The 143032-nt window shown below is 33.1% G+C and overlaps 16 protein-coding genes, 1 long non-coding RNA gene and 1 pseudogene across 19 annotated transcripts; 10 read left to right on the forward strand and 8 right to left on the reverse strand.

The window, feature by feature from the left end:
* Nucleotides 1–474: 474 nt before the first annotated feature.
* Nucleotides 475–5491, forward strand: LOC128180038 (uncharacterized). The gene is made up of 3 exons (XR_008243174.1): nucleotides 475–967; nucleotides 3981–4092; nucleotides 5354–5491. It is a non-coding gene; the product is annotated as an uncharacterized LOC128180038 (long non-coding RNA).
* LOC128180036 (uncharacterized) lies at nucleotides 5384–8965 on the reverse strand. Its single transcript, XM_052847825.1, has 2 exons — nucleotides 6814–8965; nucleotides 5384–6572 (listed from the first exon to the last, which is right to left on the reverse strand). The coding sequence occupies exons 1-2, from the start codon at nucleotides 7044–7046 to the stop codon at nucleotides 5384–5386; spliced, it is 1422 nt and encodes a 473-aa protein (XP_052703785.1). The 5' UTR covers nucleotides 7047–8965.
* A 3878-nt stretch (nucleotides 8966–12843) lies between these two features.
* LOC128180037 (tumor necrosis factor ligand superfamily member 10-like) lies at nucleotides 12844–16435 on the reverse strand. Its single transcript, XM_052847826.1, has 4 exons — nucleotides 16001–16435; nucleotides 15787–15823; nucleotides 13846–13950; nucleotides 12844–13738 (listed from the first exon to the last, which is right to left on the reverse strand). The coding sequence occupies exons 1-4, from the start codon at nucleotides 16367–16369 to the stop codon at nucleotides 13314–13316; spliced, it is 936 nt and encodes a 311-aa protein (XP_052703786.1). The 5' UTR covers nucleotides 16370–16435; the 3' UTR covers nucleotides 12844–13313.
* A 4491-nt stretch (nucleotides 16436–20926) lies between these two features.
* On the reverse strand, nucleotides 20927–22579 carry LOC128180602 (tumor necrosis factor ligand superfamily member 10-like). The gene is made up of 4 exons (XM_052848730.1): nucleotides 22275–22579; nucleotides 22077–22119; nucleotides 21852–21947; nucleotides 20927–21707 (listed from the first exon to the last, which is right to left on the reverse strand). Exons 1-4 carry the CDS (start codon nucleotides 22491–22493, stop codon nucleotides 21283–21285), a joined length of 783 nt encoding a protein of 260 aa, XP_052704690.1. The 5' UTR covers nucleotides 22494–22579; the 3' UTR covers nucleotides 20927–21282.
* Nucleotides 22580–31330: 8751 nt separating this feature from the next.
* Nucleotides 31331–40290, reverse strand: LOC128182398 (uncharacterized). Its single transcript, XM_052851011.1, has 8 exons — nucleotides 39954–40290; nucleotides 39740–39817; nucleotides 38340–39625; nucleotides 37195–37288; nucleotides 35969–36019; nucleotides 35388–35567; nucleotides 34929–35111; nucleotides 31331–33473 (listed from the first exon to the last, which is right to left on the reverse strand). The coding sequence occupies exons 1-8, from the start codon at nucleotides 40252–40254 to the stop codon at nucleotides 33238–33240; spliced, it is 2409 nt and encodes an 802-aa protein (XP_052706971.1). The 5' UTR covers nucleotides 40255–40290; the 3' UTR covers nucleotides 31331–33237.
* Nucleotides 40291–45928: 5638 nt separating this feature from the next.
* LOC128182397 (uncharacterized) lies at nucleotides 45929–65463 on the reverse strand (annotated as a pseudogene).
* Nucleotides 65464–70644: 5181 nt separating this feature from the next.
* Nucleotides 70645–72338, forward strand: LOC128179497 (uncharacterized). 2 transcript variants are annotated; one of them, XM_052846924.1, is made up of 4 exons: nucleotides 70645–70710; nucleotides 70810–70897; nucleotides 71213–71400; nucleotides 72201–72338. In XM_052846924.1, exons 1-4 carry the CDS (start codon nucleotides 70678–70680, stop codon nucleotides 72291–72293), a joined length of 402 nt encoding a protein of 133 aa, XP_052702884.1. In that variant the 5' UTR covers nucleotides 70645–70677; the 3' UTR covers nucleotides 72294–72338. The 2 variants fall into 2 exon arrangements, with proteins under 2 accessions (XP_052702884.1, XP_052702885.1); XM_052846925.1 differs by having other exon boundaries at nucleotides 71213–71352; nucleotides 72201–72330.
* A 3029-nt stretch (nucleotides 72339–75367) lies between these two features.
* On the forward strand, nucleotides 75368–92081 carry LOC128182379 (uncharacterized). The gene is made up of 12 exons (XM_052850983.1): nucleotides 75368–75484; nucleotides 76201–76321; nucleotides 76542–76669; nucleotides 78027–78123; nucleotides 78733–78857; nucleotides 80089–80182; nucleotides 80922–81052; nucleotides 81837–81939; nucleotides 86403–86566; nucleotides 88333–88450; nucleotides 88791–88948; nucleotides 90356–92081. The coding sequence occupies exons 1-12, from the start codon at nucleotides 75433–75435 to the stop codon at nucleotides 90565–90567; spliced, it is 1503 nt and encodes a 500-aa protein (XP_052706943.1). The 5' UTR covers nucleotides 75368–75432; the 3' UTR covers nucleotides 90568–92081.
* Nucleotides 92082–93006: 925 nt separating this feature from the next.
* On the forward strand, nucleotides 93007–94906 carry LOC128181214 (uncharacterized). Its single transcript, XM_052849524.1, has 3 exons — nucleotides 93007–93423; nucleotides 93979–94012; nucleotides 94160–94906. Exons 1-3 carry the CDS (start codon nucleotides 93076–93078, stop codon nucleotides 94615–94617), a joined length of 840 nt encoding a protein of 279 aa, XP_052705484.1. The 5' UTR covers nucleotides 93007–93075; the 3' UTR covers nucleotides 94618–94906.
* A 1109-nt stretch (nucleotides 94907–96015) lies between these two features.
* On the forward strand, nucleotides 96016–97460 carry LOC128181213 (uncharacterized). The gene is made up of 3 exons (XM_052849523.1): nucleotides 96016–96674; nucleotides 96787–96856; nucleotides 97059–97460. The coding sequence occupies exons 1-3, from the start codon at nucleotides 96267–96269 to the stop codon at nucleotides 97439–97441; spliced, it is 861 nt and encodes a 286-aa protein (XP_052705483.1). The 5' UTR covers nucleotides 96016–96266; the 3' UTR covers nucleotides 97442–97460.
* Nucleotides 97461–97574: 114 nt separating this feature from the next.
* LOC128181215 (uncharacterized) lies at nucleotides 97575–100366 on the forward strand. Its single transcript, XM_052849526.1, has 3 exons — nucleotides 97575–98345; nucleotides 98845–98908; nucleotides 99137–100366. The coding sequence occupies exons 1-3, from the start codon at nucleotides 97941–97943 to the stop codon at nucleotides 99457–99459; spliced, it is 792 nt and encodes a 263-aa protein (XP_052705486.1). The 5' UTR covers nucleotides 97575–97940; the 3' UTR covers nucleotides 99460–100366.
* Nucleotides 100367–102280: 1914 nt separating this feature from the next.
* On the forward strand, nucleotides 102281–108412 carry LOC128181072 (peptidoglycan-recognition protein SC2-like). 2 transcript variants are annotated; one of them, XM_052849323.1, is made up of 7 exons: nucleotides 102281–102393; nucleotides 102656–102778; nucleotides 105546–105662; nucleotides 106437–106553; nucleotides 107231–107344; nucleotides 107576–107776; nucleotides 108015–108412. In XM_052849323.1, exons 1-7 carry the CDS (start codon nucleotides 102348–102350, stop codon nucleotides 108341–108343), a joined length of 1047 nt encoding a protein of 348 aa, XP_052705283.1. In that variant the 5' UTR covers nucleotides 102281–102347; the 3' UTR covers nucleotides 108344–108412. The 2 variants fall into 2 exon arrangements, with proteins under 2 accessions (XP_052705283.1, XP_052705285.1); XM_052849325.1 differs by lacking the exons at nucleotides 102281–102393; nucleotides 102656–102778 and adding an exon at nucleotides 105287–105415.
* Nucleotides 108413–110272: 1860 nt separating this feature from the next.
* On the reverse strand, nucleotides 110273–111621 carry LOC128179611 (uncharacterized). Its single transcript, XM_052847076.1, has one exon. The coding sequence runs from the start codon at nucleotides 111619–111621 to the stop codon at nucleotides 110404–110406; it is 1218 nt and encodes a 405-aa protein (XP_052703036.1). The 3' UTR covers nucleotides 110273–110403.
* A 3537-nt stretch (nucleotides 111622–115158) lies between these two features.
* On the forward strand, nucleotides 115159–120685 carry LOC128179427 (peptidoglycan recognition protein 1-like). The gene is made up of 3 exons (XM_052846837.1): nucleotides 115159–115328; nucleotides 119458–119658; nucleotides 120230–120685. The coding sequence occupies exons 1-3, from the start codon at nucleotides 115280–115282 to the stop codon at nucleotides 120580–120582; spliced, it is 603 nt and encodes a 200-aa protein (XP_052702797.1). The 5' UTR covers nucleotides 115159–115279; the 3' UTR covers nucleotides 120583–120685.
* A 2124-nt stretch (nucleotides 120686–122809) lies between these two features.
* On the reverse strand, nucleotides 122810–124427 carry LOC128181351 (uncharacterized). The gene has a single exon (XM_052849716.1). It carries the CDS (start codon nucleotides 124397–124399, stop codon nucleotides 123182–123184), a length of 1218 nt encoding a protein of 405 aa, XP_052705676.1. The 5' UTR covers nucleotides 124400–124427; the 3' UTR covers nucleotides 122810–123181.
* A 2066-nt stretch (nucleotides 124428–126493) lies between these two features.
* On the reverse strand, nucleotides 126494–128145 carry LOC128181352 (peptidoglycan-recognition protein SC2-like). Its single transcript, XM_052849718.1, has 4 exons — nucleotides 128030–128145; nucleotides 127770–127895; nucleotides 127247–127447; nucleotides 126494–127110 (listed from the first exon to the last, which is right to left on the reverse strand). The coding sequence occupies exons 1-4, from the start codon at nucleotides 128139–128141 to the stop codon at nucleotides 126782–126784; spliced, it is 768 nt and encodes a 255-aa protein (XP_052705678.1). The 5' UTR covers nucleotides 128142–128145; the 3' UTR covers nucleotides 126494–126781.
* Nucleotides 128146–128663: 518 nt separating this feature from the next.
* On the forward strand, nucleotides 128664–130556 carry LOC128181353 (peptidoglycan-recognition protein SC2-like). Its single transcript, XM_052849719.1, has 4 exons — nucleotides 128664–128772; nucleotides 128935–129066; nucleotides 129502–129702; nucleotides 130191–130556. The coding sequence occupies exons 1-4, from the start codon at nucleotides 128724–128726 to the stop codon at nucleotides 130517–130519; spliced, it is 711 nt and encodes a 236-aa protein (XP_052705679.1). The 5' UTR covers nucleotides 128664–128723; the 3' UTR covers nucleotides 130520–130556.
* Nucleotides 130557–131052: 496 nt separating this feature from the next.
* Nucleotides 131053–138816, forward strand: LOC128181354 (uncharacterized). The gene is made up of 24 exons (XM_052849720.1): nucleotides 131053–131144; nucleotides 131388–131597; nucleotides 131954–132067; nucleotides 132161–132241; nucleotides 132356–132417; nucleotides 132517–132570; nucleotides 132692–132790; nucleotides 132887–132952; nucleotides 133065–133125; nucleotides 133223–133341; nucleotides 133471–133566; nucleotides 133721–133831; nucleotides 134728–134911; nucleotides 135047–135160; nucleotides 135259–135339; nucleotides 135480–135541; nucleotides 135803–135856; nucleotides 135970–136068; nucleotides 136438–136503; nucleotides 136597–136657; nucleotides 137180–137298; nucleotides 137738–137833; nucleotides 138159–138269; nucleotides 138664–138816. Exons 2-24 carry the CDS (start codon nucleotides 131432–131434, stop codon nucleotides 138715–138717), a joined length of 2130 nt encoding a protein of 709 aa, XP_052705680.1. The 5' UTR covers nucleotides 131053–131144; nucleotides 131388–131431; the 3' UTR covers nucleotides 138718–138816.
* The last annotated feature ends 4216 nt before the right edge of the window (nucleotides 138817–143032 follow it).

Consider the following 143032-nt stretch of genomic DNA (forward strand, 5'->3'; position numbering starts at 1 on the left):
GCTTTGACGGTCTGATATACTGGTAGTAAGTAAAATTTCCCTTAAAATAATGACGAATATTGGGCATTTGGCATTAGGCAAGCCAGGAGAAATATCTGAGGAATAAATTGGTCACCTGTCAAAAAAGATAAGAATAAGTACTTAAACTGTCGTATTCGTAAAATATATATTGCACATGATTTATAGAAGGAAGCACCGACAAAAATGATTTTATTATTGCAATTGAAGCTTGTACAATGCTTTAAATCTTATTTGAAAAAGCAAATGGATCTTATATCAATAAGATGATAAAGCTACCCTTCTTTTTTCGTATTTTCTATACCCGCTATAAAACTGCCTCAAAAAACCTAAACAAACACGCCAAAAGGAAAAATTATAGCCAACAACGAATATCCGCTTAGGTACATGTATGCTGTTGTTGTCTGATGGTTTCTTCACCTTAGACCCTGAACTTGATACGTGTTTCAATATAACTATAGTCTGTCCCGGGTTTTCGCTTCCACGATATTTTGACAATATTATCAGTGAAAATAAGATAATATTTCATTAAAATGTGGATATTTCTAAGGTTATAAAATTTCCAGACAAAATTACCGTTACCGGACCGCTTAAATATTTTCTGCTGTTATGTTATGAGACGATTTCTGAAGTCTACGGGATTTTTCAATGTTAATTTCGGCCATTGCAGTCAAGCGTACAAGGGAGTGGTTATTATTTTTTGTTGCACATCGAAATAAAGCGCAAAAATAAAATAAAATATTCAATTTCAACTTTGCATATGTTATTGATAACTCAGCTGTTTGGTAATGTTGTAAACTATCATAAGACAATTTAAAGTCAGGAAAATATAAAATTCAAGCCGAGTGTGACGCGGTACAACCAACGATGCACAGGGCTTGCCTCGAACTGACGTGTCTAAAGTTTACAAGTATACTCTCGTCGAAATATCAGCGCATCTGGAATAAAGGTATGTAAACTGTAATTATTCTATAGTATTTGGGACATTTAACATATATAATAGCAGTTCATAATATCAGTACTTAATAGATCTTTATGAGTATCTTTTTGAATCTGTAAAGCGAAAGTAGGACTCATTGTGAAACCGCAGAATATATAAACATCAACATACGACAATTTGATCTGTGACAGCCAAATAAAAACGTTTCTGGTAACACCCTCATATTTAATGTGACACCTAGTTATGAAAAATGAATTGTGTTTGCTGTAGTTATTTAATGGGTGGTTGGTGGGACCAGAGACATATTTATGTCTCTGGTGGGGCCATGGAAGTGGTGGAGAACATTGAGATTAACCCAAAAATATTATTAAAAAGGAATATCTATAATCATTCCAGTTTTGAGATGTACTCATCTCTAATGCCTGCTTAGAAATGTTTTTGAATTATTCGTTAATCAATTGGTACAAATTTACATAATTTTGATAAAATAGATGTATTATTACTTAAGTGTATAACGTTATTGTTTTCATTTATTTCAAAAAGGTTAACCAGACATACACTTATGTGCATTATATGTCCCGTGAATAACCAAGTCTCAGACAATAATTCACGATATGATATTAGCAGTGTTCGATTATGTCCATGATAATTATAATCAAATTAATGTGGAATAATTAACACATCATCACAAAATGGCTGACCGCTGATCGAAACGACATTTCGTTTTATTAAGTGGATTTTATGAACAGTAACATGTAACATACTTCATAGCCGAGTGGATAACATGTCGGACTAATGATCCGTACATCACGAGTTCGAATCTCGCAGGGGCTTTTGTTGTTACTTACTGGATAAATTATTTTAGATATTGATTTTTTATCCCCAAACTGAATGCAATTTTTTCGCTTATTTTACATTTGTACAGTTTATTTATTATATCTTTCATTATAAAAAAAATGCCTGTTAATTTGAGTGACTTTTTCCTTGAACTTGGCTTTTGATTGCATGGCCAAGTGTATTAATTTATTTTATATAATTTACATGCATGAAATGATTATTTCAAAACCGTCCATTTAGGAGATTAAGTTTACTGTGACATCATACGAGTAAAATATTTCCAGAAAACCAAACAGCTCAATTTTAAAGTCCATTCAGGAGTTTAAATATATTGTGACATAATACAAGTAAAATATTTTCAGAAAAACAAATATGCTCAATTTTAAAGTCCATTCAGGAGGTTAAATTTACTGTGACATCATACGAGTAAAATATTTTCAGAAAACCAAATATGCTCAATTTTAAAGTCCATATAATCAGAAATGTATATCATAATAAAGCTCCATGAAACCACTCTATGCTCTCACTGAATTTAGTATAGTTTATCAAATATAAACTACCTGGTATGCTAATAGAATAATCACTATATCGGCTTTTTTTGAGAGTTCCAATATTCATTCATCAATAAAAATATTGTGTAGAAGTCATAAGTAGGTTAAATTCTCTTCACTTCTCAAAGTAAAGTACAGTCAATCTTCGTTATCTCGAACAATAGATGGGACTGTTTGAAAACTTTTAGTTATTTAAGTATTCAAGATATTGAGGGTAAAATACTTAAAAGATAAGTAATTGGGACTTATAAATCACTTATTCATTGTGTTTGAGATATCAGTGTTCGAGAATATAGATAAATAGAACTGTAATAGTATATGGATAGAACTGTATATGGGTTCTTCATGTATTCTTACTCAGCTTGCAATTTACAGCCCCTTTTATATCCATATTGATCTGATTTTAGCATCATGATGGTATTTTTAAATAAAAAAAAATGTAATTATAATTTTATAATGTTTATTTTGCACAAAAGTTCATTCATGGATCTCATAACATGACAGATAATCATTATTATATATCATTTTTAATAGTTTTTTGATAATTATGAGATGTTTGTTATTTTTAATTGCAGATGTTGATATAATCACAGTTTCATGATATCAAATTACAGCTCATTTTCCAGGAAAAAAATCAATAACAAACATTTTACTAGTGATACATGATTTCTCCAAAATGAACACATATACACAGGCACTGATAAACTGTTTCTCAAATTAGCAGTTTTTTAAAGTCTTAGTGTATAATACACTAATTTGAAATAATAGATCCCACAATTGTATTTCTCATGATCATAATAAGAATTATATGCAATCAATTGTAGGCAATCTCCATTCAAAAATGAAATATAATATTTAAGAATGATATACAACAAATCCAAAATATGCACTATCACAGTCAGTACATGTGATTAAATTTAATTTAATGAATTCAAAAGAATTTTACATGTTACTTGCATTTGTAAAATATGCAACAAATCACAGATAGGCAATACCACAGTTATCACATGTTATTTAATTGAAATTAATGAATTCAAAAGTATTATACATGTAATATTTACATTTGTAAAATATGCAACAAATCACAGATGGGCAATATCACAGTTATCAAATGTGATTCAATTTAAATTAATGAATTCAAAAGTATTATACATGTAATATTTGCATTTGTAAAATATGCAACAAATCACAGATAGGCAATATCACAGTTATCAAATGTGATTCAATTTAAATTAATGAATTCAAAAGTATTATACATGTAATATTTACATTTGTAAAATATGCAACAAATCACAGATGGGCAATATCACAGTTATCAAATGTGATTCAATTTAAATTAATGAATTCAAAAGTATTATAAATGTAATATTTGCATTTGTAAAATATGCAACAAATCACAGATAGGCAATATCACAGTTATCAAATGTGATTCATTTGAAATTAATGAATTCAAAAGTATTATACAAGTCACCTGCATTATTATTCATATTTAACAACAAATTATTATGTACACATTGTGAGAAAATGGATTGAAAACTATATTTGAACACTGCTTGTGAATAAACATTTTTTTCTTTAAATTTCAAATTAATTTAAAACATGAACATTAGTAACAATTGAATTCCCTATTCCAGAGAGAAAGATGATCACAGTAGAAAGATTGATACTATAGATGAAAATCTGCTGACAAAGCCATTCATAACATGCAGAAGAAGAATAGTTCAAGTTTCACTTCTCAAAAGTCAGGTATACTAGTTCAGTATTGGGACTGCTTTTTATAACTTACCATCTTAATATATAGAATCATTGAAAATCAATGAAAAGGAATTAACAATGAATGGAAAATATCATATTTACAAGTAGAAATCATTTTAAAATTTATTTGGGATTTGTACTAGGTTCAGTCACCCTAAACAAGCGTGCATTCTTAGCACATTGAATTAGTCATACATTTGTAGTCATCATGCAACAGACTGATTGGGAAGGGGGATTCCATACCCCCTGGAAAATGTAAGTTTATTAATAGGCCTTGAATGCATCAATCATCTTTTATTCGTTTGGTTTTGTCTCCAGAATAATTGGGTTTATTCAACCCACGTGTTATGCATTGATTCTAGAAGTAGACTATAAGTGAATAAAATGTACACAGGTAACCGTTTATATCTGGTTTGCCAAAACATTATAACCTTTATATATAGTGATATCCAAGTCGTAATAAAATCATAGCCGCCTCGACATTGGGGGCAAATTTGTTATACAGCGATATAACGCGGTACCTGTTCGTTTGTTTTGTGAACAAATTTCGTGCATCATTTTATTCATTAAAATATAGTTTGAAAGAGAGGTAAAATATACCTGTCAATTGTATAACTAATTACTGTAAAACATTCTTATAACTAAGTGCCAGGGACGGACATTTTTGCTTCGTTATAAGAGCAATTCATTGTATCTGTCAAGTTTACAACAAGTAATAAACCCACAGGGAATTAAAAACAAGATGCTTAGTTATATAAAGCAGTCCCAAGTATAAAGAAATGAAACTAATCACTGATACAAAATATTCAAACAAGTTTTTAATTACCAACTTGTTAATAAATAATACTTATAATAGTATGCAAAATGCAAATGGACAATTATAGATTAGGTTATAGAAAATATTTTCCATTCAAACAATATATTGAAATAGAAAATGTCATGCAAGAAAAATGATTTTGGAATTGTGAAGTGAATATCTTCACATTGCAAGGGTGAGAAAGTGTTAAACTTTTTGCAAAATGATTGAAGATGTGTTGTGTCTTATCTTTAATGTTGTGTTGTTGTCAGAATGATAAAAAGTATGATGCATTAAGTAAAATATTAATGAATATACATTTTCAAACGTGTTTTCCCCAAAATTTATATCGGACTACATGTATAGAATACTGTATTGCCATTTTAGAAAATTGATAATAATTTATGAAGTTATGTGTAAATCAGTGATTAATTTTCTTTCTTTTACCTTTAAAAGGGAGCAGTTCTCCAGACACCATGGGAAGACTCATGAAGGAGCTGGATTCAGACCATACAAAGCGTTCCAACATTGGACACACTTACCTGACTTTAGAGAGGGCTTGGTACATATGCGGTGACTCCACCTCTTACACACTTCACACTCAACCCATACAATCTTTCGAGACTTTCCAGGAGCATTGTAATCACCACATATGCAACAAGTGACTTCGTCGTCAGACTCCTCAACGAAGCCCATGGATTCGTCAGAGTCAGAGTCATTTTCGTCATCACCAGAATCTGTGTCCATGTCACTGTCACTGTGTTCCGAGTCCGTCAAGTCTATGACCACAGGAGCAACCTCCTCATCCTGGACTCCGTCGAGTTTCCACAGTTTTTCTTCGACCTCTCTTATCACGTGACTCTCCACCTTACGCCACTTCTCAACCCCATAAGTTGATCTAGCCTGATTAAAGAGTTCCTTCACTTTCTCTTTCTTGAATGTGACATTGCTCCTGGCGACGAAACTTTTTAATTCAGCCCAGACCAACTCAATAGGATTAAGCTCACAGTGATAGGGAGGTAGACGCAAAACTGTGTGACCTGCTTTCGAAGCCAAATCGTCTATTACATATTTAGGACGAGGTTTATGTTGCTTCACCAATGTGATCAATTCAGCCTTGATCATTCCCGGAGTGTAATGAATACCCTTTCTATCAAGCCAAGACTGGATCTCGGCCTTCGATGCCGACGAAGTCGGACACTTAGACTCAGGATCCAGATGACTGTGATAGGAAGCATTATCCATCACTACGACTGAATTGGTCGGTAGGTTAGGGAGCAACTGCTCAGTGAACCACTTCGTAAAGTTTTCTGAGTTCATCTCGTCATGATAATCCTGGTTGCCTGTTTTCGACTCAAAAATGAGAGCAGATCCCGGGATCATACCCACAGCCGAAGAACCTGCATCCACAATTATCAGACGAGAGCCTTTCCCAGATGGGACAAAACGCCCATGACCTCCACGATGCGACTCAAAGGCAGAGGTAGATGTCCTAGGACAGTCCACCCAATCTCCCCTCGCTACATGATTGGTGTTCAACCAAGTCTCATCCAAATACACAATAGGACGACCCTCCTCTCTAAACTTCCTAATGGACCTCAGGTAAGTATGTCGCATACTTACGATATCGTTCCTGTCTCCAATGTAGCGTTGGTTGGAACGAGTTTTGTAGAATCTGGAAAAAAATAGACATGATATTTTTAATACACATACTAGTACCACTTTTCATTATCACATGTAAGCGAATTATTGATGGTATGATCTGTTTTTATATTATGTTAATTGATTGATTGAATTGGGAAACATTTTTTCATGAATATGGCATATGCTCAAATGATTTACACATTTATTAGACAGATTGAAGGTGACTTGGCAGTATTGCAGTAGGAAAATGAGATTCATCTCTATGTGCTTACCTGAACCCAAGATCCTTCACAAGTCTCCCCAATGGAGACTTGGTGATCCTGACTCCCTTTTCTACTAGTACATCTGACAGTCGACGAAGTGAAACGTACTGGCCCTTCAACTGCATATCATGAATGGTCCTCTTCACCAAATCTGCATCGAAGTCATCAAGCTTTCTACAGGGACCACGTTTCTTCTTAGGAACAGGTACAGGAGGAGCTGCCTGAAGATCCTCCACCACCATCTCCACAGGGTCGACAACAACCTTCTTTTTCAGTGTTTTCACACTTATCCCTAATGATGTTAAAAAATATTCTACTACCCATTTGTATTTATTAAGCTACATGTACCTGAGTCACTCAGCCTCACATGATATTTTTTTATGTTGATTTTTGTCTATTATTGTGCACTATCCTTCAAAAATCATCTATAGAAACAGTTTTCAAATAATATCATGGGCAAGTGTATTTAGCTCACAGAGACAAAGTCTGGGGGAGCTTATGCTATACCCCGGCGTTGGCGTCAGCGTCCAGACCTGATTCAAGTTTTTGGTGCACTAGGTCCTGTATCTAAGTTATTACTATCTTCACCAAACTTGCACGGATGCTGCTTAGGGACTTGAAAGACTTGGATATGATATGTTTTTATATTGTATTATATAATATTATAATGTATTACTTGTATATTGTATCATATAAGATATTATTGTATAATATGATATTGTATTACATAATATATTATTGTATCCCATGATAATGTATCATACGATATTCAATATTGTATCAAACCATATTACAGTTTCTGATATCCAAGATTATTAACTATGATTTTCATATAATATGATAAAGGTGGTCTCATAAAGCTGATGCCTCGTCTCGGTGAGCTTTGTAATAAGCTATATATTACAACATGCAGCAATATACTTTAGGCCACATACTGGTAACAGTATTGTTCTGGTGAGTATTGTCAACCAATATGTAAATGCTGATTTTACAATCACTTAAGGTAAAACACAGTAATTTCAACAGTTGTCATGTTGTAAATTTTGTGTTTACACCCACCCAGTAAATTCAAAATTAACATTACATTATGACAGAAATACCAGTATCGAAATATATCACTTGATACATTTTGTACCATGATTAAAAAATAATGAAATTCTGATTTTCAACACACTATTTTTCCATAGTTATAAATGTAGCCATTTTATGCAAATTTTTTTCTGTTACCTGTTGCTGAAGATAATCTCTTCATGGGGTCGTCAATGTTTCTCACATGGCCTTCTTCTTTTTCTTTTTGAAATTGGATGTAAATCATCTTTAAAATATCTGTTGCCTGAGGAAGAAAATTGATATTGCACATGTGTAATATACTATGCAAGCTGATACAAGCTTTCATAATTACCGATAACATTTAGTATACTGGTATAATGTATGTACCTAGGTATAGGGTTAACTTTAGACTCTACCAGGAGCACTAATTTTAGCCCAACTTTTCCACTAATCATTTTCAGTTGAAAGATTGTCAAGATCTCACATCAATATTAATTTTTCTTAATTGCAAATTTCATGATTCCTTGGTTAAACTTTTACAGAGAAATAGAGAGTAATTTTTTTAAAATCTTATTTTGCCAGAATAGGATGGAACAAAGAATATTGACCTGGGTTTAAAATTGACCCGAGAGTCATATTTCAATGTTGAATACTGATTTGGGGTGCTTTTTTCAATGTTTTCGCAATGAAAAGGATAACAGCAATACATTATTTTGCAGAATTGCTTTAAATGGCTACAAAGGTATAGCTGTTACCTACATATTATTTGGGAAATAAATTGTAAAACTCTTATTTACCTGTACTTTATTAATCTTAGTTATAATGCAAACCCAACTTCTAAGTGCATGACTTGTATGTGTATACTGTATATATACAGTTGGAACTTCGGTATCTCGAACACCGATATCTTGAATACAATGGATATGTCGAAGTGATTTGTAAGTCCCAACCAATTAAATTTTAAGTGATTTACCTTGATATCTCGAATACTCGGATATCTCGAGGTTTTTAACCAGTCCCATCTAGTTCGAGATAACAAGGTTTGACTGTATTTCTGTATTAAGGGGAATGTGGGGCCATCTTATTCCTTTGAAGATAAGAATGTTAACATTTTTAGAACTGGCTTGTTTCTACCCAAAACTGACCAAAACTATTGCCAAAAGATACAAAAGCATTAAATATGAAGTTCAACATGTCATTTTGTTTGAAAAGTATGCGTACGAGAACAGGATGATGCCTTATATAATCACTTAAAACAGCTTTCAAACTGTGTAGGGGATACCAATGTACCCCCTTCATATTTTTCCAGATTTTTAAATCTTCAAAATAAGTCTGTAACTGCGCAGTTTGACAGCCGTTCTAAGTGATTTAAAAGACATTGTCCTGTTCTTGTATGCATACTTTTCAAACAAAATGACATGTAGGACTTCATATTTCTTATCCTCCTCAAATGAACAAGATTACTGCACACCCCCCTTAAAATGGCCTACAGTATAGTGCAATACTTGCATATGATATTCACACCCATAAATTTGTCCATTCACAACTTTCTGGGATATGAAAATTGTAAAAGGCTCATATTTAAACTATATTGCACATAAACGTCCATTCACAATTTACATTTTTTTCACACCCCTTTTGCCCCTCCTCCTTAAAAATAGAAAAAATGTTCTTGGAAATATATCTTCCCATTTTAATTTGGACACCTATATTCATGTTGCAAGTTGTGAATGGCTCATGATATATTATTATAGACTTTAAATTTTTGACTTCACTTTATCATGTAGTGTAAAACTGGCCCAAGACCAAATCAGGCTAGCCTAAATTTATAATAAACATATGGGTGTAATTGAACGGGGTGCAAAATGACTTGGCACCCATTTGTATTTTAAGGGCAAGGTCAAATATTTTATAGTGACATCATACGAAGCAGACAGCAGTGGAAAAGTTTGATTTGGATTAAAAATTGGATTCTTAGCATTCATAAATTCGGGACATTATTTCAAACTGACTATGATATGTGTGTTGATCATGGATCCTTGTGGTCGTAATTTTGTGAAAATGTATTGTGCACCATTTGGAAATTACAGGAAGTTTACATTTTCAATATCAGGTACAGTAGAGTTATCATTTAAACTTATATAGATAGAGTTATACAGGATTGCATATGTATGAGGCATAGGATTTTAACGTTAGGCCCATACAAAGAAAAAGTGAAGTCAAATATATTGCAGTCATCGTAAAGAATCTGAAATGATATGACTGACACAATGAATTATTGTATACCTCCATAGACTTCACTGACTTCGCTGACTTCCCCTTCTTGGAACTCGGCATCTTATTTTGTGTGATGATATATGTATACAATAGATATATATGTTTTAGAATTATATGGTCTATAGTTTATAGTCGAATAGCAGACTATAGGATATGTTTGGTTATCCTCGGAAGCTGTATGTTTTAAACTTGGACAAATACCGAAACATCCCGAAAGCCTGCGCGAACAACGGCAACGTGCTCGACGTCAGCATACGTCATCGACGTAACGTTACGATTCTTCACGAATATCCTCAAATAATTACAGGCCCCTTCCGAAGTGGCAGCCATTTTCTGCAATGTTAAATTCCCGTAAGGTTTCAATTTTCGCTCGTATCATAAACCAGGTGGACATTGAGAAGCAATTTTATGGCAGATAATCTAGGCATTTTTCCTTCTAGTGAATGAAACACTTTTGGGTAAAGAGATAATTATGATTATCGAAATATTTGGCAAAAAGTGGTGGAAGCAAAAACCCGGGACAAATCGCTATCATACCCCATGCCAAGTTTTATATGTTCAAAACAAATACAAAGTACGATCTCATGTAGAGAATGACCTAGATTGGTTTCTGATCATAATACAGACTGACAACATTGGCCTATTTAGTATTACAAATAAAAACAGACTCTAATCTGTACTTAGATACAAACAGATTATCGCATGGGGAACATCAATTAAAGGTTATATTTATATGCAATAGCATGAATAAGAAATTAATGTAATCGTATGTATTAGGGAATAATCTTAGATCGAAGGTAATAAATCGCCGGAGTATAAATAAAACAGTGCAGGGTTTGAACTATTAGGACAGTAATTAAAAATACCACCATCTAGAGAACTATTCATGCATTTGAACTCAATGAATGTATACCTCTGGCAGTTAAATTTTATTTACTTTTGAAATACATGTTTGTTTTGAAAATAATACTGAAATGACACCAATGGAATGTAGCTTTTTATAAAATGTTACTCGTGTGGACACCAAGGCACCTATTTTGTTAAAAAAACTATTATCATAATACTGTAAGTTATTTTCGAACATCGGTTAACCAATTATGTTTCTAAAAAGCAATTTAGGCACGGATATCCCCACATGGCATGTAATGTGTGAATAAAGAAAATTTTAAAACAATCTATTATTTATGTATAACAACAATTCCAAGAATTCAGACCATGTTCTGTCCAAACAAGAGATAAAACAACCCACGAATCGATATTTGGAAATGTTTGAATACCATTTTGCTTTGTTGAGATTAAATATACATGGATAATATATATGGATTGTTTCTCGATTCAATTGGTTTCCGTGTCTTGGGTAGAACAGTATTTCACAACTATGTCGTAACAAATTTTCAATAATAAAAAATCCAAGGTCTTTTAATTCAAGCATCTTTATATCTGAGAATAAGATGGTCGAATTAAAATAATGAAAAGCACTTAAAGAATGGCTAATACTCATGTATACTCACATTTGTTTTTAATTTTAGAAAGCATTTAAATTCTCAAACCGGTTTAATTATTGATAAATTGACATCAAGTTCAGTTTTGATATTCTGGCTATGGTTCAAGTCTGGAGACCCCGTTAAGATAAAAGGAACATATCTCTGCAAGAGAGGGATTCAAGTGAAATATTAAACAGCAAATCGAAAAGCATTTATAAATATATCTTCGATGTCCTAAAAATGAATTAAGTCGTACTGTTCGCTGTCTAAACTGTCAAATCAATGCCAAGACATTCAAGCACAAAAATATTTAAAGTCTTTTAAAGGCAGTTCAACTTAACGAAAATTTGTAAATCTACTTCATAAATATCTATGAAAATATTTTATCAAAATTTTTCCAACACATTGAATTTATAAGGTTAATTTTTAAGTGGGTCAAAACTTGCTCGATCAGAAAAAAATATAGGATAATTCTGGTCAAACTTAGTTCAATAAAAACAAAATGACTTGTGAATTCACGCAATGGAAAATTCATGATGTTTTTGTTCAAGGGTAACTAATGCATCGACGAAATAGGGATTACTCTTTAATTCTACATAAGCGTGATAAAAGCCGCCTAATGACATACTACACGTGATGCAATGACAGATGCATTAAAGTTCTTTCCATGTTTTCTGCCAAAAAACTTTCTTTTATGTAAATAATATTGTTTACAACTAAATGTCATTGTATTAATTAGTCGAGTCATGCCGCTTAAAAAGAATTCAGAGCAAGACTTGAAGTGGGGTAGACCGAATACGTTTAATATTAAACATGAGACCACTTTTTGACTGTCTGTCACAAAGTTCTATAAAATTACAAAAATTAATTCTATACATAATTGGAAAAAAATACCCTTAAGTTTTCAGGTGAATGATTTTGTGTTAAGCAACTAGCTTGTTTGAAGGACAAAAATATGATTATGTCGAAAAGAATGATATAATATTACCAAGAATAATACTTTTTGAGTCATGGTCAATGAAACCAGTATTGCAGATATCTGATGTTAGGAACAGTTTACCTTTTCAGTTCTCTTTAAGTTATGTGTCAGGTGTAAAGTGGAGACTAATGGTGATTCAAGGTCTAGTGGGTCTTTTTACTGGTTTTTCCTGTTCACAGGTTGTTAGCAGTCTTTTAAATCAACAAAGATCAATAGGCAGTTACCCCGAAAGATAAAAATACAGAAATGTTCAGAAAAATATTGAATTATTTATTTACTTTGATGATGCACTCACTGCAATCAATGCATGTAAAATCATTAAAATAACCAACAAAGACATGTAATGGTAGCTGGGTGAGTGAAGAGAAATTGCGTTCGCATTAAAGTTTTTTTTTTTTTACCTTTTCCCCCCCAAAAAATCTTCAAAGCAAAGCATTTAAGTGTTGAAGTGTAATTTGCACTATAACAGTGTTTGGCACAAAAAGAAATGAAAAAGTGGATAATGCTAATGAAAAGGCTGCCTGATTCACACCACAGTTTTAATAAAATGTTAGTGATGAAAAATATAAGTGCAAAATGATGACATGTTCTCGTGTATTTCTTCTAGAATATAAAAGAACTTATCATCATCAGGAACTATTTCATACATCAACAATTACATTAATCATTGATGCTTGTTGTCATCAAAATTAAACATCATTTCCCATGACTCTAGAATGTTAAATCATGTGCAGTCCAAAATAATTACTGTAACAGTTATCTGTTAATCGCTCTGGGTCAGTCACTCGCACCATAATTTCTGTCCCCTGTTCCAAATAAAACACAGCCCCTATGTAACTGGTGCTATTACTGGTCTTAAGGTCAGATTGGAGCTCACATTTAGACTGGGAACTTTCCAGTAATTTTTCTGGGGGGTATTTTTTCATTGTTGCACGTTGGTGGTAGATAAAATGGGACAGCGACATGTACATGGATCTGGCATCCTCGAGGTCCATTGTTTTATTCATTTGGAATGTAACTTGACTGTATATGTAGTAAAACCCTTTTTGGGAGACATTAAATGTGCCATTATTTGGATGGTAAGTTAGACCGTTGTTGATGAAAGAATGTGCATCGTTGTAATCCCATACAATGTTTCCCTTATCTGAAAAAGTTGAGAATTTTTTTTTAGAATTTCCATGCATGTATAATATAATATGATATTATACATAATTTTTATTTATATGAGATTTATTAAGTTCAGGAACCTACTTTTCAAAGTTTCTTCCCTTTGCACATTAACGACTCGTGCAGCATAATGTTTTTTCTTATCTGCATACTGTGAATTCTGCGCACAATTTATCTGATAGTCAGGACCTGAAAAAAATCATGTATGGTTAATTTAAATATTAGGCCCTATATCATTTGTTGCTAAAACTATCATAATTTATGACGTTAGAGGTCCAACACGATTATTAAAATAATAATCATAGCGAGCGCAGCTGGCCGGCGCTGTGCGCCGGCCAGCGAAGCGAGCTCTAAGAACCAGTGTGCGCGGGAAAAAGAACGAGCTAAACCTACAGTTCATCAAACAAAATTTTTTGTCTACGTCCCATAATGCTCTCTAATGGCACCCGTGGTGCTATGCCAAAAATGGCCGACTTTTAACTCGTAATTTACGGTGACTTAAAGTTTGAAGACACGTTTTGAGTACCGCATATGCTTTGGCGAGACTCAAAAGATTTGTTACATGCTTCCATACCTTCGTATTGAGTCGAGAAACGTAAACAAAGATGAACAAAGTCATGGATGACGTCACAGTGCACTCGCGCTATATTTCCCGCGATAAATTTTGAGGTGGATCAAACATCTGTAATGAGTGTACTGGCTATTTCAGTATTGTCTGCGATACCTGCCTCATTGACATATGATTTGTTTTTAATCTTTTTTTAATATAGAGATTTAATATATATATATATATATATATATATATATATATATATATATATTCAAAAATAAATAGTATAAATCCACACACGTAGTATTATATGAAAAAAAATCACAACAAAAGGAAAAACGGTAAAATTAGGACTTTTATTCCTTGCACAGTTCCTTATATGTTCACTGACGGACGTACATATAAAGGAACTGTGCAAGGAATAAAAGTCCTAATTTTACCGTTTTTCCTTTTTACAAGTTTCTGAGGGATACCACAGAAAAAGAACGTGAGGCAAAAGAAAAACTGTTTATCAACAAATATAGACCTGTTTTAAATGCCTAATAATTATATAATGTATCAGATAAAAACTGTTCCCCGTAATTATTGTATATATTTCTATTATTTGTATGGAGAATTTTATTTTCCCGTACTTAATGTATATCTTTATATTATGACGTCATAATCAATTCGGCTACATAACGTAACATAATACTAGCGTTTTATGACGTCACAATAAGAAATATGTATTCGTATGTATGTGTATTTGTGTAACTTAGCAACATGTTTTCAAACTCCTGATGATTTAAAATGAAACAAGTTGAGTTTATTTCGGTGTTGTGATTTTTTTTCATATATATATATATATATATATATATATATATATATATATATATATATATATATATATATATATACTAGCAAGAGCGACACTTTACTGTCATATCGATCCATTTTTAAAGTACATATGTACTTGTGCATGTATGTACAGTAGGCAGGTAAGTATATGAGTAGAGAGGAAATAAACACTAGGACATTTTGAACTAAATAAAAAGGAATAAAATGAAAAAATAAACAGGTAAAAAAAATTATGTAGATATTGAATATAGTCAGACCATTAAATATAAAAGTGGGAAATTACACACATACAAACAGGTACCGGGCTCTCTCTCTCTCTCTCTCTCTCTCTCTCTCTCTCTCTCTCTGGGTAGGGGGTTGCGCTGTATGTATCATAACCATTAAAATTAGTACCTTTGGCATACTTATTGTAGAGCAATATTCTCTCAAAAATTCTTTGACGTTCGTTGATATCTAAATAAAACTATAAGTTGACAATGATGCAAGGTACAGTATGTGTACTTCTTGCTGCGCTCGCCAGAACGGTAGCACCGTAAAACATATTATCCGACAATTGTTAAAATAGGCTCAACTGCTTACAACATGATAAGATAAAGTTTATCTCATCGTGTCGGTTTGTGATAATTTGTCATACTTACTTCGGGCTCGGTCTTCTCTATATTTCCTAGTAACAAACTAAAAAAAAATAAAAATATTGAGTAATTGTTCCAAAAAAAATATGATAGTTTTTTTTATGAAGAAGAGCAAGGCATGTATCCAAATTTACAATTCTTTTGTTTTAAAATAGTATGCATTGAGAATAGTGTGCTACAAAAATAAAAATGCACGGAAGTGCGTGGCCCTTATATTTACCAGTTTCACAAGATTTTGCAGTTCCTCTTGTGTATCTGCACAACAGATGTCCTGGCCTTTGTCATCGGTCGTTACAGTAAATTCTACGAAATTCCATATGTCATCATCTTTATGGAGAGAAAGGTCCTTGCAAGGGAGACACATGGTCTCCGGGTGAGGGACAACTTGTTTTTCCTTTCTATCATTTTGCCACACAATCACCACAGTTAACACAATAATCAACAATAAAACGTTGAGAATTATCATCACCACCGCTAAATTCCTCCATCTTATTCTGTTTTGTGCCGGTGTTAGCTCTTTGGTTGATCCGTCTATGTTTTCTGACTCCTTAAAATCGAGAAATTTTGAGCTCTCTTTGCTAGAATCCATTTTGGATCGCGGCGGTTAAGCGTTCCCTGCAAATGTAAACAATCGACCAGGTAGTTACCGCTCTCATGAAATCTAGGTCATCGCGCACAGTCGAAGGGATTTCCCAATTTTACAAAAATAATGATTATAAAGGCTGTCGGGAATATCCCAATTTATTTATACGTTTGAAAAAGACTGAAACTAATAGTTATACTATCGTAAAACAGTCTTTATTCCTACTTTCCTGTAAGTAAATATAAAAATACACTGTATAATCGTTTAATTACCCAAGCATTTACATGTAGGTGTGACGTTGAATCATAAAACCTCAACAATTTCCACTGGAACATTTCACCTTTGAATAAGCCTTCTCGGTCTCTTTTGCCCTTCTAAAAATGTAGGCCCTACCTGTATTGAAGATCGTGTTCAGTTACAATTTAAGATTAGATTTAAGATTAGACAAATAAAAAGTTCTGACAGGGCTCCTTTGAACACTCATTATTTAGAAATGTTTCAGAGAGAATCTAATTTAGAATTTGTATACCTTTATCAATCAAAAAAGGTGTTTGATACAAGCAAGCGCCACATTAACTTTGTGACCAACAAGATTTTTTATAGTGATATACATTTAGAGTGCGCATTTTAATTTAACACACACAAAATGAAATGTTATATATGTCATTATTTCAAGCTACTCAATCGGTGTCCCTTCACTGTATGTCCTAGCTTTTCTTTTAAATTTTAAATAGAAAAAAAAAACAAACGAAGTTACACCTGCACTCATATAAAAAACTACTATTGAAAATCAATAGATATACAAAACCACACACAGATACAAATTCTATATAGCACTGCGTACATATAAAGAACAGACCAACGTGGCTTGTCTTAAACTTCCTACAAGTGTATCAATTTACCCGATCATTATTAATCAAGTATTCAAACAGCGATTCAATTTAAATGTATTTATATCAGGGATACAAAAGAATTACCCCCCCCCCCCCCCATGAATAAAAATAAAATAAATTACAGGACGACTAAATAATGCCAATTTTCATATTAATCATTACAGTATATGTTGCAATACATTTAACAATGAATAACGCAGTATATAATGCAATACGAAATCAAATAATGCAATACCAAATATAAAGCAAAGCAATATACATACATGTACCAGTACCCAACCCTAATAAATTTATTGTGTTCAAATATCAAATGTCTCTTATCAATCTCAATCTTAATTGATGTTTGACAACGTCTTGATTATTCCTCGTTTTCAATAGTTAAATATTGAACTATTCTCAAGAGAGAGCTTAGCGATGGCTATATATTTGAACACGATCGGATTTTTGCGGACAAATAATCAATGCACAAAAAATATCTTATGTAAGTAATATCACTATATAGCCAGAACGACTGAGAAGACAAGATGATTGACATATCGATAAACTGGGCCAAAATGATTGGGCTAAAACAGTACAATATGACGTAGAAACAGAATATATAGGCAAACACTGGCCATTTCATTGATTTAATAAACCATACATGTTATGATATATTTCTGACACATATAGATATGGATACCATTATTCATGAATATGCACGATGTACGACAATATTAATGTAAGAGGCCAATTTAATTTATTGATTTCAGAAACCGAATAGCGCTATATAAATTAGCTACAATGTAAAAGTGAAACAGCATTTCCACGAAAAAAAAATCTATTGAAAGATAAGATTTTTTAAAATTCCAAATATGAGGGTAGGGGATCCATGCATACTTTAAGTGCATGTGGTCGTCATGCTATCATTAATCACAGTATATTATCAAATGATCCAAATGCTGTAGGCATATTTGTGGTAAACTATAGGTACAGGAGATAAATTCCAAAGACAATCATTCGGCAAATATTTGTTCAATACCATTATTTTTGGAATGCTATTGTTATTGGTAGCAAATTAAAAAAAAAAGGGGCATTCATTTTTGGTCAAAAGCCGTCAGTCACAGTCCTGAAAGCTTAAATTGAATTCATTTTCATATGGTATGGGTTTTTTTTACGTCTCTTGTAAAATAATAATCAATATGGAAATAAAAAGCTAAAATGCGCTCTTGGGTAGTGTGTCTTGCTATACATAAAGTTGTAATTTAGCGATGTAAATGATCAAGTTTAAGATAGTCATAAAACGGCGAGTTGAAATATTTTGAATCCTATATCTGCCATGTTTATAGAATTAAAGTATGTAATTGATTTGCATCTTGAAATTCATACAACAAACAATGTATAAATGCAAGAAAATAACATTTAATTGAAATTTAAAAATTGCTTTTCTTCATTGTATCCATCTTCGCTAGCCAAGGGTTTACGATCTACTCCGCTCCTCTCAGGGAGTTGAATAGATCGTAAACCCGTAATTGGCTAGCGAAGATGCATTGTACAAAGGTGGAGATATATAACGCCCTAAACTCCCCTATCCTTTAATATCATGTATTGATGACAATCGTGAATATTTTACGTAAAATATATCCTTAAATATGACATGTATCGATCACAATCTCCGAATATTAATATCAAGTCCGAGATTCTTATCTCAGAATTGCATGCTAGTATACAAAATGATTGCTCAATATAGTAAGAACATATCTTAAAGGGGCATGGTCACGATTTTGGTCAAAAATTATTTTTCCGATTTTAATGTTTACAATGCTTCAGTAAGGCATTTTTAATAGACAACCAAAAATTGATTATCATTTGTTGAATTATAAGCAAGTTAGATCTTACAATTCTTTGCTATGTTAACAAAACTTTTGTTTACATTTTAAATGGTGAAGTGAAAATTCCAGTTTAAGACCTAAAATGAATGTGTTAAACGAAGGAAATGTTTATTTATGCTTAAAATACCGGTAAATAAGAGGATAGACAAATCAGCTTGAAAAAGATTTTTTTCTGGTATATTGAATTTATGTAAAAAACAAAAAAAAAAAAAAAAAAACAGGGCACGAGCCTTGTTTACATGACAAAGAATTGTGAGCCCTGAATCTTGCTTATAACTCTACGACTGACTCTCAAATTTCATTTGGTCATTAGAAAAGCGTTCCTAAAGCATTGTAAGTAATAAAACAGGAAAATAGAAGTTTTCTAAAATCGTGACCATGTCCCATCAAGAGCGTTTAGCGTGATACTTAACAGTATACAGTAAAGTCAGTCACAAATGTGCACCGTAACTTCTCTGTACTTTAAACTGAACTCTGCATGCAGTCGATAAATGTATGCATGTCACTAATATGCGATCATGCATCTCTTTCGTTTATTATATGTATTTTGCACGATTTAAAGCGATAAATATCTTAATTTCAGCATCAGTGTTCCAGACTTAACCAAATTCCAGTACTTTAAACGACGAACTTATTTAAACGAATTGTATATATACATCTATAGATCGTATATATTATAATACATCATATACTGACATCTCCTTCTCAGATACGTATAGCTACAGGTCTTGCCCTCAACTTCTGAACAAATGACATACTCTATAAAAATTTCAAAGAAGATGGGGGATAAGGCGTGTAAAATGCCCATACGCGGTCGGACAGGCTACTAAAAAATTGAAGTATCAACAAATCTGATGGGTTTTTTTTAAATCATTTAAAACAATATATATTTAACGAATCATTGATTTGTAACCTGTAGGTATGTTCAATACTTGGAATATGTTGACTCAAACAGGCGTATACGTATCAAAACCAGCAAATGTTGTCATTTTTTTAGAACTTCAAGGCATTTTTTTATAGAGTGGGTCTGTGCTCCAAATTTTCTCATAGTGTAATTAAGGTCTAATGAAAAACAAACCGATTTCAATCAACAAAAACGTGGAGAGATGACCCACTATACATTAAAAATATCATTTTGTATCCCAACAACTGAACGTATTGAAAAAATAATACAAGTCCGGTAATTCGTGACCTTAGTCACACATAATATTTAAAAAGCCGCCTTTGTTGTGTCTGAAATGGCTCAGTGGTTAGAGTACCTGGCATAAGCTAACCGTATATATCTAGGGTTTTTATGTTACGGGCTCGATACCACCAAAATTTCCGACAATATTTTTTTTTTCTTCTTTTTTGTTAAATATATTAAAAACTGACTATAGTTAGAAATTTTGCTTTTATAAAGTTGTATTATAATATATTTGAATAGATTTAATTGGGAAAAAATAAATTTAAAATTGTATTTCACCACTAAACCGAATGGGCATTTGCGCCATCTTATTCCCCCATCTTCTTACAGAACGTCCCGTGGAGCTTTTTTTTCTAGAGTTTATAGCGAGAAATGCTGAAACATCTTTAAAAACTGGAAAATGAATTTAGCTCTGCTCTCAATAAAAATACAGAAATCATATTGTCTTTCATTATATTATTTCTTTGACATGCATCTTCTTTGACATACATTTGAATATCAAATAAATTCCCTGAATGATTGTCATCATGCAATCGACTAGTACATTTTTTAAACAATATATGGGATGCTTCAAACAAAAAAATAACTTTTGAATTTGAGATGGCATTAGTGGATGGAATTTGAGAACATTTGATATAGATGCGAAATGGTACGTTTATATTTGATCCTAGCACAAATGATAAGACGAGCATATCATCAGAAAATGTTCTTTCTGTTTCAATTCTTCATAGTCCATTACTGGTCAAATCCAAAGAACCGTTCTATGACAGATATGGTCAAATCTGTCTAAGCAGCGACCTCTATCTGCAGAGATACATGTACCACCTGGTTGACCACTCTACATTGCCTCTCAGTAAAACCACTACCTTGCTACGTATTCTTGGACAGCCCGCTTTTGTAGATCAGATAATGGTAAGGGGGTGCAATCTGATCTAATTTTTAATCTTTAACCAGTGGCGATCGTGATGAAGCTCATAACATGTGGAGACCAAACACATTTCTTGACGGGTTCTTGATGTAGGTTAGGTTCGATACCTTCAGGTAAACCTCGTCTCCGGCATCAAGTTCCACATCGGCGCCAAGGAAGGACTGGTAGATCATGAAACGCTTGTTGGCTGACCTCTCATAGGGGCGGAAGGTCTCGATCAGGGCCTCCTCATCAGGCTTCAGAATGTTGGACTTGTAAAACCTCATGGTGATGGAATCTGGCATCCCTGGGGCCATGGCTTCGTTGCCATAGGACTGGTAGAGGTCCAGAAACCCGTACAGGTGGTAGAAACCCTTCACGGGGACCACCAAGCGACCATTGCGAAACTCCATGCCGTTCTGCATCAGGCAGTTGTTGCCATCTTTTTGCCAGTTTCTCAGGGAGCGTAGTGGATCTTGGTTATTGCTTGCTGTAAATAGGAGGAAGCTCAGAATTTATGCACGGCATTAAACCCTTTTTGATGTTTTATTCATTTTAATATCATCATTTACTACGACAGGTTCTTAATCTGTTTAAATATCATGTTAATAATTATGCATTTTTTTATATGTACCATCTGCTGTTTCGACTTTGGAGCCAGTGATGTGTGCTGTAGGCTTCAAGTTCCAACTGACATCCATGTATTTAGAGAGATCTTGCACTTGAGATTCTAACAATGAGAGAAAATGCTATTCATTGTATTATCAGTAATTTACTGGCTTAGAGCCAGATAAAGTATTGCATACATGTAGTGATAGAGATATTTATAGACATAACCTAAAGATTAAACACAACATACCTGGTTTTCTTTGCTTTTCAGCATAAAGTGTGTCATTAAATGTCTGCAACGAAAAGAAAGTATTAAAGCATCGTGCTCTGATTATCCCTTTTAAAAGTACTTCAAATTTGAATCAATACTTCTCATTAACAGTTATAACTGCAAGTTTGCATTGAATAATTTTTTTGCATCTTCTGCAACATAGACATATAAATGTACCTCAGTCAAAAATCTCTTGAGAGTAGGAACGTGGCATTCGCAGCATGTTTTCATCTCGTTGTCAGCGCAAGGTAGGCAGAGCTTTGCACACGTCTCTTCCTTCACGCCCGCCATGTTCCACAAGATCCCGAGCACGACAGCAAGGACGACTACGTCTGTTAAGAAGATCAGGATCGCCATAAAGCGAATGTTGGCAAACTCTGATAACTTCACCGCCATTTCTTAGACTTACGATGAGAGTATCGCAGGCCTAACCTATCCGTTTTGACAAAATAGAAAATACGACCGACGTCGTTGTGTCGATCGCGGAAGTTCATAGTGGTGATTTTAACTACGGAAGGCGTTTATATAGTAGCTCAGCGACCAATCAGGTTTGCTATATTTAAATGTTGAACGTCACTGTAATACACTACACCATATGAGATCAATGAATACTAACGGTTTTTACGCCGGACGGACAGAGTAATCGTTTTTTGGCATTCTTGGACACATCTATTTTAACAGGAATAACACACATATGTAATTGTTCAGGGTGGGTGTTACTTATAACGATTTCTGTAATTAAACTTTTTAAAGTCTTTAGTAGTATTCCATTAATAATGAAACGAAACCGCTTGAAATTATCTATGTTCAAAATTCAATAATCTTGCTCCTTTTTATCTAAACGATATTAAAACTCCTGTAATTAGAAATGTCACTTTCTACTATAATACTTGAAACTCCTCAAACTATTCTTTGCCTAGATGTAGATTAGAAGTTTTTAACAAGTCGTTTTTTCATGACACTATATTCGTAAGACCCAAGTGGAATAGTCTGAGGAATAATACCAGGGAAGCTACTTCTTTAAGTATTTTTAAGGAAAAAAAACCTACAGAGCGATTATACAAAGCCTCCTAAGTACTTCTCTTTTGGTAAAAGATTTTTAAATATCATTCATGAATACGAAATCAAGGCATAATTGTATTTCTCAATTATAATCTTTATCGATGTAATATAATAGCCAACCCAATGAGTTCATCACTTGTTCTTCGTTTGTAAAAAAAATATTCATTATTAAGACAATCATTTATATATAATATTTTATCGTTGAACTTTTTGTATATAATTAATGTACATTTGATACTTTGGGGAGACAAAACTTTATCTTATGATGAAAAAGTAAAAATAAGAAGTTCATAAAGTGTGGAAGATTTATCTAATTTTTGAATGTATTTGCATAACTTTATTATCCATTCTAATTCAAATTCTATCTAGATTTGCACAGTGTTACAGCATTCAAAACTAGTGATTTATCTTTATATCATTAAGTGTTCTATAACTGTTATAAATGTTAACTGGCATTGTATGGCATTGTAATATATTATGTACAATAAGGAGAGGACTCTCTAAGTTTTTGGAACTTGTGTCTAATTCTTTTGGCATCATTAATTAATAAAATATGTTCAACTCATTAATTAGTATTTCAGGGACGTCGATATCCTGGTTATATCTACAGTGTATTTTGTAATTTAAAATTTCGCTCACTTTCACGGTAACTGTATACAAGCCGCGCGCGCGCGCGCGCGCGTGTGTGTGTGTGTGTGGGGGGGGGGGGGGGGTTGAGGTCAATTACATTCTCAAGTAATTAATTAAATTACATAAAACCTTCAATTAAATAACCATTACAATGGTTTTCAAATGTAATTAAGTAAAATTACTAATTAATTAAATTACAAAATACATTTGAGAAAAATTTGTCATGAAAATATACTAATGATTTTATTAGCTATTACACCTGTTTACAGTTGTGTGCATTAACTGTTCAGTATTTATGTCCCCTAACCTAGCTACACCTATCATGTATATAAGTCTTCTGGACACTGCAACTGAACAATTCTACTTTATGGACACTTTGGAAAAATACAGGTGAATTTGGAATACTGGAAGTGTGAGAGACAATGGATAGTGTAGTGGACAGCTTTCTTATTCATACATTAATGTGTAATTGAAATTTATTGAAAAGTAATTTGAATTACATGCTTTTTCAAAGTAAATAAAGTAATTGATTAATTTACAATTACATGCAATGCTAGAGAAAACCGATCTGATAAATCCCGCGTTGATTACAGCTAGTCTTATAAATAAAGAAAAACTAATAAACAAATTGAAAGAATTCCAAATAGATATGATCCAAAACAATTTCATTTCAAAACTTTATTTATATTCCAGAATATTTTTCCCGAATCTCCCTCTTCCTTTTTTTCTACATCTTCTTCTAGCCCCCCCCCCCCCCCTCCCCCAAGGTGATGTTTTTGGTCGGGGCGTGATCAAATCCAATAAAGCCCGAGAGCTTTATGATAGAGTAGACTTGATCACGCCCCGACCGAATTCGAAAATATCACATCATAATATTAAAAAAATGATTCCTTATTACTTATATTCATATAATTTTCAGCAGCTGTACGATTGAAATTAGAATTTTAAGTGTGCAAACCCCGCTTGCGCCCCAACATTTGAATTTATTGGACTGTGTAGTTCAAAATCAATTCGTAGTGTTACATGTATCACAGACAAAGACACTAGAAAATGTAAATATAACATTAAAAGAACACATAAGTACTTTAAGAATCATAAATAGTTATTATAAACCACGATAAAATGCACGACCATATGTAGCTCCCGGTATGGTAAAACATTCGGATGGACGACCTGGGAGCTACAGTGCTTCCCATTGTAAAAAAAAACTGCAATTTACGGCGCACAAAAAATTGCGCTAGTTTTGGACCGAATAATCTCATTTCCAAACATATTCTGTAGAAATAATTGATTCCAAAACATTCCTCGAACAATTTACTACAGATATCGTCACTTCACTTGCCTCTGATATTCTTTTAAACACCATCAGCAGCCCTGTAAAAGTGAAGTGCTGCAGTTTGTTTACATGTAAAAATGGCGACTCTCGATCTCGACGTGAATTATATACTTTATTTTCAGAGGTCGGTTAGCATGTTTCAAAGAAAGTCTTAGGCAAATAAAGTAACAATATCAGTAGTAAATTGTCTGAAGAATAAATATATACGCCCTGCTGGGATTCGAACTCGCGACAGACTGGCTATTACCTATAATGGATGAATTTCCGTCAAATGGTACATTGTATCGCAACATGACAAGAATCTTCCATCCAATCTGAATCATTTGTAAAATCTGATAAACAGGAGGCCAAGGGGCCTCATCGCTCGCCCGAGCAAAAATAGCCAACGAAAGCTTTATAACGTCTTTTGAAATGTGGTGATAATGAACAGTGTTCAAAATCAAGTTCCAAATCGAACCAAACCAAAATTCAAGTATCAAATACAAAATATATAGACAACTTAGCATAGAATATGTTTTGATTTTTACGGATTTTCAAAGCTTTTTTCATCATATTCTTAAGTTAAATTTTGAGCTCCTTTTGTTGTTTAAGTTTTTGAGACAAATTTTGTTTTAAGTTGTTAGAATATTAGAATAAGATTTTGAAAGATTTTTCTCTATTTAAATGTAAAATTAAACCATACCCCATTGGATCATGATTTGAACAAACGTAAATATACACTACCTAAGAAGGCTTCGACAGATGTTATAGCTTTCTGGCTAATTGGTTTTTGAGAAGATTTTCAACAGTATTTCTATATATATTCCTATATAAAATTTTGCTTCATATTGTGGCCCCATTGAACACCTGGGGATCATGATTTAAGATAACCTGAATCAACACTACATGAGGATGCTTCCACCTTAGGTAACGCTTTTCTGGCAAAATGGATTTTAAGAAGATTTGAAATTAAAACCTTTTCTATAAATTTTTCCATATAGAAATTCGATCCCCCATTGTGATCCCTACCTACTCCCCAGGTAATCCAAAGCAAATAATAATTATCATAATGAAGTCGATGTCACAGGAAAGGCCAAGGTCAAAAGATTTTGACACATCTCAGCAGCTATTCCCAGATTATACCTTTGAATGTAGATAGATTTTTAAAAAAAATGATCAGTATATTTAGACAAAAGACAAAAACATAATAAGAAAGATGAAAACTAAAACACTGGAAAAATTTTCCTAATGTTTAGATTTTTTTACTTTGTATTTTAAATCAAGTATATGATGCAGTAGATAGAATGTTCTATCGTTAAAACGACAGATGTCCTACGGACCCGGTTTAACGATAGAATTCGTCCCATATACTCGCTTCATAGCAAATAAAAAAATTATATCGCGCTGTATCTCGCCTAAATTTTTATATGATTGGTCTCAAATACCTACAATGTTGCTCTTTTATAATCCCAAATTACCACATTAACTGTTTTTTCAACGAAAACACTGCCACTTTTAACATCACGTTTGAAAATTTGCTGTTTATGGTCGCCATGTTAATGATAAAATCCGAGACATTCCGAATGCGATTTCCGACAAAATGGCAGCCAAATTCAAACGTGTATTTTAACAAAATGCCTTGGTACGACTCATTACATGGATATGTTGTGGACTAAACTACTTGTGCATGTTTAAAAAGGTTTGTAATATATGAAAATGTGTTTTTCCCATGCAGATTATTTTTAATAGACTTAAAATCGGCGCGAAGCTGATCCGCTTCGTGGCTGCTACATTGCAAGTATATGGGACGAATTCTTACTGTGACCTGAGCGTAGCCTGGTCACAGTAAGATTATTCTTTCTAATGATGCAGTAGCTCAACACAAACTGGTACTGACACATTGCTTACTAAGCAATGCACAAACAACTTTACTTTCTTTGGACTCTCGATTGTCAAAAACAGGGACCTTTCAGTTGAATGAATTTCAGTATTTAAAATGAAAGCATATAATAAACTTGGATATTACATTACCTAAATCTACCTAATATGATTTTGCAGAAACCAACCGAAATCATGTTCATAACACAACACTAGAGGTCCAAAATATAGAGAAGTTTAATCATCATTTTCTAAATATCCCTAATATATCATTTTTATATGTCGCCAATTTTCCCAATATGAACGACTTCAACACATGTTCTGGGAACGATACCAAAAGATTATTCATTTACAAAGTAATTTTTTTTAAACAGAAGTATCTTGAAAGGAAAAACAATATCCTTTACGAAACTCTGACGTTAAGTGTGCAACACTAGCAGAAGGACAGAAACTCGAGAAACTTTATTTACCACAATCCCAGTCACAGCCTTTTCTGAAAAGAGACTCAAAGGAGTTCCTTACATTGAATATCCACATTTTTTTTGCTATACAGTGGTTTAAAAATGAAGTGAGCTCAGCCAGTGTCACATTTAAGGTTATCGTGGACAAAATCCTATCAGGCCTTCCAAAGTTTGTGCGTCAAATGCATGACATTTGATTACCGCCCTTTATGATGAGGTTTACTTCACAACTGTACAGGATGTGTACCTTCGCTTACGCCAGCACACCACGACTTCACTACTAGTATATTTTTCCTTTACTTCAGATGATGGTAGTTTAAATCCTTCTCCGTGCGCATAAAGCCGGTGCTTATCTCCGGTTTCCATGGTGCTAAGCGGATGAGAGTCATTGACCCCCCCCCCCCCCCCCCTCCATTCATTTCAATATGCACGCCGGATTTTAAGCCTTTGGTGACTTGTCTCAGCCGAGACGCGATACATGTTTTATTGATGAATCTGTATTTCACCTGAAAAAGAACGCTTTGTGATAAAATTCTTATAGATATTACAAATGTTTACCATATTTTTTGTTTCTAAAAATAATTTGTTAGGCACATGCCATTGGGTTCTGCTAGTGGATTATTATTAGAACTAAGGTTGGGAATTGTTACATTGATGTGCGTTAATTCTAGACAAAAAATAATGCTGGATATATAGAAGAAGAAGAAGAAGAAGAAGAAGAAGAAGAAGAAGAAATTTTAAATACATTTTTGTAACTCCCGTTATAAGCGTATTATACGTTTGCTATTTCCACCACAGGCTAGCTATCATTCATGTAAATGGTCACGCAAACGTTATTCCTTCTGAGGGTTATCCGATTTAAATCCCGAAACCCTCTCCTGACAGAAGATGAAGGTTTACATGCATATAAATATGGCATCCAGAATACAATTCATCCTCGCTATATTGTACTTGCTATAACCGTATTATTCAAAATTTGCAATTAAGATATGGGACCATGGATATTAGTTAGTATTTAGTAAATGATGTGTTTACATTTCATCTATATTCATGACCATATTCATGCACCATTTTACGCCGGGCTAGAAATATGCCAATGGTCTTGCTACTTACAGAAACTACAAATTCACTTCTTTTTTTTTCTAGCTGGTATTTTGATGTATACTTTCCTTTTCTTTGTTCTTCGCGTTGTGAACATCTATACTACTATATTAAAATAATAGACTCGAATTTTTGGGCTTTAAATCGGAAGAGTACTGTCTTTTGTTATATATATTCTAAACATCGTTGGTACTTGAAAATTACCAATTTGTTTTTATTTTTTCTCAGTCAAGCTTCGCTGATTAATAATCAACGAATATTTCTCAAAAAATTCCGGAAAGCATCTGAATTTTTTGGAAAACAAATGCATGTAAATTTTCATTGGAAATTTTTTTTCTGTTCATCAAAGATAATACGGGAGATAACTCTAACACAGCGCATTTGCTATAAATAATCCTGAGAGTTTCGAATGTCAACATGATGTGTAAAAAACGTTGTTGAAAAAATGTTGAATTCTGCAATTATTACTGCAGAAAAATTACCTACCAAATTTTCTTTTCAAAGATAACGAAATTCCTAATCCGTGTGTGTGTGTGTGGGGGGGGGGGGGGGGGGGGGGGGGGGGGGGGGCTATAGTATGCCTTTGACTCCAACTTCTCAATCTTTCAAACGTACATTAGCCCCCAATCTTTCAAACGTACATTAGCCCCCCCCCCCCCCCCCCCCCCCCCCCGGTTCCGACGCCTATGATTTTAGAATTAAACTTTTCGAAAAAAGGTATTTAAAGCTTGAAAATGGTTTGTTATGAACAATTTGACTGTTATTTTCAATGCAACTTTATTAATTTTGTCCAAAATTGTTTTGGAGCGATTCTGCAATTATCTGCTACATTACGGGTATATGGGAGGCATTTTAACTGTGGTGAAGGCCTTTCCCCAGACAGTTACATTATTCCAACTCAGCAGAGTGTAGTTAAAATAATCGCATTATTGTAGGCTTAAAGCTTGGTTATGCAAATGTCAACAATATACGGTGTGTCGATTATCTATTTCGTAAATGTCCGATATCATATGCTATGTCAACCCGTGCACGCACGGGTCAAAATCTAGTCTGTATTTAAATACAATGTACATGTATAGTTTTTTTAGTGGTTCTCTTATAAACCTATATTTGTATTATATTCAATAATGTACACACTATTGGGTTGTTTGAAAGTTGTAAGTAGTTTTTGTTCCATAAATGTCAGCTAGAGTTTGTATTTTATATAAGAGAAATTCAATTTCATGATATAAATAATTCAATGTCCTCATTGTGTCCAATTATTAGTGCAGTTTTGTGCCCCTTTTGTAAAGGTCTGAGCATAAAAGGTGGAGGGATAGTAACAAAGTGTACATATACATACGCGCAGACATTTTCTGCGAAACAATACTTACAATAAAACAAACTTTTTTCAACGGAAATGCTCCTTCATCACTTCCGGAAGATGACGTTAATATGACTTTAATAATGTGTTGCTTGCATTGCCGTATGCGCAAAAATGTATGTCCACAGCGGCCTCAGAGATTTCACATATATTGTGAATAAACTTATCTCTCTTGTTTGTTTTTCTGGAATGACAAAACGGAACCCCAGCGCTATGACCTACTCAATAATTCCACTAAAATTAAAGTACTTTAGGAAATATAAGAGGGAATGGTTTTATGAAAATGTTTTATACATGTGCATTATGATTGTGTCTAAAATGCATATGTTTTGCAAAAAAAAAAAATAATTAAATCATGTGTTTTTTTACTCGTTGGTTAAAAAAAATATATACTATGAGTAATTCATTATAACACGCACATCCACCAACGTTATTTATTTTAAAATCATCTATGAAATACACATGATATACATGTAATCTCGATACAAATATTCAACTTATCAACATAAAAATATCTCATTTAGGCAAGATTAATTAAGAAAAGACTTCTAAGAATGGAAAAAATAACTAACACATTCTAAATACAGGAGAAACAACTCGCGTACAACAGTTACTTGTCATACCTTTGAATTCGATAGCTATGAATATCCGAGTATTTGTGCATACTTTAAAAACATTATCAAACAATAGTGATGTTTAATCAAACGCAATACACAACTGAGTCAAATTAACTGTTCTTTACAAAGTAATTGTTTGAAACATCTTTTTTTAAAAACCTATGCCAAATAATTTATTATTAAATTAGAAATTGGTCAAAATCCATTTCATTACTCACTATTCGACTCGTCGCATTTTAAAAGAATGTTTCCTAGTGTTCTGCTCTCCAATATACAATATACATCTCCGAATATATGTCTTCCTTGCATTGGGGAAAAATATCTGTTTCATTAGTTTTACTACAGAATAGAAATTGATATTAATATTAGTTTTTAATACCATAAACACATCTTCTATAATACTTATTATAGAAAATATTAACTAATTAACAAAATTTGGGGGGGGGGGGGGGTAAGACTATTGACTAAATATAAGTTTTGCTACTAGCGCCTTGACTAAAAAATGATATAAAGATATAGACAAAACGTTAGTTTTTAATAAAACTTGAACATTTTGCATAATTCAAATGTTTGAAGGGATCCTATACTGACTGATAGAGTGAAGGAAATGAATACAATAAAAGACTAAGGCAACAGGGAGAATGGACAAGTCGTCGGAACAAAGCTTAGTGTTGAATCTCAATGTAACCAAAATCTTATAAAAGGACAAACAAATATATTTAATGGACAACTTGTAAACTTTGATTGTTCAAATATCATCTCGAAAAAGATGGACGTACTCTCCAGATACAGACAATGGATTCTCTGTACGCCAGCCAATACCGATTGGTTTTGATGTTTGTCTAATTGATACCATCATTTAAGTTTATTTAAGATAAATAGATAAATGGTTGTATTAATACACTGAACATCTACATTAGTTTCATTGATTGCAATTAAAGGGGCATGGTCACAACTTTGGTAAAAAAAAGTATTTTTCCAATTTTAATGTTTACAATGTTTCAGTATGACATTTATAATAATCAACCAAAGTTTGAGTGTCAGTCGTTGAGATACAGCTTAAAAAGCTTACCTCATGTTTTTGAATACGTTTTAAATGTTGAAATTAAAAATTCTAGTTTTAGACTTAAAACGAATGTGATAAACGCGCGGAGCTGTTTATTTATGCTTGAAACGAATTAGAAAATAGAAATATAAGATTGAAAAAGATTTTTTACTGGTATATTAAACCTATGTAAACAAAACCAGGGCACACACATTGTTTACATGACAAAGATTTGTAAGCTCTGTATCTTGCTTATTACTTTACGACACACACTCTAATTTCGGTTAATCATTATGAATGCATTTCCAAAGCATAACAATAGTAAACAATAGCATTAGAAAAACTGAATTTGAATCCTAGAGTCAAAGTCTGTTAGCTTGAAATTAAAAAAAAAGGAATTTAGTTTGTTAAGATAGAACTATTTTGAAAGAAAATCGACATTTAGTTTTAAACATGTACCAAATATTGTGCTTTTCATATTTCACTGCTAAACATAGTTTTATTTCTGTTAGGTTTTGGAGAATGTTTCTAAAATATTTAAGGGATGGTCAGTTTATCCTTTTAGATTAACTCTTTTATTTTTTATATTTAAAATACGTCAAGGTTTTTTCTTAGGCTCATCTAAATTTGTAATGGTACTTGTCAAGTTATGAGTGGAAACTTTCATGTCTTTGTTATATGAACAATGCTCCTGCCATGTTTTGATTTACATAGGTTGAATATTACGTTAAAGCATGTTTTCTGTTGGTTTTTTAAATCTGCTATATTTGGTTTAAGCATTATTAAACTGTTTCTATAATGTTGTCTTTTCTTTTCGTATGTTGTTATAACTTTACAAACGGTGCTAAAACTTTGACTGACTAAATTACCTTTGTTATGCATCGCTAGTATCTAAATCGGATTTTTTTTTTTCAAAATCGTCATTAGCGCATTCAGTTGAGGTTAAATATATAATAAATGTGTTATCACTGACAACAATCTAATTTTGAAATCTTTTTAAATTCCCAAAATTTATTTTTGATAACTCTTTATTTAAATGACCTTATGATAAAGCATGATGAATATACGATATTATTAAAACTCACTTTTCGCGGATTTTTTGTATTAAATGACTTCGAGAAAACTTTGCAGCAAATAAAATTTTATTTCAAAACTCGTTTCTATCTTGATTTTAATAGTCAATATAAATACTCTTGGTGAATCAAAGATTGGATAAAAAAATGTGAAAATGAAACTTTTGTATGGTAAAGATTTACTTAATCAAACACGACGGAGTGTATAATTTGTATTTTACCGAAACAAGTTGTCATGATTTTCAATGAAATACACATAAAAAAGAGATAATATATTAAAAATGCGTTTATCTTAGTCTTACAATAAGTTCAGCTTTGAAGCATTATTTTAAAAACACATGAGAAATAAGTTGTGTTAACTTACTGTTGACTAAGACAATCGAATACGTTTACATGACATAAAACCAAAATTCTACCGTACACGTAAATTGTGGAAAGCCTTTTTCTTCATCAAATTGACTTATTTAATTTGAATGCCCATAAACCTTAATCCCGTCTTTTATTTGTGACATTTATTTCTATTTGGTTCAATAATAATGATACATTAAGACATACATTTTTTTTTATAAAAACCGCGTAAGTACCGATGTTCCTCTCATCCTTCACAGATATAACCAGACACCTCTTCGGATTTCTCTCTGTTAAGCCATGTATAGCCACTTTGTGTCTGGAGAACTATGAACTCATCTTTCCTGTTATTTGAGAATGGGTTGATCTGGTTATCCCAGTGTGTAAAGAAGTCGATCACCCTTGCCCCATCCATATATAACCAGTCTCCTTGATCAGAAAGACGCTTCCCTTGAACCAGGTAATCAGTGCCAGAAAAAGCAGCTACAACAGAGACGCGGGGGTGTTAAGGAAGCATATGGGCATTTACCGTCTTATTTTGACTGAAATTTTCAAAATCATGAAATTAAATAACTATTTCAAATAAGATCAAAAACTTAGTATTATCCTTTAAAATAGATGTCAGTGCAATAAAATTGGGTCGTACATTACTGCCACATTAGTACATCATCACGTGACAACTATAAATAGCTTACGTATATTCCTCAACATAAAATGAGATAGAACAACACTACCCCCCGGTTTCCAAAATAAAATAAACATACCAAGTGAAGGCAAAACATCTCAGTTTAATCAAAACCGCTGCTAGAACTCTATGTTCTTCTTAATAGAATAGTTATTCATCCAGCTCTCGTAAAACCTTCCCAACTTTCATAAAGTTTGCACGGAAAACGGTATGTTGCATCAAAACAACACAAAACATGGGATTCTAGCAGCTTTTTTCAATTTAAGCATTGATCAAACTAACGATACGTATAAAATTTCAAGTTCAATATATACAGGGTAGTATTGTTCTAGTCGGATTTTCATATCGTAAACAACGACAGAGGAAAGCCTGGCCGAGAAATAAAAGAAATTTACATACCTTTTAGCGAATAATTGATTAAACTAACATCTCTCCTAGTATTCTTATGTTCAATTCTCAATAAATCACACCACAATACTTTATTAGAGTTTTTAAATTAGTTATATTTTGAATATGTTTACAATGCTTTCCGATCAAATTCACACGACATTCAACTTTCAGTCATGACGTCATCAATGTGTAAATCTACGTCATACAAACTAATTTCTGAAGAAAAAAAATTGTCTTCAGTATTTTTACTTGTTTTTGGTCTACGTTTCGTTGCTTAGATATTTGAATATATACATAATAACTAAGATTTGTGATTTCACGGAATTACATGTAACTCAGATTCCATATGCTTCCTTAAGACACATCCGCGAGTGTTACACTCCTGTAAGTAAAATGCTTGCAAAATTCTTTCAACATTAATACCAGGAATTAAGACTTTCCCATAAAACCACCTCTACCTGAAACTCAAGTTGTATAATGATGTATAATAAAACGGGAACTAATTAAGACAATGTTCATGAGTGCTTCATGTCTATTTGCATGATCATATTTGGATTTTTTATCGATGGATCATCAATGAAGTATACAAGACTTTGTAAACTTTCTTGGAAATATACTAATAGGGAACATTACTATCTCAGAACATTTGTTTTCACATATTGCACGTATGCCTTGAACAAACCACAAGGGTTATTAGGTAAAGTTTTAAAACTCCTCGAATTGTCGAAAGCATGACTTGAAACATTGTCCACGAAAGACTGTAAAATTAACCACAAACCTGTAAAATCCACTTTTGTCAATTTCACAAATATAAATGTCAAGTAATGCATGTAAACGTCTCTTATAGAAATAATGAAACTCACCCATAGAATTGTCCAGTATAGTCTCCTTTTCTTCGCTGTCCAGTCTTAAAAGGTCGTACCCGTCTGAGGCGCAATTGTCTTTGATATTCCTTATTTTACCTGACATATCATATACCTTGTAGCACAGAATTGTGTCGTTAGTGGAAACACAACTGAAGTCTAAAGGACAGCAACTGCACAAATCTAACAAATAACCCCGAAAACAGCCCATTAATACAAACAAATTTTACAATACACACACTCATCTCACTAAGAAGGGTTGAAATTTAACGAAATTATTTAGCTTTCGCATATACTTACACTTTTGCATGAATATATTAGTTAATTTTGAACACTATTTTCTTTAATTTTGTTTTAAGGAACTCTCAATAATCATTTACATTGATTGTGCATTACTTATGGTTTGATAAATTAATGCTGGGAATTGATAACTATTGTATGTACCGACGTTTAACTTACCGCTTGGTACACATTGAAACAGTTCTAATGCATTTCCTTGACACTGTAAGCCTTCATTTTCTGGTTTTGGATTGTTGCACACACGTGACCGATAAGATGCTCCGGTTATCAATGAAGCTCTAGATCCACAAGACGCTTTACATTCTGACCAATGTGTCCAAGCGTTCCATTGACCATCGACTATAAGACCACAAAAGAATAAGCATAAACATGACGATTGCTATCTGTAAAAAGCAGTTAGAAGGAACATTCTAGTTATTAATTCATAATTGTGTTTGTTTTCAATGTGTCTATTTTTTTTATTTAAAGAGGCTCTATAAATTAGATATTTTCATTTGTATCTTACACAAAAACTTAAAATTGTAATAATGGTTTCTTAGAACACATTGAATTCCTTTTTAATGAAAAATTCACCAAAAGTATAGGAAATTTAATTCAGTATATTATTAATGATAATGAAAGTATCTACAATAACAGTATAATAAAAATTGTATTAGCAAAATAGAATTTGTAAAAATGTAGTGTCGCCCGTAAAGCACTTTCAATAAATAAATAATAAAATAAGGTGTTCGTGGTCTTACTCGGTGGCGGTTTCGCACAATCCTCATCGATTTGTCCGTCTGCATCGTCATCTGAAAATTAAAAGGTTTTTACGTCACAACTCCGGTATTTAAATAAAATGCATTATATTTTTAATTAAAACCACTATTGACGATGTATTTGGTCGGCAAGCAAATATAGATATTGGATTTCGAGGTAAGGCATTCGGTAACTTACGAATGTTAGCTTCACGTGCAAGTCCAACAAAATGATTTTGTATTGAAAATCATGACAATTGATTGAATTCCTTTTAAGACAATTGCAAGTGCATTCGACTATTACATAAGAGTACTTCAAAATTAAACACTTGTTACGGATAATGATGCAGATATTTCGGTTTTTTTAATGAAAAAGATCTCTTTTTCCTTAAATAAATCAATTCAGTTGGTTGGATGGTTGTGTACATTTTTGGACTATATTGATCTTCTCTAGAAGAAGAGCTTTGATTAAAGATATAGGAAAAAATTCAATTCTAGCGCTAAAATAATTTTTTTTACAATAGTTTACAGCGGAAAAAAATTCGTATCGATAAATCTAATGTAAATTTATGAAGACAGTATGCTAATCAGCCCAAGATTAACCTAAGTGTTTTTGCGCCACATACATGTACTGCTTTTTATGTGAGGAAATGTAGTTCTACGCATGTCAACCAAAATTTTCCTAGAACTAAAGCAATAAAAGTGGCTTTATCAATGGTCCATCATCCCCGGATACTGTTGAATCATTAGATTTCGTGAGGAGTCAGGTTTCATGGAATTAGTGAGTACCTCTCATCCACAAAATAACATCCACCACGAATTAATGAATTAAGGTTATAAAGCAGTATACTTAAACGTTTCCTTTTGTGGGTATAAGAGAATACACGAAGCTACGTTCCCGCAAAGCTATAAAATATAAGTATTCCACGAAAATTAGCCCCACGAAATTTTAAGATTCAACAGAAGTTATATTCTTAATCAAATATCATAAAATAAATATGCTTTTGATAGTTTAATTTTTGTGATTTCCACTAAAAAAAAACCCAAATACATTCTCAACTCCCCGTGTGTAATATCCTATTTTATATCAATTATAACTTCAAATATGGTCTTGGTTTACGTAGAATTCAATGTTATGAAAATCTTCGGTTCTGAAACTTTAAAGTTGAAAATCTGTTTGAAACAACGGTTTCATAAGAACGGAAAGCAGCCGTGGAAAGACGCCCTACCTGTAGAAGTGCCATCACACAGTTCCTCGTCAATAAGACCGTCACAGTCGTTGTCTATTCCGTCCGGAATGGTTCCTGATGTTATGTTGCATTGCTAAAACACATAACAGAAATTTTGCCTATATAATGTTGTTAGTGTTTACAAACGATGTTTTTTTTTTAACTTTAAAACGTGTAACTTTGACATTAAGTAAAACTATTTTTAAAACAGGATAACAGTTTCTCCATACCACCACATAGTAAATTCATAATTACAACTTAAGAATTAAGGATGCCTATAACTATTGTTTCCCGGAGAGACTGGAATTTTCGTTGTCACTGTGATAATTTTCATAAAAAATTATTTTTAAAATATCCAAAAATAATATATTTGTGCTAATCAACAAAATTTTCGTGAAGGAGGCTGGATGGTCAACAGTTTACCGATCAGATATTCATATTAGTTTTAGATTTAAAAATAAATTTTTGTCCAACATTATTATACTAAGCTCTTAATCTTAAGGTGGAATAACACATCATCACAAAATGGTATTTTGCTTCATTAAAAGATATTTTTTATGGCGACATCTAACTAACTTCATAGCCGAGTGGATAAGGGCTCGATCTTGTGATCCGTAAATCCCGAGTTCGAATCCCGCAGGGGCTTTTTGTTGTTACTTTTTTGTTTAAGATGATTATTTTTATCCCCAAACTCAAATTGTTCGCTTATTTGACATATGTATTGTTTACTTATCATTATATCTTTCATAATAAAAAAATTACTGTAAATATGAGTGATTTTTCTAGGTATGTTATTCCACCTTAAGGAGATTAACAGTGTCTTAAAATGGTTACGACTATCCAGTCCTCGTAAGGTGGTGTGGGACACCTCCATGTTGTAAATTATGTGTAATTTTATAAATAGTTTCTTTTCAGTAATTATCACCTAACAGCCCTCTTAAGAAGCTTTGGGAAGAAAGTGATGTTTCTCTTCGTCGAAAACACTGTGCCTATAAAATATCACGCACATATACGTATTTCCTTAAACTCTACAACTCATAATACCGGCTCATTTTACGTTTAAACTTTGTCTCTAAAATCTAGTGAGAAGTACTTCTTAGCTCTCAAGAACACTACAATGAACTGCTGAAATTGGAGAAACTTACAACATTGATAGGCGATAATCGCGTTCCCGCTGGAAATCCATAGGACTCATAGTTTGCGAGGCCATAAAGATAACCTCCAAAGAAGACTATGGGAGAGGTGTGACGAAAAGAGTAGGAACCAGTGGAAACAGTCACGTAAGAGGCAAGGTAACTGGTCCCTGTGATTTGTTTGTACTCTTGGGTTGACGGTAGATTCACCCCATTAAGCTGTAAGCCTGCTGTATGTTTGGAGTGCACGACAAACATAAAAAAATTGGTGTATTCACCTAGAGTATATTTGGGTGTGGTAAACACGTATTCGGCACCGAATTGTTCAATGGGAGGAATTTGGATCATTGCTGGATCCGCCATCTCAACAACTTGGCTTGATACGATTTGGAACAACGAGATTGGTTTGGAAGACACAACGAGACTGTAGAAGTACGAAGAGTGGTATTTTTCTATATAGTCTCCAGGATTTTGTAGAACTAACGTATAGGAAATGTTCTGATTTAGCTGATAGTCAAACCCAGTTATATTTACGACAGTGTTATTCTCGCTAGCAATAAACCTAAAGAAATCCCCTGTCGTACGAGTCGGAATAGGCAATGTTATGAATCGTTTTCCCCATGTAATGGTTGGCATCATTTGCTGGACTAAATGATCCATGCTTCTACCAGTTCCGACATTTGTGCGTCGATTTCCACTGTATACAACAATGGGTTGACTGGATGTTATTTTGGTTCCCGTTAAATCAGCCATAGTTTGTATCTGAACAGTATCGTAAGGGTCCATAAAAACATTTATAACGTCTCCATTAGCATAAAACTTCTTTTCAAACCCAATCTTTGTATGAACGTTGTTCAATTTCAAAGCTATATTAACTTCAGTATCTGTGAATACACCGGCTATGAGGAACTCGGTAGCGTACGTGGAGGGAAAATGTGAGACTGTATAATATTCCGTTCCCAAGACATCTACTGGGAACGCTAAGAAAGCATCGCAGCTGTACAACTCTTTGTTGACTCCGTATACGATAATCTCATCACTAGCAGAAACGCTTAAAGCTTTTTTACTTCTGTCTATTCCATACATTCGAAATTCATTGCTGATAAATATCTGCTTTGTTTGACCTGAAGTCAGTGTGAATGATTCGTAGACAGGAGGCGATGTCCATTTTGGTGACGTCACGATTACCTTGATTTCGTATGGTTTAGCGGTCGTTACAAAAAGTTCCACAGGTAAAGATTTTTGAGAATTCTCCATAAAAGCAACAACAAAGTTGGTACCTTTATTATCCGGATAATCTACAAGAATATTTATTTAAAAAAAACCCCAGATAGTATAATAACATGTTAGAATATTAATATTCGTGCTAATTTTAGTCAAAAATTTAAAAAGTAAAATACAAATTAACTGACTTTGTACTTCTTTGTATAAGATGTTTGAACCCTCATATTCGAAGTCAAATGTACACAACTCCAATTCTGTTTCCCGTCCTATAAATAAAAATGTTGTTGAAAAACAAAGGTATATATTTATTTCAATAATCATAATGTCTTGGATCTAAGTTCCTGATACTAATTGTAATTCATTTTCAACTTTTTTAGCGAATTTGTTTTTTGCTTTACCCACCTTGTTGTATATCAAAATGTTGCCAGCCTGGTATATCTACAAAACTGGCTGACTTCGATGTAGACAACTTGTTATACACGTAACATAAACAATTCCCTTCGTCATAACCAACAGACATACAGTCCGGGTCACCAGTACATACTGCCATACATTCCCTCAGGGTGCAGGTGCTCGTGGAATTGCTTATACTTACAGTATTACGATATTTGTCTGTTACGTAATTGTTTTTTGTCCAAGAAATGCAACAATGCCCTTCCAAAGCGGTTATACACTGAAAGAAGAGTAATGCTAAAATAATCATAATAGCGATATACTGCAAGCTTGTTTGAAATATCAAAAGCTGTCTTCTGTAGCACAGCTATCATTTAAATAAAGCGAATGGACTTAAAACTGCAGATTTAAATGGGTACGTTTTAAACCAATCAGAACAACTCCAATAATCACCAATTCTCTAGTGATTTAGTATGCCTAAGTATCGTATTGATATTTATCTCATATTTGACTAATTTCATATCGCCGCAATTAAACAAAATGAGAATGTTCAATTTTTAAACTTTTTGTCATCGGTTTAAATAAAATAATTTATTTTTAAATGTATAACTTTACCACAGAGCAGGGCAATGTATGATAAAAATTATGATTATATTTTAAAGAGTCAAACAATCAAGTGTTCGCCCTTATGAAAAAAATAATTTGAAAATCACAAAATATATCATAAAAAATGATCGAAATATTGTGAACTCTATATCTGTTTAATAATAGCACAACTAAAATAAGACAAAACAGATTAAAATCAATAACTCTTGAGGAAACCTCAAAACGAGAAATAAGTTATTTGCAGCACGTGCTTCGTTGATGGCTTCTGTGAAATCATTAGATTTCGTGGTGGCTCAATTTTCGTCAAATTCGTAGATACCTCTCATCCACGAATTAACATCCTCCCCGAATTATTAAATTAGTGTTATAAAGCATATTTCCTCTTGTAGGCATAAGATAATTTCAAGCAATCCACAAAAATTAATCCCTACGAATTTTAATGATACCACAGTACCGATGCGAATGATATGATTATAAATTTTTACAGTGATATGCACAAGGTATATTCATTGAAATGTAAGACTACAGTTGCTCTCTTTAAATTTTACGCCAACTTGAATCGTCTAATTGCCGAAATAATAATTGTACTCCTTACTATCAACTTCCCATGAATATTCTTACAGAGTTTTTACATAGCAAAATTCCAAGAAATAATTGTATCCAAACTCATCTTCAGGACATAAAGTTTATGGAGACTGAAGGAAAATCTCAACTTGATATTTTGAAATCAAATATTCTTTTTAGTAATTGTTACGGCAAAGAATATTTAAAAGTAATTGTTTAGATATATATTTCATATCCGATAAATTATTTCATTACAAGTCGAGACTTAGTTCATAAATATTTGATCCCTCATAATTTGCGTTGGCATATGGTTTTATCCAACGAGTTGTGTGTTTTCTATCCCCGGGCCTTGATTAGTTGAATGATATACCATCTCGAAATCATGAGAAATTCTTTTTATCACATGTTTTACCACGTATATTGTTACACATCAACCTTTTCTGTAAAAATTATCATCGTGTGCCGTATAATACATTTACTACAAGACGTCAACAACTTTATGCATAGAAAAAGTTCCTTGCTTGCAACAAACAAGCATTTTATTATCGAACACATTTCATCGTTTCATGAAAAAAAACAGCATTAAATGCTTCACATTTACAACTCCACACTTTTCAACTTAATAATTCTTTATTTTTTTCATTCTACGCCAATCAACTGCATAAGCGTACGAAATGTTTCATTATGACGTTACGTTGGGTAAGAATACAAATCAAATTATTGAATGTTCATCGTATAAACATTTTATTATTAAGTAACCGAATCATCCTCTTAAAACCGTTTCAGTGGCGTTTGCACTACTTTAATAGAATTTATTCAGAATGTGTCAGTGTTTGAAGAGTATACCTCTTTTGGAGAACAGAAACGCATTCCAGAACTGAATAAAAAATTCCATCCATGTGGTGAAGCTAAGGGTAGAAAAATAGCTCACTTTAAAGCGGTATTACTCCGTTATTATTCTATCGATTTCGATGCAATTTTTGCATTACATTTTAAAATACAATCTCTAAAATAGTTTTGCATCGGCATGGATGCAACTACTATTAAACCATTTGAGAGATAAGAGAAACAAGCATTCTGAGAGTATTGCATAAGCAATACACGTCCCCTACCCATATTTTGTAGAAATATGTGAAAACAATGCACTGTTTTGCAGAATATCCTTTCTTACCGTCTTCTGTACCTCGAATCAACAGACAAACCCGATAACGAGCCCGATTGTAATAATACAAAAAACCCTGTCGATTAAATTTACAACAAAATGCTTGACACTTTTTTACAGAACATATTTTTTGCTTGTTAAGAATAATACAAGGAATGGTCCAAGTAATGCACGATATAATTACTGACTATATACTTTCCTCGTTTATTCAATACACACCAAACCCGATAACGAACCCGAACATAAAAAAATTGGAATATAAAAAATTAATTTTCTCGAAAGTATGTCAACCAGACGCTACAAAAGTGTAAACTTGATCTGTAGTTTGACATTTTAAAGCTGTTCAGCAAATTTCATAGTATTCCGCAGACGCATAAAGAAAAAAAGTGTGGAAAACTGAAGTGGGACAGACAGACAGACGGACGGACGGACAGACGGACATACAGACGGACTGGCGGACGCAGAGGAAAGCTGTAGTCCCTTCCGGTGAAAACCGGTAGGGGACTTATAAGCAATCTCAACAGGAAAGCTATCGAATGCTCTTTGCGAGAAAACACCAGAACATTAGTAAAATGGATACCACATCCATTTTACTAAATTTCTTCGTTTTTTTAGGGTTTTTCACAAATCTATTTTTATCATATATAAATACCCATGTATGTACAAATTAATATAAAACTAATGATAAAAGATCTACATGAAAAACAAATAAAAGAAAACTAAAGACAGACTCAAATCTTATCGATTTGTGAAAACGAAATTGCAGTATAAAAATGTTTTTTAATCCCCCCACCCCCCTCCCCCAAAAAGAGAAAAAGATAGAACAATTCTTTTCTTTATTGCAAATTCCATACAAAAAACAAGAACACAACCGGAAAATGCTTCTTGATTAAAAATCTTATACTGTAGAAGCACATATTTTCGTTGCGTCAAAATTTCGTTGTTTTCGTTGTTTTTGAACCCAAGAAAATTCCGTTGGCATTTATTTTCGTCATTTTGTAATCTCTTTGTATTCATTAACACTTTGGTGAAAAATTCGTCATGAATTTAATTTCGTTGGTTTATACTGGTAACGAAAATAAACGAAATTAGATCCTCAACGAATATTCTGCTTCTTCAGTATTGTCAAAATTAAGGTAATACGCAAATCGTATGTATTTCTGTTTTACACAACAACAAAAAACACTGTAAAAATTAAAGTTTCCAGTATGTTGATTAAACGGGGTTCTAGTAATATTATATCCATGTAATTATTTGTGTGATGCAAGAAACGTTTACTAAGAAAGCAAGTGGTTCTGGATAAAAGCCAATATTATAAAAGAATCTTTTATTTGATTAGGGAGAAATCATGAAATAAAGTGCATGACATTCATTAACACTTTGGTAGAAACAGTTTATTACATTGACATTGACAACCACACAAAGAAAAAAAAGGTATTTTTTATCTACATACATTACACATACAAAAATTTTAAAATAAACAAAATACAAAACCTAGGCTAATTTGATCAATACCTTAATTTTCACAATCAAACTTAAAAGGTACTTAAAAAGAACACACGAAACAGCTGTTTATTAATATTTGGGTCAATCTTCATTGATTCTTTATTTCAAAATATTCCTGTTTTTGGACAGCGATTTCATTCACATAATGAATTAATGATTCGTACGTGAAAGATAAACAGAACCTTCAAAGCATGAATGTACAATCTCGCCGGAAGTGAATACATCACGAGACTTAAGTAACAGGAAACACTGACTGTTTCAGGAGAACTTGGGTAAACACTGAATCCGAAAAGAAGTCAACGCTCTAAAATGGGCAAACAAGCACAAACAATAGATTACTTGTATATTTTGGCAAATTGCTAAAGTATCAGCGCATTATGGAACGTCGAGCTCTGGCGTAGATTTGAAATGGCTTTTCTGTAATTGAACCAATGTTAAACGCTCTTAGCGTAAGTCGTTGTAGAGTAAACCTTTGGGGTGGAGACCATTGTGTTTTTCACATACACAGTTATTGTTATTGTTGGTAAGAGGAACGTTACTCATAATAATTGGACCAGTCAAGTGAATTTTTCCCACTAGTTGTTATAAATTCTTGGAAGTTTCACACAGCCAGTGATAATCCGCAAAGTTCGTGCTTTAACTGTAGCTAAGCTGTTGACTGATTACAAAATAGTCAACACATTGACAACAATATAGATATAAAATAACACAATTGAAAGATTTGAATAATATAAACTATGTTTTTTTAATATATATAAAGAATTGATAAGCTTAACACTACATTTGAAAGCAGTTTTAAAATTATGGGAATGTTTTAATAAATACACGGGTGAGTTGTCAAAAGATATTTATTGATAGCTTATACCAGTTTGTTGAAATGTTTTATAAGTTAACTGGCTTCACATCTAGATTTTTGTTCATCCAGCCAGCACATCGAAATCTTAACTTGCTGGCATGCCTCTTTTTCCATGATGATTCTCTTGATTATTTTTCCTCACAAACGTGAATCGTTCATTATTATGCATGAGAAAATATCAGTTTCCTCTTTCCTTACCATAAATTTCCTTAGTACTTAATATCAATTAACTATATGTCGCAATTATTCTAAGAATTTCTTTCAAATAGCTCGTAAAACAGACAAACTTTTGGCCTGATTTTCAACACCGCAGAAATAGCGTTAAAGCGGCATTTATGGCCTTGATTCTAATTTTCATTATAATTATGATAAATGAACATTAACGTGTTTTTGCTAACTTTGCCGCAATGCGATAACATCCCATAGAACGCTTAATTAATGAACATGTATGTAATTATTTTCATTAGAATCAATTAGTTATCTTTTAAGGCTCCTCGACACTTCATGACTTCTTCTTATTTGACAGTTCATCCAATATAGTGATTTTAAATCGTATATCGTTAAATTTGGACGTATATTTCTGTAGCGCAGTGGATGTAGCTTTGATATACCGGCTCGCATGCCTCAAGTTCAATAACTGCAGGGATTTCCGTTTTTATGAAGTTTTAATAGTTTATTTCCTCCCAAAAGTGAATTTTCAAGTTGAAGGCATTCGAGAAATCCATTAACTACGAATTATCGGAGATTGGGCCTGTATGCTTCATTTTTTTAAATGATTGGAGGATCCTACCTTGAAAGAACAAATACGTGCTAGAAGAAAATGCAGAGTTGTAAAAGCAATATTTACCGGAATTAAAAATTGCATGGCTTATATAACAGAAGGAAATGAAAATTTCAGGAGAACATGCTACGAATAATCATTGAATACACTTTGAAATTGCCAATCAAGTACACAAACTGTAACGTTCTCATCATCAAGAAGAGAAGCAAGCACTTACAAAGATTGGTTAAGGATCTTATGCAATCAAATCAATGCTGTGGGAATCTTTTTGGTTAAAAACAGAAGGGTGGCGATTATACACGTCCACGTATAGACACGAGCATGCTTATATTTCAACTTGATCTTGTCAAACGCACCTGAAACGGACACAAGACTTGTACTATGAAACTAGAGAACCAAAATGTTTAATACTTTTTAACAAAATTATGACCAACATTGCAGTACAGTGTAGATAATATGCTAGCGATTCCCAATAAATATTATTATTGCTTAAAACGTGTATAAACATTTCACCCTTCACACAGATAGCCTGACACGGGCTCAGATTCACCAACGTTCAACCAAGTGTATCCACCGTGCGGCTGGAGAACTATGTACTCGTCTCTCTTATTCTCCGCCGTCGGGTTGGTTAGGTTATCCCATTGAGTAAAGAAGTCGTTCACCATAGACCCATCTAGGTATAGCCAGTCTCCTTCATTGGAAAGCCGTTTCCCTTGAATAAGGTAATAAGCGCCAGCAAACTTGGCTGCAATGTTGAGAAACAAATATCGTTTACTACGACAATTTTGATGATAAAAGGCTTAAGATACCTATATAGTAATTAGTTTTGAAAAAATAGCATTCTTATAATTGAATTCAATGTTAATCTTATTTCAATATAAAGTAGAAGTAGAGCAAATTGGTTTGTTTTTCAAAAATATATACGAGAATAAAACGACACTTCTAAACCATTCTTTGCGTTTAGTCTGTTCAACTTATTCGATTCGTAACAATGTCGGGAAAACCTGTTATATTCATCTGTGGTCATATACAGCCAAACCAATAAAACTAACCCGTAAAAAGTAAGGTCAATTTTTCCTTGCTATCAAGTCTTAGAAGACTGTATCCGTCTGAGGCACAAACGTCCTTTATATCCCTGATTTTACTAGGCAAATCGTGCACCTGGTAGCACTAAAGTGTGCCGTTGTTAGAAACACAACTGAAGTCAGTTGGGCAGCAACTGCACAAATCTGAAAACGCAAAGTTTCTGATGAAGACACAAACAAATTCAAAATGTGTATTGATATTAAATCTTGATATATTTTGTGTCCAAACAACAAATTTGCTTTCAGTACGCAAGGTTGATAATGAAATAAAAACAATAATTGGGAACGAATAAAATAAATCATTTTTTTCAGAAGTTAATTTATCGAAACGTGCTTCATCTCATACTCTGGTTTCAATTAATGATATAGATATGACATAAGGTGAGATTATATATGTTAACTTATATAATCCCCTTCCTCATTTATCAATGTACTTTCAAATCGCAAAAAGACTCTATTCTTTACTCACAAGAAAAGGAGTATATCAAATCTTGATTTTTAGTAGACTGATAACTTACCACTCGGAACACACGACATCAGTTCAATTGGATTTCATTTACAGTGCAAGCCTTCATTGGTTGGTTTTGGATTGTTGCACACACGTGACCGATAAGATGTTCCTGTTATAAATGCCGCTTTAGATCCACAAGACGTTTGACACTCTGACCAAAGAGTCCAAGCGTTCCATTGACCATCGACTGAAAAGTTGAAGATCGAGAGAATATACCCACAAGCCCAAACAACACTTGTTAAGGAACAAGCGCGAAGATTGTAAATTATTAAATTAATGTGTTCCTGGAAATCTTTTAACTTGGTTGTTAATTTCCTTTTTTCCTAATCTTTGATTTAACCAATGACAAGAATACAAAGCTATGAACAAATGCATAGTTCTCAACATCTTAAAAACCATGGCGCACACGTGAAAAAAGATCTGTACCTTTGTCTTATTTTGTTTCACTATACCCCTGATTGAGTATAAAATAGATCGAATTTGATTGTTTTCAGTCGTATTAACATTCGAAACTCCTCGAAAAGTTTATAATATTAATGGATTTGAGTTACCTCCCGTGTTTTTTGTGAAAATTCTGCTTTTGAAAATGACCATATCTACGATAAAGCTTTGTTTTTTTTTCATAATGCATACTGTATCTTCATAATAGTATATAAGGATGTTAATTTTCGTTTCAAATGAGTTTGCTCCTTATTGTTGAAGTCGCACATAATTGGAATCATAAAGGCCGAAAGATTATTTTCATGAGTATATTACATAATTGACACTGGGTTATTTATCAAATGTTACCGTCATTAGTATGTATTTATTGGCAGAAAAAAATTATAATCATTTCAAAGCCTTTCAGAAAAAAATTGGTAATGCTGATTAATGCTGATTAATCACCAGTGACACGCTTTGCTGCCTTAAATGGACATACTACTACCTTGTCTTACCTACTGTAAAAGTGTTTATTTACAATTGGGGGAAATTTACACTTGACACACGGTAAACGTAAAACCGTGTTTAAAACACCGCGCTTATAATAAAAAAAATCTTGCGTATTTAATACCCACGTGTATTGTTTGACTCCTGAAAAGAGTATTACAGTATCCAGCACCCAAGATAGCTAGATGTACATGTAGGCCCCCTTGTGTAAACATACTTACTAGGTGACGGTTTAACACAGTCTTCGTCTATCAATCCGTCTGCATCATCATCTGAAAAAAATAATAAAATTGCAAGGTATTGCAGTTACTGCAAGGATAAAACTACGGAAAGGTATACATTTCAATAAATATATATATACATTTTTCAATAATTTAATTGGCAGTACTACACTTTCGTCCAAAACATATATATATATATATATATATATATATATATATATATATATATATATATATATATATATATATATATATACACACACATACACAAAATGCATATTATATACATTTTCACATGAGTTTTATATTGTTACAACATATACAATATTGGATTTTAATACAGTTTTTTCATAATTCAGATGCAACGTTTATTGGTTATAAAGGTGTTAATCAAAAATAATACAGAAGAAAAGCATCATACTTTAGGCATTTACTATAGCTAAATAGGTATTTTTGAGCTTAAGTGGATCTCGATTGTACGTCATGTCCTATTGTTTGTTAAAGGGTCATGGTCATGATTTTGGTCAAAATTTATATTTCTGTTCTATTTTTTATGAAGCTTTTGCGATTACAATGTGTGTGTTTGAGAGAGAGAGAGAGAGAGAGAGAGAGAGAGAGAGAGAGAGAGAGAGGAAAGAAAGATACCATTTGTTGTATACAACCACGTGCAAAATTATATCATTACCAGTTTCCTTTTTTTCATATAAATTTCATTGAAAACAAGGCTTATTTCTACTAAAAAAGTTCATATTGATCAGAATTTGAAGAAAGGACTATGTGCTGTATTATGCATTTTGAGCCCTCAAAATTTAAGTTTTTTGAAGAGCTTTAAAATAAGGTGGCAGATAGTTGAAATCATATTGAAGATAATTGTATAAAAAGTTATTACCACAGTGACGTAATAATGTAGAAATGACGTCAAGAAAATTGTCTTATTTTGATAAGTTGATGTTTTGTAGCAAAATGTGGGTGTTTTCCGATGGTTTTTCGTCTGGGAAACATCGAGCTCAGGCTTGCTCAGATACAATTTTTAGTATGATGTGTATAATTATAGGAAGAAATACATACGTTAAAATCGTACTTGAGCAGACCTGCACTCTATACTTCCGATTGCAAAATATAAATAAAAATAAAAATATTTTCATTTTTAGCAAAATTGCGGGAATCGGGTCATTAAGGTGACGTCATAGATAATAACGAATGAGTAATGATGACTAAAATCAAGATTAAAGTGATAGGCATCCTCTGTACACTGATTTATGGAGATCTGATTTTTATACAACGCTATTTATATATTGGTTAAAATTGGGGGCAGATATTAAACCATACCAAATATAGTCCTTTATATTGATACGAGCAGATTCAATTTGCTTATTCCAAAGAATTCAAAAAATATTTTTAGACAAATCATTTGTTAAGGTTGCTCTTGTAAAGATTACTCTTACATATCATTTGCAATATGTGAATTAATCTTACTTTGCAGGATTGTTAATATCAAACTCTGGGGTAAATATTGGAAAAAATTTTAATAATGGCAAAAAAAAAAAACCACTTTAAAAAAATAAAAATCAAATTGTTTCTTACTGGATCGGTCAAGGGACTGCCTTTTAAGAGATCTTTAAAAAAGTTTATCAATAAAACATATACTGAGAAACAAAAAGGACATAAAAGAATCGTGAAGCCGTGTTTATCTAAGCTTGTATTGATGATAATATTAAAGCTCTCTTTCATTAGACGACCTGTTATAAATTGTTAAAGATTGTAGGAATGTTCCGTACCTGCAAAATTACCGTCGCATAGCTCTTCGTCAATAAGACCGTCACAGTCGTTGTCTATTCCGTCGGGAATGGTTCCTGATGTTACGTTGCATGGCTGAAACACATAACAAACGATAATTATAGACCAACCGTCTACAATTTCCAAAAACAATTTTTCTCTAAGACACAATAAACAATAGAACGTATTGAAAATAACATTTCAATTTTTTCTGGACCTTTTATTCCGTGTTAGAAGCGCCCATCACATCTTTAATTTTTGTATGCTATTCATCCACTATAAATATTTTTGTTGCCCAAACAGGTGTAAGAATTAAGGAAAATAATAAAATAAAACCAGTTGTTTTGCCAACATTATGTTATACCAGTAGTGGAATGCCTACCCCAAAAACTTTTTAAAAATTTATTAATTTGTTGATAAAATCTTTAAAATTAAGAGAACATGCCAGAACTCTGAAATACGAACTTGATATTTATTGATAATTATTAAGAATTTTTTTTTTTATTAAATCAACTTACAACATTAATAGGTGATAGCCTCATTCCCGCCGGAAATCCATAGGACTCCATATTTGCAAGACCATAAAGATAGCCTCCAAACATCACTATGGGGGAGGTGTGGCGAAAGGAGTGAAAACCAGTGGGTACAGCCACGTACGAGGCCAAGTAATTTGTTCCTGTAATTTTTCTATACTCTTGTGTTAGTGGCAAGTATTCTCCATCAAGCTGAAGGCCGGCCGCATTGTCCGAATGCACAACAAACATGAAAAAGTTGATGTATTCACCGCGAGAATATTTGGGAGTGGTAAACACGTATTCTGAACTGAATTGTTCTATAGGAGGAATGAGCGTCATCGCTGGATCAGCTGCCTCAACAACTTGGCTTGATACGATTTGGACCAACATGATCGGTTTGGAGGACACGACTAGACCGTAAAAGTACGAAGTGTGATATTGTTCTACAAAGTCTCCAGCATTTAGAAGTTTTAGCGTGTAGGAAACGTTCTGATTTAGCTGATAGTCAAACCCAGTTGTGTTCACGACAGTGTTATTTTCGCTAGCAATAAACCTGAAGAAATCCCCTGTCGTACGAGTCGGAATAGGCAATGTTATAAATCGTTTTCCCCAAGTTATGGTTGGCATCAATTGTTGAACTAAATGGTCCCTGCTTTTACCAACTCCGACATTAGTACGTCTATTTCCACTGTATGCTACAATGGGCTGGTTGGATGTTATTTTGGTTCCAGTTATATCAGCCATAGTTTGTATCTGAACAGTATCGTAAGGGTTCATCAGAACATTGATAACGTCTCCATTAGCATAAAACTTCTTTTCAAATTGAATCATTGTTTTATCGCTGTTTAGTTTCAGAGTTATATCAACTGCAGTATCTGAAAAAGCAGAGGCTATAAGGAACTCGGTAGCGTACGTGGAGGGAAAATGTGAAACAGTATAATATTCTGTTCCCAAAACATCTATTGGGAACGCTAAGAAAGCGTCGCAAGAGTACTCCTCTTTATTGATTCCGTATACGATGATTTCGTCGCTTGCGGAAACACTCAAAGCATTATTACCTCTGCCAATTCCGTACATTCGAAATTCATTGCTAATAAATATCTGCTTTGTTTGACCGGAAGTCAGTGTAAATGATTCAAAGACAGAAGGCGATGTCCATTTTGGTGACGTTACAATTACCTTTATTTCGTATGGCTTAGCGGTTGTTACAAAAAGTTCCACAGGTAAAGATTTTTGGGAATTCTCCATAAATGCAACAATAAAGTTTGTACCTTTATTATCCGGATGATCTGAAAAAAAAATGTTTTTTATATAAATAACAGTAAAAATATGGTTTTTAAAAGAAATCAACCCATCCTAACAGGTTAGAAGGCACGACATGGCTTTGAATGTTTATTACATCAAGCTTATGATATACTGACTTTCAACATCTTTATATAGAATTTCTGATCCCTCGTATTCGTAGTCGAATGTGCAAGACTCCAATTCTGTTTCACGTCCTGTAACATTAAAACAGTTTTAAAGACATCAAAATATCCACTTTAAACTTCTTAGAAAAAATTTATAATTTCATCCAATTCAATTCTCAGCAATATTAATTAAGTACAAACCTTGTTGGATGTCAAAGTGTTTCCAGCCTGGTATGTGAATAGGCTCAATCGGATCGGATGTAGAAAATGTATCATACGCGGAACAGAAACAGTTCCCCTCGTCAAAACCAACAGAAATACAGGCTGGGTCAGCAGTACAGACTGCCATGCATTCCCCAAGGGTGCAAATGCTCGTGGAATTTCTTATGGCAAGTCGTTCACGATATCGGTCTGTTAGCTCATTATTAAAGCGATAAGCATAGCTCAGCGCTTTATTGTCGTTAGACTTCTATTTCCGGTGCAAGGAATAACTGCCCTCTATGAGCAGAAATATACATCATTTAAACTGGTGAGAGGTATAGGGAACCAGTTATCTGGGTGACGGAAATGGCCGAGTAGATACGATTGGTTTGTGGGGCTTACGTACATCAGCACGGGATGCTACCCAGTGATGAAAAAATATAGTGCGTATTCAGAAGCTAAAATATAGAAAAATAAAATCGATTCTTTGCAAGAAAATGTCAAAAACTGTGATAAATTACTGTTCAAAAGGTATAATTTGTGATTTTAACACATCTTTTTTCAGGCAAGTATCCATACACAAGTCGTGTTCAGCTTTAATTCACATCATCTTCAGAAAGTAACATATATTTAAAGAAATCTGGCCTTCGATACTTTAAATTGATATTCATTAAACATAAACCAAAATTTCAATAAAGCTCATTTCCGCCTACGCTTGCACACAGTAAATTTTCTTAGAACCAAGCTAGGTTAGCGCTTTTCAGTACTTTCAGTACTTTGATTTTTTGTCCACGAAATGCAACAATGTCCATTTGAAAGAATTATGCACTGAAAGAAAATAACCACCAAAATAATCATTATTAATACTGGGGTTCAAATTTGTCACAAAAATAAGAAACTGTCTTAAGTAGTGCTAGTTTCTTTGAAAAAGCAAAATCGACCAAAGCCTTTTTAAGTGAACAAACTGTAGATCAATTGAATCGACTCACAGCATCAACCAATCCCTTGTAATCTGATGCATATTTTGACGGTTCCCCTGGGTTATGTTTGTATGAAGAGGTTAATTGTCCGTTTCCAATAAACCGCAATTAATAAATTAAATGTTTTATTAAAATAAAACTTTTTTTCCATAACATAGTTTTTCAAAGTCTATAATTCAAGCGTACATCTTCGACCATATAGTTTAAAGTTTATCATGTGTGTATTGTCATAATATCCTATATACATGTTCTATGTTCAACTTGCTCTTTAAAGTTGAAGGAAATGAAGATGTATCTATAGACAAAATGATATCGTTAAGTCATGTAGAACATTAGAAAATGTTCTCAACAAAAATTAATCAAAGAAGTTATAATTTATAAATGTTATAATTTACAAGTGTGCAAACTTTTATTATGTTTTTTGCCTTGAGAAACTCGAGAGTTAACTTTTTTACAGTATAAAAAAAAATCCATAAGCAATCAGTAATGTTGTTTAAAGAAAGCATGATTGATACACTCCATGGTTAAATCTTCTAAAAAAAAAAAAGACATACGTCCAACGGCTATGTAAGCAGTGTTGAGTAATATGAAAGCTACTATGTTTATCTTCTTCCTGTTGTGTAACTCTAGGCTTTCATTTTAGCATTTCTTACAAAAATATGTAAAACGTTTTTATGGAATATTTCTGTTTGCCGATCCATCTGAATTGACTTTATGGATATTCAATGTAAACTTGAACACTGGAGAGAATTTAAATATTCCGACATGACCACTTCCTGCGTACCCATGTCCCTGACTTTTCCATTACATCGACGATAATTGAGGTTATATCTTTTTACCGACAAAATTGTTTATTTCCGAAACATATATTTTATTTTGTCAAACAAGACATGGTTACGTTTTTACAAATTTTTAATTCATCTAGCAAATTCTTACATGTAAGAGATTTATGAATGAAGTGGATCAAGGAAATATGGAATTTTACACATATTAATGCATTAAAAAAGTTAAATTCATATTTTTCTTTTACAACAACTGTAAGTCTATCAATGTTGATAGTTTCATTTTGTCTTGTCTCGTATTTACGTCAAACAGATGCCCAAATTCGTGAAAATTTCTTTCATTCTATAGCGGTTAAAGCTGTCACCACAATCATATGTCTCTTTTTGTATCACGTACTTAAAAGGTACATTGAAAAATCCATAGATAAGCAAGCCTTAGTTTTCCCCCCAATATTTTTTTATATGGAGAATATCCTTTCATTTATTTTATTCCCATTTTTTAAAAATAAAGCACACCGGTTTACGTAGAAGGCTTGTTCAATTCTAATAAAATTTTCAGATCTAATACACAATGGTTTTGACCAAATGTTGCAGTGATGAAAAATGTCTATCTTAAGATATTGTATAAATATGGGGTTTTCTTTATTTCCAAAACATCGTTTTGTCTAGGAAACATTTTGAAAGCGATGAAATATATTAGTTTAAATTTTTTGAAATGATTTAGAGAAAAGACTGCAAATATACACAAAAGTAGGACGTGTTCTTTTTAATGATTTAATACTCATATATAATAAAGAAACAAAATAGGAGCAGAACAAGATTCACTTTATAGTATTAAAGATAGAAAAATTTCAATATTGTCATTTAACAGAAGGTGTGTAGAATGTTTTCAATTCTTCATCCATGCTATTTTATCCTTGAATTGTAGAGCTGGTCTCAAAACCTTTTTATCCAAACAGATTAGTAGGAGATTGTAAATAAGTGTTTTTTAAAATTATAGATAATTTGATTTGATATAAACATAAACTAAAAAAAATTAGGTTTGAACATTAAAAAAAAACAAACAAAGAATGCTTTTAGATTAGAGGGACATTAAAAAAATTATTTCAAACTGATTTCCTTCAAAATAAGCTTCATGTCAATTTATTTTTAATATAGTGTTTTACACACGCACTACTAAACAATTAATAGTATGCTTTTTTCGCAATACCATATTTATTAATTTATGAGAGGTTGAATTATAGAGACATTGTCACGAACAAACCCACGATTGACCAAATATCGAAATTTTACACGATTTCAACATATTCTATATATCATATGTAAGATGATTTTTTTGAAAAATTACGATGTTCAAAAATAAATAAATTCCATTAAATAGTGGAACTAGATTTATTCATTGACCCAAACACAAAAAAACCACAAAAAAATATTGATTTTCTTTCCCGAGGAGCAGGGAAATGTAAATACTGCAGTAAGACATGTGTCACGAGCAAGCGGCCTCTCATTTGAACCCGATATCTTCAGGAACTAATATCACTTTTATATTAATTAAGATACACTCTCTGTGAAAGCATATTTCATACAATATATCTAGAATAACTTCAATTCTTTAGAGCAACATTTATTTGTAACTAAACATATTGAAATAGATGGGTGGGTTGTTTATATCATTGATCATTATTGCTTTCTTTATTTTCGAAGTCTGTTGCATTCGCACATGCGAGCTCATTCTTAAAATCGTGTTTGCGTTCTATTTTGTATTTGATTTATGTTTGGTTGAACTGGTGAATAAGAACATAAATATGTATAAAAGTTATAGAAAAACGTGCGTTTGCTATGAATTAAGTGGTCGTGCCGATATTTACATATTGATAAGCTATTTACGGGTGTTTACGGGTAAATCAGGTGATTTAATCCGTGCTACGCATGACTTGGACACGTTTAAAGTAAAATTCAGTTTTTTAAAAAGTTATTTGAAGTTCTATGTCACTTTACAACAGAATATCACCACCCATCCCTATCAAATTATAACATTCATTGAACTTCTGTCAGTTTTGTTTTTGTTGAATGAGTAAATATGTTTATGATAGTAAAGAGACTAATAGAGCCATGTACATTGTTACAGATAGATAGATAGATAGATAGATAGATAGATAGATAGATAGATAGATAGATAGATAGATATTGTTATTAGGTCTGTTGCATTCACGCTTGACAGCGCATCCTATAGATTATGCGTTTGCGTTTTACTTTATAATTAATTTATGTTCTGTTAAACTGGTGAATAAAACAAACATTGTTTTGGTTGATAACCTTTAAATATGTACGTGTACATTATAATAATTAGGAAAGACGCTGTATTTTTAATCAAAAGTCTTATATATTAAATTGTGAAAGCTTAGGAGGCAATGCTGATTCTGGAATTAGTTTAGATGTACCGTTCACATTTTGATTTTAGAGTGATGTAACGTAAATCAGATTTAAAAGAACTAAATAAATTTAAAAAAAAACCAAACAAAAAAAAAAAAAACAAAAACAAAAACAAAAACAAAAACAAAACGAGCATATTTGTTATCTTAATATATTGTCAGCTGATTTGACACTTTAGACATGGTTTTATTACTTGATTTAATAATAATTAAGATGTTATCATCTTTCAAGTCAGCTTGTTTGTAACATTGTAAATATTGTAATAAATTAAAGTAGTCCGAGTATCGCACTACGTCATAATACGGATTTTACAATATTGGTTCGACTTTTACAAAGCGTTTTTGATACCCGGTATTGATTTTTCTCTACATCGCTGTTGTAAACAATGGCAATAATAAGCAATTAGTACGGTAATATATGTATTCTATGAGAGCTATTAATGTTGAGAAACTCGATTCTGTTAAAGTAAAATGAAAAACGAAGTTTCTGATTAACCAGGATCTCAGGTATGCTTATATTTTCTTTGTTTTGACCCCCCTTCCCCCAAATTTTTCTTTTTCTTTTACTAAAACCGGTTTAAATTTAGAGACAGAAGCTATTTCGAATTTAATCAATCGTCAATTAATTAATGTTTAAATGATATCTAACATTGTTGACAGATCTAGGCAGAAAACTGTAGCAAAATGTGATTTTTACGGATTTTTTCGTCAGGGTCTACTTTGTTTAGAGCTTATAGCGTGAAAGTAATCGGTCAACATATAATATATTTTACCAAATCTTTTTTCTAAGATGTCAATCTATAGAATAAACACCATGAATTTAAGTTTGAGTCCAAAAAATAGTAAAAAAAATACCAAACGCGATACTAGCATTGCATTTTTTGCATTCTATTTTGATACATCAGGTCCATAAAGCGTACTCACTTACAAAACTTTGCGCAAAATTATTGATGAGATATGGCTTAAATAAATATTTATACTCTATTTTGTATGTTCAGTTCTAATTTTCCCAAAATTGGTAATCATTTTTAGGAAAAACGGACGCCTTGCAAATTTCATAATTGTCAATAATTTTCACAAGGGGGTACATCCGTCTGAGAGGTGATAACAAACAAACTAGCATGTAAACATACATATTTTCTTTTGTATATGTATTGCTAGAATGTATATTTATCATTTAAAGCTAAGCTTTTAATGATTGAACCCATTTAGTGCCGAGTATAGGACTACCTTACATGTAAATACCCTAGGCAATGAGTTTGAGCATGTTTATTGTATACAACTGACATGTATTCTAATGTTTTGACTTTTAATTGCTGCTGAAGACCGCGAAATAAACAACGGTCATCACTGACACTCCACTTGTTTACATAGATCTGCTTGAACAAAGTTTAAAGTAACAAGTATACAGTGTAAAATTTTCATCCCAAAGAAAAACAACGTATACTAACAAAGATATTGGTAATGGCCTTTTACAACCGAGTCAAAACTGAGAGAATATAAAGCGTGTTTTTGGGGCGGTTATTATACACCTGCATTCTCTACACAAATAGGGTCTCCGATTGCAAGCTAAGCTTAAAGAGATAAATGTCTGACCCTTACTTCAATTAAAATTTCCTTGTTTAAAGATTTCACATTTGCATTTGCCTTGTCACTAGCATCCTAAAATGTCAATTCGATGTTATCACTGTTTCTGAACAGGACACGATGTATACGCTAAGAAACAAGAAAACCAATGCTGGAATTAAAAAAAATTCAGTTTTTTTTTATTTTGACCAAAATGGCAGTATATAAAATATATGGTTGCGATTCTCAAAGAATACCATTATTGCCTACAACGTGTGTAAACATTTCATCCTTCACACACATAGCCAGACACGAGCTCAGATTCTTCACTGTTAAGCCAAGTGTATCCTCCGTGGGGCTGGAGAACTATATATTCATCTCTCTTATTCTCCGCCGTCGGGTTGGTTATGTTATCCCATTGAGTAAAGAAGTCGTTCACCAAAGATCCATCTAGGTATAGCCAGTCTCCTTCATTGGAAAGCCGTTTCCCTTGAACAAGGTACTTAGCGCCAGAAAACTTGGCTGCAATGTACAAATATAGTTTATTACGAAATTTTCAATTAAGAAAAAGGCTTAAGATGTCAAAATAATTTTAAAAAGTAGCATTCTTTTAATTGAATTCAGTACAATAAAAGTAGAAGAACAGCAAGTTGTTTTGTTTTTGGTAAAAAAAAATATAAGAGAATTTTAAACCCTTCTATTACGTTTGAAAACCTGTTGAAGTTATTCGATTTGAAACAATATCAGGAAAACCTGTTATATCCATCTGTGATCATATCCATCCAAACCAATAAAACTAACCCGTAGAAAGTAAGGTCAATTTTTCCTTGCTATCAAGTCTTAGAAGGCTGTATCCGTCTGAGGCACAAACGTCCTTTATATCCTTGATTTTACTGGGCAAATCGTGCACCTGGTAGCACAAAAGTGTGCCGTTGTTGGAAACACAACTGAAGTCAGATGGACAGCAGCTGCACAAATCTGAAAACGCAATGTTTGTGATGAAGCCACATACAAAATTCAAAATGCAAACAGACAAAAATATAAGTATATTTTGTGTTTTCAAACTAAAGTTTGTCGATGCAAGTAATGGAAGATTAATAAATAGGATCAATGAAATGGATCTCATTTTTAAGAATTTGAATTATTTTCAAAACGACTTTCATTACATTTTCTGGGTGCATGATATCAAATGAGATTTAAGTAAATGAACACAGCTTTCTGAAGCTTTTCAAATCTATACATGTACTTTGAAATCCACAAAAGACAGTATTCTTTATTCATCAGGAAAGAGATGTAGGAAATCTAGAATTATAAGTGGAATACTTACACACTGGCAGATAACTTACCACTCGGAACACACGAGAGCAGTTCAATTGGATTTCCCTTACACCGCAAGCCTTCATTGGCAGGTTTTGGATTGTTGCACACACGTGACCGATAAGATGTTCCTGTTATTAATGACGCTCTAGATCCACAAGATGCTTGACACTCTGACCAAAGAGTCCAAGCATTCCACTGACCATCGACTAGAAAATTGAAATTTAAGAGTTAATACTAGTAAGCACAAACACCAAGAAGATTGAAAATGATTAAATAAGTACGAGAGATCATTTGTACTATCAAGCACAAATAACTTTAGTGAAAGGGCAATAAAGAGATGAAATGACTAAATTAATTTATGTTTTTAAATTGCTTTTCAATACTTTTAAGGATTTTTTTTCATTGTTTTTCATATTCATGACAAGAATGCAAAATTTAAGGTATATTTCATAGAGACACAGGTTTCTCAACATCTTAAAATCGAGGCGATGAAAGGAACAGTTGACTATAAAATCAATCGAATTCAATATTTCCCGCTACATTCACATTTATAATTCTCGGAAAAGTTTACAATGCCAAATATTACAATTGTACATGCGTTTTTTGCTAAATTGATGTTAGTCGAAGTCACCTTGACGTTTGTTAATGCATTGCTTTCCGAAAAGTGTGTGTGGTGGGGAGGGGGGGGGGGGGGGTTCAAATGGTTTGCATGAACTTTATGATAAAATTATATGCAAACAAATATATTTTTATGATTTAATAAAATGAATATATTTTGAATAATGAACTGTAAATTTTTAGAACACGTTAGAAAAACTACGCACCATGAAGTAAATACTTATAAACATTATTGTAAGCATTTCGAACGATCGAAACAGAGTAGAGAGAACCAACTGAAGTAAACAATGTTTGGATTTTAAAAATTGATATGATGCAAGTTTCATCTAGTATATATTAGATTTATAATTTTTTGATTTATTCATTTTTAGAGTTAATTATTTCATTTTGATGATTTCATTATTTATGGTAATTTTTTTAACTTGCATTTTGCAAATAAGAAAAATAAATATTACTTTTTATAAATACATGGACTGATAATAAAAACAAAAAATCTTGTAAATAAAAAGGTAGTCGGAATAATTAATGCACAGGGTCACGCACATGACAAATAATGCGTAATTATTCTTAATGTTAAGAAATTTCTACACTTGGAACGACATCAAATCGTTCCTTTAAAAGCTGCACCTTCCAAAGAAAGGAAACAACTAGGTGTGTCGTACCGCCACGAATGTCCCCGCAGGCGACCAAATTTCAAATGCCAAATTTAGTATAACATTTGTTTGTTTACAGAAGTTATAAATCTTTGAAAATTTCTAATTTTCTTTTTTAAATTCAAGAGGCATACCTCTGTCAAAAATTATGGGACTAGAACCAATGCAAATTCGCACTCGACCTGTATTTTTGATAAATTATCCTTATATAAAATATCAAATTTATTTTTGCATCACTTCAAAAGTTAATATAGAGCAAATATTAAGAATGTATCATTTTTTCTTAAGTTAAAGAGACATAACTCTGTCAAAAATCACTGGACTTAATCAAATTCTAACCTTATCTGTATTGTCCAGTAAATAACCAACGTATGAAATATCAGCTTTATATATGCATTCCTTTAGAAGTTAGAAGGCGGAAACTGAGAATTTTTCTTATATTTTTCAAATTTCAATAGGCGTAACTCTTAAAAAGTCATTGGACCGCATAATGACACAACCATATATCAAATTTGAGTTGAATGTGTTTTTATTTTTGCGCATGCCCTTTTGAAGAAAAAGCTTGGCTTGCAACATTTACTGTATGGTCTGTCTAAAACTATTAGGTTTAGCGATAAATTGAGAAATTTTAGATTTCACAAAGCGTAAATTTTGCAATGTTTATACTTCGAGCTTTAATTTGCAAGAAAATTCCACAAAGTTACGGGGAAATTTTTAAATTCATGGAACTTGCCCAAAATGGACTGAAGTCTCTTTCTAAATATTTATAGCATCATATCTTTGATGCTTGCATTATTTTCTTGCGTTGATTATCGACGGTTCATTTTAAACTGGACAACAACGGTGAAACTGATGAAAAGCAAAAGTGAAAGAAAAAACATATTCAGTATGTTCCTCTTATATTGAATACAAAAACTTACTAGGTGACGGTTTTGCACAGTCTTCGTCTATTAATCCGTCAGCATCATCATCTGAAAAGGTATTACTCTAAAACTAATTCACTGGTGATTCATTGGTTATGAATATGTTAAGCATCAATTTTAACAAAAATAAGACAACAGAAAAAAAGTAGTTGACACAAATAATGAAATTTAATTAATACTCTTTGAGGTTAAATACAATTCAATTATAGGTCTTATCCTTTTGATTGTACATACAGGGAGTGAGAAAGATATGCGTTTACAATGTGTGCAAGAGAGACCATAGATAGATATGTAGAAAGACAAGAGAGAGAAGACGTCGTTCCTTAAATACACTCATACGCCAATATATATAGATATCCTTTCCATTTCATTGAAAATAATGCTCATTTCTAAAAACATTCCTAGGGCCATTTTTGTCTGATATTGAATTTACATTGATAATAGCGAATTCAACATAAACTTTTACTATACATTAAATTTTTTGGACAATTAATATCTAAAATGTAGATTTCATACTCAACATAAGGATATTTCTATTTAAATCATTTGCAATATGTTTACCAACAAATGATTGTTAATTTAAATTAAATATCTTGAATAAAGGTTGGATAGTATTAATATTCTGATATTCTGAGAAAAAATTCTTTTAAAAATCGGATTTTTACTCAGGATTATTCAAGAAACTACATTTTAACAAATTTTAAAAGTGTTAATTTTCATTATTACCTACTAGCTTATATATAGTATATTGAAAAGAAGAAAAAACCTTCTTAGCACATGAGTGTAGCGTTAAGCTGGATTTATATGAACTTGTATTGATAATAATATTGAAATTTTATTTTATCTAACTAAATTGCTGTCAATCATTAGAGATTTTAGCATGGTTTTTACCTGCAAAATTGCCGTCACATAGCTCTTCGTCAATAAGACAGTCACAGTCGTTGTCTATTCCGTCCGGAATGGCTCCCGATGTTACGTTGCAAGGCTAAAACAGAATTAATATAATTTAATTTCAGCCACATCACATGTCGCACCAAAAAGTCCTTTTTTAAAATAATTAAAATGATAATTGATGAATGGAATGTGTCAAAAATAACATTTCAATCTTTTCTGAAACTCTTACTTGTATTAGAGACCCCCGGTACATTTTAAATTTTTGTATGCTATACAAATTTTTAAGATCATCTTCGTAATGGTTTAACAAGTAAGTGGAATTGATTTCAGATACATTCTTCCTTAATAAAGCTCGAGTGCTAAAAAGTGAACAACCTATCCTTCCTACTCCCTTAATGTTTGGCTGCAAATATCAACTTATGATATCGGAACATAACTTTCAATAGTTGCATTGTTTATCGAATAGTTATTACAGACTACGAAAAATTGAATTAAAGTAAGAAAGTGTAACTGGCAATTTAAAAATTTGATCAGTGGTATGCATGTTACTACGACTAGACTTTGCAATTGATTATCGTCAATTTTTTTTTTTCAAATTGTCAAAAAATACTTAAATGTAATCAAAGCTGAGTTTTATGTTTGCTTTATCATTTATGTTCTTGTAATCCCATTAACTATTTAGTAGCTTAATGCTTGATGGTTGCGTTTGACCAATTGAGCATTGCCCCAAAGTATAATGTGTATTCATCACCGAAATAATATTTTTACGAGATTTCTGGCGTTAAAAAAACAAATTTCATCTTTTTGCTTTCTAAACATGAGCTCAAATTGTTGGAACATGATATGTATAATTTTTTTCTTGTTATACCAACACCTGAGTTTAATTCAATTTTATTTATACCAGTGTAAAAAAAATGCTTATTCCTTAAACTTTTAGAATTGGATGACTATTATATTAGAATTATTATTGAAATATAGAAAAAACAAGAATAAGAATTATATTACTAGTGATTATCAATCAAAAAGAGTTAATTTTTTCTTACAACATTGATAGGTGATAGCCTCATTCCCGCTGGAAATCCATAAGACTCCATATTTGCAAGACCATAAAGATAGCCTCCAAACATCACTATGGGAGAGGTGTGGCGAAAGGAGTGAGAACCAGTGGGTACAGCCACGTACGAGGCCAAGTAATTTGTTCCTGTAATTTTTCTATACTCTTGAGTTGATGGCAAGTATTCTCCATCAAGCTGAAGGCCGGCTGCATTATCGGAATGCACGACAAACATGAAAAAGTTGATGTATTCACCGAATGTATATTTGGGAGTGGTGAAAACGTATTCTGAGCTGAATTGTTCTATAGGAGGAATGAGCGTCATCGCTGGGTCAGCTGCCTCAGCAACTTGGCTTGATACGATTTGAACCAACATGATCGGTTTGGAGGACACGACTAGACCGTAAAAGTACGAAGTGTGATATTGTTCTACAAAGTCTCCAGCCAAAAGAAGTTCTAGTGTGTATGAAACGTTCTTATTAAGCTGATAATCATACCCAGTTGTGTTTACAATGGTGTTATTTTCGCTAGCAATAAACCTAAAGAAATCCCCTATCGTGCGAGTCGGAATAGGTAAGGTAACAAATCGTTTTCCCCAAGTTATAACTGGCATCAATTGTTGAACTAAATGGTCCCGGCTTCTCCCAATTCCTACTCTTGTTTTTCTATTTCCGCTGTACACAACAATAGGCCGATTGGATGTTACTTTGGTCCCTGTAATGTCTGCCATAGTTTGAATTTGAACTGTATCAAAGGGACTCATCAAAACGCTTATAATGTCTCCATTATAATAATTTGTTTTTTCAAACTTGATTCTTGTAGAATCGTCGTTTAACTTTAAAGCTATATTTATTACGGTGTCTGGAAAAACACCGGCAACAAGAATCTCGTTTTCTAACGTAGCTGGAAAATATGATACTGTGTAATATTCTGTCCCTAGAACATCAACTGGGAACGCTAGAAAAGCGTCACAAGAGTACCCTTCTTTATTGACTCCATATACAATGATTTCGTCGCTAGCAGACACACTCAAAGCTTTTTGACTTCTGCCTGTTCCGTGCATACGAAATTCATTGCTGATAAATATCTGCTTTGTTTGACTTGAGGTAATTTTAAATGATTCGTAGACAGAAGGCGATGTCCATTTTGGTGACGTCACGATTACCTTTATTTCGTATGGTTTAGCGGTTGTTACAAAAAGTTCCACAGGTAAACTTTTCTGAGCATTCTCCATAAATGCAACAATAAAGTTTGTACCTTTATTATCAGGATAATCTGCAAAAAATAAATAAATAAATAATTTTTTTAATATTCTATAGACAGCAGTTAAAATAATGCTGGAGATTTTAAAGAAACCACCCAACCCAACTATATTAACAGGTAAGTAAACAAGACGAGACGTTAAATGTTAAGTACACCAAGCAAATGATTTACTGACTTTCTACATCTTTATATACAATTTCAGATCCCTCGTATTCGTAGTCGAATGTGCAAGACTCCAATGCTGTTTCACGTCCTGTAACATATAAGCAGTTTTAAATAAATTGAACTTCTTGGTAAAATTTTGTGATTTCGTGCATTCCATTCTACAATGAAATACAAACCTTGTTGAATGTCGAAGTGTTGCCAGCCTTGTATGGGAATGGAATCTTTCGCACTTGATGTAGAATTTGTATTGTACACGTAACAGAGACAGTTCCCTTCATCAAATCCAACAGACATACAGTCTGGGTCACCAGTACACACTGCCATACATTCCTTCAAAGTGCATGTGCTTGTGGAATTTCTTATTGTAGGTTGTTTACGATACAGGTCATTTAACTCATTATTTTTTGTCCAAGAAACGCAACAATGTCCATTTGAAGGAATGATGCACTGAAAGAAAACAAATGCCAAAATAATCATATTTAAAATTGTGGTTTAAATGTGTCACGTATATACGGAACCAGCTTGTGCAGCGCTAATTTCTATTAAATAGTCAAATCGACCAAACCCTCCTTTTATGGACATGCAGAAGATCAATTGAATCGACTCATAACATCACCCAATCTTTGTAATCTGATGCATTTTTGATGGTCCACCAGGGTATGTTTGTTTTTAGAGGTAAATGGTTCGTCTACAATAAATCGACAAATGGTAACGCCAATATTACATTCAGTCATTCAATGGCCAATCAAAAATGCTCTGTTATTGTCCAAACGTATTTAATCAATGTTTAAATGCAATCTTTGAACAAAATGTTATCATTTAAATATTTCAAATAAATGTTTATGTCAACAAATATATATCAACATAAATTGCAGCTTTAAAAGCATTCTTTTGTTTTCTTTTTATGTATCTAAAACTCATATTTTCATCTCTATTTATATCCACACAAATTTCCTCTAATTTGAATACTGTTGAAAAAATTCTACATATCTTCTGTATGTTATAAAAATGATTTATATTTCAAATTGAAACTATTTCATATATATTTATAGTGGTTATCAAAGTGTTATTGGCTTTTGAGCTGGTCCTGTTTTCTTGGATCAATAAAATGTTGTTATTTTGGAGGTTTTCATTCTTTTTTTTATAACCATCACTTTACACATTACAAGTTTGAAAACCTTCACGACAAAAAAAAGTTACAAATGATTCATAAAATAAATAACAAAACTTCCTCTGTTTCTTTAACAAGAGGGTTTCTGTTTAAAAATAATTCAAAGAACATATCCTTACTGTTTTCTTTGAAACACAATTGGTAATAATTATATGATATAAATTGTCTTAATGTGTACTGGCAAAATTCTGTTACATGGACATCCAGCTTTTGCTGACTTTTAAGATACATTTGCCTTCTTTTGTATATACATGTACTATGTCTACACACGGATAAAAAAGAAGTTGATAAAATTGTATTCGCAGTTTTTATGCCCTTTGATAGTGGAGAGGAAAATATTTTATTAAATTCAGCGCTTTAATCGACTGAGCAATTCAGAAATAACACTTGAAGATATAAATATTGACCACTTTGATAGAAATCAGTTTCCGAAATTTTTTGTCGGTTTTTTATAAAATAGACCAAAGGTCCGGGTGCCTCTAAGAAAATTCTATCTTGATTTATTCTTTAGAACAAAACCTATCAAAATATCTTAAGATTTATATTAGGAGTTGACCAATCCTGAAGGATATCTAGGCCAAAAACTGTAAAGAAATTTGCCATTTTATGGAGAAAATGATGGTCGCCCGCTTGGGCACGTGGGTTTTTTCCGGGCGCTCCTACTTCCTTCCACAACAATGACTCCCGTCGCGCTTACATCCGTGCCGACGAGAGATATTGATATAAAGTTGTTATTACTTGACCAATGGTTGTAAAATAAATAATTTAGTTTAAGCTCAGAGGAAGTGACAGGATTGGGAGAATAAAGCTTAATATTGAATTCTTCTCCAGTGTTCAAGTTTAATATGGAATATCCATAAAAGCCATCTCACACGGATAGACAAACAGTAATACTCAATGAAAACTTGGAATTTTTTTTTTAAAATGGCTAAAATGTAGGCCTAGAGTAAAACAACAGCTGGAAGATAAACACAGCGGCTCTTTTCTAACTCAACATATCTTACTTTTGATTAGTCCTTTGACGTACCATTTTTAAGAAAATAAAACAAAGTACGTTACATATATGTATTTATATATTTATCTTAACAGCTTTATTGATTGCTTATGGATTTTATCCTTTAAAGTTTATTATTGAGTTTTCAAGGCAGAAAACGACAAAAGCTTTTACACTTTTACATGATACACCTTTAGAAAAACTTTTAATTTCATTTTAGTAAATCTTTGTGGTGAACTTACTTTTCAGGATCTACATGACAATTCTATCTGTATAAAATACATCTTATTTTACAATCAATCGCTAAAAGCAAGTTGAACATCAAATAATTATTAATAGAATATTAAGGAAAATTACACAAATTTATGATAAACTGTTAGATATATGTAGTATATGAACTGCTTTACTTTACTTTAAAAGAAGTTGCAGGAGGAAATAACAAAAATCTATTTTCAATAAATTTAACAAGTTTAAGGTTAATATAATTCCTGTAGAATTTTAAGAAAAAAATAATCCATATTTTCTGCACCGAAAATGATTTTCTATGGGAATTGTTATTTCCTTATGGGATATTAATATTTAAAGGTAAATACGAGGGTTGTTAGAAAAGTTCGCGGACAATTTCGATTGTGAGCGGACCATTCGCATAATTCCAACGAAACTTTTCAGATTAAAATTTGACGTATTTTCTGAGAAATATGTAAAGATTTGTATGTTTTAAATGCACCATAAAAAATATACAGCATAATTATTTTGATAAGATATGCTTCACGGAGCATGTCAGATTTTTAGATTTTGTACGCATTTGGCCTTATTAAGAAAATGTACCGTCCAAGCGCATAAAAATGAACGATATTTCATATGACATCACAATGGCTTATGAAGGTCATATTGTGAATGTTTCTATTAAATGAAGAATCTTTGACCGTTTTATCGCCGAATTTGGACGAACAACGCTCGAAAAATGGGTCGCTGTATCTTTTTCATAAACATTCAAATTCCTATGATTTTTGGCATACCTTTTCAATTGGCAGTCATTTAATAAAACATACGCCATCCTACAAAGTACACAGTAATTTTGCCGCAAATGACTTTGTACGCGAACTTTTCTAACAGCCCTCGTATCTCACCTGCCCGGTAAGACACACTAAAAAAGTGCTTATATACATGTACTCTCTAGACAATGGTCTATCACTTGGTATACATGTTTATGGATTATTACGAAACTGCATCTTAAGCATGTGCAAAAAATATCACCTTGGCTTTAAGGCCAAGATCTAGTAAATGATTCCAGACTGTCTTTTTGGTGCTAGAACCATTATGACGTCATAATTGATTTGATGAATGTCTTCCCGTATTTTACGGCTTTAAAGGAGTTATGTAGAAAATAAAACAATATTTTGACATTCTATATTTTATCACGGGTAAATTAATCCCGGTACCTATATTCAATTTGACATCATTTTAAATAGGAGGCCAAGAGCTTGTTTTAATGTCGTTTTTGGCGAGACTGTAGGCAATCTAGATATTTTTCATTAGTCAAAAATGGTCAAAAATCCCAGATTTGTTACTTTTATCCTTCATATTTCATAGAAAATCGTTGTTTAAACCTGATTTTTCATTGTGTTTACCTAAAAATTAAGCCCCGGTATACCATATGAAACAAAAATATTGCTATGAAGCATCATTAAAAGAATTTATATCCTGAACTTCATAATCCTGTAGGCACCTTTCATTTACTGAATCTTGACCTTAACTAATTTTTTGGCACAGTGTTGTAAGTCTTTATAACTGTACACAGTCACAGCTCTCATCGTTACTGTAAGAAAAATATGCTTAGTATTTGCAACACACCATTTATTTATGAAAGTTTGTAATTTTTCGTTATATTATATGAAATAATGTAAGTTTCTTTGAATGTGGAATAAAATACTAATAAAAAAATTTAGATATTGAATATTAATCTCGAAGGTGATAGTAACAATTAAAAAACTCTAAAACGACATTACACTACATTCTAATGCTTTTAGTAATATTTGCACTTTTGAGAAAAGAAAATTAATACACTAATTATAAAAATGTAAGGAGGTTTACCTTTTGATTAAAGTTCATTTTTATCTCAAACAGAAATAAATAAGCATTGATTGTGCGTTACAGCGTACAACTGATCTAAGAAAAAATCAGATAACTAAAGATAATACAAATTTAAACATAATCTAAAATGAAATCTCATTGACAAAATGAAATAGACTCAAAGATGTGGGTAGCAAAATCCTTTATAAAGATGTATTTTCTTTGACAGTCACTGCAGGTTTCTTGCATTGAAAGAAAGCAAGTCAAGATGATGAGTACCTTAGCATTTATATGTTTGTCACTTTTGGTCCAAAACGTAGATGCTTTTGCAGGTAAGAAAAAAACATTATTTTTAATAAATAAGTGAGAATACTAATGTATTCCTTAGGAATTACTATGATGTTACGTTTACTCATTTGCAAACAGTTATATATTGTCAACGTTTATTGTATAATTGTTTTATCCAGTGAATGGCCAAACCGATGTCCGCCATAGCAATCCTTGTTTAAACGGAGGCAAGTGTGAGCTACACAGCGGTGCCCTTGCCAGTCCGGTGACTTCCTGCAAATGCCCCGTGGAATGGTCAGGAGATAAATGCGAGAATCCTACAAGCGGTCAGTAAAATTTTATGATTACACTCTGTGAAAAGGGTTCGATGGTCATGACGATTTTATACTACATTATTAATATATATAATAAATAATATAATATGTAATATATAAATATATATATATATATATCTTCACTACTGATGTGGAGTAATATTAAAAAAAAAACCACTTGTATATCACAAAAGAAGAGACCTCTAGGGCTGATATTGGTTTCTGTTTTTACAAAAAGCATATCGATTTCCGTCCCACTTCTTGATTCTAGGCTATTTACAGTAAACTATTTGGTTCTAGATCTCAAAATGATTAGTGATTGAAAAAAGTTTCACAGTTGTTGTCAGAGCAGTATGAGTTAGATTTTTTTTTTTAATATTTTTTTTTTAGTTTAAATTTCATAATACGATACATGTTCTTCATATGCGGTTATTTACAACCAAGGACTAAGCAACTATCGAAAGTCTTGCGTGACGCGATCTCAAAGGTCGCAAACTCTTTGCAACAAATAAAGCACATCGCCTAAGTTTTTCCATCAGAAATACCAGGAAGAGTTAACACTATAAGAAGATCGAAGTTTAATATACAAAATGTACAATTCTCCTTAAAAAATAAAACGGTGGTTTTAAAAACCGTTTAATTTAAAAAAGAAAATGTACGCCAACAGATGGAATCGAATCACGGGACAAAAATAATATATGCGATATAGACAGCGCTTTAACCTTCTGAGCTATCCAGGACTTAAAACATTACATGTAAATATATATCAGTAGTAACTAGTTTCCGAAATTTTTTCGGTTTTTTGCAGAATTCGAACCCAGGGCCAGGGTGCTTCTAAGAAAATTTTATTTAAATTCATTCCTTAGAACAAAACATATCAAAATACCCAAGATTTACGTAGGGGCAGGTCGGTCCTGAAGGATATCTAGGCCAAAACTATCCAAAAATATACACTTTTACTGAAGAAAAAAACTTTTAAGATTTTAAAAAATAAAACTGCAAGAGCTTTGTGTTAGGGTTAAAATGCAAATTTGAAAAGTTTAGAAATATCAACAGTAATAAGATTAGGATTTGGTTCGTTTCAGTGCCTGCAATTCGACACGATTTTGGAGAACGGAGTGATATGACAGTATCAGGAAACCTACGACAGTGGCCCGTATGATCTTTTTTGTTATTTAACTCCGTTATTTAATTAATGATTAATTTTGTAAATCGATGGATGTGTCTATATTTAGATAATGGTCATACTTTTTAGGAGCTTGGAGAAAACGGTGAAGCTGGCATTGGGCATATTAAATCTAACGAAACATTCCAACTTGCAACAAATTTTTTGCTCGAAACTGGTAAAACTTTTTTCTTAATTAAATCAAGATATCTTGATTGTAATCATTTTATGATAACGTTTAAACAATCAATCTACAATACAAAACGATAAAAAAAAACGCATTTAAGATGATATGAGAAAATGATTCTTTGTTTGTTTTGCCTGTATAATCGAGAAAAATTTGGAGAGTTAACAAAAACTAGTAAATGGTTATAAAGTTTAAGTTCAGTATACAGAAAAATCAAATAAATTATCATGACAATGCTGTGAAATTGTTTATGGTATGATGTGGTTCTAACGTTTAACCATTAAGTATTTTGACATGTTTTTGCAGGTAAATCAGCTTGCGCCAGCTTCTTCTACAGACGAGAAAAAACGGGGTCCACTTTAAAATTCTTCTATACCACTTCCGGACTTCGTCGTTCTTTGTGGGAATCCGTGCAGGACGTATCTATCAACAATACGTGGAAACAAGTAAAGATTGATTTATTAGGAATTCAGTATCTGGGAAACGTTGTCCTGGTGAGTTGTTCAACCCCTATTAAAATTAATCAATTTTTAAACCTACTGGTATATAGAAGTTGCTAATGGCTAGTACAGTTCAATGAAACTTTATTTCACAAAATGTTTCTGAAAAATGTTTAATGAACTATTTATAATTCCTTCTACGGTCATACCAACCATCATAGCCATCGTCTTTTGCAATTGTTTTCTTTACTTTTTTAAATTTATGTATAAGGACCCTAGTTTACCTCTTTATTATTCAATTCATAATACAGTTTAAGAAAAAAAAAATTTAATAAGAAAAACCTTTCTTTACAAATGAGCTTACATATTTATTTCATATAAATTTTACAAGCCGCACCGCGACTATACAATACATTGTCAAAAATTTACTTGTAGCTTTTCCTGTTTTTGTTTTCCTAATCCAAAACAAATTTTTAAAAAGCCGTTTTGTGATTACATTGTTCAATAAAAGCTATCATAAGAGTTCATTTTTCAGCTTAACACATGTCATTTTAACAAATTCTACCCCGTATTTTTTTAGATTGAAATATTTTTTACATTATATATATATGTTTTCATGTCTATTACAAATCTCAGTTTTGACCTAAATCTGGTCCCTGCGGGTCACGCTTTGAAAATTAAAAAAAATTGGAATAGTTTAACACTTATTTATTCTCATTGTATATTCATTTTCTGTATGCTTATGAAAAACTTAGTGATACAAATTTTAAAGTTTTAATCTCATTAATGTGTACAGTGTATAGAGTTATATTTATTAGTAGGCGTTCATAACGTTATTTTTGTTTCTTTTATAGACATTGGAAGGAAACACAACGCCTTCCTCTGGTTATCTGGACATTGATAACGTCCTGATAGTGGATTTAGCATGTTCTCTAGTTAATTTCTAATAAAGTATATTGTTAATTCCATGAAACAGAGTGGTCTGGTGTATTTTCCGGCTGTCCCGGCCCTTTCATAATCAAATTCAGTAAGATTGTGATACAAGATACATGTACACTTTTCATGTTTAGTATAATAGGGTATACTATATTTACGTATATTTTCGTATTTTGAAATAAGTGAATTTAATTGTTGGATATAATAACGAAGAAAATGTGCTTGTTTTAATTGATGTTGAGGTCAAGTGCGAAAAATCCCTATTATTCATAATGAATCCAGTCGTTTCCATTTTAATTGGAACAAATCTATATTCTTCATTCAAATCGTCTAACATTAGGCTTGCTGCAACAAAGGAAAATTTTAAACAGATGTAATAGGTCCGAACAATGACTTATATATCAAAATAGGATGTTTACCCAAACATTCAAGTGGCAAAACAAAGCGCTCAAAGCGCTTGATGTACAAAGCGTTTCTCTTCATTTCAAATGCAAATATACACCCATTTGCTTTTACTTACGATGTATTCAGTTTTTGAATTATTTTTTAAAAATCTTACTCTTCATCAATTCGGCCCACTTTTTTTTGTAAATCAATTTATCGTTTTAAAAAACTTCCAAAGGTCGAGGTCACTGGTTTGCTTAGGGTATTAAAATAAAAAGTAAATGAGTAAAAGTTTAAGTTAATTTGGATAATAATTATCAACACATCCGATCAATCTCATTTAAATATTTTCTTAAACAAAAGCATTTTTCAAACAAGTATATGGAATAACTTGTAATTGAGTTATCTATTATAACACACTACATTAATGCCGCTTACTGAAATGATAGAAATAATAATGTTTGGTTTAAGATTACTATATAACACCTTGATATTATATATTGTTATACTTTTATGTTAAATACTGAAATCCGATTGGTTAAGACGCAGTTAATAATATTTTCTATTACCCTCAGCGTTAGCAACGCACTTAGCAACGGGTAACATTAAAAAAAGTGTTACATGCGCGAAAATTATGCGCGTACGGTTCGCTGTAGAATTCACTTTATTCCTATATAAAAGCAGTAAAATTTTCTTAAAAATTAAGACATTCAGTATAACAAAATAAATAGTGCCTGTTTGGGAGGATAACAGTTGAAATTGACACCCCTCGAAAACCATTGTCAACCTCCGCTTCGCGTTGGTTGACAATGGTTTTCTCTGGGTGTCAATTTCAACTGTTACCTTCCCAAACAGGCACTATTTATATAATAATTACTGTATTGACAGAAAACAGCGATAAATGTTTTATTATATGATTCGGAGACAAATTGATACAGACATATCAAATTGAGTGTTATCAAGCGAGGAAAACATCATTATCATCTCTGAAACTGGATAACAAAACCCTCATTATGTATCACTGTTCCTATCGTCGATCAAAATAACAAAATTGATTGATTTTTTTTTCAGTTTAAATACAAATGTTGTACCCTTAAATCAAACTTATTCGGCACCTTTTAAATTGCTGTGACAAAAGGTTATTTGAAGATCATAGTAAAAAATTATAAACAGAAATTCCATTGTCCATTTCATGAAAATGTGGGTCCAGTTTACATTGAAATGCAATTTAAAAAATGATCAATAATAATTACTTAGTATTTCTCTGTAACAAGGTTATTCCCTTTTTAATTATAAGGCTCTTTTGTAAATGAAATTACCTCTTACTGAGGTTTAGAAGTCAAATGTATAAAATACGTAAACATTTACGTCGATATTTAAAAAATCAACAGATGTATTATACAAATAGATATAAAGTATTACCTACCTATTGATTTAGATGGTGAATGCTGGAACAATATTCAGTAGCTTGATTGAATACACGGGCAATGATTTTGATATTCTGCATTGTAAAGAAATAAAAACTGCAAGAAATCAACGATGATATAAACGTTTATAGTACAATATGTGATTGAATTTATACTATGCTATGTAAATAAGTAATGAGAATGTATCATTTCTTGAGTTATCATTTCATGTCCCATTTAGATCATTAATCCTTAATTCAATGTTCACACGTAAATTCATTAATACTTTATTTGGATGTAGCTGTTTTAATCCACAAGGTTATCAATATCTAAAAGGGCATACTTCAAGTGATCCCTACGTTTTAGAAAAATAATAATATTACCATTATCAAATATTGAAACCTTTTCCATGCCTTCCCAACAAAAACAAAAAATCTATGGTAAATGACTGTACAAAAAAAAGTTGATGCAATTTGAACTGAATACTGAAATATATTTTATATCTTTACATTCCACACATTTTTGCATGTGAAGTTTGTGGAAAGCTACTGCAGTTATAACACTATAACACACACAGGGTACTTAAAAAGTATAAATGTCGAGTCTTAATATGATGTAACAAACGCTGAACGCTGCAAAATGCAAGCCAAAATCAAAGTTCACGTTTGTAGCTGCTACAGTGGTTCTTTCATTTATATGAACTTACCATTGGGATAAAAAAAAAATACTTTTGAGGTAAAATTATCATATTTTTTTTTAAAGATAAAGTGTCATAACTGCAGCAGTGTGTGCAAACAAATTATCATAACGCACTAACGCGTGTTACTCATCTATAAAATGTTTTTAAAAAACCACCGTAAGTGGCGCTGAATTTGTTTTCGGCACTCGTTAAGACTGTCGTTATCCGCTACATGATATAGATCAGGATAAAATGAAATACACGTAACTGCACATATCATGTGCTTATTAATATACTTTTTATTAGCTCATAAATCCAGAAGAAAAAATATAACTTTATTATCCTAGCATACATGTAACTTTGTATGATATATTTTTCTGTATTAGTACAGAAACAGGAAAAAAAAAACAATTTAAAATCTGGTCGATGAAAATAAGTTCAACGATTAATACCTCGAGCAGCTCGTGGCCTAACGAATCTGAAATGAAGGATAATAATATACAAATATTTCATGGTTGGCCGATGGTCAATGTAACAAGGTGGGATTTTACCTGTAGTTAATGACCCAGCGCATCGTAATGGGTAGTTAAATCTCCCCGTCCCTTAATCCCCCTACCCTGCGTGGTACCGAAGTGCTATGTAGACGTCGGAATTCATGCCACTAATGGAAGACCGGAAAAGATGACCGACGCTGAACAGATTCTGATATTTTTGCTGTGTGCTTCATATACAGGTATGGTTACTTCAGGAAAGATGCATCTTTAAGTTTGATTTTTAAGAGAAAATAATTTGGAGCACTGGAAAACTGATATATTTATCATACTTTAAGCTAATAAATAAGTTGAATTTTTAAAAAGAGGTCAAGTGATGTACTCGAATCTAAAATCTAGTTTTGCTCAGACTAATGTCCTTCATTTGGTACCAGGTAGCACGGGCATTTGCTTCTCTTGTAAAAAATCAACAAATGTTATGAAAATAACAAGGTGCATCGTATACTATATTAAACGGGAAACAAACAAAAGTCTTTAAAATATAATACATTCATGTAGCTTAATTGATAAACTTTTTAGGCACCTTTAACTACCAAAAATCACTTTGACACCGACTCTCCACTGATTGGAGATAATAAAGACAAATACAATAAACCGGTTAATTAAGGTGGCTCGATACACCAATGCATTATCTTATGGATCGATGAAGAATCATTTGTAGTAAATTTGAAGTAAAGTAATCATGGTAGTAAATATTTGTCCACTGCAATTCTTTAAAAAATTGAAAGTGATTTTCGAAGGAATGAAAATTATGAATTAAACAACTTATAACAATATTATTAAGGTAACTTTTTATGACAGAAAAGTGCATTTGTCAGGTAAAAATAGTCTAATAAGACTGTAGCAATTTTTTCTCCTCTTTTACAATTGATACGTCTGATATTTTGATTTGGATCAGGGCTAGCAATGTCTGAAGGTCTGTCCTCGACGCCGCCTACGGCCTGTAACTCCTCTGTGGTGATGGCGTGTGAATGGGGAAAGCCTGGAATCCATTATGAACGATCATTGGACCCATGCAAGTAAGCAATGCAATATAAGCCCCTTTTTAACCTTTGCAACAGCTTTAAGATATTTGACATCGATTAAGTTGTTAAATTCATAAAAAAAAAGTTAATATATGATGGTCTTGGGCAATGAAATTTAGTTGTTTTTTGTTTTTTTTTGGTTGAAAAAAATAAATAAACCGCGCGTATGATAAATGATGATGATAATTGATGATAACGATGAACAATTTTCAAGCTATTACGAATACTGGGGGAATTGTTTGAAGTTTCTGGAAGCGAACTGCCGTGGGGACAGCTATTATGAGGAGCGCGTGTACAGCCACCAGTTTGATGGCGTCTACTATTGTCCATGGCAATTTCCAGGTATACTAAAAAACTATTTCTGCAGCGTCTTATCATCAAAACATATTCTATTATTATCATATTACATGTAGTGTTAGTCGTTAAGCAAAAAAAAAAAAACCGAATGTGCAATTGACCAATAATTTAGAACAATTAAAATCACGATTGATATCGTTTTAAACAAAATATCACTTATGGCATGACTGAAAAAATGATGGATAAATGGTCAGTTTTGAAACCTGTAACATGTATATAATGCTATATCGTTGTTATTTAGGTATATGTTTAAACACATTCAGTTTCCTTAGTGTCCTCAGTTATACATTGCTGTCACATGTTAACTACATTTATAATGATTAGACAAAGTTGGTTGGTGGTCGAAGTTAATGCTTTCCATATTTAGATTAAAAAAATCAAACTTTTCAGATTTTCAAGCTTAAGGATGACGTTTACTCAGAATGAAAAAAAAATCCACTGATGATAATGAAAAACCATCTATTGTGTGTTATAGACCTTTGCTTGTATTGTTATTTTTCACTTTCAGAAAAGTAGGTCAATGACCTACTTTTTGAGTTAATGGCCATTGAATATTTATTGAAAAATCAAGAAAAATCACATAAAATTTTACACTACGATTGAGATTTTCTTAATTAAAAAAATATTACAAATAATCAAACACTTTAAAAAATAAGATACACTTTATGAATTGTAGTGGCACTAAATAAGTACACAACATTAAGATTTCAGCATAAATTTTTAAAAATAATTCAGTCCGAATTTCCTCTATCATTTTTTAAATCCCTTTCCATTTTTGATTCAATTTTACAAAAAATTGAATGATGATAATACAAAAACGTTTATGGTATTGAACTACTTATATTGACCTTATTCTGTTGGCATAAAATTTATATGAGGTCAATGATCAAAATTTTGAGATATGGTGTCTTTTATCGTTTTTATGAATTTTTTAATATTTTTATTATTCGTGCCATAAGATTATTTTTATGAATAAGTGAAGTAAAACTAACGGAAAATATGCAAAATTACATACAATTAAATATAAAATCCTAACTTTTTATATTAGACTACTGCCAAAAAACTTTTAGCAGAAAACAAAATCTGCAAAATTTAGTCCGAATTTCCTCTGTTTGACTAAAAGTCAATTTTTGTTTGAGCCTAATTTTATAATAAAGTAAAACTATTGAATGTTTTGTCAATAATAATTCATTTCATAAATACTTTTTGTGTTTAGAACAAATTTTACTCATTACATTGAACTTTATAACAATCGGAATTTGAGAACTCAAACCCTGAGTAAATAACACCCTTAAGTCACTACAGAATATTCTCATTTTCTCATTAATTCCTGTCTTTTTAGGAGACCAACCCGTCCCGGGATGTGACAAGCGAAAAATGTTACAGTGTAAGATAAAAGTCGGCGAGGAAAAAAACAAACATGGGGCAGGAGATTGTCCGTGAGTCCATTATAACAGCATTTTCAACCACAGAATTGTATTCGTTTAAAATATTAATCCAATAACACTTATAATTTGTCTAATGTCCTCCTAACGAGAATAAACGGTTTGTCAAGAGTTTGATAACACCATAGCGGCAATTTCTTAAAAAATTGCTTTAGAAAATCTAAGCTCACCTCATAAATTGATGAAGAGAAAACTCCAGATTTTGAGACTTTTCTTCTGTATTTTAGTTATAATTTTCCGGCGCTTGTTGTCAGAAAACATTTTGTTTAGGTTTAGTTTTTTCATATACATTGAAACAAAAGTAAGTGTTAGTGTTTACAAATAATTTCAGCCCTGTCATTTAAATAAACTGTACGCAATGTGATTCGATACATTTTTTCTATTCGATGTTAAGTACCTTATATGACTTGAATGCAAACATCTACTTATATTACTCAAAACTAAATCTCTCAATATAAAAAAAAAAACCCGGAAAATTAACAAGATAATTTAATTTTTTTTTATAATGTACGAAGACTTGGTGGCAAATTACACGCGCATTGAATTTTTTCCCCAAAGTCTGTTATTTTTCAGAGCAATGTAAGACTGTTCTTCCTGTTTCAGATATCGAGAGAGGTATAAAGTCTGTCTGGAGAGTTTCCGGGATACCTGCTCTGATTATCATCTGTATCATCGTGAGCTCAGTTCCTGGAAGCACATCACGCATTTAGACTGTCCTCATCTTCTTGGTAAATTAATTACAAGTAGTTTCCAACTCAAAATTCCTGGAAAATTAGATAATAAAATTAAAATATTTGACGCAAAATTTAGTAATCTGACAGATAAATAATGGGATCTTGGATGTACTTTGACTGTATGATTGTAAGCGCAATTATAAGTTATCCTATACCAAGTTTTTATGCTCCTGCTAAAAAATCGCCGTGGGCATATAATTTTACCCCGTTTTCTAATATCGTCAATCGACCATCAATAACTTTCCGTTCAATATCTCAGCATCAGTTGCACACACTCAACTCAATTGAATTGATATAAGGATATGTCATAGGAATTTACAGGTAGTAATAGAATCATTTCCAGGTCTGAAGATTTTTGAAAGTTATTCCCTTTGAATAGTTTCAGCGCTTTAACTTTTGAAGGGATGTTTAATCCCATAAAGTTATAATTGCATAATTACTAGTATACGGGGTATTTTACCAGAACGTACAGACTAAATTCAAGTTTGGTCCAAGTCCGCAAAGTTATGTCCCTTGAATCTAAAAAAGGGAGAAATTTGTTCAAACAAATGTAGAACTAAAAATGGCATTTCAAATTATGGAAGCATGGGGGCCACTTGTGGCGTTACGATATATCTATTTGATATTACTTCAAAATAAAAAAAAAACAACAACCTGTAAATTGAATACAAAATACATTAAAGAAATATGTTAAGACGGCTCTATGGTCGTTGCCATTTTAATATAATAAATAAAATAGACAGGCCTTCATCACATTGCTGTTTGACACAATTACATAAAGTCCAAGCTTTTGTTAAAATAGTTCTCTCATACTATCACATGGGTTTATGAGGTACATACCGTACAGTATAACGTACATATTTCATGTACATTACTTAGAGGTATGTCAATTTTGTATAGGTAACAAAAGTGTAGATAAAGAGATGAAGAAAAAAAGATGGTGAGACAGCGTCAAATATTTTTAGATTAAACAAAGTTCCTCTCAGCAATGTATCCTTATACATTAACGTAAACATAGATTCAATAACATTTATGGGGTTTTTTTAATAAGAAAAGATATCCAGAAATCTTTTTTCTCATGTTAAATCCTTACACTTTAGTAAAGAATTGGATTTATCAGCAATTTTAGCATCATTACAGAATTTGTTTGAGTGTTTTACAAGCAGAATTTTATTTCACTTCCCAGCAATTGCATAATGGACATTGTTCTTCATTTTCTCTGTAGGTTGCAATATAACACTTTATAAATCATGTTGGGATAAAATGGAATTGGGAAAATTGAATATCTACGACATCAGTTCATTTAAAAACCTATGTGGGTATGTATTCATAATATGCCAAGACTTATCGTTTATTTCTGTCTTCTGAATCGCGAAGCAATTTCAGATTTCAAGATTGCTTCCTGACCTTTGTACCTTTTCTGTGAATTCAAGAACCTCAGTGCGGCGATGAAATCAAAATCCAAGTAATTTATAATAGTTTAACCAATCCAACTTTATTAATAGTTAAAACGGACAGTGCTCATACCCCTGGGGTTAGAACCTTTGATTTCATTATTGCAAGTGGGAGTCGAACTCAGATATAAAGGTTTATACCTCACCGCTGTAGATTAAAACTCATCTGAAATTAAATCCTTTTAGTTATTGAAATACATTAAAAATGATATAATTTTAAGCGGTTAGCGTGTACGCTAAACGCTTTACGTCATGTAATCAAAACTATTACGCAACCGGATGCCTCCTCAAAGCACTACCTATAGGATGAATCAAAATATTGAGAGTACTCAGTGAGTCGATCTTCATTTAAAGTAATTATACTTTTTTTAAACACTCACATTTTCACTTTTCATCACAATATAATTATTGTTTTTTTAATGATGTAAACATATACTGAGTTTGGCCAAGTTTTTTGAAAACACATACACACAAATACATACAATTATGCTGGATGTTAACGATTTACGGTAAAATGTTGATTGATTTTTTTTTTCAATATATAAACTTTTAATGCAAATACTTGCTAACCGCTTCTCAGTACTTTCAGTACTTTGATTTACAGTAAGAATTTAAACGAGACCATGACATGCCTTTTAGACCAAAGAGACAGGTGTCAGTACTCATCGGATTCTGCTCTGTGGGACTCTAAGTGGGAATTCCAGATGACTCTTTACTCCTGTTACGGAGTTCCAGGTTTGATAGGAAATATTTGGTTGGTTGTTTTCTTGTTTTAGACCACATTCAAGAGAATCAAATGTCGCCCTTCCAAAAACTGTAACCTAAAAGTCATCAACATATCTGGTATTATTCTGTTATTAAGCTTGGTAAAAAAGTTGAGCCTAGTACGTAATACTATGCATGTAATTTTGTATGATGAGAATAATTGTCAGCTAAAACGAGATAACTCTGCTTAGTATAAATGCCACAATACGGACTCGAAAATCTATTGTTACATGTAGCTTTCAGTCGGTATCATGTAGTTATGATTTACTGTTTGTCAAATATACCATCTTAAAAAAGAATTCGTAAATTTGTTTAGATTTTTCAATTTTACTGTAAATGTATTCAACAGCCTGAATTATGAAGATATAAGATATATATATATATATATATATATATATATATATATATATATATATATATATATATATATATATATATATATATATATATATATATATATTAAAATCAAAATATACATTCATAATATATTGATATTTTACTTTTATGTGTTAGCCCTTTTAAAGCTTTTCAATACTTTTAAAAAAATTCATCCAAATCATTTTTCCAAAATCACACATTTTGGTTAAAACAGAATTTTTAAAGAGAACATTCTTAGAAAAATATCAACGTATTTAAAGATAGAAACACACAAGATAAATGTAACTTTAACATAATGCTCGTACATAGAACATAATTATATAGAAAGTTTACATTTGCTTGGGATTTTGCAGATTTACCCGTTTTATGTTCGTAGAATGCAACCTCGCTATGTTACATCAATGTGCGATAGACCACTACTCCGAGAATCTTTGGATGATGACCGTACCAACCCCTCAACAGGCCAAGGCGGTCTGCAGGTAAAAATACCCCCCCCCCCCCCCCCGGACATATAGGACCATGCTACTTACAATGATATCATTTGTCAAAATTACACTCTGTGAAATGATACAGGAAAATACAATACATGTAATGCCTGTCAATTTTTAAAGAACAAGGGACGTTATTGGCCAAAAAATGCCGTGTTTTAAAAGCTAATGATACCTACCATTTTCAAAAGCCAAGAATAAACAAAACTCAATAGTATATGATTTATTCATATAACTCTAGTGTAAGTATGATACATTTTACGTTAAACACGGCGCCTTTTTAAAACGAAACGTCGACATTTTACGAAGCCTTTGACGCGGCGTTATAAACATGACGGACAGGCTTAACTGGATTTTAACACAACCAAACATTTCTCTTATTTTTTTTTTCTTCTATTTTTTTCTTGGTATTAGTATTTATTTCCAAACTTTCCATTCCCTTTGTTTAGAATAAAAATTTCATATTAACTAACCCGACATAGTTAGGGAATCCGTACTGCTGAGAAATACTCGAAAGCCAGTAGAGGAAAATGAATATATACCAAGTATGATTCCCTCTATTTTATTACGAAAATGGATTGTACATTCATAGCTCTGTTGAAATTGACAGAACTGAAATATAAACGATCCAGTTCTTACTAGTTTATCGATCGGTCGAAACCTTCAGCAACCTAAGAAAAATCCCGGACTACACGAAATAATCATGGTGATGTTAGAATCAAATTCCAATAGGAGACGATTTGGCTGTTTCTTATACCTAACGTACTGATGTACGTAACAATAATTTTGTTAATTTTTCTGACTTTTTTCAACCAATTTATTAATTTGTTATTAGAAAGATGTAAATATAAACAATAAATTAGCGATCAATGCAGAGAAAAAGAACGCGGGTAATGTAATTTTTTTCTGCAATGTCGCCACCTTCATTTACCGCATGAATCACCATAGAAATCATTTTATTGTTTAATACCTTACTTTTACTTTGTTAGTTTCTTGATTTTTTCTAATACACAAACAACTACGTACATGTAATTTAAGACAATCGACGCGCGTAGATAAAACAATTTAGCAACTTTATAAATGCGGAAATTTCACAAAGAAAATCATTTACCAACCGGTACATTAATATACAAGAAAACTCATTAATTAAACAGATGAATAATATATTATAACTTCTAGCAAGTATTAAGAACGAGCACAGGTCAATGCACTTTCTTTTCAATCTAATTACGTGTGCTTTGTATAGATAAAACCTATAAACCTGGTCATAGATCGTATACAAACTTTTAGTCATTGTGTGGAGATCGTTGTTTAAACCGTGAGTCTAGAAGAAACAAAATTTATTCAAATAAGACATTAGTAGTTCAGTCACTGTTAGTATGCACAAACATACATTCAGAGAGAGAGAGAGAGAGAGAGAGAGAGAGTTTGTTAATTTCCGTTCAACGTATAGAATATATAGAAATTAAACTTCACGCTCGCAGTGTAAGAATCATATCAAACATAACAAACAATGTAAGACTAAGTTATTGCTGATCATACTTCTATTATCTTCGGACTTGAAAAACAAAGGAACGACACGTTTTTGTTGTCGACTCACGGAAGGAGCATGTGATGCAGCTAACGGGCTGAGTATATATAGCACGTTGACTCTGAAACTGCTTGGTTGAATTTCATCATAATATGCTATTGTGCATTATTTTATTGATTGAAGGATTTAATATATGACAACTAGATTAAATAAATAGCTTATATTAGTGATTTAAAATTAAATGTACGTTAAGTTGAGTCTATCACACATTCTCTCTCTCTCTCTCTCTCTCTCTCTCTCTCTCTCTCTCTCTCTCTCTCTCTCTCTCTCTCTCTCTCTCGTTTCTTGGAACAAGTGATGTAGCCTGTAAACAAAAGGTTTCTAAGTGGTTTGATGAAGATGAAGTCTAAAATTTTAGACAAGATCACGAAAGACACTTTATCTACCGATTCACTAATTCTGCGCGCTAAAAAAATGAATATTTACATTTTTCAGTGTCTTTACCTGTGATAACACTACGTATCGATTTTGTACTGTACAGTCCAATAAATTCAAATGACGTATAATTGGGGCGCAAGTGGGGTTTGATTATTTATATTCCAATAATTAATCGTACAATTGCTGATAATTATATGAATATAAGTAATAAGAGATCATTCTTTGAGTATTATGAGGTGATAATTTCGGTCGGGGCGTGATCAAATCCAATAAAGCCCGACGGGCTTTATGATAGATTTGATCACGCCCCGACCGAAATTATCACCTCATAACGTTTAAAGAATATTCAATATACCGTTGTATGAAACATGTGCATGTTTTATAGGGGAAAAAAATAGATGCTAGTAAATATAAAAGATTTTATAGAAAGAAAATATTGAAAAGTACGTTCTATGAACTTTGGGATTTAAAACTAAAGTAGCTGCAGGACTGTAGCGTAGCTCCCGATCTCAGATTGAGACAAAAAAATTAATTTGGTTCAAAGTTTAAAACACAGTGAAGTCTAAAGACAATTGTTGTCCTTTATGTAAATGGTGTGAATAAACAGTTGCTCTTGGGATGTTGTAAGATGTCTTTAAAGCCTGACAGCATCAACAATTTTTAAGACTGTTGTCGAGAAACATGCATCCTCTAGAACTTTGTAAGCATTTGGTCGCATTTTACGCACTTACATCGTATGCTTAAACTATATATCTCCACGGCATATCAAAGAAATCAGTCCATGTAGTGTAAGAAAATAACTTTGGTCTTCTCGATTTTTTACGGAGAGGGAGAAAATAATATAATCATGAACCAAAGTTGAAATTAACTGCATTTATCGTTTTTATCGAGAAGATATAATTGTTTTCATTAATATTTTAGATTTGATATCGCTGAATAAAGTAAAGCCCGAGACATTTTTCCAAAAACTAGCAACGGCGGACTTTTTTTTTTGGAGGGGGGTGGGTAAAAATGGGATTAATCGGGTAACAGTCGGCAGTTCATCAGTCGTTGTCTTGGACGATGTCGTATTCATTTTTCGTCGGCCGACCAATTTTGTGTCCATCGGGCCAAGTTACAATTTTTTTTTCTGCGTCGGCGGCCGATTTCTTCAGTTAAACCAGTCGTTCAATACTAGTAGTCCATCGAGCAATTCTCAATCATCTTCCGACCTTCGGAAGACAGTTCTTATGTCTGTCGTCGCTCGGTCGATCGACAATTGGATTTTCTTAAATGTCGGCCGACTGACGATCGAGGGTCAACTGGTCTTTGGGGCGATTTTGACAAATCGGCTACGATCAACCGTATACGGATTAGGTTTAACATTTACCGGCTATCGGTTAATATATAAGCGGCGGTCAGGCGCGGAACCCTTTTCCTCGATAAATTGAAGCAATGCCCACGAAGTTACAGGTAAATATTCAGCAATTGCGAACTTGTCTATTTAATCAGCCGACCATCGGTACTAGTCGAAAGTAAGAAAAGATCACGGAAGACGAAGACAATATGACAATATGTCTAACGTCTGTTCTGGTTTTACGATTGGTTAAACTACTTCGTTCACATATGACGGATCCAAATGGACTTAAACATAAACTGTTTACTTAAAGAGGAGATTATTAGTGCTTTGACCAATCCTTTCAATATGTCGGCGATTATTTTCTGTTATGATCTCAACAAAAATCCACTGTAAAAATTTTATATAATCGTTTACATCTAAATAGTGTGTGTGTTGTAATTTTCTATTTATTTATTTATCAATGTATTTATTTTTCGTTTGCAGTTTCTATTTCTTTTTTCTTTTGGCTTCTCTTACGTAGCCTATACAAAAAATTATTTTAGATTTTTATAAGATAAACCCTCTTTCACCGGTGAAAACCGCGTGTTACGCCGAGTAACTGTCCGTGTCGGATCGCGTTGTGCAATTTTCTAATCCTTTTTGCTAAATTCACATTGTTCACAGTTATTAACCGTCACCATTTTCAGTATATGAATTTGTTATGATACAGAAAATAAGTATGTTAAATATAAAAGTGGTTAATGCATGTGAAAAGTTTTAATTTCAGCAAAGATTATTCATATTTCTATATATTATAACGATTTTTGGAGATCATTCCATGTTCAGCGTACACTAGTGACGTCATAATGAAAAATGACGTCATTTTGGTGCCTGTAGAATTTAGCCAGTATCGAACTTAGTAAAATGCACCACATCAAAAAACAAAACTAAGACGTTGAAAATATGATAAATTTTGCGGCCAAATACGGCTAATAACGTCCCTTGTTCTTTATTAAATATTTGTATTTGAAATTATATTTCCTCAAAAGTTCTCGTTTGTCAAGAAAGGATATAAATGCGTTAATGAAATAATTTCATTAGAAATATTTTTTTTGGCGTTGAACCCTTGCATAATAAAGACAATTAACTACCTGATTGGGATTGCAGGAACTATAAATCTTACATGCGATGCGTGGCGCCGTACAAAGAGAGTTGTATCCAGAACAAGGAGCGACTCCAGGACATGGGTACCGAGTCACTGTACTCGGTGGTTGACAGAATGGAAACTCTTTACCAGTATGTTTCCTTACTGTGTGAGGATCATTATGAGGGTACGCTATCACGTACATCGTGCATACATGTATAGTAGAGAGGGTGGTGGTGGTGGTGGGGGGGGGGGTTGTCCCCTCTACTTTTAAATATATCATTTACCAATTTTTATATAATTGTAGAGAAATAACTTTGCAAGCAAATATGGCCGGCAACTTTTTCGGTCAAACCTACTTTTAAACACATATGTAACCTTCTCATCCAGTACATATAATGTAGATCTTAAGATGGATGGTATCTTATAATATATGTGCTTCATGTAGGTATATTTTTTTCTCACTTGTGAACGTCAAGTGTGTTAAATACTCACATCTAAATAAATCATTTTCACGTTAGGATTTAATAATCAATATAACCAGCGTAAAAAGGAGTTTTACAAGCCTAAACTGATAATCAAAGAAAGAAATAAAAAGAATGAAACTGTTATTACCGTCTTCCTTGGAAGACGGTATAAAGAGTTGAAATAATTTACAATCTCCGGATTGTGCACTTCCTTTCCTTTGTGATTGGTTGAAAATACATGATGTGAAAATTTACATTTATTTCATTGGTTGAAATACTGTTCGGCGCAAGGGAGATAATTTTCTGATGATCTTTTTCACGTACGACTTAACAAATTTTGTAGATTTCAAATCTTAAAGCTGCTTGGTCCGATTTTATATCAAATTTTATACACGCTTTTAAACGATGGCTATGCTTAGTATATGTATAATAAGAGACATTGCAGTAGTTTTACTCGTCATTTATGCCAAATTTCAATGAAGAAAAATACGTACAAAATTTGCTATAATAACAAAACAAACGACATTAAAAGGTACCGCGTTATTTCGCCTCATGTTAAATTTCACCCCTGACGACGAGACGGGTATGGTTGTATTACGACTTTGACATCGCTTTAAATAAAGATCGAAATGATCAGACAAATTACAAATAAACATGTGTACGCTTTGTTCGCTAATATTTCCAAAGTCTGCTTTCTTTACAACCGATGCATAGCATGCGGGTTGAATAACCCCAATCATTCGGGGGACGAAACCAAGCGGTTTCCTTTTCTAAACATTCCCGTGATGCATTTTGGTTTGTTTTTTCGTTTGCCCAAAGAGAAATTATTTTTATTTACTTTGAATATTTCTAACTTTGAAAGGAGACTGATTCTGCTGGTGTAAATAGGAGAAAGTCCATAACTTTCTAAGATAAATGATTTGTATGGAAAAAATTTTGATACTGTAATTACAAAAAAATCGGACCAAGCAGCTTTAAAGTGAGAAAACGAAAAAGCAATACAAATTGCTATGAATGAAATTCAGCCTTTGGTTTTCAGGTCCAACTAGTTGAAAGTAACAATATCTATTGAAATTATTTGTTTTTCTTTTAGAATTGTTTATTCAAATATTTATACAAATGTCAGGTGCCTGTCAGGTGCCTGTGCTTAAATAGATAAATGCAGTGGCATAACTTTGATTTTATAAAAATAATACGAGTCTACGACCCTACCTAAGATTTCTTTCACCCTATAGTCGATCTCAACTTACAAGCGCGGGTACGCAGTTCTCAATTTTAGACACGCAGGCTTAAACGACACATGAAACAAAAATGTTTGGATAAATCCACTCGTCATGCTATGTAGAGGAAGGTGACATTTATATAAAAAAGAATTAAACTGTCTTTGATAACTAAGTGCTGTTTAGGGTTTGTTCTAAAGACGGTAAGCTTTTTTAAAAAAGCTGAACTTGTTGTTTTTGACAACGATTATGTACTATGATTTTAGATATCATCCAATATGGCGCCGGCTGTTTTGATACGTCGTTAACAAGCACGGGCTTGTTTTCTTGTGAATCAGATAGGCACCCAATAAAAGACTACGCTCCAGATCAGATAAGGTGTATGTAAGTACATGTAGATGTTTTTATACAAAATTGTATTGTTTCAGAAAAGTTCTTCTGCGGTTTAAAAATTGCAACAAATACTATAACAACTTAATATCTCAGTAACTAGTTCTGTAGTTTTCGATATTAGTTTGGAAAATTTTGTTTGATTATTACGTTTATTTACGTGGAATATTTATTTTAAAAACCCCCCAAAAAACCAAGAGTTCCAAATAACAATTATAAACAGAGAATGATGGTTTCTTGGAAAGCAATAAATTATACCCTATTACATGTAAATGTAAATTTACATATCCTGTTCAATTGTTTATTTATCTGGATTGATCACAACATGTTTCAGATCTCTACAGAATCAAACGTCATGCATCAGAAATATATTGTCTGGAATGGGAAGTTGTGTAGAAAAGTCAGTAGAGGTAGCTATTGCAATCGCCACGTCGTTCGAAAACTTCCTTCTTGCACTTCACCATAGATTTACCTGTGAAGGATCTTTGCCGGGTAATTCATTGGTCTTTCCCCCCAAATTATTTTAAAGATATTAATTAAATTCTAATTGTTGGTAACGCGCTGTGTGATTGGTATTTTAAGGTGTTATGAAACACCTCCATATTGTGACGTAGGTCCTATCGAAACCCAAAATACTCAAGCATAATTTTATAGGTTTTTTTCAAAAATTGTAGAGAGATAACTATAAATTTGTAAATTATCGAATCCTGCTGGGTTTTTTTAATGTATATTATTACCTTCAAGTTTCCAAAATTTTTAAAATATATCCCTTTTCAAATAGTGTTTTTGATAATTATAAAAAAAGGTGAAAGTATCTTGATTATAATGTACTTTTATCCATTATTAAAATATTGATATCAAATTCAAATGCATTAAATTTTACTTTTTCTGTACGTCCTAATTACTCGTATGTGCTATCAATCTGAATGAAGTTTTTGTGCAAGCTCTTGATCTTTGATTTGAATAACAGGGGCCAAGCTCGTTTTAACATTAATTTCAATGTCACCATAAATAAAGAAAGGGGTCGAACTCCGACCCCGATAAAAAACTACCAGCTCGCTTCAAAAGCCTAATAAATCAATTAATTTTTTAAACACTCGCAATATGCATGTATACAGCATTATTGCAAAAAGTCGAGAAACAATTGCACTAAGTTTTTAAAATATTACATCAAACGCACGCTACTTACATCCTTAAATTCCGATAAAATTCCTCAAATACTCTCTATACTGAACTTTTATTCTACAGCCACCGTAACTTCTGACCTGACCGGCCATTGTGATAGCTAATGTTAAACTCAATTTCTTTGGTTAATATTCCTGATGGTCCAATCAGAATCGGTCTTTCTCGAAGACGTCAAAATGGCTGGCCCTGTCAGAAGTCAATGTGGTTGCAGAATAAAAGTCCAGTATGGAGAGTATTTAAGGAATTTTATCGGAGTTTTTGTATGCAAGTAGCGTGCGTTTGATGTAATATTTTAAAAGATTAGTGCCATTGTTTCTCGACTTGTTGCAGTAATGCTGCAATGTCAATGACATAGGCAAAATCCCATCGTGAGCCCTGGACCGGTAAATGTCCGAGTAAAAATAAACTGGCGACTTTGAGAGAATAATGACGTATATCTCGCTATTTTAAGACCCATCAACTTGAAATTTGGCATGAGAGTATCTCAGACATTACTTCTCTGAAAAATACATGCATATTGCGAGTGTTTGAAAAATTAATTGATTTATTAGGCTTTTGAAGCGAGCTGGAAGTTTTTTATCTGGGTCGGAGTTCGACCCCTTTCTTTATTTATGGTCACATTGAAATTAATATTAAAACGGGCTTGGTCCCTTTTGGATGTAGCATTTATAAACACTGAACAAATAATTAAGTGATAACTTTTTAATTGCTTAGTTAAACTGTCTACAAGAGCTCCATCAACGACAAGTACTACAATTACTACAACAGGACGCCCGATTCCGGATGACGTCGGGTCTTCCATAACTTCGTCATTCTTCTCTCAGTCGCCGACACCTGCGTCACAGAATGACGTCAGCAAGTCAACACATGTTCGATGTGGATACTGGATGCCAGTGCTGGTTCTCTTACTGACGTTTTATATGTAATGGATAAATAACGAGATGGTGTTGAATAGTTTAGAGAAAACATTCCCTCCGAGGGCCGAAGGCCCGAGGAGGGGATGTTTTCTCTAAACTATTCAACACTATCGAGTTATTTATCTTACTTAAAAAAATTCCCCCATTTGAGCCTCTAAGAAGCATTGACCCATTCATATATCCAACTGTGATGTCATACAAAAGTATAATTCCAGCAATACCATACACAATAGCCTAACCAAACACACCTTTTTAATCATGGACAAGTGAACAGGTGTGCATGTTATAGAAAATCATACCGTTGTACTGAGCAGACATGGATTTAGAAGATGAATTTTTAACGCAAAGTACACACTTGTACAATGTTTATAGAGATCCACAGTTATTGGAAAGACATGGATACCGTTTGAATGAATGATATTTTAAACTTGCAAGGAGAAAGGAAAAATCAGAACTTTGACGTCAATTAACAGGCGATGATTTATCTAAAAAATTGATAGGAGTCTTGTGAAGTCATAGTGCGACAATATTTCCTATATTGTTAAACTAATTAGAAGGAGTGATATACATTGTAGTTCAAGGTTCAAAGAGGAAGTCTAAAAAGTTTATGAAAGTGATTTATATGTGATCCCGAATCTATCAAAATTAAGAAAAGGAGATATTTCTGCAAAAAAATTATTCGTGGCTGATCGGATATACATTTATGGATGACAAAATTCTGTTTTATAAATTTGGATTTATGTTGGAAATACACGTTTCAACATTTTTTCAGTTTTCTTTGTTTAATGCCCAGTTGGATATTTGAATATCCAACTGATTGACGGTTGGATATTAAAAATATCCAACTCCTATCAGTTGGATATTCATATATCCAACACCTGCTGGTTGAATAGTGAAAATAAACGTTGACTAAATACAATGGGTGACGTCATAGAAGTTTTTTAATTGAGGATTTAAAAAAAACACTTTGAAAGTATAACACTCATTTGGCGTGTAAAATGTTGCATTTGCTGTTCTAATTTTGATATAAGCATTAAAAACGTGATTAAAACTGTTATTCGTAGTTTAAAACATAATAATAATATAAATTTCATTTTTATGATTTCATTAATATTCGTTGCATGTTAATTTTCGTGGATTCTGTTGTTGGGTCGATCCACGAAATTGAATTTTCATTGAAAATCATTTATTTATTCAAATTTTGGATTGATAGTATCACGGACCACAAATTATACATGTACCTATCCTTGACACTGCATGTGGTTCTCACTTATGCACAACAGTAGATGTCCATAAATATTATTAAAACTACAGTGCAATCACAAATTCGTAAAATAAATTATGGTGGAATCTTGTGAACTATGTTCAAGACGTCTGATTCATATTCAGAGAGATGTTATCCATGTAATCTAATGATAGCATTTTATAATAATAATTGGAGGAAAGGAATGCAATCTTTTTTATTTTATCATCTACAACTCGCTGCGTGGAATAATGTACATGTTAATATATATATATATATATATATATTATATATATATATATATATATATATATATATATATATATATATATATATATATATATATATATATATATATATATATATATATATATATATATATATATATATATATATATATATATATATATATATATATATATATATATATATTTATATATATATATATATATATATAAATATATATATATATATATATATATATATATATATATATATATATATATATATATATATATATATAGGTAAATCCTTAATAGGTAAATCCTTAATAGGTAAATTCATTTAAGTTTTCTATATATATATATATATATATATATATATATATATATATATATATATATATATATATATATATATATATATATATATATATATATATATATATATATATATATCACAGTACACATAAAGAAAACACCTTTACGTTATCACGTGCTATACAAAACAGGCAAAACCTTACTGGCTTAATTTGTATTTTGCGTGCCACACTTATCATATATATGTTTTGTAAATGTGTGCAATGCTGATGTGCTTATTAAATGATTCGACGTTGAAATAAAATATAAATGAATGTTATATTATTTCATTTTGTTGACGATATCTGCTGAGAGTCAAAAGAGTATAACTCTAGAGAACGTCAATTGATATATATTACTTCAGAAATACTATATGATCATTAATGTATTATCGATCTGTGATTTTGTAAAAAGACATATCATATAATACAGATGGTCTTTAAAATTTGCATACAAATCGATATATCCTTATCGTGATAGCACCAATGTATAAATAGATTATTTATTCTGTAGATTCTTTGAATGCCATACGTCTTAGTCAAAAACGAAAGTAAAGGGGGATTTCCATACTGCTTAAATATGATTATTTTATTCCAACCAATGAGTTGCACTATATTTAAACTTCCTTACAAACATATAGGCCAAGGCTGTTAGCTGAAAATGTAAACAAACCGAAATTATGCGTTGATATGTACGATGTCTCTCCGTTGCAATTCCTACTTACAAAATGGGAGTAAACTGAAGACAGTGCTTATAATTTCGTTGCTATTGAATTTGATATTACTGGGTGTTTGTTTGGGTTTGAGGCTATGGTGGAGAAACAACCACGACACATCGGTAAATGACAGCGCTCTTCATGGTGAGCGGTGTTATTCGTTCGGCTCAGAGGTCAATTTGTCCAAGGACAGTGTCTGTGTGTCGTGTGATCACCTTGGAGACGACGTCAGGGTCGAGGACACGTTGTATGACGTCATTGTATCATCAAAGTGTGGGAACAGGTTGTGTTGTTATAGAGACAGAGACATCTGGAGTTTGATACATACGGTATGGCGCGCAATATTACTTGGATGTTAGACAATTTTTATATGCAATTTATGATGATATATTTTTGCTCATAAAGACAATCGTCAACTTTTTTTTATCTTTGGATCTTAATGCACGTCAAAACGAAAGTTATTTATCATATTATGATGCAAAAATTATTACATTGACGTGCGTTCTTAACATTATCCAGATATGAATAGATAACAATTTTCCATATAATCGATTATCATGCGATATATGTCAACATACACATTGAGTTGAATCTTGATAAGTTGAATATTTTGTCATGAATTATAATGATTATATTAATCATATTAAATAACTCATTTGTTGCCGATATTGAACATTCTATGATCTTTTGTGAACCATTTTTAGCGTGTCTTAAAGTAACTAGTAAGTTACTTGCTGACATGATTTTTTAGCATGTTGACATAATTTTGGCACATATTTCTTACGCATGTAGGGAGCAGAATTATACCATCATGATGCACGATTTCAGTATATATAATATCTAAGCGTTCAAGATACATGTATATTATTTTGATATCATTACAGGTTTTAGAAATCCCAGATCAGCGATCAACGGAAGGTATGTCTTAACCTCCTCTTTCTATCTTTGCATATGATTTGTTGTTATGTGTTTTATGTAATTTTGTTTAGTTCATAAGACTCGTTGGAATACGATACATAAAGTATTGCTAAGAAAGCCATTGTAACAGTCTGTCATTTCTTGCAGGTGGAGACCTGGCGTGGTGGTATAATCGCCCGGATGCAGCGCACCTGTTTTTGGACCACTCACTCTCCCCTCCCCAATGGTCTCCTAACAATGTCCCCGGTGTCTCCTTCACCAACCTCCCCTTCAACAATAACCGTATATCGATCCAGAGGGAGGGGCTCTATTTCGTGTACGCCGTGTTCTCTCTAGATTTTTCTAACTTCGGTCCCGGTATCCCCCAGGTTTATCATAACATCACAAGTCAGCATCCGTTGCTAACGCGAACGGGACCGGAACTTCACTTCATGAACAAATATGGCGGGTTTACAAAGTCTGGGCAAAATTACCATAGCAGCTTTTTAAGTGGGATTCTTCATTTGAGGCGAGGGGTCGAAATCGCAACACAGATTTCTTTACACTCAATAATAGATATAACAAAATATTCAAACTATTTTGGTGTTTTCAAATTAAATAAGTAAAAACGAGTTTTAAAAAAACCCCACCATGGTCATCATTCTATTGTCATAGATAATTTGAAATTATTTCTTCTTTTTTTAGGGAGTGGGGTTGGGGGGAGAGGGGGTGGGGAGAGAGTGATGTGGTCGTAATGTATTTGACATTGTTAATGTTAACGCATTAAAGTTGTAATAAAGCTAGTAGTAAATTGTTTTACAAATTTCTGTACATAACAAAGTGTGGAGTATTCATTATCTAGAAGTGTTTTATAGAATGGAATAATAAAAAATAAAATATTTATCGAACCCCAAATTTGTGTATTCATTTCATGATATCGAACTGTTGATTAATACTACCATGCCCAAGAGAGGGATGGCGTACGTCAAATAGACTTGTTTTTGAATAATAAATTAGATGAACATACATGTTCATGTAAGCCCTTCTATGAATTGAAGACGAAGAATGCCTTTTAATTAAAAATGCATGGTGCTTTGCGCTAGTTTAGTGGGTACGTTCAAGTAAGAAAAAGGGTACTAAAATAAGATTTTAACACAACAAAGAAACAAATAAAATCTCTCACTTCCCATCAAGACAGCAAATGTTTCAAGTTTAAGACACAATAGTTTAACAATTTACGAGACAAGGTTCTTAGACTATAAACCGAATATAGACATTCATGCATTGAGTTAGAAATTATATTTTTGAGATTTTCATTGAAATAAAACCTACTTGACACCTACATGTTAAAACATGATTATATGAACTGTAAAACGGTAATTTTTTTTTAATTAAATTCTTTCCAAAGACTAAGATACATCAATTTTAAATTGTCGATTAAATTGTATTTCATATTTATAAGATGACATGTGAATTGAGAACATTTTACGACAATTCTAATTATATTCAAAGCAGACGTCAATTGGCCTCTTGTACCCCTACATGTATGAACAAGGCAAACCTGAGGTTGACGATCAATTCTAGATGTAAATGTGCTATTGAATATTTTGAAGACGACCTGTTTAAATGTGTTTATGTGCTAATCAAGGGGAGAGAGTCGAGAAGGCGACCCCCGCCTCTTCCCAACCATTAGAAATCACTTATCTTGAAAAGGTTTTGGATCCGCGCCTGTGTTTGTTTGGGTTTTTCTTTTTTGGTTTAAATAGCGAGCACTTTATGCTCGACTATCTTGACCTCGTTGGAATAGTAGGTGTTTCAAAGAACTAATCTGTATCGTGTCCTGTTTGGAGTTTCTTAGTAATCTTAAATTCAGTTAAGAATATAATAATCGTTCTGGTTGATTTCATTGTACTAGCTGAGATTTCCGAGAACAAAACTGAAATGAAATGATTACTCGATAGGCCTACTGAACCGACTAATCGAGAGTTCAAGTTGATAAAATCCCGAATTCGTCATAATATTTAAAGTTAGAAACAGGAAGGGATTATCATGAACTAGGTCTTTAAACGTGAATAGCCCAGAAATACTTCAGAGTTATCATTGGAAATTTTCTTGGGTTATTACATAAAAAAAAATATATAGATACTAACAGCAAAATTAGTTCCAACTTTGATGTCGGTCGTACACAGTAATTTTGTTTTAGTTTCAGACACTATTAGAGTGCCTAGCGTAAGACATTGAGTAAACTGAACTTATCAAACAAGGAATAAATACTATGCTGAATCTAGGTTCTGAATCTAGTGATGTATACGATAGATTCTTACCACAGCCCGCAACAACCCCGCATGGAGATTTACATGCAACTCAAATCAGAGAATCGCCACGGACTGAGAACAATGGAAGGCACGGAGCAGCATTTACCATCACTCTTTCAGTTTCTCTTGTTCTTAACGTGGTCATGACGTTATTTGTCGTTTTCTACGTCATATTTACGATGAAGCAGGTGGTAAATCATAAGAAAGACAGTGGATTTTCTGTGTCCGAAGAGGGAATGGCTGGAAAGGAGAACTCTGTGAAACAGTTGACTGTTTGTTTACCTTGCCAACATCTCATAGGGCAAACACAGAACTTTGAAGTATGTTGTCAAAATTCCACTGAGTCTGCTGTGCTTCTACTAAAATTGGTAAGCATGTCGTCAATTTGCTATTCCGATGCTAAGAGAGATGTTTCTATGATTTTTGAATGAATAACTTTAACAGTTTGATTGAATTTGGAGCTCTTTATTATTATTTCAGCTCTTAAATGCAAGGGAAAAGAAAAAATCTACATTAGTTTTTGGGCAATATCATATTTCTGCAACACAAGGTAATGACTTAGACTTCATGTTTAAATTACATGTAATTGCAACAATCAACCATTTTACAAAGATACAATATTTCGCTTTCGTGAATTTCATGCATGTAAAACTGAATCATTATGGCATTAAACTGATGACTTCCCACTTTTACATTATGCCTGTAATTAATATTACTCATCTGTACTTTACATCCTGTTTTGAACATTTCAGGTAGAAAACGGGTATCTCTTAAATCTTCCAGTATAAAATCCCCGTCCGATTCTATATTACTTCCATCAACATTAAATAGAATCAGAGTCAACAAAAGCGGGTATTATACAGTATTTGGAAACTTGTGTTTCTCCGAGAAAGACATTACTGGAAAGTCGGAGTCTGTGATCGCGACTTTGGAGCAAGTACACAATGGCTCCAAGAGAACAATTTTCAGCAAGACAGAAGTCGTACATTGGGACCCTAATACTTATGTTAGCATCAGCTTTATGGAGAATATTTGGTTAAACGGAAACACAGAACTATTGTTATTTGTCAATCGTCCAAATGTATTGTATAAATTAAAAGACTGTAATACAATAGGGCTATATAAAACGCATTAATAAAGAATTTTAAAAGGAATGACTTGTTCAGGGTTTTTCTTTTTGTCTTACAACCAGTTGAATGTACATGTTTGTAGCTCTAGGAAAAGAAGAGATATTTTAAGAAAGTGATACTCAAGAAAGCATGCGTAATCATTAAAGCTCGACGCTTTCTTTAATAGGGAAAACGAAAGGTTATTGAGGTGTACAAAAAGCATGTATTATGTTTAAATAAAATTACACTACTGGGAAATCCAACGCATGAAATGCTTTTGAAACTACTTGAGAACTTAGAAGCCATTGAATACTAAGAGGATTGGCTTTTTAATGAGTTGTAGAGAGAATTAAAAACCAAATGGACATCTGATTTTCGTCTTTCTTCCTAGAAACGATATAGACAATTATTCGAACTGTAACATCATAAGCCGATTGATTTTAAAAACTACCGAAACCGAAAGTAGCATAGGTCGAATTCCAATTGCGTTGTGTGTAATTGGATGTTCTTACTAAAGCAGACAAAATGGACGGAGGTGAAGAGGAATCGGTAAAATGGTCAGAAAGAGACGTTTTTGTACGGAAAGAAGATGAAAAATCTGGATGTATAGATATACATTCCGCGGAAAAGACTGGCTTTAAACATGGATGTTCAGTGTATCGTAAATCTTTACTATTATTATGTTGGACAATTTCTCTTGTGTTAGTGGTTATATCAGGGATTTTACTCTTATGCATTGTAAAGACTAATCACAGGAACCAATATGAAAAACCAATGCATTCAAAACTTTCGTCAGAACAAAGGGCGGGAGATAACTCTGTGTGTGTTCCATGCCAGGGGAAGGAAATTTTTGGAACTGCAAGCTATTCTTTTCTTTCTAATAAATTGTGCTGTACAAATAGTCAGTCTCTGAATACATTGATGAAACTGGTAAGTAAAATGAATGAATGAATGAAAAATGAATGAAATTTTCAACCAAAGAAATGTAAAATGGGATCTTAAAGTGTTGCGCTTTTCCCTGTATTGAGGAAGATTTTTCTATATGTTCAAAGTAATTTTTACAGCAAATATGATAAATATAAGTTTTAATTATTCCCATTATTCTCTTTCTTAAATTAGAAAGTACATGCAATACTAGTACATGTAGTTACCAAATAGTTTACAACTTGGATTGATGATAGATAACTCTAAACATTATAATGTTACTTCATGTACATTTTCATGTAATCTACTAAATTATATAAGGAAAATAGTTAAACATGTTTTTATGAGTTTTTAAGGGGTTTTTTTTTTCGATAAGAAGTATAAACACGCATTCGCAAATATAGCGAAAACTAAATTGTTGCCGCGAAAGCCTTTAGTTGATGAGTTATGATAATTATCAAAGATGTTATTATTAGTATACGGATTGAAATGTGTGTGTTTATAGCTTGTAGGACAATCAAAAGATAAAGGGAGAAAGGAATTGATTAAAGAAAGAACGATTATAAATGGTAAGTTATATCATTGAAAAAATGAGTCCATTTATAACTTAAAAGCGATCTTGATGCCTGAAAAAATCTTCTTAACATTGATAACTCTAAAACTGTCAATTTATTTTGTTAATATGTTTCAAATATTACAAAATTGATAATGTGAACAGTCTCCTTTAATCCTCCAAGAGAATTTCATAAACTATGTAAAGATTTAGTTAAGTGACCTGTTAAGATTTTAAATTTCAGCTGGTTCACAGATCAACAACTTCACAGTACCTTCATCCGGGCTCTACAGCGTGTATTTTCACTTGATAATCCGGGTTCCTGCGAACTACAACAGCTCCAAATGTTCCGTAAAAATTTCCGTACTGGACAAATCCAGCTCCCGCGTCCTGTCCCAGGGGGTCCTTCTAGAGAAACCTCTGCCGACGGGAGGGTACGAGAGCGTAGTGCTGTTTGAAACTGTGCGGCTGTTGAGAGGAAGTTATGACGTACATATTGACGTTTCTGATGACGAACTTTTATATAGATATCCCGGTAGCACCGGTATCACTGTGTACAAAATCTAATTGAATGTTGTTAATGTATGGGTATTGTAATAACGAAAAATAAGTTATTAATCAATGAAAATCGTGGTTATTGTTTGGTTAACAAAGCATTTCATTTTACGATAAAAACATTTATATTGTACATGTATTTAATTGGTTGTAACTTTTCAAAGCACACAGATGTGATGATTAATAACGCCTTTTTTTATGTATTTCGTCCATCTACATGTTTATAAATTATATTTAACATGTGTAACATTCTAATAAAATTGTTCTATGAATTGTATGAAATATTCGTAGACTTTTAGCACATAGCACATGGGCTATGAACAAACATAACCATTAAAAAGTAGCATACGCCGGGCACATCAAATATCGATTCGGAAAGCTCAGCAGTGACTTAGCGTCAAATTTCAGTTGCAATTCTTATTTTGCACATTTAGTTTTTCTAAAGTTTCGTTTCGTTTGAATAAAACTAAAAAAAAGTTTTCATGTCATTTGAAAATCAATAAGACGCCCAGGTAAACATCCAGCTGCTGTGCGTTCAGTGAAAGTTAACAAATGAATATTATCTTTATTAGAGCCATTTTGTTTTTAAAATTACTAGAGCAGTGCAGGGCATGCATATACATAATACATACTTATTATCAGTACTAAAAAGACATGCTGATATCATTATCTTAAATTCTATTTAAATGCACATTTTTTTAAAAACTTATTTTCAGTGCATGCAGGTCATCGGTGTGCGGATTTCCCGCTCTACTTTCGTTTTCATAACCAACAATGAAAGGTCGAGCGACTCGTTAACCTACAATTGTATAGTTACAAGATGATTTGATGATAATGTGTCAAATTACATGGGCACGATGTAATTAAAAGCCCGATGGACGTGATAAAACAGTTTCCGTCTATTTTGGGTGCAATCACATGCATACTACATCAAGGGAATGTGGGTTTGAACACTTCAGACAGTTATGAAATTAATCGATCTAACGAATGATTTTGCTGCTGGAATTGTAAAAGTAAAAGTACGTTTTAATGGAATTCAGTAAAAACATGACCCCCCCCCCCACGCATATTTGATATAAGGACACCAAATAAATCATATTAACAATATTAATAATGACTGTTTTTTGGGTGTGTTTTTTTAACTATCAAATCGTGCAATTCTCGACAATGAAATACCTTTTTAAAATTCAGACTTACAAAGGTCAATAAAAGTTAATAGAATGAAAAAATAGCAATTTAAGCGCCAGCTCAGTGTATTCATGACTCATGTGTAATTGGTGTCAGAGGCGGATCCAGCATTATGTGGAAAAAGGGGGGGGGTCCGATCAATGAATATCAATACGCGTACAATTCAGTACAGTACACCTGTCGATATTAGTAAATTTTAAAAACAAAATACTTTCACCGGTTTAGAATTATCAATTTTTACAATGTTTGAACAAAAGGTAAGAATTATAAAAACCCCAGCGGGATTCACAAACTCACGACTTACATTCGTAATTAACGCTCTGACCCATTTCGCTACGCTGTAAGGTAACAATTTTGGGAGAGAAAACATAAAATTGTTTATACTTGATTTTGTTTAGTTCAACATAATAAGTACGTGTCCCATACCACCTTTTATTCGTCAACCCCCCCCCCCCCCCCCCCGACTTTTTAAAACATTTTCTCTAGGTATAATTCAACAAGCAATTATCAAGTCAATATCTATTTCAGAGAGCACATACATTAAAGCAAGTTCTGCCAATTTTTATTAACTCAATTTTAGTGTTTTATGTTTTTTCTAAAGAGGGATTGCATAATTTCTAGCCTTAATAAACAGAGAACGGGCGTCTGTGCTTGATAGAAACTGTCACATAGGGAAAAAGTATTCAGACAAATTATGAGAATCTATAATTTCAGTGATTTGTTTTATCTAATTGAAGTTTCAATAATTCTTAAATAAAGGGTAGTCCGTTTGTGCTCTTAGTGTAGCTTTACTTTTGATGAATCAAGAGGTGATCGATGCAAACAAAAAATACAAAGAAGACATCATATGAAGGAAAATATATAGCTAGGTAATCTATAGCTGGCATTTCAAGGAACTTAGACACGATTGAGCTCAAAATTTTCAATTTTTTTCATTTATGGTATCTAGAATGGTCATTATGGGTATTTTTAATGATTCGTCAAAATATTGTAAAACAAGTAAGATACAAAGTTCGAAATTCTTTGTTATGTAAACAAAGCTCGAAACTTGTTATTGTTTACATATGTGTAGAATTGGTATACAAATGTTGCTTTTCAGTTAATAATATTATTTATGAACACATTGAATCAGTTTATCTTGTTTGGCAACAGTCATTTTGTCCAAAAATTGGTAATATCTGTGCTTTGCATTAATTGTAAACAAATAAAAAACTCGAGCTTTGTTAACATAACAAAGATTTCTTACCTCTGTATCTTGCATGTAACTTGATTTCTTAACATTCACGTTTGTGTCGATCATTCAAAATGCACAAATAAAAAAATTTCAAACATATTAAAAAATAAGATTTTGATATCAAATCGAGTATGGTTTCCTTTTATATAAAGAAACATGTAATATAGATAAATCTATGGATGGCGTCTCACCGAGAAAGCCTCAAAGTTTTCAGGGAGCTAGGTCTAAAAACTACTAGCCCTAAGGTAAATGTGATGTTATTTTACTTGGTGCAAACAACAGCCATGTACATAATGCCAAAGTAAATTGTATATAGATCTAAGCCTGTTTTGATTGTACGCCTGTAAACAGATGGTAAAGATGGTAGCTGCTTTTTCATGCTTGAATGTTTTTCTTCGTATAATTTTTCGTATATAATATATATATATAAATCTTGCGATAAAGTCACTGAAAGCTTCAAAGTGACAACGACAACACGATGCTTGAGGTTGTTTACTTTACGTCCGTGGTTCTCTGTGTGTTAGGTAGGGCTTCTAATTTGATAAATCGATTTCGTTAATAAGATTTAGATTTATTATAAAATTATTTTCCATTTATTTAAGTAACATATATACAAATTATATAAAACATGTAAAATAATATAAAAAACAATGCTTAATATTTGAACATAGTGAAAAATTTTCCTTTAAAATCAAAAGTGAGGGATCAACTTTTAAGTGATTTACAATATCTAAAAAAATTTTTTTATCATCATGCTAACGTGAATAAGTCTTTGCACAATAACAGGAAGTGATGCACCTTGCCTCAACGACGGGGGCACCTGTCAGTACGACCACTTGCCCTGTCCTGGGGGATACGTGTCTGGTCTCTGTTCCGGGGCGTCCAATCGCCGATGTTGTCAATCTTCAGGTAAATGTAGGCTTACATACAGCAGTTCTCGTCACCATAAAGGCCAAATTTAATAAAACCTTTGTTTGTGTTCCATTTAAGACATGCAAATATTGAAATGGAAACACATAGATCCGTAGATGTGGAACAATTTATTTTATTATAACTGTTACAGTTGTTCTTTTATCAAACTTAATATGTTGGATTGTGATAAAATATGTCAGACTTTTTGACTCCGACATGTTAAGCGTTTCCTGGCACGCAAAAGGGAATTTGGTGATAATTCTCAAAAGTTTTTTCAGTCTCAAAATACTTACTGTTTAGCTGTTTTAGTATTTCGATAAATTGATCACTATTTTAGCAAGTGTTAGCTGCAGATCTGTAGATCTAAAAAGAAAATTTGGGTTGGAAGACCGTAGACTGGGCGTAGAGCTACAGTTTCCCCCGTAGAAGAAACTTGCAATTTACAGCGCACAAAAATGCGCTAGTTTTGCCTTTATAAACATTTCCCTATACATTTTGTACTTTTAGATACCAAAATTTCTTTAACAATTTACTTTTGATATCATTTAAACACCTTCACCATCCACGTAAAACAGGAGGTTTTAAATTCACGTGCATATATAAAGTCGCCATTTTAATACGTAAACAAATCACACTAGTTCCCTTTAAGGGGATGATGAGGGTGTTTCAAAGAAGTATATATTACGCCGTAAATTCAAACTTTTCAGCACGTAAGAACTATAACTCCCAGGTTGTCCATCCGAATTTTTTTTTTCTGTTTGGGAGCTACAGGCCTTCAGCTAAGCAAGTGCTATATTTATTTCGATAAAAAATTAGGGTAGGCTTGTACTTAGTACATACTGACGCTGGGAACCCAAGACATTATACCTGCTATTCTTTGCATACAGAATGAGATAACCAAATTCTATAAACTATATAGAATTACAGTAACCAAAAGAATCTAAAATAAATCTGTTAAACAAAATAATCATGAGGCATGATGACACTATACCTCCAATGCACTAACAGTGTACATTGTACCAAATAAGATTTGAAAATTTCTGATTTTATCAACTCTTATTTCTGTTTCGCTATGGGCGTAAGTGATTGATGGGGTCGATAAGAGCAAATTGATTTGCCTTTCGAGACAAATATCCCTTCGTCTGTAAATAAGTAAGGCAATTTATTTTATTCAAGTGAAAAAAAAAAAGTTATGCCCCTGAATTTTAAATTTTGAAAATCATGCAGTTTTATGATTTATTTACTCTAATTCAGAAGCAAATAAAAAGTGGGTGTTGGGGGGGGGGGGCTAGACTAACCGTCAGAAATCTTGACAAGCCCCCCAAAAAATTCTACCGAAAATGTCGGGGCGGGGGACGGCAGCTTCCTGTTCTTTCAATTCTTTATATGTAAATTTAAGAAAAATTATGTTTCCTGCAGCAAAAAGTGGGGGGGGGGGGGGCGGCTGGCCCCTCCCTGATGCTGTGTGCCTGATGGTTAGGTCTAACTTGGCTAAAAAAAAAATAGCCACCCCGGTTCCTACGCCTATGTAATTAGACTCTGATTTGTGGACTAGAGCAATTTTTGTAAGTTAGCAATTTAACCATTGTGAGGATTCATAAGTTATTCATGGACTATGGTACAACTACATGTATCTACATTTCTTAATTCAATGCAAGTTAAATTTCAAGAAACAACTGATTTTGTTGGTGTTCAAATAATGATAATGAAACCTTATTGTTGTGTAATACAAATTCGTGTACGAAACACAGGAAATAAAATTTAACTTAACAATTTACATTGATTAATTTTTCATTAGTTGGTTTGTAAACTGGACTTTGTTGGGATTATAAGAATTGACGTATGTAATTATAAATAATGTTAATCTGATTTTTCAATTAGTTATTTACGTAGTAAATAAATAAGCTTACATACATGTATGTTTAACCAAGCAAATCACTCTAAATATTATAAGTTTATCATTCTTGGAACAGAAAATGACGTATCATTTCGTAGAAACACCTAACGACATTGTTTTGGTTTGCCCAATTTTTAACTGAAGCGCGAAGGTTGAAATCATTTGACGGTCCAGTGCCCTTGGTTTTTACTTATGAGATCATTCCCTTTAATACCATTTGTAACTGATTAACTTAAATTTATTCATTAAACAGAGTTGCTAGATGCAGTGATTAAATACCTTTAGATACATGTGCATAGTTTGCAGAATCCTGCACGGTGAAAAAAAAAGTAAAAATCGATATTGGGCGTACCAATGAAAATACAGGTTATTTTGTTTTTGTTTTTTACACAAAGAAACTGTTTTAATGTACCTGTTATTTATTTTTAAGAGAGAGAGTGAAGAAAAAATATTTATGTGACATAAAGATTGAAAATCTAACGAACCGGTTTTCCTTAGGCAATAAATACCCTATGTTTATAATGGGACGCACTTTTCAGATTACATAATGTAAAGCACTTTTCAGATTAAATAATGTAAATGATGAATAATGACAGATGTTCAGCTGTTTAGATTCACATCCGTGTATATTTCACCTCCGTAATGCATCGCATAAAACAGTCTGCGGCGAGAACTTCACTGTGTCAAGATGAGAATTGAAATTGTTTATTTTGCATCCCTGGTACTTTCAGCATTTGGTAATTTTTTGTTTCCGAAAGTCGGTTTACATTTTAAAAAATTTTGTTAAAAAATTGAAATGTCTGCAGACTATTTCATTTTGTGAGTTTTTTTTAAAAGTCTCTTATGGTTAACTTTCTTTTTTGACAGGAAGTGACGCACCGTGCCTCAATACCGGGGGCACCTGTCAGTACGACCATCTGTCCTGTCCCGGGGGATACGTGTCCGGCCTCTGTTCCGGGGCCTCAAATCGTCGATGTTGTCAAGGTAGGTTATAGAACAACAGTATTAGACAGGTACGAAGCAAACTTTTTAATAGTGAAGTGGGAGGCGAGATCTCCACTCAAATCTTGTCAATCCCTTAAAATATATATCCACACCAACCCTCAAAATACCAATCCGTGGGGTTATATTTAGAACTGTGATAAATTTTCCTATTTTTAAAACAGTGGGGCAGTTCCTGTGGAATTCAATTTCAGAAAAAAATGTCTCAAAAATAAAATGGAATGGGGGTGGTGGGGGAGGGGGCGCCTTGAAGTATTCTTGATGTGATTTTGTAAGTATAATGTTTCTTTAATATCAATCTGGCTGAAATGAAAAAAGCACTTCTTCTCACCGTGCAAAATTGTATCGCCTTTCTAATAATACACAAAATATACATCGCCGCCATCTTGATTTTTTCCTGGGACGATCACATCAGCCTGACTTTACGCCTGTTGTTCAGTATCGTTGTCTTGCTGTCGGTCCTTCAAGACAATATCTTAGTTAACATCAAAGTCTAATTAAACAGCATATATTTCATTTGATACAAATACTTCGTTATTTTGTAACTTCTGCTTCGGAAATGCGATAATTGGCCAAAATGGGGGAGGGGGGGGGGGGGTTACGTATATTCAATTTCTTTATTCCATCACGTCATATCTTCCTCTCCAATCTGCAGATGAACAAACGTGGAAGGTGAAAATAATAAGCGGTAACCGTAAATTACGTATACAGTTTAATAGTTAAAAATAGACATTGATTCAGTCTTTGTTTTTACAGGAGATGATTCCGCATGTCTTGATGAGGGAGGTACTTGCCAGGACGATAGTTTGTCCTGTTCCGGGGAATACGTATCCGGACTATGTTCCGGGGCATCCAATCGGCGATGTTGTATAGGTATATTTACTTTCTTAAAAACAATAGTTTACATTTTGTATATATTTCTCTTTTGTTTGTGTTAGAAATATTTAACTGTAATACATGTATATCAAAAACACGTCAATTTAAATCTGACCATGGTGTATACTAGTATATGAACAGAAACCCTTTAATGCCTTATTTGAAAAGATTAACCATTGCTTGGTTTAATGAAAGTTTAGCAAAAACTAATATAACAATTATGTATTTTTAAAAATCGATCATTTATTTCTGTTCATTTTCCCTTTCTCATAAAATATTCAGTCGTTCACATTGTCTGGCACTTTTTTCCAATAGAAACGAGCAAAGCACGTTTTAATTAGTATGTTTTATGGCTGTGTATCATTCATAGCCCTGGCACAGCGCGTTGTTTTTTTTATTTACGAAAGACGATACGTAAGTAATGAATGTATACAATATCGTGAGCAGTGAATTGGGAGATACCTCGTAAATTATCTAGCGTGCTTACGCTTGTTGGAGTGATCGATTGCTGTTTCACGTCCTGTTAAGATAATTTTTACCCAATGGCATTCATATTCAATAAGATAACGCCTTTCTAAGTACAACAGAAGAAAAGAGACTGAAGGATGAACATTTATTTACATTTTCATTAAATCTTTTTTCATCGACACATAATTATTTTCTCGTTATAACAGAAGACTCAGCATGTCGTGCCAGAGACGGCACATGTCAGGACGACAGTTTGTCCTGTCCTGGAGAATATTTGTCCGGTCTATGCTCCGGCGCATCCAACCGGCGATGTTGTATAGGTACATTGTATACTAAGTCTTATACATTTATAAAATGATTATTAAATCGATGTTGAAACCCAGTTTCTTTGCTTTGAGTGCGATTTCAGTGCATTGATAATGGTTTGTCTTACAGCTAAATATAGTTTTTTTTTTCTTTTCTTGGACTCAACAGTAATTCTATAATATAAAATATTTGCTCAATCGTATGTTTTACAGTATAATCAGTACTTTGATTTTCTGTTGTCGTAGGAGCGGATAGTGGTATGTGCTCTAACGTGAAAGTCTACTCCCGCGCCACCTGGGGGGCAAGGGACCCCACCAGTGTGTCCGCCATCTCCACCCCCGTGGACCTCTTCTTCATTCATCACACAACAGGAAGTCGCTGCTATGACTTTTCTACATGCGCAGCAAAAGTGCGCAACACTCAAAACTATCACATGAACACTAAAGGTATGTACATCTAACAATTACAAATGAAAATTTTCAGTCGTATTGATTGCAATAAATCTTTCCTTTAAAAAAGTTAGCAGGTTTTATTAATTAATTTTTTTCCTCAATAAAAATCTTATCATTTTACTGATATATCAATATTTACAATTTTAGTAGTGAACAAGATAAATCGGGGTTATTCATCGATTCATTCATGCAAAATGACTATTTAAAACATTTTGAGAAATCGTAAACTTAGGTTGGTCAGACATAGGATACAGTTTCCTTGTGGGTGAGGATGGCGCAGTCTATGAGGGTCGCGGCTGGAACAACGTTGGAGCCCACACCTCTGGTTACAATAGTCAGTCCTTTGCCGCGGCTGTGATGGGAAACTTTATGACCACGAAACCGAATACCGCGGCTTTAAACGCAGTGAAGAACCTGATCCAGTGCGGCGTGAACCTTGGCCACATCACCTCCAACTACAGACTGTACGGTCATCGTGATGTCAGTAGCAGCTCCTGCCCCGGGGATGCTCTCTATAACGAAATCAAAACGTGGCCGCATTACAGTACTGCTGCACCGTAATGCTACATGTATATATATGTCCTACACACAGGAAATGTTATTGAACAATTAAAAAACATTATAAAGTCATTTTTGTTATTTTTTTGTTTCTGTATTTTGACATAATGTGGTCATGAAAACGAAATGAAACGTGACTGTGATACATGTATGAGTATTATTTAACATACCATCTTTGCTAGCTAAGGGTTTTCGGTTCACTTCGCTCACCTTGGCTAGCGAAGACGTTAACATACGGGCAATAGTATACATATTGCATACTTAGTAATAAATACATGTGATACAGATGACATCACAAAACTCGTATCGGCTTCCGGGTCTGATACAGGTTTTCAGCCCTAGGGCTAATACGGATCCGTATCACACTCCTTGCAGAACTCCTCTGCCTTTTTTATTCGTTTCGGCATTTGTGCATGTTTACAGACGAAAAAATAAAACATTTGTTACAGTCGACATTTTTAAGTGCAATTGAAAACTTCAAATGCTAGTAAATGTTTTAGAGAAGTTAATTTTCAAAACTGAGGAAATTACGGTTCTGTAGTTACATGTTTAGTAACACAATAAGATCTCATATGTTTATCTAATACATGTACAGACTACTTTAAAAGAATACTAAAAATCAATTTGTTCAAATCGATTTTTTTTTATTTATTACTAAGTATGTAATAAATATAATAATAGATACCCCTTTTCCATATCACAGCGTGTATCAGCCCTCGACAATTATTATCCCTTGGGCTGATATTGGAGTCTCTGGCTGATACTGGCTGTGATATGGAAAAGGGTATGTATTATTCTTTATTTATAAGTACATGTATAATATAGCCTTTTGATGAGGTCAATACATGGTTTTATATAGATCTAATGAGAGTATATTGACATAGGACGACTGTGATCCGATAAAGATTAAATTAAACATATTTTATATATAAATGAAAAAAAAAACCAGTAAATGTTTCATATAAAAATAATCTATAAAATTGACGACTGAAATAACACTCTGCGTTATAGGTATTATTTTAAAACAAATAAAACGGAGCTGCAAGCCATATTCGAATATTAAGTACACACGGAACTTATTTAATTTTGATTGGTCGATTACCAAGGTTACACCTTGACACCTGAAACAATCGACAATTTTTGGACATAAACTATTTATTCGTCAGGGAAAATTCAAATTAATTTAGACTTAAAATTTGAATATCTTTCTATATCTTAATACATAGCTCTTCATCTAGAGAAGATTGATATAGACTAAAAATGGCCACGGTCATCCAGCCCTTTGAAACTCTTGAATAAACTTTCATAAAACTTTTCAAATCGTATAATTATGTGTATTCATGTATTACCAAGAAATTCCAATTCTGTAGGGGGTTTTTTCAGGACATTCTGGCTCTTTTTTACTTTGAATTTTGTTGTTGTTATAGGCTAGTTTGGTGATTTTTTTCGTCGGGAGTTATGCCCCTTTATTATATATAGATGGGAGTTATGCCCCTTTATTATATATTTTGTATCTACTAGCAGTATGTGTAGCAATGTCAAGTAATTGGGAGCGTGGGGTTAGGTGAGCTTGCTCACTTTTTCTTTCATGATAATAGAGACATATGTATTACAGGATACAACATTCTTTTAAAAATAAGGAGAATTCTATTTACGACGGAGCTTCTACATAGATGGACACCTACATGTATAACGGTTGTTAAAAAAGGCATTACAATACCGTGTGTTAGGGCAGTATTCTCTCTCTCTCTCTCTTCTAGAAAAGAAAGCATTTTTTCCATTAGACATGTAATTGTTTTTAATAAAACAGTGAATAAACTTGCATGATATAAATTTAGAAAAAAAAATATTGTTACAATTCAATTCGAAAATAACCTTGATGGAATAAACTGCAATATCTAGAAGCATATTAAAAGACAAGTTGCAGTTCAGCTTACACAATAGTTCAAAACTCCATATATCAAAGTCTTGGAACGGACCAATCACTGTTACATGTAGGTGCAAAATATTCCAAATGTTTATAACAAAAACTGAACTACTCAAACAATTCTTTAAAAACATGTTCATATGGTCACATTTGAGTTGATAGAGAGGAGTTTCCGGTTGGTGTTCTTGGAGCGTTGTTTCTGGGTAGATTTCATGGTGCTGCTTTTACACAAGGATTTAAATTGTTCTGGACTGGCGCATTTGAATATTTGCTTCTGAGGTTTAGGTAGAATCAAGGGATTTGCCACCAAACTGTCTTTACCAGTATCTTTTGGTTTGACGTATCCTAACATTTCCTCAGGTGCAGTGCGCTTAATTTGAAGAAAGCCGCCTAGACTATCCGAACCAATTTCTGGGTTGAATGAAATCTGTCCAGGAACAACTTGACATGGATATCCCATATCCTGATTAGTATCCATCATTTCTGGCAATGTATCAGCTGGATGGATATATCCAGGGAACGAATATCCCATCTCCTGATTTGAGTCAATGACTCCAGGCAGCGTGTCTACTGGGTGGATATATCCAGGGAAGTTATCAGAATATTCTATTTCCTGGTTTGGATAAACGACTCCTGGTAGCATGTCAGCTGGGTGGATGTATCCAGAAAAAGGGTCGGGATTGATGTATCCATACTGCTGCTCCGAACTCAGGTAATTGTTTTCACCTGGTTGTTGAAGGGAACCAAGTCCTCCTTGATTACCAGTGACCATGTTCACTATTTCTGCAATCTTCTCCGGTCCCAGAGATTGGTAGAATATTTCCTGCCTGATCCGGACAATTCGTCTCGGTTTTGAGGGATCTAATGGAGTGTCCGGCGGACGAGGGATGTGGGCCAATGGAGGATTGTTCTCCTTTTGTGCATTTGGCTTTTCTTCCTGGTATGCGGTCATTTGCTTTGGAGCCGGTTTGGACTTCCTTTTCTTGGCTTTCTTTTCCTTCTTTTCAGCTTTGTCGATTTTTTGTTTGATACTCTTCAAGTCCAAGCAAGCAAGAGGGACTCTAGATTTCTTTACGTCAGGTTGAGATAAGATGTCGGGGCTGATGCAGGGATTGGGTCTGGTTAAAGCGGCATTGTTGATACATCTAGATGGAGCATGAACTTCTCCGAGATTTGGCAATGCTTCGTACTTTTTACCAGTAGCTGTGAGCGAAAGGGGTTTCTGTCTCGGAATGGTAGGAATCTCATCTACCCCGTGCATACGTTTGGTCGTCGTTATATCTGGAACAATGTTGTACATCTTGTCGTGCATAAACACTGGCTTCTTTGTGAGCTTTGAATCTCTTCTTCCCATCTGAAATGAATAATTGATTTCATTTGTTAAGTTTTGGTAAGTTTTGTGTTGGTTACAAAAATTCTACAGAATAATGTTAATTGCTTTTAATAGATGGTGAAAGCAGTTTTTTTATGTTATTAAATTAGCACTGCAAACATTTTATTGATCAGTTAACAATAAAAATCAACAAAATCAGAATGTGTGCTCAATGTACATGTTAACTAAAGAATTAATTGCTCCATCATATTTCATGAATCTCAAGATTACAACATTAATTTTTAAAGAATTTACATGCTAGAGCTTGTAAAAACATGTAAAACAACTTACCTTAAAAGTATTTTCCAAGGAAATACAAGAGCGTTGATCAGAGACTAGGATATTGTTGTCAATATTCACGTGCCGATTCGGTTTATCTGCTTAGCGATATACCACGTGACTGATCATTGTGACGTCATAAACATGATTGCGTCAAACTACAATCAACATACATGTAGTTTCGGATATTTTTAGAAATACACGTTACTAGAAAAATTACTTGAAATAATTATACTTGTCTAGTATACAAAATAACACACATAATTATCCTTTTCCAAAATATGTTTTATGGTGCTATATACTAGCTATATAGAAGAGCGAGAGCAGATACACACAAGTGCAATATGTATCATTTTCAATTTTTTCATTTTAAGAAAATTTATTAATTATAACTGGTGTATTTGGATGCAGCAACATTAAAAGTGTATAAAATATTTTTGTTTTATCTAAAAAACATTGAATATAAATTTTAAGCTCCAGTTCATATATGTGATGCAGCCCCCCCCCCCCCCCCCCCCCCCCCGGATTATGAGGTTTGCTCGATTTACTGATAGTTCGTGTGATTTTAAGTTTGAATCAGAGTACTGAAGTACTGTCGGGAGTTGATTTTATTGATTAGTATCAATTTTAAAATCAGCGATATGTTATTTTGCCCGGCAAGTAGATTCTAATCGGTATTTAAATTATGCACATTTTTATGATATGAATTCTCGAACTTTTCCGACAAGAATTTCAAGAAACCCCATATGAATCATGTGTAATATTTAAAGATAGAATTAATTTCCATCAAACTACTGTATCAGTAATCGAAATGTTTCTAAAAATTGTACACGTCTGGATCCAAGCAATATTGAACTCTAGTCTCGTTCAACTAGACGCTCGGCTGTCTCCATTAATCTCCGACTACCAATAGAGACTATCTGAATGTCGGAGATTTACGGAGACAGCCGAGCGTCTGGTTGAACGAGACTATATTGAACTCTGTCGTAGGAATACATGCAACTACTAAACAGTTAAATTGTTTATACTTTATAAAAACTGACTATTTTCAAGGTATTTATAAATACGTTTCTTTTGAAAAACAATGGTACAGCATACAGTACACCGAATTTATCTATTGTTTTCAAGATCTACGTCTTGTCAGTGGTGATGACTTGTGCTTAGGTCCAAGCACTGTTTCACTCTCGGTTTGCCAGAGTAACTGCATAGGAGAGTTGATTAAAATCAACCCCCAGAAATGCTCTATTTACCTGATTGATGCAATAATAGCTGTCTAAATTACCTTCATATAGAAACATATTTTAGTTTAATTTACATCCTAATTCCTCGGAACTTTGCAAATTCCGTTAACTTCTATTCTTTAGGACAAAATATTACGTGACACAAAAAGATTACATGACACAAAATATAATGAAAAAAAAATCTTAATTTTTATTGATTAATTGGTAGTTTCATTAACAAAATGTCTAACAAAATAAATTTTCATTCAACCGTCTAACGAAAAAGATGTTGACCGCTCCTGCCGGTCCATCATAAAAATTTTGAAACTGCCACGTCTAAGCTAAACAAATTACTAGTATCCGATTCATATTAGCCTTATATTCAGTATATGAATCTGGACGCATAACAGATAATTATGTACGGGCTTAAGACTCAGTATACTTGGACATAATTTTCATGTTTAATTAAGTATCAATATGTAAGAGCGGAATGTGTCCAAATTGATAATATTTTCCAGTTCTTGGAGAGTTGTCCCAGTTTGCTTTTAATCAATTAAAAATTAATTCTAAACATAACTCTCTGCGGTATATAGAATTTATTTTCAATAGATTTTATAATCCTAATGATTTAATATATCTTTCCACTAATGCATTTATTGATATTCTTAGTGTTTCCTTTTTATTTTAAGAAATGTGCTAGTCCCCATTGACCTTAATACAATCTTCATTAATTAATAACTGCTTAGTTAAACAATTTTGAAAAATTCTCATGACTAATCTTTTCTACTCTAAAGTGCTTTGAATTAATATCAGAGTATTAAATGCATGATGGATATTCAAGGTTAGGAAATTAACCCCTAATATGAATACACGTACCTTAATATTCGCCAAATCTCAAAAGAAATGAAATGGATGTAACCGAAGGACTATTTAACTAGTGACTACTCGATGTTGAACATGTATCTGTAGTGAAAGTATAACAAAACAGTTGTTGACTTGAATTCGAGCTATTAATTTAACAGCTTTTGTGTTCAACTATTCAGGAATATCAAAGACAATATAATGACCAAGTCTTGACTTTTTTGGTTGTTGTTTTTTTTTTTTGGTTATTCAATATATTGATCAAGTCTTGAGTTTTGTTGTTGTTGTTTTGGTGGGTTTTTTTTTGGTTTTTTTTGTTTTATTTTTTTTTTGTTTTTTTTTGCAAGACATAATTTTCAGCAAACTTTTAAACAATACTTTTTATCGAAATATGCCATAAAACGATTATTTACAATGGAAAACATTCAAGCGCAGAAGAATTGGGAACTCTATCCAAATAAAATACAAAAACAGGATATATCATTATAGTGTTCAGTTAGTAAACATGCTAAAAATAGCTTGCGATGTTTGTGTTGTGGACCGGATGAAGGAAATGGATACGTTTTGTCAAAACTACGTTTAATAAAAAAATTTCGCGTTACGAAGTATAGCGAAAAATAATTGTCCTGACGACATGTAAATAATTACGAAAGTGTGGGGTTACTAAGATTACCTTGTTATGGAGTATTTAGCCAATTTAATTTCAGTATTGAGTGTACGTGTTCGAATTGATTCATGGGTGGTCAGTAAGGTTCACTTTCTAGCGCACGCCGTCCCGAGCAAGTCGTGTTTTTCGGCTTTGTTTATATATATATATATAGGTGTATTTCATATTTCCTATTTCTATAAATTATTCAAAGAGTGAGGTTCCGCCACTCGCATTGGCCGCGGATACACAGGTTTCCATAGTATTTTCAAAACATCTGTTGTTGTTTTTTTATCTATGGTTTATCCTGGGCGGCGGAGGAGGCTTAAATCATGTTATACCATAGTATTATGGATGCACATATTGTAATTTTTTTGTTACTCAATATTAATGCCTTGTCCAATGTTTGAAAAATAAACTGGCGTCAGCCTGCTCGGTGCGCTGCAATGCAATTAAAGGGTGTTTTTATTATGTGTAGATATGAAATGAAGAGTGGACACAGATGTTGAGTACTAGCGGATGTGCCATCAAGATACTTAAAAATTTAATTTTTATTTTTCTTTGACAATCGTATAAATGAACACTGCTATAGCCATAGTTTATCATTTTGTTCCAAAAACTTCACAGTGGAAACATGAGGATTGAAGCTCTTTACTTTGCTGCGCTGGTGCTGCCAGGATTGGGTATTGTTTTTCTTTTTCTTCTTTTTTTTTTGGAATTGGCATTTGTATCAATATTAACTCTTGCTCACTTTTCTGTTCTTCTCTGGGTTTTTTTTTTATAAAAGAAAAATCAATATATAACACCTGCTTCAGTTGTATTACCAACAGAATGCTACATACCGTGTGTCACTGTCTGGGCTGGGTGGGTGGGGTGTATGTTAGTGCGGAAACATTGTAATCTCTTTCCTTAATGAACTTTAATCTAATAGGTCTTATTAATCATTAATAATTAATCATCTCATTAATTGTTAATACTCTGTAGAGACGATGATATTACAAAACGAAGAATGCATTTCGACTTGATTCAGAATTTTTTTTATAAAGCATTAAGAGAGATACAAGAATTCTTATATATAAGAACTGTCTGACAATAATATAAAAAACGCCGTTCGACTATCAAAACATATGCCATGATACATGTTGCAAGTATTTTATTTGCGGAATAAATAAATATGTCACTACTTTTGAGAAGACAACACTTTTTTAAAATCATGATTTAGAAAAAAAAGTAAAGAAATTGAAGATATAAATGAGGCTCCGCGGAATATTAGCAAAAACATGCATGTAATTCCATATGCCATACATGTTGCAAGTATTTTATTTGCGGAATAAATAAATATGACACTACTTTTGAGAGGACAACACTTTTTTAAAATCATAATTTAGAAAAAAAAGTAAAGAAATTTAAAATATAAATTAGGCTCCGCGGGATACTAGTAAATACACACATGTAATTCCGTTAAAGCCACATACCGCGCGGTTGAAAATTGCGGACAAACAGATTAAATTAGAGGCTTCTGAGGAATCTCCAGAGCAAATTGTATCGCATAATGAGATTTTTAATCGGACATTATAGAGACAAGCTAATCTTTTTATTTATTTATTTATTTATATAATTATTATCGGGGGGGGGGGGGGGGGGGGGGTTGCGGAACAAAACGGACGGAGAAGCAGAGGATGTTAAATTAACCTGATGTGAATGAACTTGAACAGGAAAAGTCTGTGAAATAGCGTTTGCGATTGTGATCGGGGTTCGTTAGAAATGTCAGACACTCTATGATCTACATGTATATGTATATCCCCAACTGAGTTTCAAGTATATGTACCTTGACCAACTGTGAATGTAATTTTCATTGAGTTTCACTTTGTTACAATGTCGATCCATAAACAAGATCGCACGTAAAGCCTAATTCATTATCATATAATTATTTATATTCACTTTCTCTCCCCCTATTGATTTGAGTGATATTTACGCATAACACAGAAGATCCAATCACCTAATTTGGTGCGTATGAATACATTCAGTCTTCCTTCAGGTATCACACCGGTAATTGTTTTCACTATATAGCACTATAGAGGGGACAAAATTCTAAAAAAAAAAAACAGTTTGTATTCCTCATGACAAAATATTCGAAGGAAATGTTATTTGTTACCTATCTCATCAGCTAACACCATAAAAAGGGCAAGCGATACTGCATTATCTCAAAATATCTAGCTCCAAACAGATGTACCCTCAAAACCACGTGTTTTTTATTTGTATGTAAACAGACTGCACACTCCCCAGGAAGCTGCTGCATGTGCCCTGAAAGAAGTAGTCCCTGTGAAAAAAGATCATCACCTAACAAAATACATGAAATATCCTAATCAGTGGTACACAAATTTTTAAAACTGAGTAAAGGAAAATGTAAAAATGCAGTCAAGGAAAAAAATAATTCTGAAGTATATATGGAACTACAATTGACCTAAGTTCATTTTGATTGGCCGATTACCGGTGTGATACCTTCAGTATTTCTCGATGAACTTCAAACCAGTTCACGACCTGATATTATACTTACGCTAGCGCTGATTAATAAATCATTGATTTAAATATTTTTTAACAATCAAGTGAATTCAATTGTTTTTTCTTAGTATTCCAAAAGTAAATTCATCAAACAAAATAAAAATATAAAATTGTGTTATTAGAATTTAAAAGGCTGTGCACTATTTTTGTCAGCATAAACTGGCTGTTAAAATGGCTCTTCCGTTAATTGCGCGCGCATTACTCGTTCAATAAGAAGGCAGAGATTTTTAAAAATAAATCATGTTTGCGGAAAGGGAACAAATGTTGAAAAAACGTTTACATAGGCTTTGAATCATTTTTTTTTTGGAAGTGTGGTGTCATAACTGCAACGGTGTGTGCATACAAATTGAATAACGCGCGCTAGCACGTTAGATCTATTCAATTTGTATTCACACACTTAAAGACGTTGGCACCTGTAATACTACTACAAGTAATGTCAATCATCCGAAAACCACTTGGATATAAAAATGGTGACCTAAAATGTTCATTTGTTTTATATATGACCCATGTCACATGCCATTTTTTTTTTTGGAAATATAGGACCCAAAACAGAAATGATAATTTTCCTGAAATTTTTGCTAAAATTTGGCATGGATATTGATTAGTTGAAAAAATCAAACAAATATTTATAGTTTGAACAATTATTTAGTTATGATTTTAAAACAGTATGAAGTTGAACACATGTAGTGACAATAAAAGTAATATCTAACTCAAAATTAAAAAAAAATCTCGCTTTAATGGTGGCTTCAAATGCCAGTACATAATGAACACAACAACAGCTGTTAAAAAGGTAAGCAAATTATAACGCAAATAAAAAAAATATTAGTAATGTCATCTTTCCAAAACTCTGCATTCTAATTGACATTATCTAAATAGTGCCTGTTTAGGAGAGTAACAATGGTTTTCTCGGGGTGTCAATTTCAACTGTTATCCTCCCAAACAGGCACTATTTATTTTGTTATACTGAATGTCTTAATTTTAAAGAAAACATCACTGCTTTAAGATAGGAATAACGTGAATTCTAAGGCGAACCGTTCGCGCATGATTTTCGCGCATGTAACAATTCGTATTGTTATACTTTCATGTTAAATACTGAAATCTGATTGGTTAAGACGCAGTCCATAATCCGTTCTATTACCCACAGCGTTAGCAACGCACTTAGCAACGGGTAACATTAATAATTGTTACATGCGCGAAAATTAATCGCGTACGGTTCGCTGTAGAATTCACGTTATTCCTATATAAAAGCAGTAAATTTTATTAAAAATTAAGACAATCAGTATAACAAAATAAATAGTGCCTGTTTGGGAGGATAACAGTTGAAATTGACACCCCGAGAAAACCATTGTCAACCTCCGCTTCGCGTCGGTTGACAATGGTTTTCTCGGGGTGTCAATTTCAATTGTTACCCTCCCAAACAGGCACTATTTATATAATGTTACCCGTTGCTAAGTGCGTTGCTAACGCTGAGGGTAATAGAACAGATTATGAACTGCGTCTAAACCAATCAGATTTCAGTATTTAACATGGCGGTATAACAAACATTTAATGTCTCATTTAAAAGTTAAAAAATTAGGGGTCACATCTCAAATATTTGAGATATAGCATGAAATAAGATAATTTTAGGCCAAAATTGGAGTAATTTTTTTCTAAACTTCTATGAAATATAAGCTTAATATGCCAAAATATATCGATAGAAATATCAAAGTATTGTTCATATAGAATTTTTTAGAATATCATGAATATATCGTAATTATACATAAACTATCCAGAAGTTTGGTCTGCGCTGAAAATTAGAGAGCTTAAGGAACAGTACTCTAAAACTACTGAGTTATGAAAATTGTTCATTACTTTCTTGAAAACCCTCCGCCACAAAATATAGTCCCTTACTAAACTCTTTAAAATGTAATTTCTTGGCAATTTTATTCAATAAAGTTTATTTGGCATTGTAAAATATTAATATACATGTACTACTAAAATTAACATGTGATGCAGAATTTTCAGACTAGAGGTGACCCAAAATGGCTACCCAAAACTTAAGGATGGAACCTCTTTAATTATATGTTTTCATTACGTTGGTTTTAACGTAAGTTTATTAGTTTGAGTATATACAGTCATGTACAAAAGGTGGCCTACATGTAGATTAGTCATGCGCCAATTTGACCTCATGGTCCAGGCTTAAGCTTTGCAGAAATAATAGCGAATTAAGCAAATTATGTAATATGTTCTTGTTTTTGGTCATAAAAACAGCATACAGCGACGCTTGTTCCAATGTACGGATCTACTCTCGCGACACCTGGGGAGCACAGAGACCCAAAAGGTCGATGGCGTTTAAATATACCCCTGTTGGTCTTTTCTTCGTCCACCACACTGCAGGGAGTCGATGTTTTGATTTCGATTCATGTGCAGCACAAGTGAGAAGTATTCAAAACTATCACATGGTTGTTAAACGTAAGTATCCATGCTACTGTAGAGATTACAATTATTTGATTTTCATAGTGATTGTAAGAGCTAGAGGAAAACATGTTTTCTTTTTAAGGGTTTTCCACACACCTGGAAAGTTCTGCATACAAGCCCATTTTTCTAAATCATTTAAATATCTGGATTTCTAGCACGTGTTCGAATTGTCATTGACTGAACAAATTCCTTTGGGGGGGGGGGGGTGGCAACATTTAAATCTGCATTTTCTCGTGAAAATGAAAGTCCTTAAGGCAATTAAACTCGGGACCTGCGGGTCGGTAGATCGAGGCTACACCTATTGCGCCACAGAGATAGACATCTTTAAACTGTTCCAAAATGCATTAAGGTTGCCATGTTGTGACGTACTGTAAAAAAAAGTAGAAGTCACGGGGTGTCGAGGATCCTTAAAGGTTATCGCTGCATTTTGATTCTTTTTCCAATGTTCACATATGTATTCAGCATTTCACATTTTGGGATAAAACAAAACAAAAATCAATATTCGAACTCTAATACTTAAATGATATTTAACCGTAAATCGTAAGCGTTGTAAATTTAAATTTAGGTTGGTCGGATATAGAATACAATTTCCTTGTGGGTGAGGATGGCGCAGTCTATGAGGGTCGCGGCTGGAACAACGTTGGAGCCCATACCAATGGTTACAATAGCCAGTCCATCGGCATGGCTGTGATGGGAAATTTCATGTGCACAAAACCGAATACCGAGGCTTTAAACGCAGTGAAGAACCTGATTCAGTGCGGAGTGAACCTTGGCCACATCACCTCCACCTACAGACTGTACGGTCACCGTGACGCCAGTAGCAGCTCCTGCCCCGGGGATGCTCTCTATAACGAAATCAAAACGTGGCCGCATTATAGTAGAATACCTCTGTGGAAACCAGACATATACTGTGTATAACGTACAATGTATAGTTAGTATATGTATATACGTCCCTGGTGGAAACAAAATCTCCGAAAAAAGGAAATGAACAACTATAAATAAATAAAAAATAAATCATTAATTGGTCTTGTTACATTTTTCTGAAAGTAAAAACGTAATTATCACACAATATCTTATACCTGACTCTAGTATGATAATTGTTATTAATGCAAATACTTCGTTTCAAAGTACATTTATAGTCTTTGTAATTGATCACTTTTGGAAAAATACCAAGGTCTATCAGTTTTTTCCTTTACATGAAATTCTTTTTCGCTTTGTTCAGCCGAAATATGAATTATTTACTCTTTTATTCTAAAGAAAAGAAAAGTGACACATCAAGCAATATTTTAATATGATTCCGCTAGTCACACGTAATTTGCAATCTTTATGACAAACCCTCATGAGAAGTAAGATTTAACCAGTAAGTCTTTTTTTATCTATCGGTCTCCATTCAGTTGACTAAACGTTAAATGTGGATCATGAATAACATGAACCGGATATAATCAATGTATACACTGTCACAGACACGTAGCATCGTTTTTGAAAGAAGGGGGGGGTGTGGACTCATCCAAAAAATCTTGACAAGCAAAAAAAAAATAAAAAAGGAAAAGTACTTACCAGAGGCAGGTACATGTATACTTTTCATTTTCACTCCAATTTTACTGTTTATTTCCTAAATTTTAATTCAATTTTTACATGGTCACAGAAAAGAGAGGAGGGGGGACTCCATGTTGATTCAATTTCTTTATGTAAATTTAAGAAAAATCTTTGCTGCGCCAAAAAAAGGAGCCCCCCCCCCCCCCCCCCGGACTTTCAGTAGGACGTAGCAATCTCTTTCTTGCGTCAAAACAAGTTCAAAATGATGCGGTTTCAAGCGAAATATGCACCGATTGCGTAGTCTTAGCTCAAAAGCCAGACAATTCTTGTTGATTTCAGAGAGCCGTGGCTAACAATGAAATAGACAGGCCTACGTCACATTACTGTTTAATACAACGACCCAAAGTCCAAGCTCTTGTTGAAATGGTTTTAAAGGAAATTTTGGCGAGCACCCGCTCTGTTGATCACGCCCTCATAATCACGAGCTATCCGGTTGTATTTAAACAACGTGCACACTCCCCAGGAAGCTTATGCATATGCATTGGAAGAAATGGTCCCTTTGAAAGAAGGCAATAATCTAATAAATGTCGCTTTCTCTTTGACATGTATATTATAAGCCCAATTGAAAAAAAAATGTAAAAAAAAAAATATTTAAGAAATAAGGAATCAATGTTTGAGTATTATGAGGTGATAATTTTGGTCGGGGCGTGATCAAATCCAATAAAGCCCAAGGGCTTTATGATAGATTTGATCACGCCCAGACCGAAATTATCACCTCATAATACTCAAACATTGATTCCTTATTAGTTATATTTATATAACTTTCAACAATTGTACGATTAAAAATTTTAAAATTAAGTATGCAAACCCCGCTTGCGCACCAACAATACATCATTTGAATTTATTGGAATGTATAGTACAAAATCGATTCGTAGTGTTATCACAGACAAAGACAGAACCACAGAAATATGTAAATATTCATGGAAAAAAATAATTCCAAACTAAAATATTTCAAAATTTTAAAATTTAGATATATTTAAACTATAAGTTCATTTTGATTGGTCGAATACCGGTGTAATATCTTGAAACAGAAGCTGGTCAGTATTGACTTATAGTACAAAAACAAATTTAAATAAAATTTTAATAAACTTTTAGGTATTTAGAGCTCATTTTATAGATGTAAATATGACAAGGAAATACAGATTTGATTATTTTGAAAAATTTGCCTTTTTTAACTTTTGCTGTTGTTAAAGAAAAAAAGCCTGGTGTGAATATTTTTCGCGGATAAGCCCCTTTTAATTTATTTTGACCTGCCTTTGATTACATGTATGTGTAGTAGTGTGTATGTGTAGTAGTGTCAAGTAATGTGGGAGCGGGGACATCTGAGCTTGCTCACTTTTCTCTCATTATGAAAATTTTTTTTCCAGAGCAGGTTTTGAACCTAGGAGGGAAACTTTATTACGACTGTGCACAAAGTGCAAGTTAATCTTGTGCTCGGGCGTAGAAACCCTCTCTCTCTCTCTCTCTCTCTCTCTCTCTCTCTCTCTCTCTCTCTCTCTCTCTCTCTCTCTCTCTCTCTCTCTCTCTCTCTCTCTCCTTATCTCTGAAATGAAGTCTTACAGAAAAGGAAAACATGTTTGATTGTAAGTTATATAAGACATGTATTTTCTTTAATAAAACAATGAACAATAAGATTCGATTGAAAAGCATATTATAAAAAGAGAGAAAAAATATTTGGTTTTAAACATTGCGTTCAAATCATCTACGCTAGCGAAGATGCGTTCAAATGGACCCTTGATAGAATAAATTGTAAAATCTAGTAGACAAGTTGCAGTTCTGTTCACAATAGTTCATATTTCCATACACCATATTAATGCCATGGAACGGACCAATCACTGTCAGATGCAGAAATCAGAGAGATTACAAATGTTTCTTACAAAAACTGAACTACTCAAAGTGAAACGATTCATTGAAAACATGTTCATATGGTCACATTTGAGTTGATGGAGAGGAGTTTCTGGTTGGTGTTCTTGGAGCGTTGTTTCTGATGAGTAGATTTCATGGTGCTGCGTTTACACAAAGATTTAAATTGTTCCTGACTAGCACATTTGAATATTTGCTTCTGAGGTTTAGGTAAAATCAAGGGATTTGCCACCAAACTGTCTTTACCAGTATCTTTTGGTTTGACGTATCCTAACATTTCCCCAGGTGCAGTGCGCTTAATTTGAGGAAAGCCGCCTACACTATCCGAACTCGGTTCTGATTTGAACAAATTTAGTCCAGGAAGTTGACATGAATATCCCATATCCTGATTAGTATCCATAATTTCTGGCTGTGTATCAGCTGGATGGATATATCCAGGGAACGAATATCCCATCTCCTGATTTGAGTCCATGACTCCTGGCAGCGTCTCAGCTGGGTGGATATATCCAGGGAAGTTATTGGAATATCCTATATCCTGGTTTTGATCAATGACTTCAGGAAGCATGTCAGCTGGATGGATATATCCAGAAAATGGGTCGGGATTGATGTATCCATACTGCTGCTCCGAACTCAAGTAATCGTTTTCACCTGGTTGTTGAAAGTAACCAAGTCCCCCTTGATTACCAGTGACCATGTTCACTATTTCTGCAATCTTCTCCGGTCCCAGAGATTGGAAGAACGCTTCCTGCTTGATTCGGACAATTCGTCTCGGTTTTGATGGATCTAATGGAGTGTCCGGGGGACGAGGGATGTTAGCCAATGGAGGATTGTTCTCCTTTTGTACGTTTGGCTTTTCTTCCAGGTATGCGGTCATTTGCTTTGGAGGCGGTTTAGACTTCTTTTTCTTGGCTTTCTTCTCCTTCTTTTCAGCTTTGTCCATTTTTTGTTTGATACTCTTTAAGTCCAAGCAAGCAAGAGGGATTCTAGGTTTCTTTACGTCAGGTTGAGATAAGATGTCGGGGCTGATGCAGGGATTGGGCCTGGTTAAAGTGGCATTGTTGTTACATCTAGATGGAGCATGAACTTCCCCGAGATTTGGCAATGCTTCGTACTTTTTACCAGTAGCTGTGAGCGGAAGGGGTTTCTGTCTCGGGATGGTAGGAATATCTTCCACCTCGTGCATACGTTTGGTCGTCGTTATGTCTGGAACAATGTTGTACATCTTGTCGTGCATAAACACTGGCTTCTTTGTGAGCTTTGATTCTCTCCTTACCATCTGAAATAAAGAATTGATTTTTTAAGATTTGTGATGGTAACAGATATTTTGTCTTTAAAAATATGTTTTAATTAAAAAAAGAAAATAAATGTGTCGGTATATTAATCCTACAAAAGAATATAAATTGCTATTAATTAATGGTGAAAGCAGTTTTGATTTTTATCTAAATGAAATTAAACCTACAGACATTACATCGTCAATTACGTTTATCAATCCACTATGAAAATTAACAAAATCAGATATACTAGTATGTGGTTTAATGTAAGGTAAGCTGAAGGATTATTTGCTCCACCATATTTTATCATAGGCGTCGGTACCTTTTGGGGAAGGAGGAGAGCATAACCCCCCCCCCTTTTTTTTGCAAACTTAGACATAACCGTATCTATAATATTTTGATGATACTAGCCCCCCCCCCCCCCCCCCCCCCCCTTCTCTACACTTGGAATTTGCTTCCGACGCCACAGCACATGAATCTCGGGATAAGTAAATTATTTAATATTCTTTAAAGACTTATATTAGAGCTTATAATACAATGTAAAACACAACTTACCTTGAAAGTATTTTCCAAGCAAATACGAGAGCGTATAAAAGATAATGCTGTCACTATTTGCGTGCTGATTCGGTTTTTCTGCTTAGCGATAGACCACGTGACTAATCATTGTGACGTCATAAACACGATTGCGTCAAACATCAATCAACATACTTTCGGATTTCTATTTTTCTTTTAAAATACACGTTATACGAAATTTTAGTTGGAATAATTATTCGAAAATACAAAATCTATTTATATTTTTTACGCCCAGGTATATATAGTTCTTTCCCCTGATTATGAGTTAGGCATGACTTGTTTTATTTTTATCGCAGCGATTTCAAGAAATTGTCTATTAACCTGTTTGATGTAATAAAAAAAGTCTTATCTACATGAATCTTTATATATATAAAATTATATTTTAATTTCATTTAAATACTTCTTCGGAACTTTTTAAATTCTGTTATCTTCTATTATTCCCTATAAATAATTAGCGATATACAAGTAAACGCTCATAAATAGATCTATACATATATTTGTTTTTGTAAATGCTTTACTGGGCATCTGAATGATGTAATTAAAAACGCTTTTTGATCATTGCCGGAATCTAAGGTGTTAAGAAACGTTTTGAAATCTTGCCAGTTTTTATTCCTCATTATGAAAAAAGGAATATTAACGGGAAAAATTCAGACCTCATTAATTTTTGGAAACAAACTTCAAAATTGTTTTTATGACATTGAAGTTTTTGAAACTGAAAAATTGACACCCATTTATTAAAAAAAAGAATCAAACAGAATAGTTTCCTCTTAATCATTTCTGTTCTGCAAAGGATGCATTTAAAATGAATCGATTTTTTTTAAAATCACAATTGCATAAATTTTTTCTTTACAAATACGAGAAAAAAATGGTAAAAATGGTAAAAATATTTTCTTAAAGCCTCCATTTTCAACTCGTAGAATATTTAGATGAAATAAGTAAATGGAACCAAATTATTTTAATTTACATCAGTAAGTTGAATAAAAGAAATGGACTAATCGTCTTATATGGGAATTTGAGTCTGACGTCATCATGATTATGTGCAGTCATGCAGTCCGTAATTTTTTTTAGGTTGCTGAGAGTTTCGACTTTCCACTTATGATAAATTGGTTAGTTCGTGTAGATTTTATTCTTGTCAGTTTCTATAGAGCTGTGAATCACAATCAATTTCCGTAAGAAATAGAGAAAATCTTACTCAAGTTAATGGAAGTAAATATAACAAAACATGGACATACATGTACGTGGCCAACAATAAATAACATGTGTCCTCATACCCCGTCAATAACTGTTTGATATACATTGTTCATAACTGCAGACACTTAAGATCTTCATTTAGTATACAATGTATAATAATTAGACGAACCGGGACACAGTATGAAGCCAGAATATGTAACCAAGACATTTTGAATTAATTTCTTTTATATAGTATCAGAACTATGGCTTGTTTTGTAGTCGGTTTCTGACTAAACCTCTGTACCACTGTAGAACATGGCGACAACAAACATGCTTAATACGAATTCACGCTTACATCGAAGTCAGCTTTTTTCTACTGATGCATCTTATTATAATTGTATTACGAAATTATCGAATATACAGATATGGTAAACTAAAAAATTATGGTTTTAAAGAACCCATGCAATTTAAATCGGTTGTCCCAGGCACCATGCTACAATCGTGTTTTACAGTGTAAATACGTACTTTGTGTGCATCATTTTGTAAAAAAAAAAAAAAAAAAAAAAAAAAAGACAATTGAAAGCATTCATTTGTCATAGATATCATGATGAGGAATGCAAGTAAAAGTTCGCATAGACTGCTCTTTAAGGATGTGTGTGGCTGTAATGAGGCCACGACTGGATCTCTTTGTACAGCTGGTCCCCGGGACACTCGGTGGAGCCCACATCGCGGTGACCGTACAGGTGGTAGCTGGGAGAGATGTAACCTTTCTGGACACCACACGCTATCAACGCTTTTACTGCATTCATAGATGCCGCGTTGGGGAGGTGGGTCATAAAGTTCCCCATGAATGAGGCAGCGAACCCCCGGCTGTTGTACCCCTGCGTGTGCGCACCCACGTGATGCCAGCCCCGACCCTCATATACGTTGCCATCTTGGCCCACAAGGAAACTGTATCCGATATCATTCCAACCTCAAAAAGGAAAAATAGTTATATTTAAAGAGGTATAAGTATCGGTTCATCCATTTATATATTGTTTCCCTTTATTATATAATCGCGTAATTAGTACTTTTAAGTCCCTTTGGTATTAAGCATTTGTATTTAGTACCTCGTGTATCCATGTGGTAATTCTGGATTCCCCTTAGAGTATGTGCACAGCTGTCGAAGTCGTGACATCCATGCCCCGCGGTATGGTGGATGAAGAACAAACTGGCGGGAGTGTGGAAAGTGGAGAAGCTCTTTGGTTGCCGTGCGCCCCAGCTATCGCGCGAGTATATCTTAACCCCACTGCAACCTCCAATGTCCACGGCTGTCGCCAAAGAATACCCCCAAAAATACATTAGCTCTTACTGAATGAACAGGAAAGCTCAATCGAATATTATGAATAATTTTTTTTCATATCAGCTCAAAATCACATATTTAAATGATTATTAAGTATGTACGGTAACATTATCTTGCTCTTTTTTCCAACTTATTTTGTTCTGTATATAATGGTTTATGACAATTATTGTAATTCATATAATATGAAGATAAGAAACTCGAGCTTGTTTTTAAACCAATTAAAATATATTAATATTATATTCAATATGTTCATACTATAAATATAATCGTATATCATATGATAGCTTTACCTGTATGTGATGAACAGCATCGACGATGAGCATCCCCTGAACACAAGCCAGTGGCGTAACTTCCGGAGCAATGCAAATGGTCGTCTTGGCATGTTCCACCAATGTTATGACAAGGAGCATCACTTCCTGTAACATGAATTGCGTATTTTTGATAAAAGGAACCACATTTCTTTTGTTTTTAAAACAGGCTCTTTAAATGAGCTTGAAAACAATAATTTAAAAGCCAAACAGAATGTATACTTGATTATATTATGATTTACCTGCCACCAAAGGTATGACAACTATGCAAGAAAAAAATAAAGCAATCAACATGGTAAGTTCCAGGATATGTCCAATGACAACAAAGATAACATAGGCACAGTTCCTGGACATGAACTCTGTAGATAGCGGCGCTAGGGACACGTTATTACCCTTTATTAATGGACTGTGAAACATTTGTGTCAAGGGGGCAACAGATAAATGATATGGTAATGAATAAAAAAAGCTTATAATACATTTTATTTTTTAACTTTCCCTACAAAATTGACAAAAGACAATGACAACTAGATATAATGTCCTCACAATAGTAAATGTTTTTAACGGTTTGATTACGTAAGAATGTCTTTCGGATTAAGTTGTACTGCACCAAACGAGGTTGGAAAATGATTTTTAATATGTATTTTTGTCTTTGGTATGGTAATAAATGTGCACGAAATCTCTAAGCATTGTTTTCGTTGACACAATATTCACTCTATACATAATGTTTGAAATAAAGAATTGCAGTAAATAATTTTTTTATTCATTTCATCGGGAAAGTTTAAGCAACTTACAGTTCAAAAATGTCAAATAAAGATAGATCAAAATAGATGTACCAAGGGAGTATTGTAATATTTCTTATCTTGATATAATGTGATATGATAAACGCGACTTAGTTCATTGGTGTCAAAGCCTGTGCACTGAACTTGTCCTCAAACCATGATGATCGCGCTTCTCTGTTTCGCGTCTCTTGTAGTCTCAACTCTAGGTAAATGGTTTTCTTTTTTATTTCCAAATACATGTATCTCTATACATCAAAAGTGCTAAAAATCTTCGGTTTTATCTACCGCAAACATTTTTTGCAGAGTAATATTTTCTTGATTTCCTTGAAACGTCCACAAATTGCAAATTAATCTTTTTGTTCCGACAGGAAGTGACGCACCTTGTCACAATACAGGGGGCACCTGCCAGGACGACCACCTTCACTGTTCTGGGGGATACGTGTCCGGTCTCTGTTCCGGGGGGACCCACCGTCGATGCTGTACCTCACATTCTTCTACAGGTGTGGCCACTTTCATCTTTGACAAGATTTTTAAGGAACATATGATACAAATTTTACTGCGATTTTAAATCAGTTAGAATTCTTTCATCTTATATATATTCATATGCATCAATTTTCTTGGATGTCGTAAAAGAAGCTGTTTCAATGAGTAAACTTGTGAGGCATTATAATTATATCAATACAAATCGTTTTTCATGTTTATTAATTTCCTGGCATTTATTTTCGTGGGTCAGTATTGCAATGAAATCCACTAAAATTGGAGCTCAATAATTATGATAAAGCCTCAATACATGTATATCAAACAATACAGCATTTCTCTCTTCTGATAACTACATTTGGAATATTTGTTTGAAGCAAAACAGAATTTTCCCTCTTATATATTTCCTCTTATGTCATTCAACAATTTTATTTGGCTATTCTTGCCATATCTCATAGGCACAGACAGCGGTATGTGTTCCAATGTGAAGATCTACTCCCGCGCCACTTGGGGAGCTAGACATCCTAAGAGTGTGACTACCATGCACACACCGGCTAGCCTCTTCTTTGTCCATCATACCGAGGGGAACTTTTGCCATGACTTCACTTCCTGCGCAGCACAAGCGCGCGGTATTCAAAACTACCACATGGATTCAAGAGGTATTGAAAAAAACCTTCACCATTCAGTTAAAGCAATACGAGCTGTATTTTTAGAATTTTATTATGCTGAAAAAATATGCTAGTATGCATATGTAGTTAGCATGTAACTTATACTTTTATGGTAAATAATATTTTTGTCAGAAGTAAGATTTTTTCTTTAAGGAATATATATCAAATCAAATATTATACAGGACGACAATAATTCAATTTTTTCTCCAATTAAAGCTTTTTAAAGGCGTTTCTAACAAAACAATTATAGCTAACAGAAATTTAAAAACCATGATCTTTTTGTCAATTTAGTAGAAAATAACATTTTTGTAAAAAAAAAAAAAAGCTCAACATGAAAATTGCAGCTCATATTGCTTTAAAATTTTAAGAATAAGATGCCTTTAAGCAATATCTTATCCATATTCATTCATTGTATTAGGATTCCTAAATTTTGTACCATTTTTATAATGATTTAATGTAGTATTCGATTGAAAATTAAGGTTGGTCGGACGTTGGGTACAGTTTCCTTGTGGGTGAGGACGGCGCTGTCTATGAGGGGCGAGGCTGGCATCACGTGGGAGCCCACACCCAGGGCTACAATAGCCGGGGATTCGCCGCGTCCGTCATGGGAAGTTTCATGCACAGAAAACCTAACGACGCAGCACTGAACGCCATCAAGAATCTGATCCAATGCGGAATTAACCATGGCTACATCACGTCCACCTACCATCTGTACGGTCACCGGGATGTTGGAAGCACTGACTGTCCCGGGGACGCTTTGTACCACGAGATCAGGACGTGGCCACATTATAGTTTTGTTAAACCGTAAATCTAGTCAGAAAGTAAAAGAATGTCCAACAATGAAACAGGTCTCATTTTGTTGTTGTTTTTTTTTTTTCATAGGTTGCTTCCGTAGGTAATATCGTACATGACATAGAATTAGAGCAAAATTTCAATATGAATCAGAGTAAATTGTCGAATAAAATGCTTGCATATTGCACGATTGAAATGAAATCAATTAAAAGGTACCTAAAACTACAAAAATCCAATCAAATTTTGATATTGAGAAGCACAGCATATAAAACTGATTTCCTGTTTTTTTAAACATGGATTTTACATAAAAACTGTGTGACGATTAGAATTTTGAAAGCTTTAATTAAGAAAAAATTTCACTTCGTTGATATTTAATTTTGATTGACAACAAATAATTTCGGCTGACGAAGAATTAACACGAATCTAATATCCTTATTTAAAGAAGACTTGCAGTACATACGATATAGCAGGAAATTATTTATAGAGGTCCGAACGCCCCCCCCCCCCCTCCCGTGATCTCATTTAATATACATGAACGTAACTATGATATGGAAGTTTGGTCACCTACAGTTGTATGCTGTGGTGTTTGTTTATCTCTCAAGTCAGCAAGCGGTTCGGTCCGGAGCAGATACCTCAAACTTGTACGTATATTTTTTCTGTATTCGTATTTATATTTAGTAAACAAGAATTTTCGATTACGTTTTACATTTATTTTCGTGCCACTTTATCAAAAATTCTATCTTGCAAAGCACTTCTTCGTAGATCAAAACCATCAAACATATCTGCTAGCCTGTTTGAGATAAAGTTATATGGTAACCAGTAAGGGAAATAATAATGTGCATAACACGCTTGGTATACTTAATTGTGATTTATTGGCTTAATAGAGATAAATAATATAGATTTTGACCGAGACTGAAGTTGTCAGAAAATGGCGACCGGAAATGAAAGCATTGTTCCGGAACAGGAACTACACGACTTCGTTGTACGTTGTATGGAGGCTGTAGGAACAAACACGGAACATGCCGACGTCCTGGCGGATCTAATCGTGGCAGCCGACACCAGGGGGCACTACAGTCACGGACTCAATAGATTAGGTAAAATCAGATGGCTATTGTAGGTTTAGTTTTACAGTCATTTCACAGACATTAAGTCCAGTCTGTCTAATAAAAGACATAACAACGTACACTTTCTAATTCATATATTAATCAATTTGAAAAAAAAATATCATAACCATTTAATTATCATTTGATTACTGGTATCTTTTCCTAACAAAGCATATAATGATGTAATTTTTGACTACTTGATATTTTTTTTTGTTTAATTTTTTATCTTATAGTTTGACTAGGATGAATTGAAAATCTATATAAAATATAATAAGATTGAATAAAAACACGTTGCAAAAAATTGAATAATTCACTTAAAATACTTTTCTTAATTAATAATCATTCAGATATGTATGTTAACTCAATAAAAACCAAAACAACGTCAGACGGCCAAGGGAAGAATCCACAGATCGTAAAACAGACCGTGGCCACTGCATTGGTGGAGGGAAACAACATTCTGGGTAAGAGTTGCTTCACTTGGTCTATTAGAATAGGAAAAGACCTTTACCAAATACAATGTTACTGACAATACCTTTTCCTACGTTATGATACAGGACCTGCGGTAGGAAAATTTGCTATAGACCTGGCAATACAGAAAGCAAAAGAAGCAGGCATAGGGTTTGTAACTGTTAAAGGTACGAATATATTTTACAGCATGCATATGGTTTATTGTAATATATTGAATTTTGTTATGTTACGTTGTTGGGATTTATTGGTAACCAATGTCAAAAAGCCTTGTTTTTTAATAGGATCAAACCATTTTGGAATTGCCGGATGGTATGGTATAAGAGCAATGGAACAAGGCTTAATTGTAAAGTATTTTTAAATACTAGTATATTATATTGCTTTAGTTTTGAAAATGAATTTTCAGATAGAAACATCCTGGTTATTATGACTTTTTTTTATACAGGGAATGGCTTTTACAAATACCTCCCCATTGCTAGTACCAACCAGAGCAAAAAAGGTATGACCGAGTGTATATACGGAAAGCAAATTTTGAAGTAACTTGAGGAATGTAAAGAATATTAAAAAGGAGCAGATTTTTGATGGAAATGTATATATTTGTTTCATGTTTTATCCATAAGGTAACTCTTGGGACCAATCCTATATGTCTAGCAGCCCCTGCAAAAGATGGCGATGATTTTGTGCTGGACATGGCTACCACTAGCGTAGCACTTGGAAAGGTAAATTGTTCAAATTATGATTATTTTTTGAAATATAAGATAATGTTTTCAAAAGAAATATTAATATTATATTCTTAATGTTCTTGTTCCTTCCAGATAGAGTTGCAGGAAAGAAAGGGTGAATCGATGCCAAATGGCTGGGCTATCGACAAAACAGGAAAAGTAAGATTTCATAAAATGCAATGTATAATGCCGAGTAGATAATTAAAAAGAAAATGAACGAAATTGTTGATTGGAAACCTTTTCTGTATCTATATTTATTTAATGTTTGTAGGAAACAAACGACCCATCTGCCTACGCTGGTCTTCTACCACTCGGAGGATCAGAGGAGAGCAGTAAGGTTTATTATAATCAAACATTAATTCATTTCTATGTTTTGTGGTTACTGGTAGTCGAAGTTTAGATGAACTCTGACAAGATCTTTTATTTCAGGTGGATACAAGGGGTACGGTTTAGCGATGATGGTAGAAGTACTATGTGGTATTCTCAGTGGAGCAAAATTCGGTCCTAATATTCGTACCTGGAAAGACTTCGAGAAAGTTGCAAATCTTGTAAGTGAACTCTGTTGCTGTGATTCTGTTGCATAAAACTTTTAATTGATGCGTATAATCAATATTATAATTAAAACTTGAGTTTTTTCTCTATTGTGACATTTATAAGTTTGCTTCCTTTTTGTTTAGGGTCAGTGTTTCATTGCAATAAATCCGGAAGCCTTTGCTGATGGTTTTTCTGAGCGAATGAGTGACTTAATGGACTACTGCAGACAATTAGAGCCGGTACATAAAAACTAGTTAAAAGTTGAGCCCACATAAAGGCCCTGTTAAGTGTTAAATGTTCAGCCAATCAATGTCCAGAAGATTCAATTTTGTCAAAAATATTTGAAATGTGGAATTAGAAACGTTTTTAAAACTTTTATTTCAATGTATATAGGTAGAACCTGGAGTTCCCGTTATGGTAGCCGGAGACCCTGAGCGGAACCATGTAGATCTCTGTAAACGCTTAGGGGGGATTCCCTATCATCAGAACCAAATCTCTTTTGCGGTAGGTAAAAGACACGCAAAAGTTATCATCTAATTGTTTCTGCATGTAATATAAGTACTTATAAACTTTCATCATTTTTTCCAAATACTTCTCTTTCCAGAATGAAATGGCAAAAAGACTAAACGTGAAACCCATGGAAATAAAACAATAGACAAAATATCATATCCGTAAAACATTTGGGTCATTAAGATATGTATAGTCAACTCGTATCACTTTTCATTAATAAAATATTTTTAAAGATCGGGTTTTGTTTGTTTAATTTTCAACCATTTGTTTACCTTGCCAATCTACAATGCGAGAAGAACAAGATAATTTTTACCATTATGATAACATACATTTTATCAACATACTTTTAGAAAATGTATATTATACATCTAAGTACAGTAACTGAAATACAGTTATCCTCAGTCGTTCTTTTTGAGACACAATCACGAAGTACGATTATGTCTGGTCATATTCGTCAATGACCTAAAACTGCATACCGCCCTCTGCAACGGAGATATTCAGTCCACGGCGACACTTCACATGTACATCGTACGCTCGGTTAAACGACCCAGGTAAGTGGGAAGCAAGTAAAACTATACCTTTATGAGAAATAAAGCTGCATACGTATCCTAGTTAGATATGAACAATAAACAAGTCTGCACTAGACTATGCTTTTTAATAATGTTCAACGCTTTTATTAGTACTTTCTCGTATAAAGTTATGAGTATTTATCACGAGTTTCTAATATTGACCTGGTTTGGATGGGATGGAAGCCCGTTGGTTGCAGTTTTTGATCTTTTGTTGTACATTTGTTTCCATTATAAAAATGGTCATGCATGAATACACAAAACTTTTAAAATCATAAATATTACAATTTAACGTTATAAATGTATTCTTCTATCAAGACCCAGGTAATTATATGTTCAAAAATGGCTATGGCGGGTAAGCTCATTGTACCCGAGAAGGATGTTCATAGCTTCATCATTCGTTGTCTGGAAGCAATTGGAACAAACACGGAACATGCCAAAGCGTTAGCAGACGCCCTGACATGCGCAGACACGAGGGGAATATACAGCCATGGCTTAAGCAGAATTGGTAAGGTTATGGTTAATTCACATCCTTATAGCATTGTATCAAGTAGTTTGAAAATGTATTTTCTCAAAATTTAGATCAGAGATTCAACAAATTTTTGACACAGTGTCATAAAATGAAGAATCTCTTTACCTCTAGGGTTGTACGTGAAATGTTTGGAAAATAAGGCAATATCTGACGGACAGGGTGTCGAACCAACCATAGTCAAAGAAAACATATCCACGGCTCTCGTGGACGGCAACAACATTCTTGGTAAGCTATCAGTCATAGAATAATTCAAAGACAACATTATTATTTGTATGACATATTAATCTAGTATTTGATTTTCTCTTTTTCTTTTTTTAAAAAAGGCCCAGCCATCGGCAAGTTTGCAATGGATCTAGCAATGAAGAAAGCAAAGCATTCTGGGATAGGACTGGTCAGTGTCAGAGGTATCACAGGATATGGACAAACTGGGTTATCCATATAATAAACATTTAGACGAAATAATATCTAATGACATGGCATATTATACAATGCTTCAGTGTTTAAAATTTTTGGTTTAGTATTCAAATCATTCTATTTACCAAAGGGTCCTCCCATTTTGGAATTGCTGGATGGTATGGTCTTCAAGCGATCGAAAATAGAATGATTGTAAGTATATTTTAAATGAATTATTTTTAATTTTAAAACTTTATAATGTAATCAGAAAGTAGTTACATTCAATTATATAGAATTAATAATAAATAAAAAAAATCTCGTTATAAGAGTATATAAAACCTAAATGAATAATGAGAATTTGAAAAAAATATTTATAATATTCTTTTTAAGTCTTGTCATATTTCACAAGTGCTAACTAAAATTAAGATTGACATTAACTGGTCTTATGAATTATTACACAAGATTATTTGACAGGGCATGGCGTTTACAAACACCTATTCTATGCTGGTATCGACAAGATCCAAAGAGGTAAGACCATAAAATTATCCTCTGAAGAAAATTAAGAATGTTCACAACCATTAAAGCAAAAGAATATGAAGAAAATGCTGGAATCTGAATTTTGAATTTCTACTCTTTTATAGATGGTTTTAGGAACAAACCCGATTTCCCTCGGGGCACCGGCAAATGAGGGTGATAGCTTTGTCCTAGATATGGCCACCACCGCTACTGCCCTCGGAAAGGTAAATATGTATTAGAACCATTTTAACAAAAGCTTGGACTTTGGATAGTTGTGTTAAACAGCAATGTGACGTAGGCCTGTCTATTTCATTAACAGCCACTCATGATCAGCCATGGCTCTCTGAAATCAACAAGATTTGTCTGGATTTTGAGCTAAGACTACGCAATCGGTGCATATTTCGCCTGAAACCGCGTCATTTTAAACGTGTTTTGACGCAAGAAATACCGTAGATAACTACGTCCTACTGAAAGTCCAAGCTCTTGTTAAAGTGGTTCTATATACTCCGCAACACTCTCTGGCCAGTATCTTATTTACATTGCAAAGAGTTTACATGACAGTCTCTCACTTGTCAAAACTTTACTTCAATCAGGTTGAATTAAAAGGAAAGTTAGGGCAGACATTACCAGGAGGCTGGGCTATAGACCATGAAGGAAAGGTGGGTTAAATTTTCTGGTTAACGGTTCTTTGAAAAAAAAAATTCTGGTTTCGAAAATATCTTTTGCTTTATGATGTGCATTATGCCTTTCAGGAGACGAGAGATCCTAAAGCGTTCCATGGCTTGTTGCCGCTAGGTGGATCTGAAGAAAGCGGTACGTTCTATACCTTCTTCCTACCTTTATCAATTCGATATAAAAGTCTTCAAAATTTCCATTTGACTTATTGTTGATATTGTTACTACATATTTGAAGGACAATAATGCTGTCTATACATGGGTTTTTTTCCGCCTCATTCCTCTCCTGTTTCATCCACCTATATCCTTATTTGCCAAATTTAGAAAGAGCTAATTCGAAACAGTTTTTGATAAACGTTACGAATTGCCTTCTTTTGAAGTAATATTAATGTATTGCACTGAGTTGTAGACAGCATGTTCGGCAAGTTTCACCTAAAGTTATTTGTTTTTCAATTTCATTTGGCAAGATATAATTCTCTGTGCTTATACATTATGTATTGCAAAAACTTCAAGCATTTTATTGATTTATCAGAAGATTTTCACTTGTTCACAAACAATGTAGACTAAATATTGCTTTATTTTTAATGCGCATTTGATGCGTAATGCCGATAATTCTAATATTTTTTATGGTAAAATGCTTTTATTTTCTCTTTATATTCAGGTGGTTACAAAGGGTATGGTTTGTCAATGATGGTCGAGATTCTGTGTGGTATACTCAGTGGTTCGGCCTTTGGCTTAAACACCGGAAATTGGAAGAAAGGGGAAGGAGCCGTCAACTATGTGAGTCAATTTTTTTTTAAATTTTCGGGTTGCAATATTATTCTTTAATTAACTCCACGTAACTCTTTTCACGGTTTTCTGTGTTGGTACTATAAATATGTTGGTTTTAATTTGACGAAGAATCGATTTTTTTTCTATTGTAGATATTTAATCAAATGTGTTGTTTTTTGGGTGACAGATCTAGTTAATGATACAATATTTACGATAGCTTACTGTTTGTGGGACTGAAATTGTCCAACCGCGAAGATAGTGAAATTAAAAAAACCTTATTGTATTTCACGCCTACATGTACAGTACATTCTGAATGTCTTGAGTTAGACATGATATTATGTATAGGTGCATGTATATGATGATGTATCATTGATTGATACCAAGAGTTGTATGAAAAAAAAAGAAAGGGAAATTCATTCATTAAATGCTTAGATAATTTTACTTACAGGGACAGTGCTTTATAGCCATAGATCCGGGTAACTTTGCCGACGGATTCACGGACAGACTGACGGAGCTCATTGGCCAGTGCAGGGACGTGGAACCGGTCAGTCGAATATGAATCAATAAAATTAAATGATTTATAGATTCATTATTTAGTAGAAAAATAACGAAAACAGTAAAATTATCTTTGATTATTTACACAAAAAATGAATGCACGTAAAACCAAGATCACAAGTTAATATAATATATCCGTGCTCTTCAAAAACAATTGATCACAGAGTAACTATCCTACACTTCATCTTCAAAAAATTACATTACAGTCACTGTAACTTTAGCATTGTTAATATCATTTTATGTTACTTTGAATTGTAAAGCTTACATTCATAACAATATGAAGTAAATAAATGCTTATTTTACCCCTGTTTTAGTTGAACCCTGACAACCCTGTGTTGATACCGGGGGATCCCGAGAGAGGGCACGCCAAGCTTTGTACAGAACTGGGAGGAATCCCTTATTCACAGGAAACGTTCACTAATGCGGTACTGTATTTATTTTACTCGTTTGATATTCAACCAATCAACAATCTCATTAGATAACTGGATGGCAGTGACAATTTTTGGACAATATAAATTTCCATTTAAAAGAGCACAATGTATAAAGAAATAGAAACATATTTCACTAAAATTAACTTTTAAAGATAAAACATTTGGTTTATTTATTTACTATAAGAATAAATTTTAATATACATGTACTAGTATTAACTGATTTGGACAGTTTACGCTTTATAAACCGCTTCAAACCACTTAGCGGTTTTTAAACTGTCCAACCAAGTTTATACTTGTATAATTTTTTTTTTGAAAAAGTAAAACTACTTGGTATCTATTCACTATCAAGCATGGTCAACTCTTATAATAAGTAATAAATGTTTTGCAGAATGACATTGCCAAACGACTTGGAGTTGAACCACTGAAAGCAAAGACCGGTTAAATGACTGATTATAGGCGCATCAGCTGTGATTTCTTTTTGTTACCCTAATGAATATAAACAGTAAATATTTTTCAACAAAACGCGAGTTGTCTTTCCTTTAAGGTATACTAGTATTTCTTAATCTATTAACGCTTGCTATTATTCATTAGTTTTACATTAAAATTTATTGATATATTTAAAAATATTTAGAACCCCCCCCCCCCCTTCCCCCCCAAAAAAGTATTAATTATGCATGTTCTCACGAGTCGGCAAGAGTCGTTTTAAGAGATGTATAATTCACATTTCCAAGTTCAAATATGAGTAAACGATAAAACTTTACTGCAGTATTTTTATCTGTTGTCAATTATTCAAAATATCATATCAGCTTACTTAACGAGGCGTGCCCATTCAAGCTTTAACTAATATAATAGCAGTTGGAAGTTTTTAAAGATCCTCTACAGGAAAACTTTTTTATTTAGATTTTCTGTCATTTGTAAAGATTTTTTTTACTTGGATTTTTAGAACAATTTATGACTGAAATTAAGCATAATGCAGGTGTTTTCTCTAATTTATATACACCGAGGTTTTCATTTTTTGGACGTTTGTTGAAAATTTCTTGGAACATTTACACCGTTTCGATCAAATACTAAAATCCGGAATGGATCGGCTGAACGATAAATAATATCCATTTAATAAATACATAAATCTCCGATTGGAATGATAATTGATATTATTTTACTATAAATCCATAAATCTCAAAATTGTGTTTGCATTCAAAGCACTTGTTAGCTAAAAAAAAATCAGGAGAGGGAACACACGCGTCTATATCAGTTAGATATACATATACGATTATAAAATCGTATATTTTTTTTTATTTTGGTGCAAGGAATTCATTCATTGAGAATCTTGCAAGAGCAAAATTGATCGGGATCATTTAATTTTGAAAAAATATATACACGATTTATCGTGCGATTATCTCTTATATTCTCTAGTTTGCAGATGCTTGCCTCTGTCGGCCTGCAGGTGGCGCTCTATCAACCGGTGCAGGTTTCAAAGGGTAAAACGTATCATCTTGTGATGGCGATACAGTTCTTTTGAAGCCGAGCCGGTCTGAGTAAAGTTAGTGATACAGCCTGCTGCAAAAAGCCGTCCGGTTTCATCTTTTTGTCGATAAGACGTTACAGAATCTGCAATACACACACTAGCGAGATTTAAAATGTAATAAAAAGATAAAGTCGGTGAAAACAAACGCTTAGAGGATCATAATGAAGAGCCTGATTTATATCATTTTCAAGCATATTGTTTGCCGTTTACAATTATTGACTTTCGTCAATGCGTTCCTTATTGTAATGCTTAAAGGAGCTTAATAGTCAAAGGAGGAGAAATATACCGCCGATAAACCTTTTTATACGTCTAATAAAAACAATAAATAGTCATAAAAATGTTCATATATATTCTGGAATTCGAAATCAATAGATGGTTCCAGGCTAAATAAAAACTTGAGACGATTATATTTCTTCGTTGATAATTGCAATCTTCATAGATATTAGGCTTACAGTTTTATTTTGCAGGCATATCAAAACTCATCCATGTTGCAAAAATCAGGATTCTTTATATTGAAAGCAAAAAATCTTTTTGCATGCAAATGTAATATGCATTTCTTATCGCTAAACTGTCTCCGATTTCATTCGATTTTTGTTGGTGTTCTTATTTTTTGGTATATTTTTTTACATTAAATAAATGCAAATTCTGATGAAATTTTCATAAAAAGTTAAGATTACGATAAAATCTAAATAGCTTCATAACAAGTATAAAGTATTTGGCAAAAAAAAAAACAACAACTAAATCTCAAATTAATTTATATTTGAGGTTTATAATTAAAAGTTATTTCACATAGCAATTTCACAATTAAAAAAAATTGATCTCAACACAAGTATAAAGTATTTGGCAAAAAAACAACAACTAAATCTCAAATTAATTTATATTTGATGTTTATAATTAAAAGTTATTTCACATAGGAGTTTCACAATTAAAAAAAATTGATCTCAACAAACTATGACACAGTGTCCAATTCTTGCAGAACCGTGCCTAGAATCTGATCTACATGTAGTTAGCAACCATTTGGAAAACCAAACCAGTAAAGAAATGGATGCATGGCTTTAAACAATATTCTCTACAGATGCCAAGATGTCTAATTCTCCAACATGATCGTGGTTTCTTCGGGTCTCCGAATTAATTTGAAGCGTGTTGTATGACACTCTCTTAGATGGTTCTCGCTCGTCGTCGCATTTTACTCTAATTTGCAGCCAGCGACAATATGATTCTGCCCTGTGGTAAACCACGGTTATTAAAAACAAAGCTGTTTTATTGAGGTGGTTCTTGTTTCGGCTCGACTCGAGCAACTCGAGAAAGCGATTAGCGAGGACAAATTGTACGCGCCGTCACTTTTATTAAAACTATGGCCGCTACCGAGGATAATTGTTACTTTAATGGAGATGAGAGTACGGCGGCACTGTCGACTAATTATATCGATTAAGGAAGTCTCTTAACAAGGGGGTTCGTCTGTAGATTGACAAACGTTAGGGCTCTCCCTCTCTCTCTCTCTCCTCTTTTCACTCATTCTTTCTTTCACTCCTTCTTTCTTTATTTCTTTCTTTCACTCTTTCTTTCTTTCATTCATATCTCTCTCTCTCTCTCTCTCTCTCTCTCTCTCTCTCTCTCTCTCTCTCTCTCTCTCTCTCTCTCTCTGTGCGTACCACGCAAACGCAAAGAAGATGAAAAGACGCAGAATAAATGGTCCTTTATTGCATAAAAAGAGAAGACGCAAGATAAAATATCGGCCGACGTTTAGATAACTAATTCCTATTAGAAAACAATCACCGTAAGTGCCAATTATTTTTATGAATATAAATTGTTACGATCCGCTTCGTCATAGTCAGAAGTGGGCTTTTTTTTCTTCTAGAGGAAGTCTTTTAATGTCGCGAGCAATATTTAATGGCGTTGATCGTTATCGTAAAAGTTACATTGCATATCACACGAAAGGCCAATTTTTTTCTTTCTTTATGAAAAATAAAACCATCACCGATTTATGATGTTTTTGAAAAGAGATAACAGGTGTTTTTAAAATACCACATCTTCCAACGAACATAGGTTAAGATTATAGCTTCTTTCTCATCGGCGTAAATCTTAAAGATTTTAAAAATATTTTTATATGCGAACTATTAAACTGTTAGGGTATATAAATGATCGCAATGGACTTATGCTATCATACAACATGATAATGGTAATCCTCGTATTAGGACTCGTGATAAATTCTATGCTTGGTATCGCTTTATTGACATACGGGGATTAAAATGACATCTCAAACGGTCAAAGAAGGGCCCTCGGAAACGCGTTCTTGTCAGAATTGGGGAACGGGGGGTTGCACAGTGGGACACAGCATTAAGATGTACAGTCAATCGTCGGGGATCCGAATCCAGCACTCGATCGTCTTAACGACATGCAGGCAGCCTTTTTACGGTTTTTCATTTCTAAGGCATATTTGTCTGATTAATTTGATAAAGTATAAAACCAAACTCCCTTTATCCACTTAAATCGCATAATATTCCACTCAGATGTTTTTAAAATCAGCTGTACATTTGTCTAGCCAAACTTCCACTTCTATCAACAAAATCCGAACACTGGTTTTCTCTATTTCCCCTTGTATGCGTGTCAATTTTTACGCCAAATCGTGATAGATTTACATTTAAATCGTTCTAGCTCGGTGACAGTTTAGAAATTTTATTATGATAATTCCCTCGACGTAGAAAGCGGAGATTCCCAACCCGAGCCTTCGTTGACCAGGCCGACACGAATCTAATGACTGGATATTGCTTTGATAGCCACAAACGTGGTTTAGACGAGGTATTCGTTGGGTATTAGTTTTGTGCTATCATCTCGTCCTTATTGATTCCAGCTTAAATTCGACATCTTGATCAATTCCCGTTATCCAGCGAATTTCTGGATCACCTCTTGTGGTCCTGGAAATTAAAAGACATTTAGCAATTTTCGGCATTATGACTCTGACCCAGGATTTACCCAAACCCATTTTTTCCAATTACGAGTGAGTTTGATGCCTCCTACTTGGCGATTTTCAAAGTCCCACCACACACCTGATTGAGATTGTAAGAGTTTAATTTTCTTATAAACCGGATAACATATAAAGATGACAAATTAATAGACCAACCCAATGCCTATTTGTACGGGGGAATATAGCTAGCTTAAGTTACAATGATTAAGTAAAATTGACATTAAAAGTAAATTGAAAACTTTAAATAACACTTGGTTGGCAACTGTG

This window comes from Crassostrea angulata, chromosome 4 (genome assembly GCF_025612915.1).
Source record: "Crassostrea angulata isolate pt1a10 chromosome 4, ASM2561291v2, whole genome shotgun sequence".
Lineage (NCBI taxonomy): Eukaryota > Metazoa > Mollusca > Bivalvia > Ostreida > Ostreidae > Magallana > Magallana angulata.

What these genes read in the sequence shown, in the direction of transcription:
- LOC128181215 (XM_052849526.1), top strand. Translation starts at nt 97,941, where the DNA reads ATGGACGGAGGTGAAGAGGAATCGGTAAAATGGTCAGAAAGAGACGTT. An exon ending in TGAATACATTGATGAAACTG is followed by an intron (nt 98,346 to 98,844) that starts GTAAGTAAAATG and finishes GTGTGTTTATAG; the next exon opens with CTTGTAGGACAATCAAAAGA. An exon ending in AGAAAGAACGATTATAAATG is followed by an intron (nt 98,909 to 99,136) that starts GTAAGTTATATC and finishes TTTAAATTTCAG; the next exon opens with CTGGTTCACAGATCAACAAC.
- LOC128181354 (XM_052849720.1), top strand. Translation starts at nt 131,432, where the DNA reads ATGGCGACCGGAAATGAAAGCATTGTTCCGGAACAGGAACTACACGAC. An exon ending in AGGGTTTGTAACTGTTAAAG is followed by an intron (nt 132,242 to 132,355) that starts GTACGAATATAT and finishes GTTTTTTAATAG; the next exon opens with GATCAAACCATTTTGGAATT. An exon ending in AGAACCAAATCTCTTTTGCG is followed by an intron (nt 133,832 to 134,727) that starts GTAGGTAAAAGA and finishes ATCAAGACCCAG; the next exon opens with GTAATTATATGTTCAAAAAT.
- LOC128181352 (XM_052849718.1), bottom strand. Translation starts at nt 128,141, where the DNA reads ATGTCCAGGAACTGTGCCTATGTTATCTTTGTTGTCATTGGACATATC. An exon ending in ATGCTGTTCATCACATACAG is followed by an intron (nt 127,448 to 127,769) that starts GTAAAGCTATCA and finishes CTTTGGCGACAG; the next exon opens with CCGTGGACATTGGAGGTTGC. An exon ending in TTACCACATGGATACACGAG is followed by an intron (nt 127,111 to 127,246) that starts GTACTAAATACA and finishes TTCCTTTTTGAG; the next exon opens with GTTGGAATGATATCGGATAC.
- LOC128182379 (XM_052850983.1), top strand. Translation starts at nt 75,433, where the DNA reads ATGACCGACGCTGAACAGATTCTGATATTTTTGCTGTGTGCTTCATAT. An exon ending in CGATCATTGGACCCATGCAA is followed by an intron (nt 76,322 to 76,541) that starts GTAAGCAATGCA and finishes ACAATTTTCAAG; the next exon opens with CTATTACGAATACTGGGGGA. An exon ending in CTGTGAAGGATCTTTGCCGG is followed by an intron (nt 88,949 to 90,355) that starts GTAATTCATTGG and finishes TTAATTGCTTAG; the next exon opens with TTAAACTGTCTACAAGAGCT.
- LOC128180037 (XM_052847826.1), bottom strand. Translation starts at nt 16,369, where the DNA reads ATGGATTCTAGCAAAGAGAGCTCAAAATTTCTCGATTTTAAGGAGTCA. An exon ending in TGCAAAATCTTGTGAAACTG is followed by an intron (nt 15,824 to 16,000) that starts GTAAATATAAGG and finishes ATTTTTTTTTAG; the next exon opens with TTTGTTACTAGGAAATATAG. An exon ending in AAGGGAAGAAACTTTGAAAA is followed by an intron (nt 13,739 to 13,845) that starts GTAGGTTCCTGA and finishes CAACTTTTTCAG; the next exon opens with ATAAGGGAAACATTGTATGG.
- LOC128181351 (XM_052849716.1), bottom strand. Translation starts at nt 124,399, where the DNA reads ATGGTAAGGAGAGAATCAAAGCTCACAAAGAAGCCAGTGTTTATGCAC.
- LOC128181214 (XM_052849524.1), top strand. Translation starts at nt 93,076, where the DNA reads ATGTCTCTCCGTTGCAATTCCTACTTACAAAATGGGAGTAAACTGAAG. An exon ending in TCTGGAGTTTGATACATACG is followed by an intron (nt 93,424 to 93,978) that starts GTATGGCGCGCA and finishes ATATCATTACAG; the next exon opens with GTTTTAGAAATCCCAGATCA. An exon ending in AGATCAGCGATCAACGGAAG is followed by an intron (nt 94,013 to 94,159) that starts GTATGTCTTAAC and finishes CATTTCTTGCAG; the next exon opens with GTGGAGACCTGGCGTGGTGG.
- LOC128181072 (XM_052849323.1), top strand. Translation starts at nt 102,348, where the DNA reads ATGCTTGAGGTTGTTTACTTTACGTCCGTGGTTCTCTGTGTGTTAG. An exon ending in CCGATGTTGTCAATCTTCAG is followed by an intron (nt 102,779 to 105,545) that starts GTAAATGTAGGC and finishes CTTTTTTGACAG; the next exon opens with GAAGTGACGCACCGTGCCTC. An exon ending in AAATCGTCGATGTTGTCAAG is followed by an intron (nt 105,663 to 106,436) that starts GTAGGTTATAGA and finishes TTGTTTTTACAG; the next exon opens with GAGATGATTCCGCATGTCTT.
- LOC128181353 (XM_052849719.1), top strand. Translation starts at nt 128,724, where the DNA reads ATGATGATCGCGCTTCTCTGTTTCGCGTCTCTTGTAGTCTCAACTCTA. An exon ending in TACCTCACATTCTTCTACAG is followed by an intron (nt 129,067 to 129,501) that starts GTGTGGCCACTT and finishes CATATCTCATAG; the next exon opens with GCACAGACAGCGGTATGTGT. An exon ending in CTACCACATGGATTCAAGAG is followed by an intron (nt 129,703 to 130,190) that starts GTATTGAAAAAA and finishes TTGAAAATTAAG; the next exon opens with GTTGGTCGGACGTTGGGTAC.
- LOC128179497 (XM_052846924.1), top strand. Translation starts at nt 70,678, where the DNA reads ATGACAGTATCAGGAAACCTACGACAGTGGCCC. An exon ending in GAAACCTACGACAGTGGCCC is followed by an intron (nt 70,711 to 70,809) that starts GTATGATCTTTT and finishes CATACTTTTTAG; the next exon opens with GAGCTTGGAGAAAACGGTGA. An exon ending in AAATTTTTTGCTCGAAACTG is followed by an intron (nt 70,898 to 71,212) that starts GTAAAACTTTTT and finishes ATGTTTTTGCAG; the next exon opens with GTAAATCAGCTTGCGCCAGC.
- LOC128179427 (XM_052846837.1), top strand. Translation starts at nt 115,280, where the DNA reads ATGAGGATTGAAGCTCTTTACTTTGCTGCGCTGGTGCTGCCAGGATTG. An exon ending in GCTGGTGCTGCCAGGATTGG is followed by an intron (nt 115,329 to 119,457) that starts GTATTGTTTTTC and finishes TCATAAAAACAG; the next exon opens with CATACAGCGACGCTTGTTCC. An exon ending in CTATCACATGGTTGTTAAAC is followed by an intron (nt 119,659 to 120,229) that starts GTAAGTATCCAT and finishes ATTTAAATTTAG; the next exon opens with GTTGGTCGGATATAGAATAC.
- LOC128179611 (XM_052847076.1), bottom strand. Translation starts at nt 111,621, where the DNA reads ATGGGAAGAAGAGATTCAAAGCTCACAAAGAAGCCAGTGTTTATGCAC.
- LOC128180036 (XM_052847825.1), bottom strand. Translation starts at nt 7,046, where the DNA reads ATGGTGGTGGAGGATCTTCAGGCAGCTCCTCCTGTACCTGTTCCTAAG. An exon ending in GTGAAGGATCTTGGGTTCAG is followed by an intron (nt 6,573 to 6,813) that starts GTAAGCACATAG and finishes ATTTTTTTCCAG; the next exon opens with ATTCTACAAAACTCGTTCCA.
- LOC128181213 (XM_052849523.1), top strand. Translation starts at nt 96,267, where the DNA reads ATGCTGAATCTAGGTTCTGAATCTAGTGATGTATACGATAGATTCTTA. An exon ending in CTGTGCTTCTACTAAAATTG is followed by an intron (nt 96,675 to 96,786) that starts GTAAGCATGTCG and finishes TTATTATTTCAG; the next exon opens with CTCTTAAATGCAAGGGAAAA. An exon ending in TCATATTTCTGCAACACAAG is followed by an intron (nt 96,857 to 97,058) that starts GTAATGACTTAG and finishes TGAACATTTCAG; the next exon opens with GTAGAAAACGGGTATCTCTT.
- LOC128180602 (XM_052848730.1), bottom strand. Translation starts at nt 22,493, where the DNA reads ATGGCGGTGAAGTTATCAGAGTTTGCCAACATTCGCTTTATGGCGATC. An exon ending in TCAAGAGATTTTTGACTGAG is followed by an intron (nt 22,120 to 22,274) that starts GTACATTTATAT and finishes TTTTCGTTGCAG; the next exon opens with ACATTTAATGACACACTTTA. An exon ending in CAAAGTCGAAACAGCAGATG is followed by an intron (nt 21,708 to 21,851) that starts GTACATATAAAA and finishes TCCTATTTACAG; the next exon opens with CAAGCAATAACCAAGATCCA.
- LOC128182398 (XM_052851011.1), bottom strand. Translation starts at nt 40,254, where the DNA reads ATGATTATTTTAGCATTACTCTTCTTTCAGTGTATAACCGCTTTGGAA. An exon ending in CTTATACAAAGAAGTACAAA is followed by an intron (nt 39,626 to 39,739) that starts GTCAGTTAATTT and finishes ATATTCTTGTAG; the next exon opens with ATTATCCGGATAATAAAGGT. An exon ending in GATTATCGCCTATCAATGTT is followed by an intron (nt 37,289 to 38,339) that starts GTAAGTTTCTCC and finishes TATGTGTTTTAG; the next exon opens with CAATGCAACATAACATCAGG.